At 45.4% G+C, this 121896-nt stretch overlaps 1 protein-coding gene across 1 annotated transcript; it reads right to left on the reverse strand.

Moving 5' to 3' along the window:
- Positions 1-3438: 3438 nt before the first annotated feature.
- Positions 3439-121081, reverse strand: ATP6V1C2 (ATPase H+ transporting V1 subunit C2). Its single transcript, XM_063919499.1, has 13 exons — positions 120952-121081; positions 119930-120086; positions 116236-116303; positions 82796-82881; positions 49735-49829; positions 46564-46655; positions 44536-44634; positions 41581-41649; positions 39732-39824; positions 38792-38885; positions 8254-8351; positions 4608-4737; positions 3439-3843 (listed from the first exon to the last, which is right to left on the reverse strand). Exons 2-13 carry the CDS (start codon positions 120056-120058, stop codon positions 3745-3747), a joined length of 1152 nt encoding a protein of 383 aa, XP_063775569.1. The 5' UTR covers positions 120059-120086; positions 120952-121081; the 3' UTR covers positions 3439-3744.
- Positions 121082-121896: the final 815 nt, after the last annotated feature.

Genomic DNA, 121896 nt, shown 5'->3' on the forward strand with positions numbered 1-121896 from the left:
ACCTAAAAATGGTAAGTAGGGTGTTTTGATCGTCTCACTGCCGCCAGGAGTGTTAACCGATAGCGTCAGGCACGTAACCATAAACCTCTGGGTTAATACACATTAGCCATGGATTTACCGCAGGAGGAAATGGGCTTAAAATTGAATAGCTCTGGGTGTTAAAGCTCGAGAATGTCCTCCCAAGGTACGCTCTGCGGCTAATTGAATATGCCCCCATGGGTTATCGCTTTAGCTGAGAAGGGGATAAGATCCTCCAGAAGGTCTATAATGGGATTCAAACTTCCCTTTGTCTTTTTGCTGTTTAAGGTGAGTGTAGAATTTTGTTTTTCTAACTGGCTTGCATGTTCCCAGTGATTACACATAGGGGGTAATTCAGACCTGATCGTAGCAGAAAATTTGTTAGCAGTTGGGCAAAACCATGTGGACTGCAGGGGGGGCAGATATAACATGTGCAGAGAGAGTTAGATTTGGGTGGGGTGTGTTCAAACTAAAATCTAAATTGCAGTATAAAAATAAAGCAGCCAGTATTTACCCTGCAGAAACAAAATAACCCACTTAAATCTAACACTCTCTGCAAATGTTATATCTGCCCACCTGCAGTGCAGCATGGTTTTGCCCAATTGCTAACTTTTTTGGTTTGCTAACAACTCTGAATAACCCCCATAGTCCTTGTGGCTCCTGAGTGACATAGTTGCTACCTCCAAGCAGGAAACATGGGGTTTTACATTCAAGACTTTTCTCCTCTGTTAGGTCAGCATGCTGAGAGCTTGCCGGTACCTACAGTATATGATGTCGCTGCTGGATCACACTGTGTAAACTGGTGGGGAAGCTGTGCTAAGTATGTGTTCTGTTGGAACTGAAGTTTTAAGGAAGATTTCTATACTATGGAGTCTAAGCTACCCAAAACCAAAAAGCACCTGTGTTAAGTAAGCCCCACTTCTTAAAAACGTTTTGGATAGTTTAGTAAAAAATGTTCTTCTGTATTCTTTTAGATGCTGCTGTAGGGAAGGACCACAGCAAGTCCCATTGTGTGGAACATGTGATAAACCTTCATTTGATGATTATCAGGAGGCTTTACCTGTGAATTGTATTATTCCCCCCCCCCCCCCCCCTGCTGTAGGGAAGAACCACATCAAGTCCCATTGTGTGGAACATGTGATAAACCTTCATTTGATGATTATCTGGAGGCTTTAACTGTGAATTGTATTATCCCCCCCCCCCCCCCCCCCGCATCTCCCCGACCCAAAGCAACCACAGCTCAGCCTCCTAATCAAATTATATGGTTAATTTCCTGGGTAGTGATTTCCATGCATGATGTTGGGGCTAAGGAGGAATGTAAAGGTGTAGAAGAGACGCCAGGTCAGTGGAAATAGGTAATGTCAGAGAACATACTACTTAAACCAAGGTGGATAGCTGATAATCCAGTCCCTGCTTCTCTCCAGGATTCCATCTTTGAGAAGTATAATATAAAAGGCAGAGGCCTAAATATAATGGCCTACGAGATTTTGAGAATGTAGCCTCTAGACATAAACAACCAAATTTGTTAAAAGGCAAATCAATCCGGTTTTGCATTTGAAAAGTTACCACATTTAAATCTAATGGCTGCATTGCCAAAATCTGTGTCTCTGGTGCAGAAAGCCATTGGCTTCTATTCAAACGCTTCCTGAAAAAGATTTGGTGGGTTTCCAAATAGTTCTGGTTTCCAAGGTGGCTCTTTCAATTAATTTCTATATGTACTCCATACAATTCATGCTTCAGGTGGTCAAGGAATGAGACTTCCTTACCGCCATACAGCTACAATATGTTTATATCCTCATACCTATTATGGCTCAACATCATTAGTTCCTCAAATTTTGTACTCTATCACCACTTAGAGTTCATGTCTTCCATTAGGACTGTCCACTTCACTAAGGACCTTCATGGTGCTAGTAGTTCTTAAGGTTGATCTCGTACAAGGAATCATAGTATAGTTGTTTCAGGACAAAGCACATTGCCAAACACAGGACAGATCAGACGATAACGTTCCTACAGGAATGAATACAGAAAAAAGTCTTCTGATGCCTTCTCATCAGCCACAGCTCTTAAGAGTAATGGTAGACATCACTTAAGACATTGTTTTTTGTCAAACCTTTTCAACATCTAGAATATCAACTTCAGTTCCAGCAAATGGTGTCAATAATAAAGTGTCTTCTCCACTTCAGGTACTTCTTCTTGGGCAAGGTGCCATATTTTATCTTCAAAGGGACCTACTCACTCCGTGGAATCACGGTTCATCTTCTGTAGATAAGGTTCTAATGTATCCAGCACATCCCTTGGAAGATGGCAGGATCCAAGGCTAAAAGATCATCCAATGGATTGTGCTCACCACAGACTCCAGCTCCAAACCTTGGGGTTCTCATCTACTTAAGAAGGAGTGGCTCCAATGTCTGGGAACATTCAGGAAATCAGGGCAGCATGACATACTATTCAGCACTTTCAGCCTCGTAAGACAAAAACATCTCCAGACCTTTTCCAACAATCAGTGGTTTTTTTCATAAACTTGTAAAGGCGACACAAGAAGTAAATCCATATTGGTGGGGGTGTTAGCATGGGCATGAGAAAATATGATATCCCTTTCTGTACTGCACATGGCAGGCAAGAACCAAGGATAACAAATGATCTAATTCGGTTACTATGAGTCTCTCTGTATTGTATGATGGTCACTACTCTGCTCTTTGTATTTTGTGGCCGCCTCTAGGATGCTCTTGGTATTGGATGGCACTCAGTTTGACGCTCTATGGTATATCTATCACTCAATGTTATCTTAGTATATTGGTTACTTTCTATATTGTATGGCATTCCATAGATTGCTCTTAATAGCATTCATGCTGTCTCCCATACATGCACACAAAGAAGGTAAGTGCAGGAGTATGGAACTCAGGGTCGACAGCAATTAGGTTGACAGTGGGTAGGTCGACGCTAAAAAAAATAGGTCGACACAGCCATTATGTCGACATGAAAAAAGGTTGACATGAGGTTTTTTTATGGGTTTTTTTGTGTCAATTTCTCCGTTAAGTGAACGGGAACACCGATTAGTGCACCACGTCCACTTGCATGGCTCACTTCGCTCGCCATGCTGTGGGCAAGGTCAACATGAGTTTTTTATGCTTTTTTGGTGTTGTTTTCTCCGTCCAATGACCGGGAACCCCAATTAGTGCACTGCGTCCCCTTGCATGGCGAGCAAACTGCGTGCAAGGTTACCGTTCCCAATCGTAGTCCACATGGATCGTAAAGTATGAAAAAAGTCCCAAAAAAAACCCTCATGTTGACCTTTTTTCATGTTGACCTAATGGCATTGAAATAGGGATGTTACTGGAGAACTGGGGATACTTTCTAATGGCAGTCCTCTATATATGCATATATTTATATATAATCTTTTATTCTCATTGTAGGTAAAAATTGTACATCAGGCATAAGGAAATGTTCCCATGATATAATTTACAAATAATAAATACAGCTCAGTGATATCTTCTCTTTATACAAACTAAACAGCGGCTCTAGTTTTAGCACAAACTAAACAGCTGGCTTGCTGCTTGCAGTTTTGCTTTACATAGATATTGATTACCAGTCCGGGTGTCACAACATCCATTGTCTCTAGGCGTTAACATCTGAACCATGCAAAAGGACAGATGGTCCCTATAGAATGCACTATTCTATGTTACGTCTTTTGCAGTTTATTGGAATATACATTTACAGGATCTAGCCCTAAGGCTCGAAATCTAAACTAGTCAGGTCAATCTTGAAGCAGACGTAGGGGTAGTATTCTTGGGTGTTCAGCTGTAAGCCGGGAATATCCATACCAACCTATGAAAACAAGTTACCATGATCAGTATAAGGGGGAAACAGATATTTGTTAAAGTGCCGCTTGTACTGTGTGTTTAAGAATTTTATGATTCTGTTTTCTAACTGCATCCTACGGGTGTGGTATATCTTGCTGAAATTTATTATGTCAGCATAAGAATGTTGACATGTTCATGATGTTGACAGTGAACATTCAAGTCGACACTGACGTTAAGACTAATTCTATCTTTATTCCTAACAGCATCCCTAATAGAAATGTCGACACTATCAATTTTGACATTTTGCAGATGTCAACATTCTGTTGTCGCCCACGTGTGAAGCGGGCGCTCTGGGTGGCTAATTCACATGATCTGCACTAAATTGCCTAGTCATATCCCCATCTGATCCACTTTCCAATTCCAGAAATTATGACTTTACAGGGACTTAAACCCCTCCCACCCCCCCCCCCCCCCCCACCACCACCAAACCACCTGAATGTCCCCTCCCGGTAGGGCAGCTCAGTTATCATCAAGTACATCTCCCAGCGCCGCCCCTGCTGCCGGCTCCGCCCCCCGCTGCTATGGCAACCCGCCCGGCATATTGCCGGGTCGGGGAAGCCAGCAGCAGCGGCCAATGCCGGATCCCACCCGGGAAGGACCCGTTTCCAATTCCCGGGTGGGATCCGGCATTGGCAGTGTGAAAGGGGTATTCGTTTTCAGGGCTTAAGCAATGCATGTAGCGATTCGCATGTATTCACCATGTCATAAGACCTCCAGTACTGTACTTACATCTTTCATGTTTGCAGCTGCTGCCTCATCCAGGTGTCTGAAAATGGCATTTAACACGTCTCGTAATCGTTTCATAGATTTCTTGTTGGGCTGTAAAATCACTGCGTGGAAGTTCACTGGCAATCCATACCTGAGACAGACAGGACTTTAGTGTCACAATGTCAAAAGAAAAGGGCCTACAATAATAGTTTTGTAGTTCAACCTAATACTTAAGTACATCTGGCAGCAGTTTCTTTTATCGCTCCATAGATTTTTTGGCATCCGGGAAAAGGGAGGGTGTCTCCCAATACAAGCCACCAAATTCATCATAAAGGTGGTTGCGGCAGGTGACGTGGCTCGCCCCGCATGCTGCTTGAGTCGTCCGGCCAATTACAACATACAGTAAGAGTTGGTATAATATTTAATTAAATAAAACTTTGTCGTTGAACAAAAAATAAAGATGAGTTGACTATGAAAATTAGGGCAGTAGGAAGAGGTGTGCACGTGGCGCCCTCGCCCAGGGCCCTGGAGGTGGCACAATCACTACCAAACGGCCCTTGATCTGTGGCTGCTTGAAACCAGGTGAAATGCAGGCTTGGAGTCAGCCATCTACAAAACCTGTGTAATTCATGAGTGTCCCGGTTTAAATGGATGGTACGGTAAGCCTACATATAAGGCTAATAGCGCCTTCTAGTTGGTATTAGGCTATGGTCATTCACACTGGCAGCAGCCTTCTAGGATGTGTTTCTCATAAATGCGCTTCTTAATTATGTGGGCAGTCATTATTTATTAAGGGACAAAAACAATTAATATTAATCTTATGGGGGCACAACTGATGAATATATTAGGGAGAGCAATTAATATGTGATTATATTAAGAAGGTAATGTCATTTTCACATAATCTTAAGGGGGCAGTATGATCTATTATTTCAGTTATGGGGGCAATACTTATTTCTTTATGCGGGCACCAATTATAGTGACATGAAATAATAAAATCAATTCTAAATAGTTTTCTTCCCCTTTAATAAATAAAGATTGCCTTCATAATTAATACGCATGTTGTTCCTCTCTTATGCTGTGATTGGCCAGATAGCTTTTCCCACCATATTTTCTGGTAGTTTTGTTAGACAATCATCCTCCAAATCTCTGAGTAGTAAATCCAGCAGTTTGGAGGTGAAAAAAGCCGACGATGTGTGGCGCTTTAAATCCTCCCCCCAATGGTTTTCGGTCATAGAATTTGACGGCAGATAAGAACCACTTGGCCCATCTAGTCTGCCCTTTTTTTAACCATATTTTTCCTTATTTCTTTGTAAGGATATCCTTATGTCTATCCCATGCATGTTTAAATTGCTCTACTGTCTTAGCCTCTACCACCTCTGATGGGAGGCTATTCCACTTGTCCACTACCCTTTCTGTGAAGTAATTCTTCCTCAAGTTTCCCCTGAACCTCCCCCCCTCCAGTCTCAGTGCATGTCCTCGTGTCCTATTGCTTCTCTTCCTTTGGAGAATGTTTCCCTCCTGGACTTTGTTAAAACCCTTGATATATTTGAAAGTTTCTATCATGTCCCCCCTTTCCCTTCTCTGCTCTAAACTATACATATTGAGATTTCTTAGTCTTTCTGGGTATGTTTTGTGATGTAGGCCATGCACCATTTTAGTTGCCCTTCTTTGTACAGTTTCTAATGTATTAATATCCTTTTGAAGATATGGCCTCCAGAATTGAACACAGTATTCTAGATGAGGCCGTACCAATGACCTATACAGTGGCATTATTACTTCTTTCTTTCTGTTGCTGATTCCTCTCCCAATGCAGCCAAGCATCTGACTTGCCTTCCTCATTGCTTTGTTACATTGCTTACCTGCCTTTAAGTCACCTGAAATAGTGACACCTAGATCCCTTTCCTCCTCAGTAGTTTCCATTATAGTGTCATTAATACTATATTTAGCCTTTGGATTTTTGAGACCCAAGTGCATGATTTAGCATTTGTTTACATTAAACTGTAATTGCCGCACTTGACCATTCCTCTAGTCTACCTAGATCCTCAATCAATTGTTTTACCCCACCTGGTGTGTCTACCCTGTTGCATACCTTTGTATCATCTGCAAAAAGGCATACTTTCCCTTTAATACAATTTGCAATGTCCGTCTTGGGGGTAAATTTACTAAGGTGGGAGATTTTTAGAACTGGTGATGTTGCCCATAGCAACCAAACAGATTATATCTATTATCTGCTAGAAGCAGCTAGATAAATGGTAAGTAGAATCTGATTGGTTGCCATGGGCAACATTACCAGTTCTAAAAATCTCCCACCTTAGTAAATTTACCCCTAGGAGTCTCATTTCCTTAGTCAATGTTTCTCAATGACTTCCTGCCTGTGATGTTATAGTGAAAGTAATGCATAGCATCATTGCTGCTGGTAAATGTTGAAGATTGTGATTAGGACTAAAAAATCATCAGGTTGATGTAATTGTAAACAGATGCAGAGCGGCACAGAATTGCACATATGCCTGACGGCATACATGCAATTATATAGCTGTATCACTTACCTGGAGATAGGCCAGGTGCAGATACGGGTAGAGATTTATCAGATATTGGAGAGAGATAAAGGGGTCTATTCATGAAGCAGTGAAAAGTGTGGAGAAGTGAGCCAGTGGAGAAGTTGCACATGGCAACCAATCAGCTGCTACATATAATTTCACAGAATGCATTTTAGAAATGTTACCTCAACACTGATTGGTTGCCATAGGCGACTTCTCCACACTTTCACTGCTTCATGAATAGACCCCAAAATATCAACCTCTAAGCTCCTGACATTTTCCAGGAGCTGACTGACTTGTACATTATCTCTCTCCAAGCTTTGATAAATCTCACACAATGATGACCATGACGATTGCTAGAACTAATTATTCACTTCTGATTGGCTGATTGTGGATAGACCTCTGATAGGTGCCTTTTCCACTGCTACATATTCAGAAGTATATGATTTGTGGGCTTCATGTTAGCATCTTCTTATAGAGGAAGGTAAAGGTGGGTACACACTAGACGACGTTCTCTATGAGCGACATCGCCTAGTGCTTTCCCTGCGGGATGGGGCAGTCGGCGGCAGGGCGTACACAATGAGCGATATGACGACCATATCGCTCAGTGACGTCACGCAGCTGGTGGGCCACGCAGGCAGCTCTTGGAAGACAGTTCAAATTGAGCTGCCTGCACAGCCGTCAACGAGGGTCGTTAACAACCCATGGGGCCGCACATCGCTGATTGGCAGCGGCATACACACTTGCCGCGAAAATGAGCGGCGGCGCTCAGGAAGGGTAAAAATGAGCGACGTCGCTCATTTTCTCAGCAAGTGTGTATAAGATATACTTTCTGTATTCGAAAGGTGTTTTTAGTAGTATTCCACCTGGCTGTGGATGTGGATTTTGCCATCAGAAGAAATGTTTGAACAGGTAGGTATAGTCCTATCTGATGTATTACTGGTGTAAGCGTGGCGAGTAATCCACTGGTGAAGAGCTAAATCCATGTTGCAATTTTGGCAACTTTAGAAAACATTGCAGTAATTAAGGAATAATCAAGGAGATCTGCCAAACATATTACCATCTGTAAAAAAGCATCTAACCAGCCATAAATGTATCTTACCAGCTGGCTGTTATGTATATTTTCTCACCTGAGAACAGACTCCACAAATACACGCAAAGCTTTTATGTGGATCCAAGCAATGAACGCTTCACTGAAGTTTACCTTCAGCCAGCGCAGGAGAGGCCCCTGTAATACAAGATGGGATAGTCACCCAACAGACAATGCTAAGAGGACATAGCTATTAGCTAATGCAGGCTGTGACAACGTGGCTTTCCAGCTGCTGTGGAACTACAACTCCCAGCATGCAGTATAGCTGCCATCTTGGTATAGTTTTTATCCTTGTGTAGCTCCACAACAACGAAAGATCTATATATTAATTATTTCTACTTACAGACTTCTACCAGCCAAACTGAGCAAGTCTCCTGTGATACTGGCTTATAGCTTTCTCTTTCATCCACTAGGGGACACTGGACTTCTATACAGTAGGGGTGTGAAGCCTTGAACCGGAGGTGTGGCACAATCTAAAATTAGCATTGTTTGCACAGCCGGCTCCTCCCCCTTCACATCCCTCCTCCCTCAGTTTGAAAAATTGTGCTGGCGGTACAGCACGTGGGAGCACAAAGCTCCTGACTAAAATCTAATAAGTGAGCTGCGTCCACCTAATAAAAGGGAGACAAGGCTACATATACATTGGAGAGACAAAGATCCCTACTGAAGGGACCTGCATCTCTCCACAGGAGATCCTCCAGCCTCTAATAGTGAGTACTGGTCAAAGAAAATGTAGCTTAGGCTAGAGCTTTTCATGTAGTTATATATATTTAATTTATTTTTATTTTTTTCTGTTCAAACAGCAGGGAAGCTTTCATTTCACTGTTGCCTCCTGGAGTTTAGATCCCCTTAAAGACTGGCAATGGCTTCAGCGGCGGGCGCACGGGAAGCAGAATGCGGCGCGGGCTCCGTCTTTCTTCCCTGTGAGCAGGGAGGGAGAGCGGCGCGCTGCACTGCGACAAGGGCCGGCGCCGCTACGGGGTACTGTCCCGGTGTGCGCCGGCCAGCGGGTCCGGCGCGCGCAAACCAGCAGACAGCGAGAGAAGGGAGCCGGAGGATCCTATAATCACTGCAGCGTGTGGCCATATAAGGGGCGTGAGGCATAGAGATGGATCCCACAGTAAAGAAACTCTGCTGCAGGGCTCTTTAATGAGGTCTTAAAAGACACTTAGTGGGGGCCATGTTTTAATAAAAATGGCGTCGGGCGGTGGTAAAGGATAGGTCCTCCCCAATAAAGTGCTTAAGGGAAGGTTGTTTAATAAAGTACTGGCTCCCCCTGCTGCACTGCCCGGATAGTGCATGGATTAATATAGTAAAGAGTTCTTAGGTAACAGCTCCCTCTGCTGGTGTACAATATATGTACTGTATATAAGAGGATCTCCTGAAAACTAACCAAAATTTACAATTTGTATTTTCAAGGGACTTCTATTTCAAAGATCCTGCAGAAAATACTCGGAAGCAAGCGGATACCAACTCTGACATCGTAGCTGATTTACAGTTGGGGTGTGAGGGTTGCGAGTCGGCTGGTGTTACATTTTTTTTTTTTTTTTAATATTAAGTAACGATATTTTGTCCTGCTCCTTTTATATACGAAAAGGACAGGTAACCAGCCGCATCCAATACCTTCGCTTCCGTCATCTCCCAGTCTTTATCTTCCTAGTTTAAAGGGTGAAAGCGCTGCGTAATACCCTGGTAAGGGGTTTAAGAACAACATGTCTAAGGCAACCAAGACCTGTTATGTCTGTACGAAATGTAACAAGAAGAGCACGCGGGTTGGCAGCTCTGGGGTGTGCGACTCCTGCTTAGACAAGGACGCTCCACCTGGGAGCAGTGCTCTGGCTAAGGCATGGGAAGACAACCTTGCTAATAGAATCTCCAAGGAGATGGCAGAATCGCGCAAGCAGCAATCAGAATGGGCTGCGGGATTCTCAAAGACGATGGAGGAATTTCTCATCAAGTTAACGCCACCCGCACACGCAGAAACGAGTGTACGCAAGGCTGTTAAAAGAACTCTTCCTATTATACTGGAATCAGAGGAGGAAGAAGGTTTTCTTCTTGATACGGAGGAAGGTGAGTTAATTGAACCTAACCTGGATGCCGATTTTCCAGAGGAGGACACGGCAATCTCAGGTCTGGACTCCTTGATTGACGCGGTAAAGGAGATCCTAAGCTTTAAAGACGAGGAAATACGGGAGCCGGAAGATTTCTATTTGTTCGAATCCCAAAAGCTGCGTTCAGCAGTGTTTCCCATTCCTAAATCCCTCCAATCTCAGATGGAGGAGGCTTGGAAACAACCTGACAAACGCTTTCAATTTCCGAAACGTTTTCAGGTAACTTATCCCCTACCTAAGGGTGTAATGGACAAGTGGGAGACTCCGCCGGTAGTGGATGCTTCCCTAGGAAGGTTGTCAAAGAAGACAATCTTACCGATTCCTAACGTAACTACTTTAAAGGATGCGTCAGACCGTAAAGTTGACACTGCGTTAAAGTCAATTTTTGTAGCAGCGGGTGCAGCGCAAAGACCTGCGATCGTCTGTGCTTGGGTCAACAAGGCCATGGGTGCATGGTCCGGGCGTATTGTACAAGCTATTGAGGAGGAGAATAGCTTAGAAGAGATTACCCAACTGGCGAAACACATTCGAGAATCTGCCTCATACTTGTGTCAAGCTTCTAAGGATATTTGCAGAATAGCATCACGAATATCTGCATCGGCCATATCGGCTAGAAGAATTTTATGGCTCAGAGAATGGCAAGGAGACTCTGACACCAAGAAGGCGGTAGAATCCATCCCCTTTGGAAGTGAAATGTTGTTCGGACCAGAATTGGACAAGTGGATTTCGCAAGCTACAGCGGGGAAGTCCACTTTTCTGCCTACTCCTTATACGAGAACCGCTCCGCAAACTAGGAGAGGTTATTCGGGACCAGCGTTTACTTCATTTAGATCACAGTCCTTTTGAGCCCGAGGTAGGGGTTTCGGTACACGAGCACGTGGGGGCAGAGGTAGAGGCCGCTCACAGGCAGCAACCAGAAAGCAGGATAAACCTGCTGACAAGACCGTGGCATGACGGCCTCCCAGCTCACCTGGGGTCCCCCTTGGTGGGCGGCCGACTGGAAGGTTTTCAGGACATCTGGGCCAAAACCTCACCAGAACTTTGGGTGAACAACTTAATCTTTCAGGGATACAAACTGGAATTTCAACAGAGGCCTCACAGTCAGTTTTTTACAACAGGATTGCCTCAGTGCCCTCAAAAAGCAAGGGCATTATTCCGGTTCCCGCCTCTCAGAGAGGAACGGGGTTCTATTCCAATCTTTTTTTTTTTTTTTTTTGAAAATATATTTATTAGTTTTTCCACATAGAGACATAAAGAGAGAAAAAGGCAGAGAAACAATGCAGTACAAAGTGCATGTAAAATGCTTATACTTATGGATTACATAATAGGCAACAAAGGTGTGGCATAGTATCAAACATCACCACTACCCCTGGTGGTGTGTATAGGAGCGAGCAGTGCAGAGGACCATATCAAAGCATCAGCAGTGATGATTATAAACAGCATTTTAGGCCTATAATATATTATTGAAGAAAAACTGCACATTGTCACATATGTGCCAAACCAAAATCAACTAGACAATCATAGAGAGAGAGAAAGAAGAAAGAAAGACAACAAAGACATGGATAAGAAGTGTGAGGGAGGAGGGGGGGGGGGGGGGGGTTGCAGATGCCTAACAAATATTCATCGTACATGATAAGGCACATTCCTAGGGACTGTGGGGATCAAATCGCTCAGTATCAAGGTACGAAAGCGAGCATCACCCTGGTGCCGAAGGTGGATCATCACCAATAGGGATACCTAGTCTGCGGTAAGAATCCCAACTAAGGGAATCAAACAATTTCAGTATATGAGTTCGTTGTGGGGGTAGAAGAGAGTCAATGTATAGTCCCCATTTCTTATAAAAGCGCAAAGCGTTGCGGTCAAGGTCTGGGAGAGTTGATTGGCGTTCAAAGTATAGTGTATTAGTAAGTAAAGACTTGAGGTTACCTAGGGAGGGGGAGGTTCGATATATCCAATGATTCAGAATTAACTTTTTCCCCAGGGTCAATAGTACATATAAAAACGGAATGCAGTATGTCTGGGATGGATGTAAACGCCAGGTTGTAGTATTAAGGCCGAGGAGTGCCGCTGGGTCCATAGGGAGAGAGATCCGGAAGGTGGATTTTATATACCATACTACTTTATTCCAGAATCGTTTAATTTTCGGACAATGCCAAAAGTTATGCATAAAGAGAGCATTTGGTGCTTTACATTTGGGGCAACGACCAGAGTCTGTAGAGACCATATATTTGCGTTGTCCCGGGGCAATATATGCCCGATGTAAAAATTTGAAGTGGATTTCCTGAAGCTGGGCAGAATGCAGGGCTTTCAGTATAGCAGGAAGGGGGGAGAGGAAGCACTCCACCGATGGGTCCCAGGACCACTCACTCGACCATTTAGACAACATGGGGGGCCAGAATACCTCCGGCTTGCCGGGCAACAAGTCCCGGTATAACCAGCATATCTTGTATGAAAAGGTAGGTAACGTGACCAGCAGGGCGGACAAGGGATCCTTTCTCCGCTCGTGCACAGGAGGGATGGGGAGAGTTTGTACAAAATGGCGTACTTGTAGGAACATGAAGAAATCAGATGAGGGCACACCGTGTCTCTCGGCTAGATCCGCGAATGACAATACATGGCCACCCGGGTCGAACACATCACGAATGAGGGCTATGCCCCTAGATTTCCATGTGAGGAATTTGGTATTGTCAAGGGGAGGAGTGAAGCAGGGGTTTCCGCACAATGGGATGAAAGGAGAGTATTCTGGGTTGCGATGTAGGGCCTTGTTAATGGCCCACCAGGAACGATAGGCGTCCCAGAAAAGAATATTAGGGCGTACCATTGGTGGGAGCAAAGCTTTCGGGGTATGTAGCAAAGCCCTTAAGTCGTAAGGGTGTACAAGGCTCTGTTCCATGTCATAATTAACATATGAGGAGGTGCCCCTTAGCCAATCCGAGATATACCTAAAGTTCGCGGCCTGGAAGAAAGCCAAGAGGTCTGGTACAGCCAAGCCACCCTGGGCACGGGGGAGTTTAAGTTTAGGTAAAGAAATCCGAGACCTCTTGTGATTCCACAGGAATTTGGAGAACATTCTATCACATTCTTTTAAGTCTTTAGTAGGGGGCTGGATAGGAATCATCTGGAGTAGATAAGAGATCTTGGGGAATACAATACTCTTCAAAATAGCTACTCTTCCTAGTAGGGACACAGGAAGAGATGACCAGGTGGATAGCAATTGGGAAACTTTGTTAAAAACAGCGGTATAGTTGACTGAGTATAGGTCTAAGATATTCACAGGGATATATATACCCAAGTATTTAAGGCCTAAGGTGTTTCTCTTAAATTGAGTGAGTACTGGCACCGGGGGGCGCTGACAGGCAATCGAGTTGAGTGGGAAGAGTTCAGACTTAGAGGCATTAACACGATATCCCGCAAAAGCACCAAACTCAGAAATAGCCAGCATGATCGACGGGACAGAGGTCTCAGGTCGTGAAATAAAGAGGAGCATGTCATCTGCAAACAAACTCACACGGAGCTCATGGCCATGAACCAATACTCCGGAGTATTCTGGGAGATGACGCAGTTTAATAGCCAGGGGCTCTATGGCGATAGCAAATAAAAGTGGGGAAAGGGGGCAGCCCTGCCTTGTGCCTCGGTGAAGAGGAATAGGAGCCGACAGGTAGCCATTACACATGATGCGAGATGAGGAGGGGGAATACAAATTACGTATCATGTTGATCAGGTCCAGCGGAAACCCAAACTTATCCAGCGTCGTGTATAGGTGATCCCAACTGACAAGATCAAACGCTTTCTCCGCGTCCAGGGAGAGGATGTATTGAGGGTCAGGGTCTCCGCTGGAGTGTAACCAGGTGGCCGCGGCAAGAACTTTACGGATATTGTTAGTGGAGTGTCGGCCTGAGATGAAACCAGTTTGGTCAGGATGGATAATGGAGGGGAGTAATCCCTTTAACCTATCTGCAATAATTTTCGTAAATAGTTTATAGTCAACGTTGAGCAGGGAGATGGGGCGGTATGAACCGGGGAGATGGGGATCCCTTCCCGGTTTGGGAAGGAGACGTATCAGGGCTTCGTTAAAGTACAGAGGGAGGGAATGGGAAGATAAAATGCTATTAAATACCAGGGTCAAAGGATCCAGCAATTTAAGTATGAGCATTTTGTAGAATTCCCCAGAGAAACCATCGGGTCCAGGTGCTTTCATGGGCTTAAGATGTTTAATTGCCGCTTCCACCTCCTGGGTAGTAATCGGCAAGCAAAGATCCCCCTTCACCGATGTTGATATTTGAGGCAAGGAAACAGAGTCCCAGAAAGAAGTTTTAGCTGCTTGATCGAGGGGAGGGGGGGAGTAAATGTCAGTATAAAATTCTGAGAGGATCTGCGCCATGTCCACAGATCTGGTAGCCAACGAGCCATCGTCTCGTTTCAATGTCTGGATCACCGAGGACGGCACTGAACCCCGCAGAAGATTTGAAAGGAGACGGCCCGTTTTATTGCCGTACCTATGAAAACGGTGATTTCTGCTAAATGTATGGCGGTCGCCCATTAATGCCAGTACAGCACCAAACTGAGACTTGCAATCTAAATATACCTTCTTTGAGGCAGGAGATGGGGACTGTTTGAAGTGTTGGTAGGCATCAGTTAGGCAGTGTTGTGAGGTTTTAAACTCAGAAAGAAATTGTTTCTTTCTTGTGGAGGTATATTCCACAAGCCTACCGCGTATAACCGCCTTTGAGGTCTGCCAGAACAATAAGGGATCGGTTTCAGCAATAGCTGCATTATCCAGTCTGAACTCCTCCCAAAATGCCTCCAACTTGTTCCGAAATTGTAGGGAAGAGGTAAAGGAAGTGGGGAAACGCCAGCATTTAAAGGAGCCATAGTCTAATGAGGTGGTAAGGGAAACCCAAACTAGGGCGTGATCAGAAAGAGAAATTGTTTCCATCTGTGCTTCAGTATTTTGGGGAATCAGGGAATCTGAGAGCAATAAGAAGTCTATTCTGGACAGTGTGCCGTGAGCAGCCGAGAGACACGAGTACTCCCTGTCAGTGGGATGAAGAAATCTCCAAGCATCAGTCAGATGCAGTTGTTGTGCAAAAAAGGTGACACCTAGGGTAGGAGGGGAGCGTGCACGAGCGGAGGAGTTCGAATCCATATAAGCGGAGGCCACAATATTGAAGTCTCCGCCCACAATCATTGGACATGGCATAAACGGGCACAGTGTTGTTATGAGACTCTTAAAAAAACCTTTTGAATAAGAGTTTGGAGCATACACAGAACATAAAACATACTTGGTATTATGAAGTAAAATTTCAAGTATTAGGAATCTACCAGCAGGATCGCACAGGGAAGTAATGACTTCAATATGCAAGCTACTTTTAGCGAGGATCAATACACCCCTAGCCTTAGAAGAATAGGGAGCGTCTAAGAGTACCTGCCAGCCCAAAACACCCAATTTTTGGGCCTCTGGGGTGAGAAGGTGCGTCTCCTGTATAAACACCAAATCCATATGTAATCTATTTAAATAGAGTAGAATCTTCTTCCTCTTGATAGGGGAGTGGATACCCCCAACATTCCATGTGCCCACCTTAATAGAAGACATGGGGCTTTGAGTAGTGAGTAATCATACAGGAAGACATCTTACAAACCCATAAGCAGTGTAGGGTGGGAAAAGACACAAGAGGAAGGAGGGGAGGGGGAAGACACAAGGATAGTAGAGACATAGAGATGAGAAGAAAATATTAGACCCACCGGGGGGTCCCACAACAATATTCGTGTAAACAACTTCACGGTATTATAATTAAAGTAATAACCAAGGGCAGCAAGGAGGGCAGTGCTCCTAGCCAGCGACCACTATAATGAGCAGCATAGGGGATGGGGGGGGGGGGGGGGGAGAGAGAGAGGGAGAAGGGTAAGGGGAGTGGGGTGTAGGGGAGGGAGAAATAGGGAGTGGAAGGGGGGAGGGGGGGGGGGAGAGGGATAGGGGATATGAGTGAGCGGTCAGGATGACATCAGCCTACCCCTAAATGGATGGGCAAAACAGGCATCCAAGCATATAGAACTATATAAAACTAGAAACAGGCATATAGGTATACATTGCTTAGAGGAAGCTTATGTCACTTTAAGATTATATATACATCACCCAGAAGACCACTGAGGGATTAGCGAGAAGGTCCAAATAAGACTGACAGAGGAACTTATAGTCCACGGGGTGGGGATAAGAAATAAATGTATGTCGAGGGTGACTAAGTCCAGGCAACAATGAAGCAGGATAGTTACAGAGCAGTGTCTGTAAAAGACGGCTATTTCGGCACTTGGTCGGAGGCTTCGGTCTCCGAAAGATAAGCGGCAGCATCCTCCGGGGTGTGGAAGTCCTTAAAAGACGTGCCATCGAAAATCCTCAGGCGTGCAGGGTAGAGTAGAGCAAACTTTCGGCCCTCTTGGGCTAATTTTGAGCATGTGGGGGAGAACGCCTTTCGTAGCCTGGTAAGCTCCGGGGAGAAGTCCTGGAAAATTAATAATTTGGCATCTTCCCAAACAAGGTCTCTTATACGGCGGGAAGCAGACCACAGGGCCTCTTTATGGAGGTAGTTGAGACACCGAAATAGCACAGCTCGTGGTCGGTTGGATGCAGCGGAGCGACCAGGGCCTGTTCTGTGTGCACGTTCTACCACGAGATCCGAGCAAATATCTTGAATTCCAAGAAGATCAGGAAGTGTGTGTCGAAGGAAGTGATAAAGAGCTTGGCCCTTAATCGTCTCTGGGAGCCCAATGAGCCTGAGATTGTTTCTGCGCGATCTATTTTCTAGATCGTCGATCTTAGACCATACCAGGTTTTCTGATTTCTGCAGTTTAGCGGAGATGTCGGAAAGTTCAGCGATTTGCTGAAAATTTTCACCAGCAGTATGTTCCACTTGTAAAACACGCTTGGACAGTTGTTTATACTGGCTTTTAATATCCAGGACAGCTTGCTGTAGTGCAGCAGCATGCAGCTGTGCTTGTTCTTGAAATAACGGCTGGACGGTCTCTTTCACCGCTCTAACAATGTCCTCATAGGACAAGGAATGCCCCGGGGTAGAGGAGGGCAGTAACGTGCCTAGGGCAGCGGACCCAGCAAGGGATGGAGAGACGCTGGGCACAGGGGCCGAGGGAGGAGCTGAGGTACCCGCCGTTCGAGCTCCGGTCTCCAGAGAAGCTGCGGCGGCCATCTTGGAAGCCGAGCCGCGGCTTTCAGATTTGGCCCATGGAGGCTTTCCCTGCATCGTAGGAGCTAGGAATCGGTCCATAGAGGGGGGCCGGATGTGCGGGGAGCGGGCCGGTGTGAGTGACCGCTCAATGGACGCCCAAAATGGGCGATATGTTAGAGGTCAGTGGCCGCGGGCACCGGAGCTTCTAAGCAGCGTGTCACTCCATGCGGTGCCGGAACCGGAAGTCGTCCTATTCCAATCTTTTTGTCGTGCCAAAACCAGACGGGACGGTCAGACCAATACTCAATTTAAAAGTTTTCAACCAGTTTTTAAGGGTCTACAAATTCAAGATGGAATCAATCCAATCAGTCATTGCAGGCTTAGAACAGGGCGAGTTCATGGTATCCATGGACATAAAGGATGCATATCTGCATATTCCAATCTGGACTCCTCACCAGGCTTACTTAAGGTTCGCACTGGTGGCGGATCACTACCAATTCCGGGCCTTGCCGTTCGGTCTAGCATCAGCCCCAAGAATTTTCACAAAAATCATGGCGATCATGGTTGCAGGACTGAGACTGTTGGGGGTCACGATTATACCTTATCTGGACGATTTACTGATCAAGGCTCCATCTCAGAATCGACTGCTCAAGGATGTTCAGACATCCCATCAATTTCTAATTCAACATGGATGGATTGTCAATTTCCAAAAGTCCAACCTCATACCGACTCAACGGATTCAATTCCTCTGTCTCATCTTGGACACGGTCCTATTACGTGTGTTCTTACCAGAGAACAAGGTCTAGGACCTACAGAGATTAGTGGCTCAGGTACTGAGGACGCAAACCGTTTCTCTGCACCTCTGTGTGCAACTTCTCGGGAAGATGGTGGCGTCATTCGAAGCTCTCCAGTACGGCAGACTTCATTCCCGACCATTCCAAATAAACCTCATTGCTCAGGGAGCAGGCTCGCACTGGCTTCTCCATCGGAGAATCCGACTTCAACCACAATTACGGGTCTCCTTGATATGGTGGTCGTTACACAAGAACCTTGCAGCCGGCAAGAAATGCGGCATTTGGGATTGGAGGATCCTGACGACAGACGCCAGTCTCATAGGTTGGGGAGCCGTCCTAGAGGACCATCAGTTTCAAGGACGGTGGACGCTACAGGAGAGCAAACTACCCATAAATATCCTCGAACTAAGAGCAGTTTACAATGCACTTCTCTTAGCAGAAGACCTAGTCATGAAACAACACATCAGGATTCAGTCAGACAATGTCACGACGACGGCTTACATAAACCGTCAAGGAGGAACAAAGAGCAGGATGGCGTTAAAGGAAGCCACAAAGATCTTGTTGTGGGCAGAAAGACGGGACATCATTCTCTCGGCAGTGTTCATCCCAGGTGTGGAGAACTGGGAAGCAGATTACCTCAGTCGCCAGGACATGCATCCGGGAGAGTGGTGCCTTCATCCACGGATTTTCAACATGATTGTGAGAAGATGGGGTCTGCCTCAGGTGGACCTAATGGCGTCTCGACAAAACCATCAGCTGCCCAGATATGTGTCAAGGACTCGAGATCCAGCAGCAGAAGGAGTGGACGCATTAACACTTCCTTGGTGTTACAGGAGGGTTTACATATTTCCACCATTCCCGCTCATACCCAGGGTTCTAAAAAGGGTAAAACGGGAACGAGTGTGGGTCATTCTAATCGCACCAGATTGGCCCCGCAGGAGTTGGTACTCCGACCTGCGGGGGTTACTTGCGGAAGATCCTTGGAGGTTACCTCAGAGAGAGGACCTGCTATCTCAGGGACCGCTCCTACACCCCGACCTGAACAGGCTGCGTTTGACGGCGTGGCTATTGAAACCCGGATCTTAAGAAACAGAGGGATTCCACGAACGGCCATTCCTACAATGATTGCCGCTAGGAAGCCGGTCACAGCCAGGCACTACTACAGGATTTGGAGATGGTACATGGCTTGGTGTCAGGAACAGGGATGGAATTCAACGAACTTCCATTTATCTCGACTTCTACTTTTCCTTCAGGCCGGTCTAGAGGGAGGACTCAGACTGGGCTCTCTGAAGGTTCAGATTTCGTCTCTCTCTATCCTTTTTCAACAGCGGCTAGCATCCTTGCCAGAGATTCAAACCTTTTTACAGGGGGTTCTGAGGATTCAACCCCCTTTTCGTCCTCCCACGGCACCATGGGACTTAAATTTGGTGTTAGAATATTTGAAGTCACCAACTTTTGAGCCGTTGACAAGAACAGACCTGAAATATCTCTCTTGGAAGGTCACGTTATTACTTGCCTTGGCTTCGGCTAGGCGGGTTTCTGAGTTGAGAGCCTTATCCTGTAAGAGTCCTTTCTTAGTTTTTCATGAGGATAGGGCGGAACTACGTACAAGAGCAGACTTCCTTCCGAAGGTGGTTTCGGGTTTTCACATAAACCAGCCAATAGTGGTCCCATCTTTCCAGGGTCTCACAGATGAGGACGTGTCATTGGATGTTGTCCGAGCTTTACGGGTATACGTACAGGTTACGTCGTCTTTCAGAAAGTTGGACCATTTGTTTGTTCTTTATGATGGGCCAAAGAAGGGTTGTCCGGCATCTAAGCAGACTCTGTCTAGATTGTCAGCGTCCGGAGTCTTACCGGTACGCTGGGGCCGCGGGGCTGGCTTCCTTGGCGTTGTGCGGGCAGCGGCGGAGGTGGGCTGCTGCGCCGGATCCGTGGGCAGCAGTAGCAGCGGTGAGGGGGTCCGCTCGTGGCGGCGGGACGCCGCTACAGCAGGTCGCTCTTGCTGAACCGTTGCTTGGAGACCAGGGGCAGTGAGCAATGTGGCTTTGCAAAAAGGTCTGCATTACTGGGCGCCGCCATGTTGGAGACCAAGTATTAAGCATAGTTCCTGTTTCCTGTTTCTTCCAGCCAATCCAGGGGAAGCTCTCCCTATAAAAGGGGCTGGTTTAGGACAGGGATGCCAGTGCTTCAAGTTACAACCCTGTTGTAGGTGCTTTAGCCTGTGCTCCCAGGATTCCTGCTGTATCTTGGTTCCTCCTGATCCTGCTTGGTCGGTTCTCTGTTGCTGCTGCAGCCCTGCCGTTTCTTGCCTGCTACTGCCTGTGGAAGCGCTCCTGGAAAACCCGGTCCAGTAAGACTCTTTGGGCACAGTCGGCCCCGGGTCTTCTGCCTCGTCTTTCAAGCCACACTCCACAGATCTCCTTCACCAGCCACGCCTTTGTACCACTGACCACAGCCTGCAGATTATCTTCAAGCCTCGTTTTCCAAACCACAGTCCACAGTCCTTGTCTCCAGCCACGTTTTCAACTACCATCCACAGTTCCACAGTTCATCATCTACAGTCTCGTCTTTCGAATCACAGTCCGCAGTTCTTCATCTCCAGCCACGTCTTTAACCATTGTGCTTCAGCCTCGGTTCTCTACCTCAGCCCTGTACATAATAAATACTTTCCATTGACTCTCAAACCTCGCCTACGTTCTTCATTGCTCCGTGTCCCATGCGAAGGAACTATATCCAGCCCCCTCATCTGGTTCATTCACAGCCTGCTACCTCCTCGGGCAAATCTCAGCTGCCGGATCCTCAAACCCTGCCAGACGTGACAGTAAGCACTGGCCCAATGGATTCGACGGGTGATCAGGCCTCAGGAGGGGATTCAACTGCAGATATCTGGTCTCGCTTAAGTAAGCAGGAGGCCACACAATCTCAAATCGTGCGGTTCATGCAGAGTATGTCCGAACGTCTCGATTCTCTCTGTGTTGCCATGACGGCCCCTCAAGTATCTACAGCTGCTCCCACATTGGCACTTCCGGTCCCGCTTCCTCCTGTACCAGTACCACTTCCACGTTTGCATTTGCCACCTCCCAGTAAATTTGATGGGAATCCAAAACAATGCCGCGGGTTTCTTAACCAGTGCGAAATCCAGTTCGAACTACAGTCGGCCAACTTCCCATCAGCACGAACCAAAGTAGCCTATATAATTTCTTTACTTACCGGGCAAGCGTTGGAATGGGCTTCACCTTTGTGGGAGAGGATGGATCCCATCTTATCTAACTATCCAGAATTCATGGCCACCTTTCGAAGAATCTTCGACGAACCGGGCAGGACTTCTGCCGCCTCATTGGAGATCCTGCGCCTGCATCAGGGCACGCGTACGGTCAGTCAGTACGTGATCCAGTTTCGCACCCCTTCCTCAGAACTGAACTGGAACGAGGAGGCTCTCATTGCAGCTTTCTGGAGCGGTCTCTCAGAAAAGATCAAAGATGACCTCGCAACTCAGGACGTACCTGATAAGTTGGATAAACTAATTTCTTTATGCAATAAGTTAGATCTGAGGTACAGAGAACGCTGTATGGAGAGGTTGCGGTCAGATCGCCCTAAGCCTAGAGTTGTTCTTCCACCAATACCATCATCACCAACTGTGGAAGAACCCATGCAGATTAATCGCTCCCACCTCTCCAATGAAGAACGTCAGAGACGGCGACAAGGGAACCTCTGCCTGTATTGTGGTGCATCTGATCACTTTGTTAAAACTTGCAGTCTACGTCCGGGAAACGCCCGCTCCTAGTTTGTGCTGGAGAGGTCAAGCTAGGAGAATTCTCAGAATTACATACCAAGAAAGAGTCTGTCCTGTTAACCCAATTGGAGCTCCCTTCTTCTTCTCTTCTCATCCCTGCACTACTCGACTCCTGAGCCGCCGAAAGCTTCATTACGTCAGCTCTGGTCAAACGATCTGGAATTCAAACGGTTCCTTTGGATCGTACCATTTCTGTTACCGCAGTGGATGGAAGTTATATCCCAGAGGGTATTATATCCTTTCGTACTATTCCTCTCAAAATGAAGGTCGGAGTTCTCCATTCAGAAGAAATCTCTTTCCTTGTAATTCCTAAAGCCTCTCATGAACTAATCCTAGGGTTTCCATGGTTAATCAGACACAATCCCCACATTGATTGGCAAACTATGGATATTCTCTCTTGGGGACAAGACTGCTTTCAGAACTGTTTACCTTTAGTTAGACCTCTCTGTTCTTCCAACCCTTCCAGCCTTCCTGTGGAGTACCAATCTTTTCAAGATGTTTTCAGTACATGAGGCGGACACCTTGCCTCCGCATCGTACTTGGGATTGTCCCATTGAGTTAGTACCCGGTAAGACTCCTCCCCGAGGTCGAATTTACCCTCTCTCACTTCCCGAGACACAGGCCATGTCGGAGTATATACGGGAGAACTTGGAGAAAGGGTTCATCAGGTCTTCTACATCTCCGGCCGGAGCAGGGTTTTTCTTCGTCAAAAAGAAGGATGGGGGGTTGCGGCCCTGTATTGACTATAGAGGTCTCAATGACATAACAATTAAGAACATATTCGTTACCTCTGATTCCAGAACTGTTTGACCGTGTTAAAGGAGCTACTGTATTTACTAAGTTGGACTTACGGGGGGCCTACAATCTTATACGTATTCGCCCAGGGGACGAATGGAAGGCGGCATTTAATACCCGCGACGGCCATTACGAATACCTGGTAATGCCTTTTGGCCTATGTAACGCCCCAGCCGTCTTTCAAGAGTTCGTTAACGAAATCTTCAGAGATCTCCTCTATGACTGCTTGGTAGTGTATCTGGATGACATCCTCATTTTTTCTAGGGATCTGGAGACCCACCGGGAACAAGTCAAGGAAGTGTTAACTCGTTTACGAAGGAATCAGTTATTCTGTAAATTAGAGAAGTGCACCTTTGAAGTACCCACAATTCCATTCCTCGGTTACATTCTTTCAGGGCAGAGGTTACAGATGGACCCCGCTAAAGTCCAGGCGATTCAGGATTCGGCACTTCCAGCTACCCTTAAAGGAATTCAACGTTTCCTGGGGTTTGCTAACTTCTACCGAAGATTCATTCACAATTATTCTTCTGTCATAGCTCCTATAACCGCATTAACTAGGAAGGGAGCTGATCCTGCCAAGTGGTCTCCGGAGGCTTTGGAGGCTTTTTCATCTTTAAAGGAGGCCTTCACGACTGCTCCAGTTCTTTGACAACCCGATCTCAGCCGTCGGTTCTTGGTGGAGGTTGATGCCTCTACTGTAGGAGTAGGAGCAGTATTATCCCAGCTTTTCGAGGACAAGAAGGTCCATCCTTGTGCGTTCTTCTCGCAAAGATTCTCCCCCGCAGAACAGAATTACGCTATTGGGGAACAGGAATTACTGGCAATTAAGTTGGTCTTTGAGGAGTGGAGGTATTTGTTGGAGGGAGCTCAGCATCCAATTTCGGTGACCACAGATCACAAGAACCTCCTGTATCTACAGTCAGCCCGATGTCTTTACCCGTTTTAATTTTAAACTCAGTTACCGACCAGGTTCCCTCAACAAAAAGGCAGATGCATTATCTCGCTCCCTAAGTTCAGAAGAACCCTCTGACCGTTCAAAAGAGCAATTTATCCTGGAATCCACCTCTTTTTCTGCAACTAATACCTCTCCACTTCCTCCTCCAGGGAAGGTCTTCGTTGCACCAAATCTTCGCAAAAAACTTCTTACATGGGCTCACTCCTCCTCCTTTATGGGCCATGCGGGCGGTCATAAGACACTTAAATTCATTCAGCGCTCCTACTGGTGGCCTCATCTCAGGACTGATGTTCAGGAATTCGTAGCTGCCTGTCCAAAATGTGCCCAGCATAAAAGTCCCAAAGGTCCACCAGCCGGGTTACTCCATCCTTTGCCGGTACCACTAAAACCATGGACGCATATTTCTATGGACTTTATTACAGATTTACCTATGTCTGGTGGGCGGAACACCGTATGGGTCATAGTTGACCGATTCTCTAAAATGGCACACTTTGTTCCTCTGGCTAATCTTCCATCTGCATCCCAGTTGGCAAAATTGTTTATAGCAGAGATCTTTCGACTCCATGGTCTACCCCAGGAAATCGTGTCTGATAGAGGTCCTCAATTTGTGGCCAGGTTTTGGAGATCCCTATGTTCTGCTCTTGGCGTGAAATTAAACTTCTCCTCAGGATATCATCCTCAAACGGATGGTCAAACAGAGAGAGTGAACCAGAATCTGGAGACTTTTCTGCGTTTATTCATGTCCTCCTCACAGGACGACTGGCTGGACTTCCTCCCGTTCGCAGAATTTGCCCATAACAATCTTTATCACTCTGCCACAAAATCTTCTCCATTCTTCATTAATTATGGTTACCATCCAAGAGTTCCTGACTTCCAACTTCTGCCTACGCTCGAGGTTCCGGCCGCAGAGTCAACACTTCGTCAATTTACTGAAGCCTGGAAACAAGTTCACAAGACTTTGCTCAAGACATCCAAGAGATATAAGACCTATGCAGATCTGAAACGAAAAGCTGTACCAAGCCTTAAGGTAGGAGATCGGGTTTGGGTTTCCACACGTAACCTAAGATTAAAGGTTCCTACAAAAAAGTTTGCTCCCAGATTTATTGGGCCTTACCCAATCGAAAGAGTGTTGAATCCTGTGGTTTACAAAGTGAAATTACCTCCGCAGTTAAGAATTCCTAATGCATTTCATATTTCTCTCTTAAAACCACTGGTACTTAATCGGTTCAGAGCCGCTCTGCCTAAATCACCCAAGATCCAATCAGCACATGGAGATGAATTTGAGATTCACAAGATCCTCGAATCTCGCAGACGTTATGGTCGCATCCAGTATCTTGTTGATTGGAAGGGGTATGGGCCAGAGGAGAGATCTTGGGTAGATGCAGAGGATGTCCATGCTCCAAGACTTCTTCGGACATTTCATGCCAAGTCTCCAACTAAACCACATAGGTGTCGGGAGTCCACCCGCAAAAAGGGGGGGGGGGGGGTACTGTCAGTGTCCGGAGTCTTACCGGTACGCTGGGGCCGCGGGGCTGGCTTCCTTGGCGTTGTGCGGGCAGCGGCGGAGGTGGGCTGCTGCGCCGGATCCGTGGGCAGCAGTAGCGGCGGTGAGGGGGTCCGCTCGTGGCGGCGGGACGCCGCTACAGCGGGTCGCTCTTGCTGAACCGTTGCTTGGAGACCAGGGGCAGTGAGCAATGTGGCTTTGCAAAAAGATCTGCATTACTGGGCGCCGCCATGTTGGAGACCAAGTTTTAAGCATAGTTCCTGTTTCCTGTTTCTTCCAGCCAATCCAGGGGAAGCTCTCCCTATAAAAGGGGGCTGGTTTAGGACAGGGATGCCAGTGCTTCAAGTTACAACCCTGTTGTAGGTGCTTTAGCCTGTGCTCCCAGGATTCCTGCTGTATCTTGGTTCCTCCTGATCCTGCTTGGTCGGTTCTCTGTTGCTGCTGCAGCCCTGCCGTTTCTTGCCTGCTACTGCCTGTGGAAGCGCTCCTGGAAAACCCGGTCCAGTAAGACTCTTTGGGCACAGTCGGCCCCGGGTCTTCTGCCTCGTCTTTCAAGCCACACTCCACAGATCTCCTTCACCAGCCACGCCTTTGTTCTACTGACCACAGCCTGCAGATTATTATCTTCAAGCCTCATTTTCCAAACCACAGTCCACAGTCCTTGTCTCCAGCCACGTTTTCAACTACCATCCACAGTTCCACAGTTCATCATCTACAGTCTCGTCTTTCGAATCACAGTCCGCAGTTCTTCACCTCCAGCCACGTCTTTAACCATTGTGCTTCAGCCTCGGTTCTCTACCTCAGCCCTGTACATAATAAATACTTTCCATTGACTCTCAAACCTCGCCTACGTTCTTCATTGCTCCGTGTCCCATGCGAAGGAACTATATCCAGCCCCCTCATCTGGTTCATTCACAGCCTGCTACCTCCTCGGGCAAATCTCAGCTGCCGGATCCTCAAACCCTGCCAGACGTGACATAGATGGATTAGACTTGCCATTCGGCAGGCTTATATATCCTGTGGCAAACAGGTTCCAGTTCAGACGGGTGCTCATACTTCCCGATCAGTGGGTGCCTCGTGGGCGGCTGCCAGAGGTGCTTCCACTACTCAACTTTGCAGAGCGGCGACGTGGTCTTCAGCCCACACGTTCGCAAGATTTTACAAGTTTGATACTTTTGCGTCCGGAGAATCTAAGTTCGGACGTTTAGTTTTGCAGGCCACCGACAGCACTCCCTCCCTGGGGGAAAACTTTGGGACGTCCCCTACTGTATAGGACTCCAGTGTCCCCTAGTGGATGAAAGAGAAAAGAAGATTTTGGTACTTACCGATAAATCCATTTCTCTGAATCCTCTAGGGGACACTGGACGCCCGCCTCGGTGCTGTCAACCTGCTGTGTACAAAGTTCTTGTTTTAAACAGTTCGTACAAACAGCGTTACTTCTTCGGTTAAGAGTTCTCGGCCGCTGTTTGATATGTTGTACGGTTCGGTTCCTCGCCATGTGCTATAGTGTCATGTCTTATTCTCTCAGTCAAATTTTTCAAACTATGGGAGGAGGGATGTGAAGGGGGAGGAGCCGGCTGTGCAAACAATGCTAATTTTAGATTGTGCCACACCTCCGGTTCAAAGCTTCACACCCCTACTGTATAGGACTCCAGTGTCCCCTAGAGGATTCAGAGAAATGGATTTATCGGTAAGTACCAAAATCCTCTTTTTTCCTCCTAGTTTCCAGCTGCAATTATACTGACTGAGTTTATGAATTGGGGTTAGAAAACCTTTGTCATCTATTCCAGTGGTTCTCAACCTCGGTCCTCAAGTACTCCCAACAGTTCATGTTTTCCAGGTCACCTAGCAGTTGAACAGGTGTATTCATTACTAGAGATGAGCGGGTTCGGTTTCTCTGAATCCGAACCCGCCCGAACTTCATGGTTTTTTTCACGGGTCCGAGCAGACTCGGATCCTCCCGCCTTGCTCGGTTAACCCGAGCGCGCCCGAACGTCATCATGACGCTGTCGGATTCTCGCGAGACTCGGATTCTATATAAGGAGCCGCGCGTCGCCGCCATTTTCACATGTGCATTGAGATTGATAGTGAGAGGACGTGGCTGGCGTCCTCTCCATTTAGATTATAAGAGAGAGAGATTTACTGGAGCTTAGGACTAGGAGGAGTACTGTAGAAGTGTAGAGAGTGCAGAGAGTTTACTAGTGAGTGACCACCAGACAGTGCAGTTTATTTAATATATCCGTTCTCTGCCTGAAAAAAGCGATACACACAGTGACTCAGTCACATACCATATCTGTGTGCACTGCTCAGGCTCAGCCCAGTGTGCTGCATCATCTATATATATTATATATCTGTCTGACTGCTCAGCTCACACAGCTTATAATTGTGGGGGAGACTGGGGAGCACTGCAGTGCCAGTTATAGGTTATAGCAGGAGCCAGGAGTACATAATATTATATAGTGAGTGACCACCAGACAGTGCAGTTTATTTAATATATCCGTTCTCTGCCTGAAAAAAGCGATACACACAGTGACTCAGTCACATACCATATCTGTGTGCACTGCTCAAGCTCAGCCCAGTGTGCTGCATCATCTATATATATTATATATCTGTCTGACTGCTCAGCTCACACAGCTTATAATTGTGGGGGAGACTGGGGAGCACTGCAGTGCCAGTTATAGGTTATAGCAGGAGCCAGGAGTACATAATATTATATTAAAATTAAACAGTGCACACTTTTGCTGCAGGAGTGCCACTGCCAGTGTGACTGACCAGTGACCTGACCACACTGACCACCAGTATAGTTAGTAGTATACTTATATTGTGATTGCCTGAAAAAGTTAAACACTCGTCGTGTGACTTCACTTGTGTGTTGTTTTTTTTTTTATTCTATAAAAATAAAACTCATTCTGCTGACAGACAGTGTCCAGCAGGTCCGTCATTATATAATATATAATATATACCTGTCCGGCTGCAGTAGTGATATATATATATTTTTTATATCATTTATCATCCAGTCACAGCAGACACAGTACGGTAGTTCACGGCTGTGGCTACCTCTGTGTCTGCACTCGGCAGGCAGTCCGTCCATAATTGTATACCACCTAACCGTGGTTTTTTTTTCTTTCTTCTTTATACATACATAGTTACATAGACATCTCTTTATCAACCAGTCTATATTAGCAGCAGACACAGTACAGTACGGTAGTTCACGGCTGTGGCTACCTCTGTGTCTGCACTCGGCAGGCAGTCCATAATTGTATACTAGTATCCATCTCCATTGTTTACCTGAGGTGCCTTTTAGTTGTGCCTATTAAAATATGGAGAACAAAAATGTTGAGGTTCCAAAATTAGGGAAAGATCAAGATCCACTTCCACCTCGTGCTGAAGCTGCTGCCACTAGTCATGGCCGAGACGATGAAATGCCAGCAACGTCGTCTGCCAAGGCCGATGCCCAATGTCATAGTACAGAGCATGTCAAATCCAAAACACCAAATATCAGAAAAAAAAGGACTCCAAAACCTAAAATAAAATTGTCGGAGGAGAAGCGTAAACTTGCCAATATGCCATTTACGACACGGAGTGGCAAGGAACGGCTGAGGCCCTGGCCTATGTTCATGGCTAGTGGTTCAGCTTCACATGAGGATGGAAGCACTCAGCCTCTCGCTAGAAAAATGAAAAGACTCAAGCTGGCAAAAGCAGCACAGCAAAGAACTGTGCATTCTTCGAAATCCCAAATCCACAAGGAGAGTCCAATTGTGTCGGTTGCGATGCCTGACCTTCCCAACACTGGACGTGAAGAGCATGCGCCTTCCACCATTTGCACGCCCCCTGCAAGTGCTGGAAGGAGCACCCGCAGTCCAGTTCCTGATAGTCAGATTGAAGATGTCAGTGTTGAAGTACACCAGGATGAGGAGGATATGGGTGTTGCTGGCGCTGGGGAGGAAATTGACCAGGAGGATTCTGATGGTGAGGTGGTTTGTTTACGTCAGGCACCCGGGGAGACACCTGTTGTCCGTGGGAGGAATATGGCCGTTGACATGCCAGGTGAAAATACCAAAAAAATCAGCTCTTCGGTGTGGAGGTATTTCACCAGAAATGCAGACAACAGGTGTCAAGCCGTGTGTTCCCTTTGTCAAGCTGTAATAAGTAGGGGTAAGGACGTTAACCACCTCGGAACATCCTCCCTTATACGTCACCTGCAGCGCATTCATAATAAGTCAGTGACAAGTTCAAAAACTTTGGGTGACAGCGGAAGCAGTCCACTGACCAGTAAATCCCTTCCTCTTGTAACCAAGCTCACGCAAACCACCCCACCAACTCCCTCAGTGTCAATTTCCTCCTTCCCCAGGAATGCCAATAGTCCTGCAGGCCATGTCACTGGCAATTCTGACGATTCCTCTCCTGCCTGGGATTCCTCCGATGCATCCTTGCGTGTAACGCCTACTGCTGCTGGCGCTGCTGTTGTTGCTGCTGGGAGTCGATGGTCATCCCAGAGGGGAAGTCGTAAGCCCACTTGTACTACTTCCAGTAAGCAATTGACTGTTCAACAGTCCTTTGCAAGGAAGATGAAATATCACAGCAGTCATCCTGCTGCAAAGCGGATAACTGAGGCCTTGACAACTATGTTGGTGTTAGACGTGCGTCCGGTATCCGCCGTTAGTTCACAGGGAACTAGACAATTTATTGAGGCAGTGTGCCCCCGTTACCAAATACCATCTAGGTTCCACTTCTCTAGGCAGGCGATACCGAGAATGTACACGGACGTCAGAAAAAGACTCACCAGTGTCCTAAAAAATGCAGTTGTACCCAATGTCCACTTAACCACGGACATGTGGACAAGTGGAGCAGGGCAGGGTCAGGACTATATGACTGTGACAGCCCACTGGGTAGATGTATGGACTCCCGCCGCAAGAACAGCAGCGGCGGCACCAGTAGCAGCATCTCGCAAACGCCAACTCTTTCCTAGGCAGGCTACGCTTTGTATCACCGCTTTCCAGAATACGCACACAGCTGAAAACCTCTTACGGCAACTGAGGAAGATCATCGCGGAATGGCTTACCCCAATTGGACTCTCCTGTGGATTTGTGGCATCGGACAACGCCAGCAATATTGTGTGTGCATTAAATATGGGCAAATTCCAGCACGTCCCATGTTTTGCACATACCTTGAATTTGGTGGTGCAGAATTTTTTTAAAAACGACAGGGGCGTGCAAGAGATGCTGTCGGTGGCCAGAAGAATTGCGGGACACTTTCGGCGTACAGGCACCACGTACAGAAGACTGGAGCACCACCAAAAACTACTGAACCTGCCCTGCCATCATCTGAAGCAAGAAGTGGTAACGAGGTGGAATTCAACCCTCTATATGCTTCAGAGGTTGGAGGAGCAGCAAAAGGCCATTCAAGCCTATACAATTGAGCACGATATAGTAGGTGGAATGCACCTGTCTCAAGCGCAGTGGAGAATGATTTCAACGTTGTGCAAGGTTCTGATGCCCTTTGAACTTGCCACACGTGAAGTCAGTTCAGACACTGCCAGCCTGAGTCAGGTCATTCCCCTCATCAGGCTTTTGCAGAAGAAGCTGGAGACATTGAAGGAGGAGCTAACACGGAGCGATTCCGCTAGGCATGTGGGACTTGTGGATGGAGCCCTTAATTCGCTTAACAAGGATTCACGGGTGGTCAATCTGTTGAAATCAGAGCACTACATTTTGGCCACCGTGCTCGATCCTAGATTTAAAGCCTACCTTGGATCTCTCTTTCCGGCAGACACAAGTCTGCTGGGGTTGAAAGACCTGCTGGTGACAAAATTGTCAAGTCAAGCGGAACGCGACCTGTCAACATCTCCTCCTTCACATTCTCCCGCAACTGGGGGTGCGAGGAAAAGGCTCAGAATTCCGAGCCCACCCGCTGGCGGTGATGCAGGGCAGTCTGGAGGGACTGCTGATGCTGACATCTGGTCCGGACTGAAGGACCTGACAACGATTACGGACATGTCGTCTACTGTCACTGCATATGATTCTCTCAACATTGATAGAATGGTGGAGGATTATATGAGTGACCGCATCCAAGTAGGCACGTCACACAGTCCGTACTTATACTGGCAGGAAAAAGAGGCAATTTGGAGGCCCTTGCACAAACTGGCTTTATTCTACCTAAGTTGCCCTCCCACAAGTGTGTACTCCGAAAGAGTGTTTAGTGCCGCCGCTCACCTTGTCAGCAATCGGCGTACGAGGTTACATCCAGAAAATGTGGAGAAGATGATGTTCATTAAAATGAATTATAATCAATTCCTCCGCGGAGACATTGACCAGCAGCAATTGCCTCCACAAAGTACACAGGGAGCTGAGATGGTGGATTCCAGTGGGGACGAATTGATAATCTGTGAGGAGGGGGATGTACACGGTGATATATCGGAGGGTGATGATGAGGTGGACATCTTGCCTCTGTAGAGCCAGTTTGTGCAAGGAGAGATTAATTGCTTCTTTTTTGGGGGGGGTCCAAACCAACCCGTCATATCAGTCACAGTCGTGTGGCAGACCCTGTCACTGAAATGATGGGTTGGTTAAAGTGTGCATGTCCTGTTTTGTTTATACAACATAAGGGTGGGTGGGAGGGCCCAAGGACAATTCCATCTTGCACCTCTTTTTTCTTTTCTTTTTCTTTGCATCATGTGCTGATTGGGGAGGGTTTTTTGGAAGGGACATCCTGCGTGACACTGCAGTGCCACTCCTAAATGGGCCCGGTGTTTGTGTCGGCCACTAGGGTCGCTAATCTTACTCACACAGTCAGCTACCTCATTGCGCCTCTTTTTTTCTTTGCGTCATGTGCTGTTTGGGGAGGGTTTTTTGGAAGGGACATCCTGCGTGACACTGCAGTGCCACTCCTAGATGGGCCCGGTGTTTGTGTCGGCCACTAGGGTCGCTAATCTTACTCACACAGCTACCTCATTGCGCCTCTTTTTTTCTTTGCGTCATGTGCTGTTTGGGGAGGGTTTTTTGGAAGGGACATCCTGCGTGACACTGCAGTGCCACTCCTAGATGGGCCAGGTGTTTGTGTCGGCCACTAGGTTCGCTAATCTTACTCACACAGCTACCTCATTGCGCCTCTTTTTTTCTTTGCGTCATGTGCTGTTTGGGGAGGGTTTTTTGGAAGGGCCATCCTGCGTGACACTGCAGTGCCACTCCTAGATGGGCCCGGTGTTTGTGTCGGCCACTAGGGTCGCTAATCTTACTCACACAGCTACCTCATTGCGCCTCTTTTTTTCTTTGCGTCATGTGCTGTTTGGGGAGGGTTTTTTGGAAGGGACATCCTGCGTGACACTGCAGTGCCACTCCTAGATGGGCCCGGTGTTTGTGTCGGCCACTAGGGTCGCTTATCTTACTCACACAGCGACCTCGGTGCAAATTTTAGGACTAAAAATAATATTGTGAGGTGTGAGGTATTCAGAATAGACTGAAAATGAGTGTAAATTATGGTTTTTGAGGTTAATAATACTTTGGGATCAAAATGACCCCCAAATTCTATGATTTAAGCTGTTTTTTAGTGTTTTTTGAAAAAAACACCCGAATCCAAAACACACCCGAATCCGACAAAAAAAATTCGGTGAGGTTTTGCCAAAACGCGTTCGAACCCAAAACACGGCCGCGGAACCGAACCCAAAACCAAAACACAAAACCCGAAAAATTTCAGGCGCTCATCTCTATTCATTACTCACTGACACATTATAAAAGTCCCATAGGTGGAGCAAATTACTTTGCTTGCAATCCTGTGCGGAGACCTGGAAAACATGAACTGTTGGGGGTACTTGAGGACTGAGGTTGAGAACCACTGCTCTATTCTTTATCACTCCTACATTTCAGCCAAGTATGTTGGGTAATAAAGTAGGAATGCAAGATCAGACTATTAGCACATGGTGAATTGGTGGAGGCTGACAGGTATATGTGTTTCGGCTGCATGTGGAGCTAGGTTAGGGTATTAGGTGGGTTTGGCATTCTCTTATTGAGTGTAGAGAGCTGTAGTTTATTGAAACAGAATTTGACAGCAGATAAGAACCACTTGGCCCATCTGGTCTGCCTCTTTTTTTTTTTACCATATTTTTATTTCAAACCTTATTTGATCCTTATTTCTTTGTAAGGATATCCTTATGTATATCCCATGTATGTTTAAATTGCTCTACTGTCTTAGCCTCTACCACCTCTAATTGGAGGCAATTCCACTTGTCGACTACCATTTCTGTGAAGTCATTTTTCCGCAAATTTCCCCTGAACCTCCCCCCTCCAGTCTCAGTGCATGTCCTCGTGTCCTATTGCTTCTCTTCATATGGAGAATGTTTCCCTCCTGGACTTTGTAAAAACCCTTGATATATTTGAAAGTTTCTATCATGTCCCCTCTTTCCCTTCTCTGCTCCAAACTATACATATTGAGATTTTTTAGTCATACATAGTAACATAGTATCTAAGGTTGAAAAAAGACAATTGTCCATCGAGTTCAACCTATTTGTGGTCTCCTATGCACGATTATTTTGTAGAAAATTTTGACTGAAGTTGATGACTGCCGTTACGTTTTACCCCTCTTTTTTATAATAACCATAGTGCGTGACTATGCCCCGTAACCCTGGATATCCTTATCCATTAGGAATAAATCTAACCCATTCTTAAAGGTGTTGACTGAGTCTGCCATTACAACTCCCTCAGGCAGGGAAGTCCAAACACGTATCGTCCTTACCGTAAAAAAGCCTTTACGCCGTATTGTGCGGAATCTCCTCTCCTCTAACCTGAGCGAGTGTCCACGAGTTCTCTGTGTTGATCTAACCAAAGACAGGTCCTGCGCAAGATCTGTATAATGTCCCCTTATATATTTGTAAATGTTGATCATGTCCCCTCTTAATCTCCTCTTTTCCAGTGTAAACATGCCTAGTCTTGCAAGCCTTTCCTCGTATACCAGCGTCTGCATACCCTTAATTAGTTTGGTCGCCCGCCTTTGAACCTTTTCTAGCTCCAGGATATCCTTTTTGTAGTAAGGTGCCCAGAATTGTACACAGTATTCAAGGTGTGGCCTCACAAGTGATTTATATAACGGGAGTATAATACTCTCGTCCCTAGCATCAATTCCCCGTTTTATGCATGCTAATATCTTATTAGCCTTTTTTGCTGCAGTCCTACTTTGGGTACTACTGCTTAGTTTGCTATCTATGAGGACACCTAAGTCCTTTTCCAGTACAGAATCCCCTAATTTTACCCCATTTAGTAGGTAGGTGTTATTTTTGTTCTTGTTACAACAGTGCATTACCTTACACTTGTCTGTATTGAAGCGCATTCTCCATTTCGCTGCCCAAGCTTCTAATTTAACTAAGTCGTTCTGAAGCGACTCAGCATCCCCCTCCGCATTTATAACTTTACACAATTTGGTATCATCTGCAAAAATTGACACCATGCTCTCTAGACCTTCTGTTAGGTCGTTAATGAAAATATTGAACAATAGCTGTTCTAATACTGAGCCTTGCGGCACACCACTTAGCACTTCTGTCCAAGTTGAAAAAGATCCATTAACCACAACGCGCTGCTCCCTATTATCTAACCAGTTTTTGACCCAAGTGCATATTGTGCTTCCTAGCATTGATTCTTGTAGCTTGTAGATGTCTCATGTGTGGTACAGTGTCGAATGCTTTGGCAAAATCTAAAAACATTACATCCACCTCTTTACCCTGATCTAGGTTTGCGCTTACTGTTTCATAAAAGCCAAGGCCCTCATTCCGAGTCGTTCGCTCGGTAATTTTCATTGCATCGCAGTGAAATTCCGCTTAGTACGCATGCGCAATAATCGCACTGCGACTGCGCCAAGTAATTTTACAATGAAGATAGTATTTTTACTCACGGCTTTTTCTTCGCTCCGGCGATCGTAGTGTGATTGACAGGAAATGGGTGTTACTGGGCGGAAACACGGCGTTTTCGGGGCGTGTGGATAAAAACGCTACCGTTTCCGGAAAAAACGCAGGAGTGGCCGGAGAAACGGAGGAGTGTCTGGGCGAACGCTGGGTGTGTTTATGACGTCAAACCAGGAACGACAAGCACTGAACTGATCGCAGATGCCGAGTAAGTCTGAAGCTACTCTGAAACTGCTAAGTAGTTTGTAATCGCAATATTGCGAATACATCGGTCGCAATTTTAAGAAGCTAAGATACACTCCCAGTAGGCGTAGGCTTAGCGTGAGCAACTCTGCTAAATTCGCCTTGCGAGCGATCAACTCGGAATGAGGGCCCAAGTAAGTTGGTTTGACAGGATCTGTCCTTCATAAACCCATGTTGATTCCTTTTAATGACCTTATTGACTTCAAGGAACTTCTGAATACTATCTCTTAGAATACCTTCCAATACTTTCCCCACTATAGATGTAAGACTAACTGGTCTATAATTACCTGGTTCAGCTTTACTTCCCTTTTTGAATATAGGCACTACTTCCGCTATACGCCAGTCTTTGGGAACCAAACCTGATATTACTGAATCCTTAAAGATCAAAAATAGTGGTTTTGCAAGTTCAGAGTGAAGCTCCATTAGAGCCCTTGGGTAAATACCCTCAGGACCTGATGACTTATTAATCTTTAAATGTTTTAATCGGTCTTTCTGGGAATGCTTTGTGATGTAGGCCATGCACCAATTTAGTTGCCCTTCTTTGTACAGTTTAGGCAGAAGGCGGATGTATTCTGGGTCAGCTGACTGTATCTGACTGAGCTAATCATTGTTTAATAATGTGACCACCCTGTCTGATTGTACAAACTACAGTATATCCATTTTACATTACTTGCCATGGGCTAACTTCCAGCTGCAACTTCTCCGTCACACTAGGTGTTATATGACTACTGATTGCAATCCTACCATGCATCCCATCTATACCTGTTCATGTGATCTATTTCCCCTTTCCCTGCCTGCTGCTGTGACTAGTGAGGTATTCTGTGGGTATAAACTAATAGGCCCTACACACTGGGTGATAATATTCAAAGATATGAACGATCTCGTTCATTAATGAACGAGATACCGTTCATATCTTTGAGTGTGGAGGCTCCAGCGATGAATGATGTGCGGCCCCGCGCTCATTCATCGCTGGTGCCCCATCGGCTGTGCATGCAGGCCAATATGGATGATCTTGTCCATATTCTTGTCCATATTTGCCTGCACTTCTATGGAGCCGGGTGATGGGGGGAGTGAAGAAACTTCATTCCCCCGTCACTGCCTCCCACCGCCGGGTCGCCCATCGGCCGTATCCGCCGACGGGCAGCTCGGCGGCGATCGCTCAATGTGTAGGGCCCTTTAGGGGTTTGGGGCAATTAATAAGACCTGAATGGAGGAGTAGGACATAGATCAAAATCTAACGTTACAGCTGTCACTGAGCAATACACTAGGGTTTCACATCAGGGGAGTTGGATTAGGGGTGGCAAAACTTGAGAGAGGCGCCATCCACCCAGACGCCTGTGCAGCCGCTAGCTTCAGCGCTGCCCGTGCTGCTGTATTAGCAGCAGTGTGTCCAGAACCGCTGCTATTACAGCAGCACTTAACCAGCAGCAGAGCCGGCGCTAGCCACTCAGCGTGGTTCGCGATGCAGGGAGACGCCTGCCTGGAAAGCCGCTCTCCCCGCTCCGCTGCTTGCTGCGCCTGTCACACTGCTGACAGGATGTGGCATGCTACAGCAGTGGAGGAGGGAGCACTTCACCGCGATCCCCTGGCTGGGTCTCCCCTCGCAGACAGCGCCGTACAGCTGAGAGTGGGACTGAAGACTAAGCAATAGATAGGGGGGTCTACAGGGGCCCCTGATGTTCTCGGCTGCAGACATGCATCTGGGAAAGGAGCAGCAGCTCGGAGCTGGGATTATTAATGCCAGCGGCCCCCCTCTCCAGCACTATATCATTATATGCAGACTGTAGTTACCGGCATGGGGGTTGTATGCCCCCCTCACTCTGGAGTAGCAGCCTCGCAGGAGAATGTTTAGATCTCCTGACAAGCTGAACTTCCTCTCCTCATTCATCTGCATGTAGCCCCGTCCCCAGGTCTCCTCCTGCTCCTCCGTTCTCCCCCTGCATCCCCTGGCTGGACTGGATAGAGGCTCTCACAAGATTCCCAGGTGTGATTCTTTTATGTCCACATGTCTACCTCTTTCCCCTATGTTCCTCTTTCCCTATATCTCCATGTGTGCCTCTTTCCCCTATATCCCCATCTGTGCCTCTTTCCTCTATGTCCCCATGTGTGCCTCTTTCCCCTATATCCTTATATCTGCCACTTCCCCCTATGTCCCCATCTGTGCCTCTTTCCCCTGTGTCCCCATGTGCCCCTCCAACTGTTCCTTTACTCCTCCCCTTTCAATGCCTCAGTCCTCTTTCCCATTAGTTCCTCTGCTCACTTTCCTGTATACTGTACAGTCTGTATATCCCATCCATGACTCTATCCCCTCTGTCTGTGTCTGATACTCCACCCCCCCCCCCCTTTCCCCCCTCTTTACCTCTGCTCCCTATGCCATCTGTACCTCTGTCCTTCTCCATGTAATATGTGTAATGGGCTATATCCGACGTAATATGTATAATGGGCTCTACCAGGCATAATGTGTACTACAAGCGGGTCTACCAGGCGTAATGTGTACAAGCGGCTCTACCAGATGTAATGTGTAAACACTGCTCTACCAGGCGTAATGTGTACAAGCGGCTCTACCAGGCGTAATGTGTACAAGCGGCTCTACCAGGCGTAATGTGTACAAGCGGCTCTACCAGGCATAATGTGTACAAGCGGCTCTACCAGACGTAATGTGTGAACACTGCTCTACCAGGCGTAATGTGTACAAGCGGCTCTACCAGGCGTAATGTGTACAAGCGGCTCTACCAGGCGTAATGTGTACAAGCGGCTCTACCAGGCATAATGTGTACAAGCGGCTCTACCAGACGTAATGTGTAAACACTGCTCTACCAGGCGTAATGTGTACAAGCGGCTCTACCAGGCGTAATGTGTAAACACTGCTCTACCAGGCGTAATGTGTACAAGCGGCTCTACCAGGCGTAATGTGTAAGCGCTGCTCTACCAGGCGTAATGTGTGTAATGGGATCTACTAGGCATAATGTGTACAAGGGGCTGTATCCGGCATAATATTTATAATGGGCTCTACCTGGCATAATGTGTATAGGGGCTCTAGCAGGCGTAATGTGTATAGGGGCTCTAGCAGGCGTAATGTGTACAAGCGGCTCTACCGGGTGTAATGTGTACAAGCGGCTCTACCTGGCATAATGTGTGTAATGGGCTCTATCTGGCATAATGTGTATAAGCGGAACTACCAGGTGTAATTTGTGCAAGCAGCCACTCCCAGCTGCTTCTTATGTGGCCAGGAGCTAGGGGCGCCAAACTGAGATTTTATCCTGGCCCCCCCAACCAAAAAACGTTCTGACGCCCCTGGTTCACATGAAAGACTTACATACTGCTGCTTCTTATCCGCCTCCAGCTTAATGAGCTCATCCTTCTCCGACTGAAGCTCTTTCTCATTATACAAAAACTCCCGTACAATGAACCTGGAAGTGCAGGGATATTATTATGGACAAATAAAAGTAAACAATCACTTAATATTGCAGCACAGTCTGATCTTAAGCTGGGTGAACACTGGAGCGACGGGTATTCTTTCCACCATAGGAACGAATGCAGTCAGCCCAGATTGTGTGTACACTTTTGAGCGACTTTAATGAAGCACGGAACGATCATGTTCCGTCCTTCTTTAGCATACTATAGGATGCTAGCGATATCGCTTGGTTTGATGTGCATCAAACCTAGTGTCCGTCGCTAGCAACCACAGGAGCACGCAATCACCTGTACACACTCTCTCTGCACATGTTACATCTGTCCCCTCTGCAGTGCACATGGTTTTGCACAATTGCTAGCTTTTTGGGTTTGCTAACAAACCTGAATAAGACCCTATGTATTATTTTGTTTTAATAGCCAGTGTGATTACAGTGCTGCTAGATTGTGTTTGTATATGTTTACGTTCAAGGAGTGACTCTCCTTGTAGCAGCTGCTATTAGTGGATTACTCAATTGTAGCGCCCATCCCATTTGTTTCCGATTATTGGCCCCGTAGCTTGCCTTCTCTACTGTGCCCCATTGTTTCCTGAATCATTAATACATTATACATTGTGTACACTTTAGGCACCATTTGTGTGAAGCAGAATTGCCAGCATGGTTTCCCCAGTTATGACCTGGATAAATCAGAATGTGCTTGGTGTGCCTCTGCTTTAATCCAGATGTTTCATTGTGAAATCCTTTGAAATCAATATAAAGGTAAACATGACGCTGTACAATGCCGCAAATACCCCTGTGCTGGCCGTTCCCATGGGCAAAACTGATCATAACAATCACACATCTCACTTGTTTTCTCGAGCCTTCGCTTTAAATTCATCAATCACTTTTCGGAAGATGGTGACTGTAAACAAACCTCCTTCTGTGTCCTCTGCCACCAACCTCCAAAAAAAATAAGAGACAGGACAATGAACAACAGGGCGAGACTTGCTAATCCCCGCTGACCCAACCTGTGTCCTGGCTGTCACATATTTATCAATGTTCAACATATTTATCAATGACCTAGAAATAGGCCTGGAAAGCACAGTGTCAATCCTTGCAGATGATACTAAATTGTGTAAGGTAATTAATTGAGAATTGGATGGGGAGTCCTTGCAGAATGATCTATCTAAACTTGAATTCTGGGCGTCTAAATGGAAAATGAGGTTCAATACAGACAAATGCAAGGTTATGCATTTTGTGACTAAAAACAAACTTGCATCCTACATATTAAATGGGGAACACCTAGGGGAAACAGAGTTGGAAAAAGATTTGGGGGTATTCATTGATAATAGGCTTAATAACCATACACAATGTCAAAACGCAGTAAAGAAGGCAAGTAAGGTGCTAGCGTGCATAAAAAGGGGAATTGAGACAAGGGACTCGGATGTAATCCTGCCGCTGTATAAGGCATTGGTACGTCCGCACCTGGAATATTGTGTTCAGTTTTGGGCACCATATTATAAAAAAGACATCGGTGAACTCGAAAGGGTTCAAAGGCGAGCTACTAACTTGATTAAAGAGCTAGAGGGACTGGATTATAAGGAAAGACTTACTAGGCTGAATATGTATACACTAGAAAAGAGGCGCCTAAGAGGAGACATTATTATATCTTCAAATATGTAAAGGGACATCACAAAGAGTTATCAGAGGAACTATTTATTAAAAGAACACAGTTTAGGACACGTGGGCACTCGCTGCGACTGGAGAAGAGAAAGTTCCGAACGCGACGGAGGAAAGGGTTCTTCACTGTTAGGGCAATCAGGATGTGGAATTCCCTGCCAGGGAAGGTAGTAATGGCGGACTCTGTAAATGGATTTTAAAAAGGAATGGATACATTTCTGAATGAAAATGATATCCAAGGTTATAATACTTAAAATATCAATGTGGTTAATCTGTGGGTAACATGAGCTAACTAGTCATAAAGCATTATTCAGCAAGTATGTAGGTTCATCACAACTTAATACAGGTTGAACACGATGGGCAATTTGTCTCTATTCAACCTCAATTACTATGTTATGTTACTATGGGGTCTGGGACTCAGAAAATCGTGAAAAACTCATGTCGACCTTTTTCCATGTCGACCTTGTCCCTGTCGACCTTTTGTCCATGTCAACCTTTTTCCATGTCGACCTAAGGTGTGTCGACCAACTGGCGTCGACCTAAGGTGTGTCGACCTTTTTGCTGTCGACCTGGAGTCCGGATACCGTTACTATGTTATTGCAGCAGCCCTTCAGTAACCTTTGTCCATACCCAGATACAGCACAAGTGTGAGCTCTTGTAGCTTAAAGAATAACTACTATGAGATTCAAATTAATCTATTGTCATTATATTCCAAATCCACCCTCAGGTCCACAGTCCACTGTCCATTTTTCTCAAATGACATGACTACAAGGGGAACCCATCCAACAGAGTGCCATCTGGTAACTTTAATAGCAAAACCGTGTTTTACTTACAATATGTATAATCTGTATATGATTAGGGCTCAACAATTAACCCCCAACCCCATCACACAAACATTTATCTTGACTGTCTTGGAGACTGCATCCACTGGGCGTAATCGGACCACATCCCACCCTGGGGTGCACCCTTTGGTCAGGAACATTCTGCCTCCAAGTCTCCTGGCTAACTGAGATAAGTGCAGATTGTTCCGACTTACTTGGTTGAGCGAGGTACCACCATATCAGACAGTGATTCGTAGGTTTTTTGCCATGCAGCATAGCTTGTCCTGCAAAGCACAGGAAAATACAATTAATGCTAAGGACACACAGATAATAGTCTGCGTCTCGCTTTAGTGTATTGCTAGAATGTCCAGGGCTTAACAAATCATTAACGGGAGATGTATCAAACCTTGGAGACAAAGTGGAGAGAGATAAAGTACCAACAAATCAGCTTCTATCAGTTTTCAAATACGGGTTCAGTATGATATACCGGTGGCTGGGATGCCAGCCGTCAGTATACCAACAATGGCATCCCAGCCGTCAGTATGCCGGCAGCGGGGCAAGCGCAAAGAGTCCCCTTGCGGGCTCAGTCGCTTGCTGCGCTCGCCCCAGGTTCTATGCCCACACTATGGGTGTCGTGGACACCCATGACTGGGAATAGCCCCTGTTGGCCGGGATTCCGGCTGTCGGCATTGTCAGCGGTCGGTATCCCAGCGTCGGTATTCTGACTGATGGGATCCCGACCGTCGGGAACTTACCTGCATCCCTCAAATACAGCCTGTAAACTGACTAGCTGACTGGTACATTATCTGTCTCCCACGTAAGATACTACACTCAGAAAAGTTCAATTTGTACATAAGGTCTAGTACTCATATTTAATAACATTTATTTTTGGAAACTGGAGCATACAGAGGATCCCAATGCAAACACGTGGAGAGCATACAAACTCCACACTGATAGGGACTTGGGGTCTTATTCAGGTCACATCGGAAGCGTGATGCGACCGCAATTTTTGAGATGGGGCTGCAGCGTGCACATGCAGGTCCCGTCCTGCGCATGCAAGTGCAGTTAATGCGTTCAGGTCACATTAACTGTGAATGCCTCTGTTTGACAGGTAGAGGCGTTCACGGGGTGGGCGCAAGGCGTTTGCTGACCATTGCGGGGGCGGTGCGGGGAAAACGGGGGCGTGTCAACTGTGTTTTGGGGGCGACTGCGTGAAGTCACACGCAGCCTCTCTGATCTATAAAGTGGCGTTGGGACTCCTGCCGGTGCAGCCAGGCTGGTTGCCAGTCCTGCTGTCGCAGCCAGTTGGTGGGCAGCGGGTAGCATGCTGGGCGGCCTTGCCCTGCGATGGGCGGCCCCGCAGCATGTGAAAGAACGGATTGCAAATTCTGCTTTTTAGCAGAATTTGCAATCTGTACTGAATAGGGTCCTTGGTCAGGAATTGTGAGGAAATAATGCTAACCACTACGCCACAGTGCTGCCAGTATAAGCCTTAATATGGTGTGCAAAATAAAATACTTCCTGTATTCTGGGGGGGTTTTTTTGTTCTTCTTTATTTTTTAATGCCATTTTTATTGTTTTCATTGTATTAGAAAGTAGTAAAGCATGGTATAGCAATTAGGAGATCTCAGGGGTGGATTATATTGGGGTAGTCTAGCTGAGCACAGCACCAAATCCCACTTTGCACTATCTTGACGGCTTTTTCAAGCAAAACTATCATCTATAAGTATATACACAAACATGGCACTTTGCACATTGTTTCTGGTGGAAGGGAACAAGCCAGATACATAATAATAATAATAATAATAATAATAATAATAATAATAATAATACATGAAAAGAAAACTTAGTCTGCAATCTTTCTTTGTGTCCATAGTAGTTAGTTGTTCCTGACAGCAGATGTGACAGAGAAATGGTGATAATTGAGCTATAAAGACGCTGTGTGCTGGAAATATGCTATCTCCATCCTATGGGGTGTATTCAATTATAGTCTGAACTGCCGTCTTGTCGGTAGTATCCGGCTTTTTTAGGTCAAATCGTGATTCAACCTATTCAATGGTGCTGCCATTTTTCTGTCAGGTCGGCAAATCCGACTTGTCGGAAAACACATGGATCCGTGGATTAGCCACGGATCCACGTGTTTTGTCTGATTTGCGGCCAAATCTGACAGCTTTTAGTTGCGTTTTCGACAATGTCAATCCGACTTTAAAAAGTCAGATTGACATTGTCAAGAACGGCCAAATCCTGTCGGATTTCACTGCAAATCCGTCGGAAAGGAATCCGACATGCATTGAATAGACCCCTAAGTAGGCAACAGGAAAGCTGCCTGGACACCCATGGAAGAGTGCCCTTTATCTGAGAGGGGTCACTGTAACGCCTACTTCAATAGTCGTGTACATTTGGTATTTCAATAGATCCAATGAAAAGGTTTTAATGTTCCAAGCTTCTTTGCTCCTTCTTTACAGAAAAGTTTCCCAGTGACTGGCTAGCTATCAATGCTTCAGTGCTGTGCGTGCGCAAGCAAACAGAAACAGCGGCCAAACATGCGCAATTTAGAAGGTGAATGGGCTATTACCATGAGACTGCCCCCAACGATGGTAAAACCAACGGGAGGATACCATTGATGGTAGATGGCCACCCCTACTTTACATAGTTGAATAATAATAAAAAAAATGGTAAAGGGGTTGGGATGTAAATGTTCAGAATCCCGACTCCCCCCAACACCTCCCCTCTCCCCCAAAGCATAACATTAATCCTCCCTAGGAGTGCCTAAACTCCTGCAGCCTAAATTTACCCCAGCTCCTTGCAGCCTAACCCTCCCAGAAAGGCCCCTCCCTCATGGCATACCTGTCCTGCAGCCCGGCAGACGATCATTTGGGACCCCAGCGGTCGGAATTACAGCACCTGGTTCGTGACCCTATTAGGGGTGCCGGAGTTGACATTCTGAGTGGTGTTGGGATTCCGACTGCCGGGATCCTGACTGGATCCCGTACATGGTAGTGTGTGTACTGTGCTTAGCACAGAGCAACAGTAGGCCCAAAAAAAAAGTTTCAGAGTTTTTGTCCTGTGCTTTCCCTTTGTAAATAGCCCCCATAAGCTGCACCTACTGGCTCTCCACAGTCAACAACACAATCAATAATAGCAGCAGCAACATATTAAACCAATCTTACTTTGGAACAACCACTAAAAGTGTAATGAGATATTCTGAGTTCAAAACAAAGTCTTCTTTATTAACAATGTCAGCCAAGGTCCTGGTGAGGAGGTTGCCCCTGTGGAATAAGGGAGAAATGAATCCGTATGAAAGGAGAATGTGGCTATTTACATAAGAACATTTACCTACATTAATTAAAGCAGCCATTTGGAAACGATTCCCAGGATTTAGATATCAGTATGTGGTAAACTATTACAGGCATGGGGGGTCATTCTGACCTGATCGCTCGCTGCTCGCAGTTCATAGCAGCGCAGCGATCAAATCAAAACTGTGCATGTGCCGGCCCCGCAGTGCGCCTGCATATGGCTGACGGCTGTCGTTGCCTAGCGATCGCCTCTGATTGACAGGCAGAGGCGGTCGTTGAGCGGTAGGGCGTGGCACAGCGGCCGTTTTGTGGGCGCGGTCCGGCCAACGCAGGCGTGGCCGGACCGTGCAGGGGGCAGGCCGCAGCAGCTGTGTGACGTCACACGCAGACGCTGCGACTCGGCCAGCGACGAGTAACTCCCGGCCAGCCGCAGGAGCTGCACTGGCTGAGAGTTACTCTTCAAGTACAAAAGCATCGCCGCTGTGCGATACTTTTCCACTTGTGCGGGAAGGAGGGCGGCCAGACATGCGGGGCGGACTAGCCCTGTGCTGGGCGTCCCCCCGCATGTAAGTGTAAGTGATCATAGCTGTGCTAAATTTAGCACAGCTACAATCAGGTCGGAATGACCCCCTAGGATCTGTATACTGGTGGCTTGTGACCTAACACATATTGGGGTATATGTAAAACTAGTACAGGAGCTGTAGTATTATCCATAGAACCAATCGGAGTTACAAGAGAGATATCTAGGATCCGATTGGTTGATCTGAGCAATGTAAAGGTCCATACACACTTGGCGTTTTTGCCCAGTGTGTATGAACAGCGATGATTGCTGACATCGCTGGGCTGAAAAGCGCTCAGTGCATACACACTGTGCGTTTTTCCCCCCTGCCCAGCGATGTCAGCGGGGTGAGCGGCTTTCCATAGCAGGACACTATGGAAAGCCGCTCACCATGCCGTTCATCTACTGGTAACACCAGTAGATGAACGCCGGCCTCCAGCGATGAAGCGGGAGCACGCATCAGCGCTCACCGCTCATTGCCGGGGCATACACACTGGGCGGCTTTGAGCTGAAAGCAGCTCAACACACCAAAAGTGACCTGCTTTCAGCTCAAAATTGCCCAGTGTGTATGGGCCTTAACAGCTTCCCTACTCATTTTTATAAAAGGGCCCAATTGTCTAGTATGCCTGAATTTCATGATGCAATAAAGTTGCAGTTTTCTAAATTAAAAGAGACAGACAGACAGACAGACAGACAGACAGACAGACAGATAGATAGATAGATAGATAGATAGATAGATAGATAGATAGATAGATAGATAGATAGATAGAAAAAGATCATATCTATTAATTTAAAATCCAAATCCACATTACCAAATGAAATGTATTTCCATCTGGTAATGTGTGTGATTATTAATATAATGGCTCGTTTAATCTACGTCTGTATCATCAATAGCTAAAAATAAGCAGTGCTGCCACTTCCTGTATAGAAGGAGCGTCCTCTGTCCCTCCCTACTATAATTTCCATCTAATTATGAATATTGGGGGTAATTCCAAGTTGATCGCAGCAGGAAATTTTTTAGCAGTTGGGCAAAACCATGAGCACTGCAGGGGAGGCAGATATAACATGTGCAGAGAGAGTTAGATTTAGGTGTGGTGAGTTCAATCTGCAATCTAAATTGCAGTGTAAAAATAAAGCAGCCAGTATTTACCCTGCACAGAAACGAAATAACCCACCCAAATCTAACTCTCTCTGCACATGTTATATCTGCCTCCCCTGCAATGCACATGGTTTTGCGCAACTGCTAAAAAATTTCCTGCTGCGATCAACTTGGAATTACCCCCTTTGTTACCAATGACAAATATACACTCAAACGCATGCAAAGCATAAACATCTATACGTACGCCGTTTTCCTCTCCAAGCTATGAAGATTGCTTTTGATGTTGTTGTATGTCTGAGCTCTTGACTTTAGGTCGGTCTCTATTTGTGTCATTTGCTACAATAGAAAGGAAATACATACTTCAGTATACTTATTAGAAAGCAGTCTTACCGTCATACCAGCTCAAGGCATCACTACACGTTAAGCTTTGAGTGGCGTTATTCCTTAAAAGACCAATAAGATGTTTACTAAATAATAGTAATATTCTCTATAACTATTTTGTAATATATTTATCTTTTAAATTTATGTAAATGTCAAAATCAACTGCAGCTTCAGACCAATCCCTGTAATGGTCAACTGTGGCTTCAGCCCTATCCCTGTAATGGACAACTGTGGCTCCTGCCCTATCCCTGTAATGGGCAACTGTGGCTTATGCCCAATCCCTGTAATGGTCAACTGTAGCTTCTGCCCTATCCCTGCAATGGTCAACTGCAGCTTCTGCCTGATCCCAGTAATGGTCAACTGTGGCTTCTGCCCAGTCACTTTAATGGTCAACAGTAGATTCTGCCCAATCCCTGTAATGGTCAAATGCAGCTTCTGCCCAATTCCTGTAATGATCAACTGTGGCTTCTGCCCAATCCCTGCAATGGTCAACTGTGGCTTCAGCCCTATCCCTGTAATGGGCAACTGTGGCTTGTGCCCAATCCCTGTAATGGTCAACTGTAGCTTCTGCCGTATCACTGCAATGGTCAACTGCAGCTTCTGCCTAATCCCAGTAATGGTCAACTGTGGTTTCTGCCCAATCACTTTAATGGTCAACTGTAGCTTCTGCCCAATCCCTGTAATGATCAACTGTGGCTTCTGCCCAATCCCTGCAATGGTCAACTGTAGCTTCTGCCCTATCCCTGCAATGGTCAACTGCAGCTTCTGCCTGATCCCAGTAATGGTCAACTGTGGCTTCTGCCCAGTCACTTTAATGGTCAACAGTAGATTCTGCCCAATCCCTGTAATGGTCAAATGCAGCTTCTGCCCAATTCCTGTAATGATCAACTGTGGCTTCTGCCCAATCCCTGCAATGGTCAACTGTGGCTTCAGCCCTATCCCTGTAATGGGCAACTGTGGCTTGTGCCCAATCCCTGTAATGATCAACTGTAGCTTCTGCCGTATCACTGCAATGGTCAACTGCAGCTTCTGCCTAATCCCAGTAATGGTCAACTGTGGTTTCTGCCCAATCACTTTAATGGTCAACTGTAGCTTCTGCCCAATCCCTGTAATGATCAACTGTGGCTTCTGCCCTCTCCCTGCAATGGTCAACTGCAGCTTCTGCCTAATCCCAGTAATGGTCAAATGTAGCTTCTGCCCTATCCCTCTAATGGTCAACTGAGGCTTCTGCCCAATCCCTGTAATGATCAGATGCGTCTTCTGCCCAATCTCTGTAATGGTCAACTGCAACTTCCCCCAATACCTGTAATGGTCAACTGAGGCTTCTGCCCAATACCTGCAATGGTCCTTCTGCCCTATCCCTGCAATGGTCAACTGCGGCTTCTGCCCAATCCCTGTAATGGTCAACTGCGTCTTCTGCCCAATCCCTGTAATGGTCAACTGTGGCTTCCTCTCAATCCCTGTAATGGTCAACTGTGGCTTCCTCCCAATCCCTGTAATGGTCAACTGTGGCTTCTGCCCAATCCCTCTAATGTTCAACTGTGGCTTCTGCCCAATCCCTGTAATAGTCAACTGCAACTTCTGCCCAATCCCTGTAATGATGAACTGTGGCTTCTGCCCAATTCCTGCAATGGTCAACTGTAAATTCTGCCCTATCCCTGCAATGGTCAATTGTAGCTTCTGCCCTATCCCTCTAATGGTCAACTGTGGCTTCAGCCCAATCCCTGTAATAGTCAACTGCAGTTTACCCCATTACCTATAATAGTCAACTGAGGCTTCTGCCCAATCCCTGTAATGGTCAAATGTGTCTTCTGCCCAATCTCTGTAATGGTCAACTGCATCTTCTGACCAATCCCTGTAATGGTCAACTGTGAATTCCTCCCAATCCCTGTAATGGTCAACAGTGGCTTCTGCCCTATCCCTCTAATGGTCAACTGCAGCTTCTGCCTAATCCCTCTTATGGTCAACTGTGGCTTCTGCCCAGTCCCTGTAATGGTCAACTGTGGCTTCTGCCCTATCCCTGTAATGGTCACCTGTGGTTTCTGCCCAATCCCTTTAATGGTCAACAGCGGCTTCTGCCCTATCCCTATAATGGTCAACTGTGTCTTCTGCCCAATCTCTGTAATGGTCAACTGTAGCTTCTGACCAATCCCTGTAATGGTCAACTGTGGATTCCTCCCAATCCCTGCAATGGTCAACTGTGGCTTCTGCCATATCCCTCTAATGGTCAGCTGTGGCTTCTACCCAGTCCCTGTGATGGTCAACTGTGGCTTCTGCCCAGTCCCTGTAATGGTCAACAACCAGCAGCCCTCCATGAACTCCGTCCACCAATCCCTGGGTTTGGTGACTATGATCCCCGGGGCGGAGGGGCGGGGGGTAGTCGCAACATGGGGGAGGGGGGTGTTTAACCTGGCGGTGGCAGTAGCAGTGATATCTACAGTGGCGGCGCATGTGCAGCAGGACATTGGGGTATTTTTTACAAGCTCTGTCCCTTCATGCAATAATTGATACATCCATGAGATATAATCAATTTATCGCAGTGCAGATTGGGTCGATTTTATCACATCCCATCCGCATCCTCAGATGCAGAACGGTGATAATTCGGCCATTGCTGCTGCATATTACATGGGACACCTGTCTACATTTTTAGAAAGGGGCCAGACATGGTGTTATATTAAATGGGATCCGTTCAATTTGCCGGCTGTTGGAACCCGGCAGTCAGGATGTCGACGCTGGACTCCCGACAGCCAACAATGCCGCCAGCCAGAATCCCGGCAAAACAGGACTATTCCCACTCGTGCGATGAATGCAGCGAGCCACTGAACCCGCAGCATGGCTAGTGCAGTGATCTGACATGCAAGGGGACTCTTTGCGCTCGCCCCGCTGCCGGCATTCTGGTGGGCGGGATACTGCTACCGGGAAATGGACAGCCGGCATCCTGCCCACCGGTAAATCATACTGAATCCATATTAAATATATTTATGTGCAAAATTGATGTAAATGATGAAATAACACATAATCTCCTCATCCTCACCTTGGTCAGAGAATCTGTTATGTTGATCAGTGATTGCTTCACGGGGTATTTAGCCATGTCCCACTCAAAACGGGATAAATAACTGATAAGATCAACTGCGATAAGCAAAAAACATAAATCAGGCGTGCAAAAGGCAAGATATAGCGATGCATTATATGAGCAGCAGGAGACAGCTTCGTCATGCAGCTCCTGGGCAAGAAAGACACCAATGGGTGCTGAGGCCAAGGGGCTGATCCTGAGCCACACGCAAGCTGCAATGCGTACAGATCTTGCGGATTACAGCATACTGTGTATATACCATAGAGAGAAATTGGCTTTTGTACATTCACCAGATCAGGTATCCACATGCAGACTGCCATTTACCTCACTGCACGTCCCTGGTGGTAATAACTGGGCCTGGAACTCTTCCGCCTCATGGGAGTGTCAGCGGCAGAGTGGGTGGCGCATTGGATGATTTCCATGGTCATTAGCAGCGTGTGGACGAGATGGAATGTTTGTTTTACCTGGATCTTTTGCAGCCAGCATGGGACTGGTGTAAGGGCCTTATTCTGGTTTGTTAGCAAAGCAAAAAAGCACACTAATGGGCAACACCATGTTGCACTGCAGGGGACACTGAAGGGGGGGAACCCCCAAAGTCAGATACTGGCGTTGACAGTAGCAGACATATGAACAGTGAGCGAGATAGGCTTTCCCAGGCAGTCGCATGCATATTTATTATAATGTACAAAGGGGGAGTCTAACATTACCATAACATAGTATACAGACATCCACGGCCAGGCAGAAAAGTGGTCTCAGGTTTCTGACTCAGAATCAACCACCAAGTGTGCAGTATTCTATTCCGAGTGTAAGGGATAATTTTTACCATTGTTGAAAACATTAGGAAAACTGAGTCTGAACTGCCTTCCAATATTTCTACTCTGTATACTGTAATGTAACTGATAACTGCCTTCAGTATAATTTATATCTGATGTGAGCTCCATCTAGTGGTCACTGTCATATACCAGATAATTGGCAATAAATTCTCTCTTCTAAGCTTCCACTACTATAGGCAACACAAGTGTTTTCTGTGAGCAAGGAATAGTATCTCCATTTGACAAAATGTATTGTGATAAAGAAATAGCATTATGTATATTCTCCCCAGAGCTGTAACTAGGCATTTTGGTGCCCTGTGCCAAAAAGCACATTGGCGACCCCCCCCCCCCCCCTCCCAACCCCACCCATTATGCTAATTAGGAACAGCACACACCTTCAACACATGGCCAAAAAAGGTATGGTCTCATGGAGAAGGAGCAGGAACACACAACAGTACACCCAATTCAAATTATGCCACACAGCGCAGTCAGTAGTGCAACCTTACTTACACTGCACCGCACAGTAGTGCCCCGTATTAACGTTACGTCACACAGTAGTGCCCCTTATTGCAAATGATGTCACACGGTGTTACCCCTCTATACTCTTACTAAACACTCAGGCCCAGGACACGTGTAGCAAACAATAATTCTCAGAAAACCAACATAGGCTATTTGAGATTGAAAGGTTTCATTCATACAAAGAGGCTGGGACATAAGAACAGCCAGTGACAGGGGACCAACTGTGAATGTCACTGTGAATGAAGAATGGGATAATTGTTTCTCCACAAATAAAGTAAATATCACTTCTTTTGTAAACTCTGTATTGTAATATCACAATTATAGTTTTTTAGTGAGACACTGGCCCCTCCCCATTTCATATTGTTAAATCTACATCCCCATAATGCTTTAAATCAGTGCCGTAGCAGGGCACCAGTGCCCCTCCCCCTCCTGCACCTGTGACATCATAACATCACGGAAGGGGGGCCAGGACCTGGATCTTGGGGCAGATTTATTAAGCCTGGTGAAATGATAAAGTGGATGGAGATAAAGTACCAGTCAATCACCTCCTAACTTCCATGTTACAGGCTGGGTTTGAAAAATGACAGTTACATACCTCCCAACTTTTGGGAGGTAGAAAGAGGGACTCCCTGCATAGCCACGCCCATCGGAAAAAGGGGGTGTGGCATCAGAAAAAGGGGTGCGACCTCGCGGTAAAGCCGCTATCATGAGCCATGCCCCCATTTCACGTCACTATGCTATCGTGAGCCATGCGCGCATTTCACGCACTGTGAGCTGCTGGCATGCCCCATGCCCCCCACTGCTGCTCTGTGACAGGAGCCTCCCAACTGCCCCCCCCCCCCCACCCCACCGCGGGACACTGCGGCCCGTGGCTAGGACAGCGAGACAGTGGAGGGCACCACTGAATTCATCTAGCAAAAAAACGTAGGATGTCTTTGTATGTGGCCTCCTCATTTAACACTGCGCTGCCTGCTGCTGCAGATCTAATCAGGTGCAACCGCCACCATCAGGCTGTACCACATAGTGTCTCAGCGCTTCCCCCATGCTGACACATGTAACATCAAGTCATGTGAAGGAACACAGGAGGTGGATGTAACTATGGCTCCCGAGGACGCTCCCACGGCCGCTCCTCATAGCCTTGATGCACCTCCTCCAGGCCCCAGGATCCCGGCTCTCCAGCAGCACCAGATTACATTTCTGCACCTAGCAGCGTCACTGGAATGAATGAATATGAATATATATATATATATATATATATATAACAAGCCCAGCAGCGGCGGCACACACGGGTCTTACTCACAGTCAGTAAAGTGCATTTATTTCATCACTCAGTGTCCCGGGACACTGAGTGATGAAATAAATGCACTTTATGCACTTTACTGACTGTGAGTAAGACCCGTGAGTGCCGCCGCTGCTGGGCTTGTTATATATAGGATTTTTCCGGATGGCACCAATATATATATATATATATATGTATATATATATAGAAACAAAAAGTTCAGCACTCACCAAAATGAGCTCACTTATCCTCACAACATCAATGAATAAATTAATAAATGATGGGGGTTTAGTTAGTGATTTGGCCAATGCACAGAAGCCTGCATACCGCTCGCCAAGGTACCCCACCTTCATGCAGGTCCTACACTATCACAAAATCATAAAAATTAAAACCTGGCAACTGTATCACATAATACAACTGCAAATATGCCCACTTGGTGTAAGGTGTACCTGCCATGAACTGCATGGCTTTTAAAAGGTACACTAGTCACCTGACACTGGCTGATAAATTACTAAAGGGCAGCTGACACAGGTTTAAGATAATTGGGGTGCATGAACAAAGTTTGTGGCCACAGTTAATGAGTTAACCAAGGATTAACCCTGAAATATACCAACAAATAGAAAACCACAGCACTCGCCCCCCCAGAAGCGGGGTGCAGTATCCGCACTCGCCACTAATAGGGTGGGGTGCATGTAGCCCATGGCCACCGACTCAAAAATATAGAAACAAAAAGTTCAGCACTCACCAAAATGAGCTCACTTATCCTCACAACATCAATGAATAAATGAATAAATGATGAGGGTTTAGTTAGTGAATTGTGTATATTGTAACAAGAACACTGGAATAGTGTTTGAGGGCAGGTATGTTTGTCCCAGGTTCTTGTCTTACATGTTTTAGAAAATGAAAACTTCTAGGAAAATGCTTTTGTTTTGTTAGAACCTTTTCAGTTTGCTGGAAAAGCTGGATAAGGGCCCTGAGAGAGAGAGAGATAAGGCGAGTTCCAGACATTGGGCCCAGTTCGGATCTTTGGCCTCACAGAGGGCTAATCAGGGCTTTCAGCTGTGCAAGAGCCTTATAGGGCTCCTAACCTGATTAGTGTGTGCAGACTGCCTGGGAAGACTGCAAGTTCTCTGTGAGAGAAATAAGCTTCCTTACACAAGTGAGCCATTCAGTGTTGACTGAAAAACTCTGTGTTTTTGTTTAGAGACAGTTAGGAACATCTTGTGTTTAGTTAGTGCCGGACAGGCAAGGTATTTTCTTTTGATGTTTGTTTTATTTTCTGTTTAATAAAACTGGTTGTGGCCAGTTGCACCATAAAAACTGGACTTGTATGATTTCTCAGCTGCTGCCTGCTGCCATCTACCCCAAGAAACGGGGTCCGGTTCCCCTACAGTGTTACAACTTGGTGGAGAATGCGAGCACTCCGTTCTGCGCATAAGTGAAAGCAGCAGCTTTATGAGGCCTGCAGAAAATGGTGGTTTATGCAGATACAGCCCAGTGTTAAGTTGCTGAGACTCATCCCTGAGGATTTGATATATGTCCTGGGTGAAAGCAGCTACAAAGCCGCCTGAAAAATCTGTCGACATGGAGGAACTGCTTAAAGCCTTGCTGCAAGCTACAGCGGCTCAGCAGGAGGCCAACAGACAGCAGCAGGTGGCAATGGAGGAAAATAGGAAACAGCAGCAGGTGGCAATGGAGGAAAATTGGAGACTACAGCAGGAGGCCAACAGACAGCAACAGGTGGCAATGGAGGAAAATAGGAGACAGCAGCAGGTGGCTATTGACGAACTTTACAGGCAACAGCGTCAGGATAGAGAGGCCTTAACAGAAGTGGTGCAGAGCCTTGCAGCCTGGATTGGAGATGTGGCCATCAGTTTTCCGACCAGCTCTAGTTCTATATGGGCCAATCACTTCCTGCAGAAAATGACAGAGGCTGATGATGTGGAGGCCTACCTGACCACGTTTGAAAGGACTGCCAAGCGTGAGAACTGGCCGAAAGCACAGTAGGCCAGTCTGCTGGCACCTTTTCTGTCAGGTGAGCCCCAAAAAGCGTACTTTAAGCCCTGCTGAGGCTTGGGACTATGATAAACTAAAGACTGAGATCCTGACCCGCCTGGGAGTCACGCTGTCAGTATCAGCACAACGGGTGCACCGTTGGGTGTACGCCATGGAGAAGCCTTCTCGCTCCCAGATGCACGACCTTATTCAGCTAACAAAAAAATGGTTACAGCCAGAGACATTAACTGGTCCCCAGATGGTTGAAAGAGTCGTCATGGACCGCTATTTGAGATCTTTGCCCGTGGTCCTGCGCAAGTGGGTGAGCCATGGAAACCCGGATACTGCTGACCAATTAGTGGACATGGTAGAGAGGTATTTGGCGGCAGAGGAACTACTGATGACCACCCAGCAACCCATAGATCCTCGACAGCGCCCTTCCGTAAAGACTGGTAAAACTGTTCCGTGGGAAAACGTTGCTGGGCGGTTAAGAGAATGCAAGGCTGGAGAGACTGTAAACACTGGCCCCGGAGACAGGCCAATGGGGCTAGAAAGGTCTATGCTGCCCAAACGGGTTGATAATCGTGTGGTTAAATGTTTTAGGTGTGGTATACCAGGTCATGTTATTGCCAATTGCCCAGTCACGCAAGAACCCATGCAATGTGATGCTGCCTTTGAATGTCGCAGAATGTCTTTCTTTGCTAGGTTAGCCTGTACTGTGGTACCTTCACCTGAGCTGGAAAAACAAATGTGTGACGTGTTCTTAGAGGGTAACCGGGTAGAGGCCTTGCTAGATTCAGGAAGTTTAGTTACCCTCATGAAAGCTGGGTTAGTGAACCCCTTAAAGGTCCAGCAAATACCTATTGGGGTAACTTGCATACATGGGGATACCCAACATTATGTCACTGCTGAAGTGAATATAGAAACTTGTTGAGGGTCAGCAATTGTTAAAGTACGACTGGTCCCCACCTTGGTGCATGAGGCCATAATAGGGAGGGATTTTCCTCATTTTTGGAAACTGTGGGAATCACGTTTATCAACCGATGTGAGAAGTAAAGAGCCAGTTGATAATCACGGTGATTTTATGGATGTACGTGTGTCTTCGGAACTTTCTGACCCTTTGCCTTTTGCTAGTTTGGCTGGGGAAGTGACAGATGGGGAGTCCAGTGAGGGCCCTCTTGCTGGAAACAGAGACACAGTAGTTAGAACTGAAAGCGTGCCTGACCTGGAGGTAAAGAAGGATCTGTTTGCGTCTGAACAGTTAAAGGATCCTACCTTAATAAAGGCTAGAGAGAATGTTAAGATTGTTAATGGGGAACCTGTGGTACCAGGTGACAGGGTTACGTATCCCCACATGGCCATCTGTAATGAGCTCTTGTACCACATTGTCAAAAGGGGTGAGGATGTGGTGGAACAGCTGGTAGTTCCCCAGCCTTATCGGAGAACGGTACTAGATTTTGCTCATAGTCACATTACAGCAGGACATTTAGGGGCAGAAAAAACCACTGAAAGAGTTTTACAAAGGTTCTTTTGGCCAGGGGTTTATAAAGAAGTGTCTGAATATTGTTCTTCCTGTCCTGAATGCCAGTATCATGCCCCTAGACCCCATTTCAGGAACCCACTAGTTCCCATGCCTATTATAGAGGTCCCATTTGACAGAATAGCCATGGATCTCGTGGGGCCCTTGTTAAAGTCCGCTCGGGGGCCATCAGTATATCCTGGTAATAATAGACTATGCCACTCGATATCCTGAGGCTGTCCCTTTACGCACTATCACAACCAAGGCGATAGCTAGGGAGCTGGTGCAGGTTTTTAGTAGAGTGGGAATACCAAAAGAAATTTTGACTGACCAAGGTACTCCATTTATGTCAAGGATCATGAAAGAATTGTGCAAATTATTTAAGGTCACTCACCTCAGGACGTCCATCTACCATCCCCAAACTGACGGGTTGGTGGAAAGGTTTAATAAAACATTAAAAAGTATGTTAAAAAAGGTTGTTGATAGAGATGGGAAAAACTGGGATTGTTTGTTGCCCTACTTGTTAATGGCCATCAGAGAAGTTCCTCAGTCCTCTACGGGGTTTTCTCCATTTGATTTGTTGTATGGTAGACACCCCAGAGGGCTGTTGGACATTGCCAAAGAGACATGGGAAGGACAGCCCACTCCTTATAGAAGCGTTATTGAACATGTAACACAAATGCAGGATAGGATTGCAGCCGTGGTACCTATTGTCAGAGAGCACATGTAACAGGCCCAAAGTGCTCAACAGAGGGTATATAACCGGAGTGCCAAGATACGGGAATTTGCTCCTGGAGATAAAGTTCTTGTTTTGGTACCCACTGTGGAAAGCAAATTCCTAGCTAAATGGCAGGGTCCATTTGAGATTAGGGAAAAAGTGAATGAGGTTAATTACAAAGTATACCAGCCGGGAAAGAGAAAACCCGAACAAATCTACCATGTTAACTTAATCAAACCCTGGTAAGATAGGTTGTCTCTGTCAGCAGAGCCTTGCCCTTCGGTGTCTTCACCTCGGTTGCTTCCCGCAGTAAAGGTGTCAGAGACATTATCAGCTGATCAGAACAATCAGGTTAAAGAATTTCTCATCCAAAATAGGGAGATATTTTCAGAGCTGCCTGGCCGAACGACCATAATAAAACATGACATTGTCACAGAACCAGGGGTCAGGGTCCATTTAAAGCCATATAGGATTCCTGAAGCTCAGCGAGAAGCTGTTTCTAAAGAAGTTAAAACCATGTTAGAACTTGGAGTCATAGAGGAATCTAACAGTGAGTGGTCCAGTCCCATAGTTCTCACCCCGAAGCCAGACGGTAGCATACGCTTCTGTAATGACTTTCGTAAGTTAAATGAGGTGTCCAAATTTGACGCATACCCCATGCCCCGTGTGGATGAGCTTATAGAAAGGCTGGGAACAGCCAGGTTTCTCACCACGTTGGACCTGACCAAAGGTTACTGGCAAATACCTTTAACTGATAGCGCAAAATAAAAAACAGCCTTTTGGTTCCGGAGGGGCTATACCAGTATAAGATGTTACCCTTTGGGTTGCATGGGGCTCCAGCAATCTTTCAACGGGCGATGGATAAAATTTTGAGGCCCCATAGAAAATATGCAGCTGCCTATTTGGATGATGTGGCAATTCACAGTACAGACTGGGGGTCCCATTTAGTTAAAGTACAAGCAGTACTGGACTCAGAGAGGCAGGGTTAACTGCTAACCCAAAAAAGTGCTGCCTCGCAATGGAGGAGGTTAAATACTTGGGCTTCACCATAGGCAGAGGTCTGATTAGGCCCCAATTGAATAAGATTGATGCTATTCAAAACTGGCCTCGTCCAGTGAATAAAAAAACAGGTAAGGGCTTTTTTGGGAATAACTGGGTACTATAGACGGTTTATTCCCAATTTTGCGACCACAGCAGTGCCGTTGTCAGACCTTACCAGAGGGAAGCAGTCAAATATGGTGAAATGGAACCCTGATGCAGAAAAAGCCTTCCAAACATTAAAAGTGGCTTTGTGTTCACAACCGGTATTGATAACACCAGATTTTTCAAAAGAATTTGTTCTACAGACAGATGCCTCAGAGGTAGGGATAGGGGCTGTGTTGTCCCAAACCAGAGATGGGGACGAACACCCTATCATTTATTTGAGTAGGAAACTCAATGAGCATGAAAAAAGGTATGCCATTGTGGAAAAGGAGGCTTTGGCCATTAAGTGGGCACTAGATGCCTTGAGATATTACCTCTTGGGTAGACAATTCAGACTAGTGACAGATCAGGCCCCTTTAAAATGGATGTATGTAAATAGAGGCAAGAATGCTCGTGTAACTAGATGGTTTCTAGCATTGCAGGATTTTAAGTTTACTGTCGAACATAGACCGGGTACACAATTGGCCAACGTAGATGATTTGTCCCGCATCTTCTGTTTGGGGGCTACAAGTGTTCCGGCCCCTAGGTCGAAACAGGGGAGGGGGATATGTGACAAGAACACTGGAATACTGTTTGAGGGCAGGTATGTTTGTCCCAGGTTCTTGTCTTACATGTTTTAGAAAATGAAAACTTCTGAGAAAATGCTTTTGTTTTGTTAGAACCTTTTCAGTTTGCTGGAAAAGCTGGATAAGGGCCCTGAGAGAGAGATCGGGTGAGTTCCAGACATTGGGCCCAGTTCGGATCTTTGGCCTCACAGAGGGCTAATCAGGGCTTTCAGCTGTGCAAGAGCCTTATAGGGCTCCTAACCTGATTAGTGTGTGCAGACTGCCTGGGAAGACTGCAGGATCTCTGTGAGAGAAATAAGCTTCCTTACACAAGTGAGCCATTCAGTGTTGACTGAAAAACTCTGTGTTTTTGTTTAGAGACAGTTAGGAACATCTTGTGTTTAGTTAGTGCCGGACAGGCAAGGTATTTTCTTTTGATGTTTGTATTATTTTCTGTTTAATAAAACTGGTTGTGGCCAGTTGCACCATAAAAACTGGACTTATATGATTTCTCAGCTGCTGCATGCTGCCATCTACCCCAAGAAACGGGGTCCGGTTCCCCTACAGTGTTACAATATATATATATTTATATATATATATATATATAGCGAAACGTATGGTGGCACTCAGAAAGAATGACTGCAGAGGCAACGCTGATCAGCGTTGCCTCTGCAGTCGTTCTTTCTGAGTGCCACCATACATTTCGCTACATGCTCATTTTGAGGGGTTAGGCACCGGACCTGTTGTCACAGCTGCAAACGTGAGTGCCGGACATTTGTCTTTATATATATATATATATATATACACACATCCATACATACATCAGCAAGACTGTGAAGTTGGCCTTAGTACTTGTATAGAGCACTAACATGCCAGCTAGCGTTTGTACTAAGGCAGATAGAATGGTCGTCGCTCAAGGATTTGAAAGTGAAAGTCTAAAAGTTGTGACTTTGGGGGACATGTACTAAGCAGTGATAAAAGTGGAGAAGTGAGCCAGTGGAGAAGTTGCCAATGGCAACCAATCAGCATTGAAGTAACATTTATAATTTGCATACTATACAATTGTATGGAGCAGCTGATTGGTTGCATTGGGCAACTTCTCCACAGGCTCACTTCTCCACTTTTATCACTGCTTAGTAGTACATGGTTGGTTCTAAATCGGAGTGGGACAAAAGACCTTCTGACGTCACTAGGGGAGGAGACACTTCACCAGGGGGAAGCGCTACGGCCGAACAGGGTACCCGAAAAGTACCCTCGCTTTGCTCGCCGCGCTTCAGGCTCGGTGGCTCGCTCCGCTCCGCTTGCCACCAGGTTACTAAAGGTAATAGTTTGTGGCGTGGATAGTAGAGGAACTATCCTGCTGGCCTAGCTCCTCCCTCTTATGTCATGGCTCCTCTCACTGACGTAAAAGGTCCCTTAGGCCACTTGGATCTAGCATCTACCCTTAGTACATGTCCCCCTTTGTTTACAATATACTTTTTCACTATATAAGTCCTTGAGTGTTGTCCCTTTTTTTCTGTACATGTATAATGACACAATTCATCCCAGCCCACCTAGTGGCCACCTGCATCCCCCCTCCGAGAGGTGGTGGTGGTGGGGTTTGCAGGTTAGGGGGCTGACAATGCTAAATTCCTTTTGTCGTAATTATAACCCTTTATGAAGTCTAAGAACACTGTACGCTGTTTGCTTAAGAAGTACCGTAATGGTACGCTATTTGCGTAACGATCGCTCCGCCGTAGGCGAGACGCTCAAGCGTCACGTTCGCTCACGGCCCAGTGATCACAGGACACGTTATTGGTTATGACTAGAGTAATGATTCGCTATGGCGTAGCATACGCTCGAGACCACGAGGAGGTCACCAGCGGCGCAGACGCTCACAACGCTATACCTTAATGTTTAAACCTTATACCAATGAAATACACAGAATAACTTAATGTGAATACAGGGTGTAAGTGCAACCTTGTGTAACCTGACTAACTACAAAGCTGCTTGAGCGTCACCGACGCTCAAGTGAACACTTAATACTATAGAAAATACACAGATACTGGTTTAGGTTCCAAAGCCTATTAACTGTATTATATCTAATATATTTGAAAAAGGGGATAACAGTACAAATGATACACTACAATATAACAGAGACTTCCTAACCACAGAACTAAACAATAAATACAAAAAGACAATACTACACTGACCTAAATGCAATACAATACAATACTATCTAATACAATACAATACTAGCCTAGTCTAGGGGAGATATGAGAGAACAGAACAGAGAGAGAGAGAGAGAGAGAGAGATGAGAGAAAGTGGCTCACAGAAAGACAATGATTACGGAGAGAAACTTACGCACAAAGGGTATGATCGCCTGCGCCTCGATATCCAGCTCCCGGCTATCAGCAGATAACCGTTGATGAGAGAGTGAGAGCTGGATGTGGTCGGCCTGCCTATTTATGCCCCACACACAATGCAATCTCCTGGTCCTACAATCCCATTGTCCATTGGCCGAAGGAATTCGGCCCTGCATCATAACAAAAGGTCATAGGGTGATTCATACAGGTGGGCTGTGACGATTTCCAACAGCTCAGGTGGGTGGGAAACTGGGTTTCCCGCCGCATACCTGAGTATGTGTAAATAATAGAAATGGACATAAACTTCTTATGTCCATAACTATTCGCACGAGCGATTAATACGCTCCAAACCAACACCGGAATATTACTAATTAAATACTCTTCCGATGGGTACCAAACACGGCTGTATGATTCCTGTCAGACCCTTCGTACAATACAAAGAGGGATTCCTTTAAACAGGGACCTTCTATTTTAACCAAACTTTCAGAATCTATCAAGGGGACCATGATCTACAAACTACATTAATTGTGAACATTTGTAACGAATGAGTCGCACGCTACGACTACATAAACTCTACCGTAAATACGCATACCGCGCCTGCGAGTGCACGCTATCGCGGGTATGCGCCTTCACGGGAGAGCGTACGCATGCGCAGCGCGGACCAGTGTGCGGTGCAAATATGGCAACGTGCATAGAGACATTTTTCTGACTTTGACAGTCCACCCTTTGGCAGTCAATAATAACTGCCACCTTCTAAAATATTTTAAGGAGAAAAATGTAAGTCAGGGGTTAATTGATTTCCATGGTTGGGTAGGGGAGAAGAGTGGAGTAGGTGTGAAGAGGGTATGACCTAGTGAGAAAGTAGAAGCATGTGTGTATGAGTCCATGTTTGGAGGGTCATGTATCATCGTGCCGTACGTGTGGTAAATCTAGCTTCGAGGTATTGCGAAGTATACATTTGAATTCCTTCTTATCCTGTGGTACAGGTCTGTGGATGGGCTGTCAAACTCTACCGAGCTCATTTCGGCTGTGGTTGTAACAAAATGGGGATGCACATTTTAGTTGATGATACATGAATGGGGGAGGTATGTGGTTGCTGCTATCTGTGCCTGTATTCCCTATCGTCTATGTGTGTCGTTACCTGAGGGTTGTAGAGATGAAGATAAAGAACACTTACGAAAAATGCAATGATATTCTATGTCAGGGAAATGTACATCTGTTGTTGAAGTTGTGTTCGGTATCTGTTGAGAGTCGTCTTCTTTGCGCTGTTTTGCTCCTTAGGCATGAGCAACAAGCTTTGTCAGTGCCATCAGATTTACAAAAATGTTGGGCTAGCGTGAATTTAAAAATACTAGGGAAACTGGGGATCCATGGCAAAGTTCATCAAGTGTCCATATTTAAAGTTGTCAAATCTTCTTCTTTGGTGCTTGTCTGTTGTCTGTATAGCGTCTCGTCAACTTCCTCGTCCAAGGGGGTCTTTGTATCTTGGGGAAAAGCAGAAAAACAGGTGAAAGAAACGGACCGTATAATCGCATTTTCATCACATTCTGGTTTCTATCATTGGGTCATAAATCAAATCCAGGTTAATTACAGTTTCCTCGCTCCTCAAGCTCATCACTCTTGTACTTTGTTTGCACCTCATTAAAGCCTGCCCGCATCTAAATATCAATCCAATCGATATAACAACACCCAAGATACATAGGAGAAACTTTCCAACATCCATTATGACTCCTTGAGCCCAGTCTCCCAAACCGGAGAACCAATTTCGCGGGTTCAACCATGACACCCAACCAGTCAGCTCATTACTTACAGCAGCAAGGGTGAGATTGTGTTTTCGACGAAATTCCCACTTCAATTGGAGAATATCGTCCATCTTTTGGTCTATGACCTCTACCGGATCCTCGGTGCTATTTGTGATATACGTGCAACACTTTATGCCGTACTGTGTTGCCAATGTAACACAATATCCGCCTGTTACTGCTGTAAGATAATTAAGAACCATCCTATGCTGAACTAGTTCTGTTTTGTAAGCTTGAAGTTCTCTTCCAGTGTATCTAAACGTGTCATCATACATTTCAGTGATATTATCTAACAAATTGGCGAGTGCGGAAATGTATCTATAATTCATCACACCTCGAGCGGTGCGAGTGAAATCTAACGCTACCAGAACCTGAATCCCGGTGGATTCATGGATAAGATCAGAGGCCGGATGCTCTAACCTTTCTGACAGTTGTCTTTTAACTCGGTGCTCGTAATGAGTGTGAGTATAAGGAGCTTGGGCACCACGGTGTATGTCTTTCATTTTGTCATGTGTAACAGTCATCACTTCAGGCAATACTTTTCCAATATAACACAATCCTTCAGAGTTTGGGGCAAGCCACTTGTACGCCTTTCTCCCGCATATGAAATATGCGTCATCGGGGAGAACATAAGGGACGGAGAAGGACATGACCATGTTACAAACCTTCCAGGTGAAATCTCCTGACCCTAATTCTTCCAACTGCTTAATGCACGTATCAGTTTGTACGATATGTGCACAGTATCCTGGTGATACCTCTCCAACTCTAGTAATCCTATTTCCTAAGGTATATCGATACCGAAAAGATTTCCCTCTACTGGCTATATGGCGTACGAGCTCTGTATCTGTAGGCATTCTATCTGCTCTGTGTGAAAAGGTCATGGTGTGGTTACTCCATGACACTTCCCAGTTTCCCGGTTTTCTAGGATTGGAGATGTTAAAACATATGAGGGACCTATCCACATGGTATTGGTGGAGCTTCAAACTAGGAGGGCTGGAGATGTTAAACCTCCGATCCACCGGTCTCCCACCACTTAGCTCAAGTACCTCCCCTAACGTTAAAGGAAATGGTACTAGCCCTGATTTGCTGTGACCCTGAGGTACTTGAGAGCATACCCAACAATCTGTTTGGTTTAACACGTTACCCACTAAGGAGTGATAGTCACTCAATGGATGCCGGTCCATATGGATATTAAAACTAGATTGGCATTTCTTTATGCATCCATCTTCAACCAGATTATCACAGAGCCTACAGATACAATTTTCTTCAGCTAACAATCCATCACAATTTCTTCTATCGGATCGTTTTCCGATACTCGCCTTTGCTTGTTGGTTTGGTTGATCTTGGAAAACTACGCCTCCATCATCATAATCGGAACCCATTCCAGAACCTCTCTCGACCTCTATGGTACTCTCGCCGGAACAGACTGCTCTGGTCAACATCATGGTTAACATCAAAATCCGGATCACAGTCTCTTGGGGCAAGTCCATCTTTGAGGAGGAAATAGAGAAGAATGAGAAGGGGGAAAAAGAAATTTTAAGGGAGAGGGGCTGGGAAGTGGAGAAAAACAATAAAAGGGAGAAGGGAGTCGACAACTGCTTTCGGTCTTCAAGGCTCAGGTGCCGCCTCAGTCCTCGTGTTAGACAGTGTCCCAAATATTTTACCTTAGTTTGGCATAATTGTAACTTGTCTTTGGAAACCTTGTGACCTGTGTCTGAAAGATGAAACAGGAGCTGTTTCGTATCCTTCAGGGAAGCTTCCAATGAATCAGAACACAGTAGTAGATCATCCACGTACTGTATCAACACTGATCCACTCTCCGGTTGGAAAGACTGTAAACAATCATGCAAAGCCTGAGAAAATATACTTGGACTATCTATGAAACCTTGGGGTAACCGAGTCCACGTGTATTGGACTCCTCTGTATGTGAATGCAAACAAATATTGGCTGTCAGGGTGCAGAGATACCGAAAAGAATGCGGAGCAGAGGTCAATAACAGTGAAAAATTTGGCAGTGGGAGGAATTTGCATTAGGATGACAGCTGGATTAGGCACTACGGGGAACTGACTCTCAACTATTTTGTTAATCCCCCTTAGATCCTGCACTAGCCTGTAACCCCTCCCCCCACTCTTTTTAACAGGGAAGATGGGACTATTTGCTGTGCTGGACGTTCTTACTAGAATGCCCTGTTGTAGCAAGCGCTCTATTACGGGAAAAACTCCTAACTCCACCTCTGGCTTCAGAGGATACTGTGGGATTTTTGGAGCTATCCTACCATCTTTTACTTGTACAACTACTGGAGCTACATTTGCCATTAATCCAGTGTCCTGTCCATCTTTTGTCCAAAGTGACTCTGGTATCTGAGATGTCATCTCTTCTACTTGGGATGGATTCCTATTTGTCATAATGGAATGTGACATTAATTTTGATGGGGAGTCTAACATGTCTCGTACTTCCTGAGCGTGATTCTCAGGGATGTCCAAGAATACACCTTCAGGAGTACAATAAATGACGCAACCCATTTTACATAGTAAGTCTCTACCCAGGAGATTAGTTGGTGCCGATGCAGCCAGCAAAAAGGAATGCTTGGTATGCAAAGGCCCTATTGTAATCTCGGCTGGTTTGCTAACAGGGTAGTGCTGGACTACCCCTGTTACTCCCATGGCTGGAATTGTCCTACCAGTGGTTCTCATGCCCACTGTCGAATTTATCACTGACTTGGCCGCCCCTGTGTCTACAAGAAAGTTTAAAGTTTTACCAGCTACATTGATTGCAATCTCTGGTTCGCTTCCAAGACTAGCAATCAACTTAACTGGGTGCAGATTACAGGTATGGCCACACCCCTATTGGGTATGCTGACCTCCCTGAATCCCGTTGGCAGCAACTACTTGTGAGGGGGTTAGCTGGGAACTACCAGAGGCATGCCAATCTCTGTTCGGGGGATATCTTTTTGTTTCCCCTGTATGTGGCTCAAAACTCCGCCTCTGTGGACCCTGCTCCCATTGTCGTGTGTTGTGTTGTTGTCTAGGGGGTTGAAAAGATCTTTGTACATTCTTTGTTCTACATTCTCGTGCATAGTGTCCCGGTCTGTTACAAGAAAAACATGTTATTACACTTGCCTTACCCACAGGATTCGGTGGTACATACGCAGGCTGCCTTGTGGTCAGCGCCTGTATACTTACGGACATCAACTTATCACTTTGCGACTCCCTGTGCCTAGTGATGTTTCTGTCGTGATCAATAGCAGCCTCTCTCAATGTGGACACTGACAGACCTCGCCAACATGGTTGTGTGGTCTGTACCCTAGCTTTTAATGTTTCTTTCAAACCATCCATCAGTACAGATACTGCTACTTCTCGATGGTTTGGGTTGGTCTTAATGTCTTCTATACCAGTGTACTTTGCCATTTCTAATAGTGCCCGGTGAAAATATTCTGTTGCCGTTTCGGACTCCTTTTGCTTAATGGAGAATATCTTGTTCCATTTAACAATGGCTGGGAAATACTCCTTTAGCTGTAAATTTATCCTTTTTACATTATCCTTGTTGTACACGTCTGTAAGCGGTACATCTTTATCCAATGCACAGTCAGCTAAAAATTGAGTTGCGTCAACATTGGAAGGTAAACAAGCTCTTAGCAGTATCTGCCAATCCTTGTTGTTGGGTTCTACAGTGTTACCTAGATCCCTGATGTATTTTTGGCTAGCAACTAAGTCCTTCCTGGGGTCAGGAAATTCGGACACTATTGTTCTTAATTCCATTCTGGAAAATGGAGTGTACATGGCAATGTTCCTTATGGGAGTGGCTCCAGACACATCTGTTTTTCCATTGGGAACTGCTATTACCCTTACAGGAGCAATTCTAACAGCCTCTTCCTGTGTAGATTCTACAGCTTGTTGTGGTACAATTGTTTCAGTGTAGTGCATGGTGCCGTACTTACCCGTTGACACGACCTCACCTATCCCTCCGCTAGGGGCTTTCACTAATCTCGTGGGTGTCGCTGTGCCTACTGTGGTCTCTGCTATGGTGGCTGCAAGAGAGAGAGCTGAAATTGTTGCTGAATCGTCTTCTTGATCACACTCCTGAGGAAGGTTCAAAACAGGGTACATCTTGCACGGGTTAATACTTGCATGAGTTATTTGGTTAACATCATTAACATTTACAGGGTTACTAAGAGTTTTTGTTTTATAACCCAGTGCGTTTCTCTCCGTAATCAACTTCTCTCCTGCAATGTATGGTGGGGGAGGAGCTGTGGCTATCAGCTTCCTGACTGCCCCAGATCCTGCCGCCAGAGCCAAACCTCTCTGTATCTCACCTTCCTGGTGCCATAACTGTAAATAATCATGATGCTGAATTCGTCTCTTTGCTGATTTTACGAGACATATCCTCCTCCTTAAATTTTGTAACACTTCTGGACTAAAGCTACCTATTCTTGGGAATTTGTCCCTGTCTTGTACAGTCATTCTCTCCCATTCATCACATAAAGATTCGGTGTGACTTCCATATTTTTCACACATTACATATCGTGCCGACCCAACTGGTCGGTTCACAGAATCAACCTGAACCAGGGTTGATCGCCCCCTACCTGAGCAACTGGCCCCCATAGTCTGCAGGTGTTGCTTAGTCCTCCTTGGATCTCTGTATCAAGGTTTTCAGCAAGCCTTTACAGACAACCAAATTACTCCACAGTAGGCCGGCGGTGGCGGTTTACCGAGTACCCCACTCACTCGCCCACCTCGACCAATACGACCTGATCACACCGACGTGGTGCTGGCGTACTCGATACAGGGCCCCTATGGAACCTTCAGTTTACTGGAACATATGAGGGTTACCCGCAGGACACTTACTCTTTCCAGTAAAGGTGGGGTTGTTAGATAGTTCCTGAGTGACCAGCGAACTTCCCTTTAAAAATAAAAAATTACACAAATCACGTCAGAATGTACAAATAGCGTTTGTGACCACTTTACTCTAATGGTATTAGGTCAGATTACTAACTACTGCACACAATTACGTGTGGTCCAATCGTTCAGTACACAAGCACTACTTGTTATGTACTGAAAGATCAATGGAATCGATGTTTCCGGCCGCGATTCCTTCAGCAAGAGCTTGTATGGCCTATATGGGTTCTGCACCAACACCCCAGGCGTTGTGCCACTGGACTTTTATAGCGGACCTTTTACCTTACGACCTCCTGGTCTTGTTACCTTATGACCTCCTGGTCTTGTTACCTTATGGTCCGCTATACTCTAATGCTCAAATATTATTTAACCAGGGATGCCTCCCTAGCCACCGTATATGTCACTTACACGTATGTCCCTTGACGAGTACCCGGCTTTCCTTTTGGTTCCACCTTAAAGTTGTATAAACTTATGTATACAAAACCACACTCACTCAACACATGTACACTTTGTTTCTATATCTATTTCTGCGCAGAAATTGTCTTCAGTCCAACAGTGTTACCAATTAGGAGTAGGATCTGTTAAACTAGATTTCAGATTTTTTTCCAAAAATAGATTTGCGTTATTTACCGCGTCGCGTTATCTACCGCTGTGCGTTACTTATCGCCTTTGCGCTAATTATTGCTTTGCGCTAATTCAACTTTTCGTGACGAGCTACGTGGGCGTAACCAGACGCTACGTTGCGTAATGTACGCTGCGTGCGTCTGCCTTTTGGATTGCGTACGCTAGTCTTTGTTAGCGACACGTGTACGCAATGCAAAGATCCACCGTAACACAATATATACTTTTATCAATGTAAATGATCCCTGATCATCTACCGCAATCCACACTGACTGCCTTGTATCTCAGACAAATCGTGTGTTGTTCTATACTTTAACTATTACCTCTACTATGAAATAACAGCAAATCTCTTTTAGCACTTTCTATCAACTATAAAAATTTGGCAAACAGGAATAGTGATATACGAAATTGAAAAAGAAATGCAGATAAATGTATGCGTGCGTGTATATGCAAGACAGAAGAGAAATAAAACAGTTTTTAAAAGACACAAGCGTTTTGTTCTTACTTCCGGTTCCCGGATTCCTTCAGCACTCTTTATCTAAGCGAAGCAGACGCTTATCCCATCAGCACTGGGAGACAACCTCCCACCCTTTGCTGGGGGATAATGTCTGCTGATCTACCTAGTGCAGATATGAGAAGGATAGGACGAGTCCCCAATTGACAATGCTAAATTCCTTTTGTCGTAATTATAACCCTTTATGAAGTCTAAGAACACTGTACGCTGTTTGCTTAAGAAGTACCGTAATGGTACGCTATTTGCGTAACGATCGCTCCGCCGTAGGCGAGACGCTCAAGCGTCACGTTCGCTCACGGCCCAGTGATCACAGGACACGTTATTGGTTATGACTAGAGTAATGATTCGTTATGGCGTAGCATACGCTCGAGACCACGAGGAGGTCACCAGCGGCGCAGACGCTCACAACGCTATACCTTAATGTTTAAACCTTATACCAATGAAATACACAGAATAACTTAATGTGAATACAGGGTGTAAGTGCAACCTTGTGTAACCTGACTAACTACAAAGCTGCTTGAGCGTCACCGACGCTCAAGTGAACACTTAATACTATAGAAAATACACAGATACTGGTTTAGGTTCCAAAGCCTATTAACTGTATTATATCTAATATATTTGAAAAAGGGGATAACAGTACAAATGATACACTACAATATAACAGAGACTTCCTAACCACAGAACTAAACAATAAATACAAAAAGACAATACTACACTGACCTAAATGCAATACAATACAATACTATCTAATACAATACAATACTAGCCTAGTCTAGGGGAGATATGAGAGAACAGAACAGAGAGAGAGAGAGAGAGAGAGAGAGAGAGATGAGAGAAAGTGGCTCACAGAAAGACAATGATTACGGAGAGAAACTTACGCACAAAGGGTATGATCGCCTGCGCCTCGATATCCAGCTCCCGGCTATCAGCAGATAACCGTTGATGAGAGAGTGAGAGCTGGATGTGGTCGGCCTGCCTATTTATGCCCCACACACAATGCAATCTCCTGGTCCTACAATCCCATTGTCCATTGGCCGAAGGAATTCGGCCCTGCATCATAACAAAAGGTCATAGGGTGATTCATACAGGTGGGCTGTGACGATTTCCAACAGCTCAGGTGGGTGGGAAACTGGGTTTCCCGCCGCATACCTGAGTATGTGTAAATAATAGAAATGGACATAAACTTCTTATGTCCATAACTATTCGCACGAGCGATTAATACGCTCCAAACCAACACCGGAATATTACTAATTAAATACTCTTCCGATGGGTACCAAACACGGCTGTATGATTCCTGTCAGACCCTTCGTACAATACAAAGAGGGATTCCTTTAAACAGGGACCTTCTATTTTAACCAAACTTTCAGAATCTATCAAGGGGACCATGATCTACAAACTACATTAATTGTGAACATTTGTAACGAATGAGTCGCACGCTACGACTACATAAACTCTACCGTAAATACGCATACCGCGCCTGCGAGTGCACGCTATCGCGGGTATGCGCCTTCACGGGAGAGCGTACGCATGCGCAGCGCGGACCAGTGTGCGGTGCAAATATGGCAACGTGCATAGAGACATTTTTCTGACTTTGACAGGGCGCTAGGCTGAAATTTGCCTAGGGTGCAGAGAGACCTGGCACCAGCCCTGAATGTGGGTCTGAACTTTTTGTGTTTTTCTAAATTACCCCCGCTGTCAGGGATGGAATATTACAGATCTAATAATAACTACTATTAATACTGTTGGCACAAAGGCCCATGAGCTGTGTCTCCTTTCTCCACATAATGTGGGACTGGGATATGTTATATTTATGTTGATGGCGCAGTGTACTAAGTGTATATATAATATTGATTATATGTGCAATGGGAAGAGGCATGTTAATGAAGTGTGTGCTGTGAAAGGTAATGGGGTTACCTTGAAAACCACATTCTTTTCTTAATGTTACTGGCCAAAGTAGCAGGAGGTCTCGTCTTCCTGTGTAAGGGAGAACTAGTAGCATGCTTTATATTATGCACAGGCCCACTGAATTCATATATGACCCATGTATACATGTCCCTACCCAGCCACAACTACAGTATTATAATGGGACCCTAAATAAACAATAAATTCCAAATAATATAGAACAGAATACAATCAAATGAAATACAACTATTGTGTTAACTGACAGGTCGCTCCTCATTACCTATAAACAACTGATAACATTGCCAGAGGTGCACTGTGTGCTGTCTGTGGGAGAACCTGGAATGCTCTGTATAAATGGTTTGGCTGGCTGTGAGGAGCACACGTGACAGGAAAGAGTTAATGATATGAGCTGTGCACAGGGTTGTCTCTTCTCACTGATAGCTGACCCTAACTATTGCTTTTCCATCTCAGGTATTAGGAGCCATGAAACTGACACCACTTGCAGAGGCTCCAACTGTTCAGTGTTTCCATTCCTCTACAAGTGGAATGATTAGTAGTTAACCTGTCACTCTCCAGATGAACCACATCTCTCAGCATGCTATACAAGTAAGCTGGCACTGGCAGTCGCAGGTTGTCCATGCAATGTTTCATTTTCCATAAGGTGTGAAGTCTAGATTTATTGTTTGTATACTCACTTATTATTATTGTCCATATCACTTAGGGGCCTATTTATCACCATCCGCATCCAGGATGCAGATGACAGGTGATAAAATCGCCCAAATCTGCACTGCGATAATTGATTACATCGCAGGGATGTTTCAACTATTGCATGCAGGAACAGAGCTTGCGGCCAAGCTCTGTCCCTGCGGTGCCTCTTCACAGCACCGCCCCCTCCGACACCCCCGCCGTCAGGTCGCCCAAACCTACCCCCCAGCCGCGACTACCAACCGCATGCCGCGGACCCACCCACCAGCAGGATAATATACTCACCTGTCCAGGGAGCCAGTCCGTGCTGCTTCAGGAGGATGCCGTGCACCTGGTCCTTCTCCTGCGCTGTGACCCCCGGTGCTGTAAAGTGCGCTGCCGTTTTGCAGTGTCACTTTACTGCACTGAGATCACATTGCATCATATGGGGGACCCGGCGCCCGGCAGTGTTCACCGGAGCAGCGGATACCGGCTCCCTGGACAGGTGAGTATCAGTGGCGTAACTAGGGGTCCGCAGCCACTGCGCTCGCTGGAGGGAGCGCAGGACTGCGGGGCGCCCTAGCCGTCACTGATCTCTGCTGTGAAGGAGGGACACGGTGGGCACAGCGTGCGCCTCTCCTGTGTCCCTCCTGCGTCTCCGGCGTGTCTATTAAATGAAGTGCTCGTTCATGAGCTCTGATTGGCTCACGAACCGGCACTTCATTTAACAGACACGCAGGAGGGACACAGGAGAGGTGCGCGCTGTGCCCTCCGTGTCCTTCCTTCAGAAAACAGCGGGGGTGAGTTGTACCTGGCACTGGGGGAGGGGGAGCATATTTGGCACTTGGGGGGGCATATGTGGCACTGAGGGGGCATATGTGGCACTGGGGGAGCATATGTGACACTGGAGGGTATATGTGTACCTGGCACTGGGGGGGGGGAGCATGTGTGTACCTGGCACTGTGGGGGAATATATGGCACTGGGGCATATGTGGCACTGGGAGCACAACCCGAGCAACAAGCATTACCCCCTAGCAACAAGCATGACACCCAGTGCATGAAACCCCTGGCAACGAGCATGACACCCAGTGCATGAAACCCCTGGCAACGAGCATGACACCATGAGCATGAAAACCCCTGGCACCGTGCATGGAACCAAGAGCAGGAAACCCCTGGCAACGAGCAGGTAATTTAAAAGTAATTAGAAGCCTTACTGTAGGACTTAATGTGTAATGGGCATTGCGGTGTGTGACATAATGTATCACGGACATTGCGGTGTGTGTCATAATGTGTCACAGGCATTACGGTGTGTGGCATACTATATCATGGGCATTGTGGTATGTGGTATAATGTCTCAGGGGCATTGCAGTGTGTGGCATAATGTATAATGGGCATTGCGGTGTGTGGCATAGGGTATAACGGGCATTGCAGTATGTGTCACAGGCATTACGGTGTGTGGTATACTATATCACGGGCATTGTGGTATGTGGTATAATGTCTCAGGGTCATTGCAGTGTGTGGCATAATGTATCACGGACATTGCGGTGTGTGTCATAATGTGTCAGGCATTACGGTGTGTGGCATACTATATCACGGGCATTGTGGTATGTGGTATAATGTCTCAGGGGCATTGCGGTGTGTGTCATAATGTGTCACAGGCATTGTATGTGCTATAATGTATCAGGGGCATTGCAGTGTGTAGCATAATGTATAACGGGCATTGTGATTCCTGTCATAATGTGTCACAGGCATTACGGTGTGTGGCATAATGTGTCGGGGGCATTATGGTGTGTGCATATTGTGTCATGTGCATTATTGTGTGTGGCATAATGTCTAAGGGCCATTGCAGTATGTGGCATAATGTATACTGGGCATTACTATAAGGAGGAAAAATGACAAATAATGTAAGGGGCATGAATCAGGATTAATTTTTTTTCCTGTGGTGGCCAACGTCTGGGCGTGCAGGTTGCAAAACTGGGGTATAAGGTAGTCTTTTCCTGCAATACCACGCCCCTTTATGCAAAGCCACGCCCATCTCAATAACACCACGCCCCTTTTGCGGCGCGCTCACATTCATCGCTTTACTAGTGCCAATTATGGGGGGGAGGGGGGGGCAGATAATTTTTTGGCTTGGGGGAGAAAAATTTCTAGTTACGCCACTGGTGAGTATGTTTTCTGGGGGGTTTTTTACACTCTGATCAGCTTGTGTGTCCATCGGAGATGGCAGTTGGGGGATCCTTTGATCACCTGCTGCTCTGCTTCATGCGCATGTGCGCGGCATCTACAGGTTGAGTATCCCTTATCCAAAATGCTTGGGACCAGAGGAATTTTGTATATCGTATTTTTCCGTATTTTGGAATAATTGCATACCATAATGAGATATCATGGCGATGGGACCTAAATCTAAGCACATAATGCATTTATGTTACATATAAACCTTATACAAACAGCCTGAAGGTAATTTTAGCCAATATTTTTTATAACTTTGTGCATTAAACAAAGTGTGTGTACATTCACTCAATTCATTTATGTTTCATATACACCTTATGCACATAGCCTGAAGGTCATTTAATACAATATTTTGAATAACTTTGAGTATTAAACAAAGTGTGTGTACATTGAGCAATCAAAAAACAAAGGTTTCACTATCTCACTCTCACTCAAAAAAGTCTGTATTTCGGAATATTCCGTATTTCGGAATATTTGGATATGGGATACTCAACCTGTATTCAGTGCTGGGAGGAGAGCATGGGGCTGCCCAGCTGCCCGGGCCCTTAGATGGGTCCATGAGCATGGTCATGCCCACTCAGATGAGGCCACACCCACTCAGCTGAGGCCACGCCCCTCCCACTGGAGGCCATGCCCCGCACGAGACGTCTCAACCCTATCAAACCAAAAGTTGGGAGGTATGTATTCTCTGTGGTTTGCAGTGGCGCACGCAGGGGGGTGTCCGAGTGCCTGGAAACCCCCCTGATGAGCCGACGTTTTTATTTTAGAGACGGAGATAGCCATTTCTCCGCCTTAATAATAGCCGTGACCGCGTTCGCAATCGCGAAGCTGCAGCAATAGAGAGCTCCGTAGCCCTCTGCACAAAGACTGTCTGGGGGAGCTGCTGGCAGCGTATGCTGCTCACCACAGCAGCTCCCTCCGTCCTCACAGTGCCGCCCACCTGCTCTCTAAGCCCATGACTGGTATGTATAAATATGTAAGGTTGAAGTGTGTGTGTGTATGTATGTTTGTATGTATGCGTGTGTGCGATTGTGCGTTTGCTTGTGTATGTATGAATGTATGTATGAAGGTGTGTGTGCTGTGTGTAATTATATATATGTTTCAATGCTGTTTATTAAAGTGGCATTGATGAAAATACCACTTTAACAAACGGCATTGAAACGTTGATATTATAGCTGGAGCCGCAGTGAGAATTCTTTTTTGGAGTGACGCATCACTTGTTATATATGTACAGTATATATATATATATATATATATATATATATATATATATATATATATATACACACATACATACATACATACATTCTGAACCTGGTTGTTGCATGAGTCTTCTAATAGTTGCAGATCCACTATAAAGACACTGTCCGGAGAGAGTATCTGTGATCACAATCAGGCTCAGTATAAAGAGCTGAATATTTATAAAGAAAGTTGTTTATGTCTGGTTCCATTGCCCTATAACCACTCTGGGTGAACCACTCAACTTTTCAAATTTTATTTATTATATATGGGATATGGATGTCCCCATTCATAAAGGATTTCCTTCCTTCTTTTTCTTTCTGTGATACCATATATAAACCCCTGAGGAAGTCATTCTGACGAAACGCGTTGGTTTAAGTCAGCTACGGTCTCCTGTTCAGTTTGTCACCACACCCTGTTGAGCTTACACCTGCAAGGGTGAGGGTGATTTTTTTCAATTGCTGAAACTGGCAGTATTTCCTGACTGCATCTCGATGTATCCTTTTATAATGTTCATGTGAACGTATGAAGCTTTTATTATGTACTTTTTAATAAAAAAAGTTTGGTATCATGTCTAATTAGGCCATTGGCCATTTTTTTTCCGGGTGTATTTCTGGTGTGAGGGTATACTTACAGGTGACATCATATACAAAAACCCACACCTTGGAGAAACATTCATTGAATATATACATGAAAAAGTGAATTCAAGTATCTTATAAGGCTATACACTGAGCACAATTGTTTTTTTCTTGTATGTATTGTTTTTGGGAGTACACTAACAGGGGCTTTCTGCAAATTGCTGCTGGTGACCTGAGCGCAAGTTTAAAGACATTTTTTGTGTACATATATCTATATATAAATATATACAGTGCATCCGGAAAGTATTCACAGTGCTTCACTTTTTCCACATTTTGTTATGTTACAGCCTTGTTCCAAACTGGAATAAATTTTATTTTTTGCTCTCAAAATTCTACACACAATGGGGGTCATTCCGACCTGATCGCTCGCTGCAGTTTGTCGCAGCGCAGCGATCTGGTCGGAACTGCGCATGCACCGGCACCGCAGTGCGCCTGGCAGTCAGTACCCAGCGATCGACGCCGTTTAGTAGGCGCGGTCCGGCCAATGCAGGCGTGGCCGAACTGTTGGGGGGGGGCGTGGCGAGGCGGCTGCAGCGACACACAACTCCCGGCCAGCCGCAGGAGCTGTGCTGGCCGGGAGTTACTCCACAGATACAAAGGCATCACCTCTGTGCGATGCTTTTGTATTTGTGCGGGGGGGGTGGGAGGGGGGGCGGCACTGACATGCGGGGCGGACTAGCCCTGTGCTGGGCGTCCCCCCGCATGTCTGAGTTCACGATCGTAACTGTGCTAAATTTAGCACAGCTACAATCAACTCGGAATGACCCCCAATACCCCATAATGACAACGTGAAAAGTTTTTTTGAGATTTCTGCAAATTTATTAAAAATAAAAAACTAAGAAATCACATGTACATAAGTATTCACAGCCTTTGCTCAATACTTTGTTGATGCACCTTTGGCAGCAGTTACAGCCTCAAGTCTTTTTGAATATGATGACACAAGCTTAGCACAACTATCTTTGGGCAGTTTTGCCCATTCTTCTTTGCAGCACCTCTCAAGCTCCATCAGGTTGGCTGGGAAGCGTCTGTGCACAGCCATTTTCAGATCTCTCTAAAGATGTTCAATCAGATTCAAGTCTGGGCTCTGGCTGGGCCACTCAAGGACATTCACAGAATTGTCCTGAAGCCACTCCTTTGATATCTTGGCTGTGTGCTTAGGGTCATTGTCCTGCTGAAAGATGAACCGTCACCCCAGTCTGAGGTCAAGAGCGCTCTGGAGCAGGTTTTCATCCAGGATGTCTCTGTACATTGCTGCATTCATCTTTCGCTCTATCCTGACTAGTCTCTCAGTTCCTGCCACTGAACAACATCTCCACAGCATGATGCTACCACCACCATGCTTCACTGTAGGGATGGTATTGGCTTGGTGATGAGCAGTGCCTGGTTTCCTCCAAACATGACGCCTGGCATTCATGCCAAAGAGTTCAATCTTTGTATCATCAGACTAGAGAATTTTGTTTCTCATGGTCTGAGAGTCATTCAGGTGCATTTTGGCAAACTCCAGGCGGGCTGCCATGTGCTCTCTACTAAGGAGTGGCTACCATCTGGCCAGTCTACCATACTAAGGAGTGGCTACCATCTGGCCACTCTACCATACATGCCTGATTGGTGGATTGCTGCTGAAATGGTTGTCCTTCTGGAAGGTTCTCCTCTCTCCACAGAGGAATGCTGTAGCTCTGACAGAGGGACCATCAGGTTCTTGGTCACCTCCCTGACTAGGGCCCTTCTCCCCTGATTGCTCAGTTTAGACGGCCGACCAGCTCTAGGAAGAGTCCTGGTGGTTCTGAACTTCTTCCATTTACGGATGATGGAGGCCACTGTGCTCATAGGGACCTTCAAAGCAGCAGATATTTTTCTGTACTCTTCCCCAGATTGTGCCTCGATACAATCCTGTCTCAGACGTCTACAGACAATTCCTTTGACTTCATGCTTGGTTTGTGCTCAGACATGCGCTGTCAAGTGTGGTACCTTATATAGACAGGTGTGTGCCTTTCCAAATCATGTCCAATCAACTGAATGTACCACAGGTGGACTCCAATTAAGCTGTAGGAACACCTCAAGGATGATCAGTGGAAACAGGATCCACCTGAGCTCAATTTTGAGCTTCATTTCAAAGGCTGTGAATACTTATGTACATGTTATTTCTTAGTTTTTTAATTTTTAATACATTTACAAAAATCTCAAGAAAACTTATTTCACGTTGTCATTATGGGGCATTGTGTGTAGAATTTTGAGGGGGAAAATTAATTTATTCCATTTTGGAATTAGGCCGTAACATAACAAAATGTGGAAAAAAGTGAAGCGCTGTGAATACTTTACGGATGCACTGTGTGTATATATATATATATATATATGTATATATATATGTATACATACTGTATATATTATATTTACACACACACACACGGAAACCCTCCTGAGTAAATCCTGTGTTTGCCCCTGGTTTGGCTTGCATGGCACGGGCATACGGGCACTTGGTGAATCTAGTGTGCGTATTTTGGAGGCTCCACCATATCTGTCTATTCTTCCAGAAGGTCTGAGTTTGGGTGGACTCTCCCGGCCTCATAACAGAGTTGGCCAGTTTCTCGGGAGGGTGGATGATATGCGCACTGAATTGCGTCATCCTGCTTCTCCCTCCAAACAACAAACAGCGTTGTTAACATACATATAGCGTCAGCCAATGCCCGATATATCTGCAGATATATTGGAGCATCCGGCTCTGTCTACGGGTGGTCCATTTGCTGCAGGAACTGACGTTGCAAATTCAAATGCCTGCCCAACTGTGACATCAGGACGACACATCGAGCTGCCAAATGGTAAGTGTATGTGCTTACCTGGGTCAGACGCTCTGTCGGGTCTGCCATCATTACCGTATGTACCCATCCTTAGATGTGAGAGTGGCTGGAAACTGCAGTGTAAAAATGAAGCTGCCCAGTACTTGTGGGCTACATGCAGCAACAGACAGTATTTACACTGCATGCAAACATGTATTTGCTCTTCTTGCATGCATGGTTTGGCCTTATAGAAATGCAACTGGGCTTCTGAGAAAAGGGAAGGGTGGACTACCAGTACCTTGCTCCAATGTTTGTAGTCTTTCACAAATCTATATACTGTACATATAACTACTACAAATCTGTCTGTAGAATAAAACTACAGTAATTTTATTACATTAAGCAATAGTTCCATGAAAGCAATATACACTATTGTCGTTCCACAGGGGTACAGGGGAAACCCCCGGTGGGCCCCACTCATTTTCTAGGGATCAGGGTCCAGACTCTGTACTTATACTTTATACATAGGTTGCAATATACTACACAGACCTACCGTATGGTATTTGTTTACAGTTCAATGCTGTTATTAATCTGGTACATTATCATGCATTCACTAGCAGCATTTAATATATATATATATTTATCAAGGGGCCCAGACCATGCACTCTCTTATGGTTAGCCAAACCTTTGTAGCGGCTGGCCACACCCCTAAGCATGGGCCCCTACCACTGCATTTCCCTGGAGGGCCCTTCATGTCCCAGTCCAACACTGCAGCCAGGAACCTTTGTTCTACATCTAGATAATCTGCTGTATATGTAACTATTTTTGGAACAGAAAACTCAAACATCATTTGGCCTTGCTGCAGCTCGGCCCATAAAAGGCACATTTTGCTTCCCTATGAAAATATTACCACTGTTTATGTTGATTGAGGTGCATCAGGCAAGCAAATGCTTTGAAAACAAATTTAAAACGATTGGTAGGATCACTGTACAATGACAGCCACACTTGTCAGTGGTTTACTTCTAACATCACTGTTGGTGAATTCAGAAAATGTCTGCGTACACAGGGCGACATCTGTAATCTTCTGTACCAACAAGTGGCTGCTCAACTGGCTCCCAGCCTTCCCTACCATGTACAACATGATGTAAAGACATCACCTTGGACCTTACATCCATGACCAGAGCACCAGGAGGTGGAGCTACTTGGCCATGACTCCGGGTGTGGATCATAGGGTCGAGCACACTTGGGTCCACAGTGTCTAGGTCGACCACTACTGGTCGACAGTAACTAAGTCCACACCACAATAGCTTGACACAAGCATTAGGTCGACATGACAAAAGGTCAACATGAGATTTTTTTTTTTTAAACTGTGTCGTTTACTTTGTAGAGTGACCGGGAACCCCAATTAGTGAACCGTGTACCCTTGCATGGCTCGCTTGGCTTGCCACGCTTCAGGCAAGGTGCCTCGCATCCGCTATCGCTTCACTCAGCACAGGTTACCGTTGCCAATCGTAGTCCACGTGGATCGTAAAGTAAGAAAAAGTTCAAAAAATTGTGAAAAACTCATGTCAACGTTTTGTCATGTCGACCTAGAACATGTTGACCTAGAACATGTCGACCTAGTGACTAAGTCGACCCAGAAACCATGTCGACCTAATGCATGTCGACCAATAGTGGTTGACCTAATGACTGTCGACCTAAGTGTGGTCAACCTGGAGACCGGATACCCCTCTGAACACAACCTGCCCATCAGACCATTGAATGTCCGGACTTGGCAACAAGTATCAGGCCAACTATACTGTGATATAACAAAAGTGTGGCCAGCATTATATAGGAGGGAGATTTATCAATGCTTGGAGAGAGAGAAACTACCAGTCAGCTCCTAATAGAGTTTTCAAACACAGCCTGTAAAATGACAGGAGCTGATTGGCAAGTACGTTATCTCTCTCCACTTTATCTCTCTCCAAGCTTCGATACATCTCCCCAAAACCTTACTTTAAACATAGTTTTGTTTTTATAAAGTTATACATTACCAAAAGCACTTAGAAGCAAGGCTTTATACTCTCAACAAGCAAACTAGGACCATGGGGGTTATTCAGGTTTGTTTGCAAACCAAAAAAGCACACTAATGGGCCAAACCATGTTGCACTGCAAGTGGGGTAGATGTAACATGTGCAGAGAGATTTAGATTTGGGTGGGTTATATTGTTTCTGTGCAGGGTATATACTGGCTGCTTTATTTTTACACTGCAATTTAGATTTCAGTTTGAACACACCCCACCCAAATCTCTCTGCACATGTTACATCTGCCACACCTACGGTGCAACATGGTTTTGTCCAATTGCTTGCTTTTTTGGTTTGCTAACAAACCTGAATAAGGCCCATGTCTGCATAGTTGGCCCTTACCAGTTTTGTACCCTAGGCAAGATTTTAGATGGTGCCCATTAAAAGTCAAGGGAGTAGGCCACCATCCCTACTGGACACACCTCTGGAGCAGTGGTGCCCTAGGCATTTGCCTATGATGCCTATGCCCAGGGCCGTCTCACTACAATTCAGAGGGACAACACACAAATTTCATAGGTCAATATTTTTTGCCAATATGGCTGCACTTTATCATGCTACATTTCATGTGTACCTGTAATGAAAGAAGAGAAAACTTATAACACAGAGCAGGGACGTTATCTGAGTCATACGGATATCGTGACCAGACTACGAGGCCATAATGTCACACATCCATCGTAACCTGATCACTGTACCCCTACAACTAGAGCGACAACCTCTCACGCAGTCCGAACCAGGAAAATCCATGCTGAAAGAAAACACACAGCACACAAACACAATTTACATACTGTGCCTGTGTTTCATTTTCTTCTGTTTCCCTGGAAGAAGACCAGCTGTGAGACTCAAGTACTTTTTTAAACTAAATGAACCAGGAAAGACATAATACAGTTATGGACCTACAGTACTTATGCATTCCAGCCCAAGACACCAAGGTTGCTTGAAGGCTCCGGGTTATCTCCCTGTGATCTTCCTCCCCACTACACTCCACTATCACCCCTCCCACCAAAACGTATAATACGTGGCAGGACACTGTAGCTGTGGAGAATGTGTCTATCCTTAAGATATGTACCAATAATAATAAAACAACCCTTCAGAAACCTAAATTCGGGAGGACCAATAATATTGCTTCTCCCGACAGCAGTACACACTATTGGGACTACTATAGGCAACAATAGAAACAATATTTAGATTTTGTTGAAACAAGTAAAAGCCTGGTAGAGAACAGTTTTATGAGAGGATGTGAAACTGACAACTGTGTCACTCTTTTATTTCATCAACAGCAATCATTACTGGTCCACAGGAGCATATACTGCAGTGGCCAGAACGGTTGCTATCTCTAGAAGTATTAGTGGGCTGGTCAATGCTCCATCATTTATCAAACCTTCTAAAGAGGGCCACTGGAGGTGTTGTGCATGGCAACCAATCAAATTCTACCTACCCTCCAACATGACCCATTCCATTAGGTTCCAAATGTTCTATTCCTGGACTTCTTTGCCAGTGGCAGCTGGTCTGCAGCGCAGTCCAAAATTCAATTAGGGGAACCACACCCAGTGCCACCCCAAACACTGCCAAACATCACCATCCGGGACTCACTGGCAGTTGGTGTGGCTCCAGTGGTGTCAGAACAGGGGGGCAAGGGGGCAGCATGCACCCCCCTCCCCCCTAAACATGAGAGAGGCGTAGTCGCTGGGGAGGGGGAGCACTTACTTCCGGATCCCCGCTGAGACGCCTACCTTAAAAGTCTGCCGTCGGCGCCGCAGTGTGCTGACCCCTGTCCAGTCCCAACCAGTTCTTCACCACTGATGCATTACTGGGAGGAGGCGGAGATATCCCAGCAGGCTCAGCATGGCCACGCCTCCTCCCAGTAATGCATTCCTGAAGAGTGAAGAGCCGACCAGGACAGGACAGGACATGTGGAAGCAGGATGCAGCGCCGCCGGCAGCCTTTTTACAGTAGGAGTCTCCGAGGGGAGCCGGAGGTAAGCACTCCCCGCACGGGGGGGATGAATCAGGGGGGGGGGTGGCAAAATGGATAGTTTACTATGCACCCCCCAACCACAAAACATTCCTGCACCCAGGTGTGGCTTCCCTATTTGAATTTTGGACTGTGCTGCGGCCCCACCTCTGCAACTGCCACTGGCAAGGAAATCCAGGAACAGAGCATTTTGGGACAAATGTATTAAGTCTTAAGAAGAGATAAAGTGGAGACGGATAAAGAGTATTAAATGACCAGCCAATCAGCTCCTGTCATGTAACAGGCTGTGTTTGAAAAATTACAGTCAGGAAGCTGATTGGCTGGTCATTTATCACTCTTTATCCGTCTCCACTTTATCTATTGTTAAGGCTTAATACATTTGGGCCTTTGAACCTAATGTAATGGGTCAAGCTGAAGGGTACTGTATGTCATTTATCTATAAAATGCTAGCTAGAAGGTATGATACATCTCGCACATTTGTGGTCAAGTGAGCTTCAGTCAGCCCTGTGTATTTTGCATGTGGATCTATTTACTAGTCCAAGCTACCTTTCTCATATTGGTTTCTGCAACTTACACCAATGTGGGCTAATGTACTTGTGTCTGGTTGCTGTTTACATCCGTGTTGGAGATTCGCTAGATGTTGCGATATCAGCAAGCATGAAGTCGGGGTACCTGAGGTCATCACTCCATGCTGCCTGTATCCATTTGTCATTAACATACACACAATGAGATTGCGACACAACGACTTCAAAGGACTCACCTCCATTGGCCAGTAAGTTCTCCTGGGCTTTCTCAGCAGAATCATTCATAACTTCCCCAATATACTGAGCAATCTTCTTAATTAGACTGGAGGAGGAGGACAAAGTGCAGGAAGATGACGGCATGAAATAATCTGCTATATGCAGATTAGACAAAAGCAGGAATAGCATCAACAAATATCACAATTACCCGGGTCCTGATGGAGGGGCCGAGGGGGGTGTTGCCGTCCATCGTTCACCCGCTCCCCCCCCCCCTCTTACCTGTTAGCTGCTCCCTTTTACGTGTCCCCTGTTTTGATCGTGCACCCCCTCCTGATCTGCTCCCGGTTGGAGTGCACAATGGAGCACCCCTATAGAGCACATGAACACCACTTTGCAGTGCCATAAATACTATTTTAAATTATATTTTTTGGTAAGAAGACATGGTCACGCCTCCTTACATTAGGCCATGCCCCCATTACCTGGGCCCGGCCACACTGTCTACGGACATGCATACTAGTTCCCATTGATGTGCTGTATTCTCTTTGGTTAAGGTCACACAATGGGCCTTATCCAGAGTTAGGAGAAAATTAAAAAAGGAGCAATTGCTCCTGGAACAAACTATTTTGCAATACAGGGATACTAATGCATTTATTTTATTTATTATTTTTGCATGCAGGAACAAAACTTTAGAGAGAGAGAAATAAAGTGGATGGAGATGAAGTACCAGCCAATCGGCTCCCAACGGTCATTTTTCAAACGCAGCCTGTAACATGACAGTTAGGAGCTGATTGGCTGGTACTTTATCTCCATCCACTTTATCTCTCGCCAAGGCTTAATACATTGACCCCTTTATCTCCATCCACTTTATTTCTCTCCAAGTACATAGACTCCCTACGTTAGGGCGCACCCCTTCTAAACTATAAATCTCTTTGCACATTTAAAATCTGTCTTACCTTCAGTGCAATGTGATATTGTCAAGGTGCAAATACTGTATCTCCTTTTTTGCTCCTTTTTTATTTAGCGCCTACCTCTGAATCAGGATAATAAAACATATTTGAAAATGAAAAAGGTATCTCTATAGCTTAAATTGAAATTCATTTATGATTCACGAAGCAGCTGAGATATTTCACTTAGGTGATGTCACATTGCACTGGTATGTGATGCAAAGTGCGGGCATTTGTAAAGGAAGAAGTTTGTACAAGCCAATAGGAGGAGTTTGAGCAGGCCAATAGGAGGAGTTTGAGCAGGCCAATAGGAGGAGTTTGCACAGGTTAATAGGAGGAGTTTAATGGAGCGAAGGTATTCTTTTCTAAGAAGCCTATTTATTAAAGCAGTTTAGATGTCAAAACAGCTGTGTGTTTTTGAAGGATTACCAAATTATTTAATTATGGGGCTATTTATTATGAGGGAACTGCAGCAGATAAAGCTGTCTATGATTGTCCCTCTTTTTTCACAGATTCCTGCAAGAACTGCAAAAATGCCCAATTTGCCAAGCTACGTTTGAAAAAGCTTAGCTTTAATTGCGGCAATAGGAACTTCCAGATTACAGATCAGTGACACATTGCCGCAAAGAAATCTGAAAACAGAAGTATTGTTAATTGATAAATACTTTGGGGACATTAGTGAAAACTTGTGCCCAGGTAATTAGAATAAATTGTTGTAACCTGTAGAAACCATTGAGATTGTGTCATCTTTATAGCACAGTACATAAATGGCTGCTATGTGGTTTCGCACTATGGGGGTAATTCAGACCTGATCGCTAGGGTACATTTTTTGCATCCCTGCGATCAGGTAGTCACCGCCTACAGGGGGAGGGGTAATTCGCTGTGCAGGTGTGCGATCGGATGTGCAGGAGAGATGCACAAACAGTAGTTTGTGCAGTCTCTGCACAGTCCAGGACTTACTCAGCTGCTGCGACGATTGGGGCCGAAGCTGACATCATGAATCCTCCCACAAAATGCCGGGTCCCTCCTGCATTTTTCCGGACACTCCCTAGAAATGGTCAGTTACCACCCACAAACGCTCTTTTCCTGTCAATCTTCTTGCGATCGCCGGTGTGAACGGAATTGTCCCACCATCCCGGCGCTCCTCGTCGCTGCAGACTGTAGCGCCTGCGCATTGCGGTGCATACGCATGCGCAGTTCAGACCTGATCGCCTGCTGTGCGAAAACGCACAGCAGCGATCAGATCTGAATTACCCCCAATATTTTTGACGGATGCGGATCATTGAATCGACAGTTTCTAGGTCGACAATGTTTGAGTCGACCACTATAGGTCAACAGGCACTAGGTCGACAATTCAAATGGTCGACATGAGTTTTTCATGTTTTTTTTGTGTCGTTTTCTCCATACAGTGACCGGGAAGTCCAATTAGTGCACCGTGTCCCCTCGCATTGGCTCACTACGCTCGTTCCAATCGTAGTCCACGTGGATCGTTAAGTATGAAAAAGTTCACAAAAAGTAAAAAAATGTGAAAAAGTCATGACGACCTGACGACCAGAGGCAGAACTCTGGGAGGCAACGGAGTCACCTGCCGCCGGGCTCCTGCTTTGAAGGGGGGCACCTCTCCTCCTGTTCCGTGTGTTCAGCGACATTAATCAATTAAGTTAATTGACAGCAGCCGGTAACTCTTCCGTAGCCGACTTCCCCACTAGTCACTGCACATTACAAATCACATCCTCTTTATTATAGATATACTGGAAGCAGACACCTTACTGATGAAGCTATTTCCTCCTATAAAGGAAGCATGAGAATTCTAACTATATGAAGTTATTTCTCTGACAATTACAAGTAACTTCATATAGTTAGAATTCTCATGCTTCCTATGTAAGAGCAAATATCTCCACCAGTAAGGTGCATGTTTCCAGTGTAACAAGATGTGGGTTCTAATCCTGGGTATGACACTTGCAAATTAATTGTCAGATAAATAATCGGCATTGTGAGTGATTGAGCAGATCTCTGTAGTGTGTGGTTGGACCCCTACACAGATCTGCCTAGTTGCAACGGGTTTTATAGTAGCTTCATATAGTTATAATTAGAGATGAGCGGGTTCGGTTTTACTCGGATCTCAAAACGGCATCATATTGGCTTACGGATGATATATAGGGGTGACACCAATATTTTTCTTGCCTCCGGGCAACTGGGACAAACTTACGCCACTGCTGACGACCTAGAACATGTCGACCTAGAAACCATGTTGACCTAGTGACTGTTGACCAATAGTGGTCGACCTAAACATTGTCGACCTAGACAGTGTCGATCTTCAGACTGGATCCCATTTTTGACACAGACACAGATGGACCTCCCCTGTCCCTCCCTTATCTATGGCAAGAAAGAACAATACCCCAGGTTTTGCCACTTAATACCCATGTCTCTAGTTTGACTGTAAGTGTAGTTGTAGTGTGCGCAGACACTTTAATGAGAGGTGAGTTGAAGTGGAACATGACATTAAGCCTCAAAACCTACTTTACTGTCCAAGGGTGACATGGAAAAACTCTCAAAGTCAAAAGGCTGCCCAAAGTAAATAAATGATGACAGGAGATGAAACGGCAGCCTGAGTACATCTACCCCTCTCACTCCTGCTGCACAGGGACAGAGCTGACAGGTTCTAACTGCCTGTTATACCAGCTCTGCTCCTGCCTCCTGTGTATCCCATAACACAACCCTGTGGCTACCGGCTGCAGAGAGTCTAAATAAGTGTTTCCCAAACACGGTCGTCAAATCCCCCTCACAATCCAGGTTTAAAGGAGATCCATCCATGAGCACATATGGTTAAATCAAAATGCACAGGCGTTTTAATGGAGGAGCGAGCCTGTGTGCCGTCTCTGTGCAGGCCATCCCCTCTCCCACCAACACATGCGCAGAGTAGACTCTGTGACTGTGGCAGATCCTACTGTCCATGCAGGGGTGTCTCTAGAGAGGAGGAGGCCTGTGTATAGGATCTGTCTGAGCCCCCTCCTCTCTAGCCGGAAGCGCTGGACAGCTGTGGGCACTGCGCTGTCCCAAAGCCTAAAGCGAATGCGCAAATCACCGGTAAAATGGCATGGCGCCCATTTTCCTACTGCGCATGTGTGAATCACCAGGAAAATAACGCCATACTATTTTCCCAGTGATTTCTGCAGCGCTGCTGCTGTGCCGTGGGACGCCGGATGGTAAGTATTTAAATGAATGGGTGCAGGGTGTGCGATGTGGGCCCCCCTTGACCCCTGGGGGCCCATATACACCACACACACTGCACCCATTATAAATATGTCAGTGTGTTCATGCTTGTATCTCAAGGAGAATGGCGCTGGCATTATTTACTCAGTGATTTGTCTGCTGTGAATAGTCATATCTCCAGCAAGATGGTGAATGTGCCATTTTCCTGCTGATTTCTGCACCGTCTGTAGAAAGGTATGTACTGTATAGTCTATGGATGCAGGGTAAGCCATGTGGGTCCTCGTTAACTCAGGGGACCTTGTGCACAGCACACCCTGCATCCATTACACAGACGCAACTCTTCAAATGACTGAAGTATTAAATAAATGTGCACAGTATCCGGATGAAAGATAGACAGTGTCTAGTTAGACAGTCAATAGATAGACACCATATGTTAGACAGACATTAGGTTGACAGGGTCAAAAGGTCAACATGAAAAAAGTAGACAGTACAAAAGGCCAATAGGGTCAAGGGTCAAAAAGTCAACATGAAAATGGTGGACATAAAAAGGTAGACACAGGTTTTCTTTAAATTTTACATGTGTATGGACTATTTTATACCTTCTCTACCCACGTCAGCATAGAGTCAGCTACAAACCTTGTGGCGAGCGCAGCGAGCCACCGAGCCCGAAGCATGGTGAGCAAAGCAAGCCCTGCAAGGGGATGCCTTTCTACAATTGGGGTCCCAGATGACAAAACTATCCACACAAATCACAAAAATGCAAAAAAATGGTGTCAACCTTTTTTGTGTAGACCATTTTCATGTCAACCTTTTGACTCTGTCGACCTTTTGACCCTGTTGACCTTTTGTACTGTCTACCCTTTCCATGTCCACCTTTTGGCCATGTCGACCTAATGTCTGTCTAACATGTTGTGTCTATCTATTGACTGTCTAACTAGACACTGTCTATCTATCATCCACACCCAATAAGTTAAAGTTAGGAAGACATTACTTTAGCCCAGAGGTTCTCAAACTCGGTCCTCAGGACCCCACACATGGCATGTTTTGCAGGTCTCCTCACAGAATCGCAAGTGAAATAATTAGCTCCACCTGTGGACCTTTTAAAATGTGTCAGTGAGTAATTAATACACCTGTGCACCTGCTGGGTTACCTGCAAATCATGCACTGTGTGGGCTCCCGAGGACCGAGTTTGAGAACCTCTGCTTTAGCCTGTGAAATTACAAATTCCTTAGGGGTTTAGTATGAGTTACCGATGAACGGGATGCCGGCGGTCAGTATACCGTCAGTGGCATCCCACCCATCATTATCCCGACAGCCCCCCATTTAGACCCCTAACCCTTACTTTTTCCCTGCCCTAACCCTCCCCGCTAGGTGCCGAACCCTAACCCTCCCCAGTGGTGCCTAATCCTAACCCTCCCTTCCCCGCTGCCTAAACCTAACCCTCCCCACTAGGTGCCTAACCCTAACCTCCCATTCTATGTCTATGTCCTCTCCCTCTCCGGTCCCTAACGTTCCCGTGCCTGCACCCTATGCCTAACTCCTCTTCGGCTGCCTAAACCTGGGGTGCCTCACGACACATGCAGGGGTGCCTTGGATTGGTAGTCCAGGACAAATTTAAATTATTTATGGTCAATGTAATAGTAAAAACCAGTGCTGGTGACTGTCAATCATAAAATATGTGGCCAAACAGAAGGAAATCTTGTTCCCCACCACACAACTGACTGACCCAACGGCTGACATATAAACACAATTTACTTAATTTAATATTTCTTTCTAAATTTCTCAGTAAGAAATTTTTGGCCTAGGGGTGCCGTGAATTTTTGTTTGACACTCTAGGGCACCGTGACTCAAAAAAGTTTGAGAACCACTGCTCTAGCCAATGAGAGCAAAGCTGCTGTTACTGGCTATTCGTGTGGACATGCCCCCATGTCTTAGCCAATAGGAAGTTTCCAATTATTAGTAATGTGCACCGGACATTTTTCGGGTTTTGTGTTTTGATTTTGGATTCGGTTCTGCGGCCGTGTTTTGGATTCGGACGTGTTTTGGCAATACCTCCCTGAAAATTTTTTCTCAGATTCGGGTGTGTTTTGGATTCGGGTGTTTTTTTACAAAAAAAACTCAAAAACAGCTCAAATCATAGAATTTGGGGGTCATTTTGATCCCATAGTATTATTAACCTCAATAACCATAATTTCCACTCATTTCTAGTCTATTCTGAACACCTCACACCTCACAATATTATTTTAAGTCCTAAAATTTGCACCGAGGTCGCTGAATGACTAAGCTAAGCGACCAAAGTGGCCGACACAAACACCTGGCCCATCTAGGAGTGGCACTGCAGTGTCAGACAGGATGGCACTTCAAAAAATAGTCCCCAAACAGCACATGATGCAAAGAAAAAAAGAGGTGCACTGAGGTCGCTGGATGGCTAAGCTAAGCGACCCAAGTGGCCGACACAAACACCTGGCCCATCTAGGAGTGGCACTGCAGTGTCAGACAAGATGGCACTTCAAAAAATAGTCCCCAAACAGCACATGATGCAAAGAAAAAAAGAGGTGCACCAAGGTCGCTGTGTGACTAAGCTAAGCGACCCAAGTGGCCGACACAAACACCTGGCCCATCTAGGAGTGGCACTGCAGTGTCAGACAGGATGGCACTTCAAAAAATAGTCCCCAAACAGCACATGATGCAAAGAAAAAAAGAGGTGCACCAAGGTCGCTGGATGGCTAAGCTAAGCGACCCAAGTGGCCGACACAAACACCTGGCCCATATAGGAGTGGCACTGCAGTGTCAGACAGGATGGCAGATTTAAAAAATAGTCCCCAAACAGCACATGATGCAAAGAAAAAAAGAGGTGCACCAAGGTCGCTGGATGGCTAAGCTAATCGACCCAAGTGGCCGACACAAACACCTGGCCCATCTAGGAGTGGCACTGCAGTGTCAGACAGGATGGCACTTCAAAAAATAGTCCCCAAACAGCACATGATGCAAAGAAAAAAAGACGTGCACCAAGGTCGCCTTGTGACTAAGCTAAGCGACCCAAGTGGCCGACACAAACACCTGGCCCATCTAGGAGTGGCACTGCAGTGTCAGACAGGATGGCACTTCAAAAAATAGTCCCCAAACAGCACATGATGCAAAGAAAAAAAGAGGTGCACCAAGGTCGCTGGATTGCTAAGCTAAGCGACCCAAGTGGCTCGCACAAACACCTGGCCCATCTAGGAGTGGCACTGCAGTGTCAAACAGGATGGCAGATTTAAAAAATAGTCCCCAAACAGCACATGATGCAAAGAAAAAAAGATGTGCAATGAGGTAGCTGTGTGACTAAGCTAAGTAACCCAAGTGGCCGACACAAACACCTGGCCCATCTAGGAGTGGCACTGCAGTGTCAGACAGGATGGCACTTCAAAAAATAGTCCCCAAACAGCACATGATGCAAGAAAAAAAGAGGTGCACCAAGGTCGCTGGATGGCTAAGCTAAGCGACCCAAGTGGCCGACACAAACACCTGGCCCATCTAGGAGTGGCACTGCAGTTTTCTAGCGAGAGGATTAGTGCTTCCATCCTCATGTGAATCTGAACCACTAGCCATGAACATAGGCCAGGGCCTCAGCCGTTCCTTGCCACTCCGTGTCGTAAATGGCATATTGGCAAGTTTACGCTTCTCCTCAGACGCTTTTAATTTAGATTTTTGGGTCATTTTACTGAACTTTTGTTTTTTTGATTTTACATGCTCTCTACTATGACATTGGGCATCGGCCTTGGCAGATGACGTTGATGGCATTTCATCGTCTCGGCCATGACTAGTGGCAGCAGCTTCAGCACGAGGTGGAATTGGATCTTGATCTTTCCCTATTTTACCCTCCACATTTTTGTTCTCCATTTTTTAATGTGTGGAATTATATGCCAGTAATATATCAATAGCAATGGCCTACTGTACCGTACTGCTATATATTATATACTGGTGGTCAGCAAAATTATGCACTGTCCTCCTACTACTGCGCACAACAACTAAAATGCACCACAGGTATGGATGGATAGTATACTTGACGACACAGAGGTAGGTAGAGCAGTGGACTACTGTACCGTACTGCTATATATTATATACTGGTGGTCAGCAAAATTCTGCACTGTCCTCCTACTACTGCGCACAACAACTAAAATGCACCACAGGTATGGATGGATAGTATACTTGACGATACAGAGGTAGGTAGAGCAGTGGACTACTGTACCATACTGATATAATACTGGTGGTCACTGGTCAGCAAAATTCTGCACTGTCCTCCTACTATATACTACAATGCAGCACAGATATGGAGCGTTTTTCAGGCAGAGAACGTAGATATTTTCAGCACACTGAGCACAGATATTTGCAGCACACTTAGCACAGATATTTGCAAGCACACTGAGCACAGATATTTGCAGCACACTGAGCACAGATATTTGCAAGCACACTGAGCACAGATATTTGCAGCACACTGAGCACAGATATTTGCAGCACACTGAACACAACTGAGAGAACGCTGCACACGACCTCTCCCTATCATCTCCAATGCACGAGTGAAAATGGCGGCGACGCGCGGCTCCTTATATAGAATACGAATCTCGCGAGAATACGACAGCGGCATGATGACGTTCGGGCGCGCTCGGGATAACCGAGCAAGGCGGGAAGATCCGAGTCGCTCGGCCCCGTGTAAAAAAACCTGAAGTTCGGGGGGGTTCGGATTCCGAGGAACCGAACCCGCTCATCTCTACCAATTATGTGACATATCTTATAGACAAATAATAACACTAATTTCAAGATTCTCCTTACAGCAATTCTTGGATAATTTAGAGATCAACTTCTCAATCAGTAATGATCGGTTTTACTCGGAATTACTCGGATTTACCCGGATCTTCTTAATGGCTCTCGGATATCACGTGTTTTGGTTAACCAATAAGAAAAATCTGGAAAATCTGAACTTGCGTTAATTCTGACGTTGAGAACAGGGTAAGGGGGTCATTCCGAGTTGATCGCTCGCTGCCATTCGTCGCAGTGCAGCGATCAGGTCACTACTGCGCATGCGTATGCACCGCAATGCGCAGGCGTGTCGTACGGGTACAAAGCGGATCGTTGCTGGGCGATGGATTTAACGAAGAATCCGTTCGCACAGCGGATCGCAAGGAGATTGACAGGAAGAAGGCCTGCCTTAATGCCTCAAAGGTATGTAATTCATCTTATGCATATTATTTGTCTTTTAAACTAAGAAAAGACATTCCCATTCTGCTCACTACAGTTCTCTATTATGCAAACTCATGTATGTTTTTGATGTAAGGAATTGCTTGTAATTAGCATTGCATGTGTGGGGACGTTGTTCAGTGAAACAGTTTATTACTGCATGCAGTCTGGTGTTTACCTCCTTTGACCATTTGGGCCATTTGTGGTCAGGTGTACTATGGCCCTCATTCCGAGTTGATCGGTCGCAAGGCGAATTTAGCAGAGTTACACACACTAAGCCGCCGCCTACTGGGAGTGAATCTTAGCTTCTTAAAATTGCGACCGATGTATTCGCAATATTGCGATTACTAACTACTTAGCAGTTTCAGAGTAGCTCCAGACTTACTCTGCCTGTGCGATCAGTTCAGTGCTTGTCGTTCCTGGTTGACGTCACAAACACACCCAGCGTTCGCCCAGGCACTCCCACCGTTTCTCCGGCCACTCCTGCGTTTTTTCCGGAAACGGTAGCGTTTTCAGCCACACGCCCCTGAAACGCCGTGTTTCCGCCCAGTAACACCCATTTCCTGTCAATCACATTACGTTCGCCGGAGCGAAGAAAAAGCCGTGAGTAAAAATACTTTCTTCATAGTAAAGTTACTTGGCGCAGTCGCAGTGCGAACTTTGCGCATGCGTACTAAGCGGATTTTCACTGCGATGCGATGAAAAATACCGAGCGAACAACTCGGAATGAGGGCCTATATCTTTACATTTAGTGAGGTGTAGTCGTGGTATAAAGGACAGAGTGTGATTCCTGATTAGTGAAAAATAAAAAAAAATACCTAACACTGAACAACATCACCAAACAGGTAATTTCAACTTTAAACTTGACATTTATTTTGTAATGTCTGGACATGGCTACTAATAACAGATGCACAGACAGAATTCTTAAAGCTATGTGTGCAAATGCTAGGAGTTAAGGAGACAAAATTCCAGAGCTAATTGCGATAATGACAAGGGATAACCTGGATATTGTCGCAATTACTGAGTCATGGTGCAATGAGAATCATGACTGGGACATAGCTATCAGAGCCGGCCCTAACCAATATGATGCCCTAGGCAAGATTTTGGCTGGTGCCCCCTAGCACAACCGCTGGTTCCGCCTCTGACCTTGCACCTCTTTCCCAGCACCATCACCCATAGCAGTCCTCATTTTGGGGTTTGTACCCCCTATATTTGAAATAGGAACAGCCCAAAAAGAGGTGTGTTTTTGCTGGCAAGGGGCATGGCCCCACAATAGTTACCCCAATTCCAATTACGCCACACAGTACTGCAACTTTATTCACATTTGATCATGTGATAGTGTCCATAATTCATTACATCCCACAGCAGTATTACTTTACCTTATAAACATTACTCCTCACAGTAGAGCCCCTTATTCACATTACATCACACTGAATTGCTCCTTATTCACATTACACCACACCCTATTGCTCTTTATTCACATTAGACAACACAGTAGTGCCCTTTCTATACGCAACGCCACATAGTAGAGCACCTTATACACATAATGCCACACATTAGTAATGCATTTATACACATAATTCCACACAGTAATGCCCCTTACACATGAGACACATTATTAATGTCCTTCTAAACATAATGCGACGTACACATTATGACGGGTTCACTACGGCTGGCCGGCGGTCGGGCTCCCGGCGACCAGCATCCCGGCGCCGGGAGCCCGACCGCCGGCTTACCGACAGCTTGGCGAGCGCAAATGAGCCCCTTGCGGGCTCGCTGCGCTCGCCACGCTACGGGCACGGTGGCGCGCTACGCGCGCCACACTATTTTATTCTCCCTCTATGGGGGTCGTGGACCCCCACGAGGGAAAATAAGTGTCGGTATGCCGGCTGTCGAGCTCCCGGCGCCGGTATACTGAGCGCCGGGAGCCCGACCGCCGGCAAACAGAAGACCACCCCATTATGACAACCTTTATTAATGCACTTTTACACATAATGTCCCTTACACATATGCCGCACATTATTAATGCCCTTATACACGTAATGACACACATAGTGCCCCCTACACATTTGCTGCACATTATTAGTGCCCCTATACACATAATGACACACATACAGTAGTACCCTGTTACACATATGCCGCACATTATTAATGCCCTTATACACATAATGACACACACAGTGCCCCTTACACATATGTTGCACATTATTAATGCATTTTCACATGACACACATAATGCTCCTTACACATATTCCGAACACTACTGCACAACCAACCCACTCACATGCACGCACACTCACACTGCCACTAACACTGTGACCTCTGCCTCTGCTTGGATATAGATGTGTCCTCATAAATCTTGCCTCAATGCTGACGTCAAGCATTTTTTTTTATGGAAATGCATCTTATTTGCATTGCTATGTGGCTAGGATGCACAAGTAGCTTCTGCTGATTAAAATGATATGCAGCATGCCTATATACTGTGTGAGACTGTGGCTGTATCTGCATATGAAATGCTACATACAGAATATAGGCATGCCGCATATCATTTTAATCAGCAGAAGCTGCTGATGCCCCTAGGCATATCAAATGCCCTAGGCAGTTGCCTAGTTTGCCTATGCCTATGGCCGGCTCTGATAGCTATACCAGGATAAAATTTATTTAGGAAGGATAGAATGGGAAGAATAGGAGGAGGGGTAGCAATGTATGTGAAAAAAAGCATAAATGCTACTTTAATACAAAATGTTGAGGACAAAACTGAGGCCCTTTGGGTCACCACAGAAACCAGGGAGAAGGACATTATTCGCATTGGGGTGATCTATAGACCACCAGGCCAGGGGCAGGATTTGGACAGGAACCTATTGTTGGACATCTCTAAAATGGCTTTAAAGGGAGACTTTAATTTACCTGATGTAAATTGGGAGGGGTCCTTTGCAAGTTCAGCTACAAGTGGCAAATTTCTAAATTCCTAACAGGGAGCATCTCTCAAGCAATTGGTGATGGAGCCCACTCGGAAAGACTCAATATTAGATTTAATTCTTACAAATGGTGACAGGATATCAGACATATATGTGGGTGAGCACCTGGGATCCAGTGATCATCAAGCAGTATGGTTTAGTATAAAGACAGGATCCAACTCCTGTCACACAAAAACAAAGGTGTTGGATTTTAGAAATGCTGACTTTGCAAAAATGGGGAGATGTTTAAGTGATTCATTGGTGGACTGGAGGAACTTGGAAGGGGTGCAGGAGAGGTGGGAAAAACTGAAAAGTGCAATACTAAGGGCAACAGACCTTTGTATCAAAAGGGTTAGGAAAAGCACCAGGAAAAGGAAGCCAGTGTGGTTCACAAAAGAAGTATCAACTAGTGTGAAAGCAAACAAGATGGCTCTTAGGAAATACAAACAGACTCAAAATAATAATGACAAAGAGGTGTATCTTGACAGACGGAAGGATGCTAAGAAAGTGATCAGACGTGCTAAGGCAGAAGCTGAGGAGAAAATGGCCCAGTCAGTAGATAAAGGGGGCAAAACTTTTTTTTTAAGTATATAAATGAAAGGAGAAAATCAAATGGAGGAATAATAAGACTTAAGACAGAGAGTGAGCATTTGGTGGAGGGAGACAAGGCAATAGCAGATCACCTAAATAATTATTTTTGCTCAGTATTTACTACAGAAGGAGAAGGGAATGGGCCACAGTTAAGTTGCAAGGCCATTCATAAAAATAAGGTAGATGAAAGTACATTTACAGAGGAGAAGGTCCTAACTGAACTTTTAAGACTAAAAGTGGAAAAATCAATGGGGCCAGAAGGGATACACCCAAGGATACTAAAAGAGCTAAAAGATGTGCTGGTGACAACTTTACCATAATTATTTAACCAGTGTTATGAGCCACGGCTGTTGCTCATTCCTGTTTTGCAGTTTTGTTCTGTATTTCATGTTATACTTCTGTTTATGTTCCCCGTGGGTGTCATGGGGTGCTCGGAGCTCACCCTTAAGGAGGGGATACTGTTATGAACCACAGGTAGTGGTTCATTCCTATTTTATGTTTATAAAGTTGTCTTGCATGCCAGGATTTCCTGTTGCTCTGTTTTAGAATACTCTTGTCTGCTGCCGCTGGTGAGTCTGTGTAATTGCAGCTTGTTCCCTTGTGTTCAGCCTCACCTGGCTGCTAATTGCATCTGGTCAGTTTGGAATCATGCAACAAGGCAGCTGCATGGGATTATTAATTAGGCCTCTCTGTTATATGCTGGCTGTTTGCAAATCACAGATGCTGGTGATATTCCTGGGTTTTCAGTCTGCTTGAGTTCTGAGCTTGGTTCCTGCTAGTTCCTGAGCTTCCTGTGTCGATTCCTGTGTCAGTCCCTGTGTCGATTCCTATGTCTGATCCCGTGTCCTGCCGTGAGGCGTTCCTGTCCTGAGGTCCAGTACCTTTGCCTGTGCAAGTTTCTGGCTTCTTGGTGTCCACCGGTCTGTCGTTTGGGATTCTGCCTGTCCTCCAGTTCTGAGAGTCTGTGTCAGCAGCATTGGGAGTTCCTGTCCGTTTGCCAGTATTCGTACCGGTTCCGTGAGTAGCGGCACGGCCGCGTCCGTTGGCTTAGGCCGCTGTATTCCCTTATTATTTCTGTCACTGGTGTTTTGCAGAGGGTTCTGCTTATGCTGTCACCGCCGGTACACAAAAGTATTGTGTCGGCGTGTGGTCAGCATTTCCTTTGTTGTTCTTTTCCTTTGGCGGCAAGCCGCACATACTTTGGTTTTAGGTTTGTTAGTAGCCCCTGGCCTTGTTGTTTAGTCAGAGGGCCCCTTGTTATCACCCTGTCTCGGTTCACTCTTTGTCTCTCATTAAGACCTGAGGGGGCATCGAAGTTGGGCAGACGTAATCCGCCCTTCAAACGCGGCTGCCATGGGCTCAAGCAACCATAGTCTCGCAAGAGTGTACTGACAGCACGGGTGAGACAACGGAGATAGGGCGCCAGGGGCTATTCCCTTTCCATTCCCCTTTCCCAGCATTACGTCCTGGTGCTCTGGACTCGCTTCATAACATCTCCCTTGTTCTGAGCACCAGGAACCTAACAACCAGTCACTAAATACAGGTGCCATTCCAGAGGACTGGAAAAGAGCAAATGTAGTTCCACTGTACAAAAGTGGAAGCAAGGAAGAACCAAGTAACTACAGACCAGTAAGCCTTACATCAGTAGTAGGGAAAGTAATGGAAAAACTATTAAAAGAAAGAGTTGTGGAATATCTTAAATCAAACAACTTACAGGATCAAAAACAGCATGGATTTACTGGTGGGAGATCATGCCAAACAAATCTTATTGACTTTTCTGACTCTGTGATGAAAATAATAGATCAAGGGGGAGCTGTAGATGTAGCTTATCTAGACTTTAGTAAGGCATTTGACACTGTCCCACATCGCAGACTGCTAAATAAACTTGAAAGTGTTGGGGTGGATTATAAAATAGTTAAATGGATAAGAACCTGGCTGCAGGATAGGAAACAGTTGCAGTAAACGGAGTGCAATCTATGGAGGGAAATGTTGCCAGTGGAGTACCCCAGGGATCTGTACTCAGACCAGTTCTCTTTAATATCTTTGTTGGCGACACTGCAAATGGTATTGAAGGGAAAGTATGCCTTTTTGCAGATGATACTAAGATATGCAACAGGGTAGACACACCAGGAGGGGTAAAACAAATGATTGATGACCTAGCTAGGCTTGACAAATGGTCAAGAACATGGCAACTACAGTGTAATGCTAAAAAATGCAAAATAATGCACTTGGATCTCAAAAACCCAAAGGCTAAATATAGTATCAAGGGTACTATAATGGAAACTACTGAGGAGGAAAGGGATTTAGGAGTCACTATTTCAAGTGACTTAAAGGCAGGAAAGCAATGCAACAAAGCAATGAGAAAGGCAAGTCAGATGCTTGGTTGCATAGGGAGAGGAATCAGTAGCAGGAAAAGAGAAGTAATAATGCCACTGTATAGGTCATTGGTGTGGCCTCATCTGGAATACTGTGTCCAGTTCTGGAGACCCTATCTCCAGAAGGATATAAATACATTAGAGAGTGTCCAAAGAAGGGAAACTAAAATGGTGCATGGCCTACATCACAAAACTTACCCGGAAAAGCTAAAAGATCTTAACATGTATAGTACGGAGGAGAGAAGGGAAAGGGGAGACATGATAGAAACTTTCAAATATACCAAAGGTTTTAACAAAGTTCAGGAGGGAAACATTCTTCAAAGGAAGAGAAGTATTAGAACTCGAGGACATACACTGAGACTGGAGGGGAGGAGGTTCAGGGGAAATTTAAGGAAAAATTACTTCACAGAAAGGGTAGTGGATAAGTGGAATAGCCTCCCATCAGAGGTGGTAGAGGCTAAGACTGTAGTGTAGAGCAATATAAACATGCTTGGGATAGGCATATGAATATCCTTACAAAGAATTAAGGTTCAAAAAGGGTTGAGATTACCTAAAGGATAAAAAAAAGGGGGCAGACTAGATGGGCCAAGTGGTTCTTATCTGCCGTCAAATTCTATGTTTCCAAGGCATTTGTGGGTGTCAACTGACCATTTTCTGGGAGTGTTTGGGAAACCTCAGGTGTGTCCAAGCGTTTGCAGGGCGGGTGTCTGACGTCAGTTCCAGCACCAAAAAGACTGAAGTGATCGCAAGGGCTGAGTAAGTTCAGAGCTACTCAGAAACTGCACAAAATGTTTTTGCAGAGCTTGGCTGCAAAGGCGTTCGCACACTTGCAAAGCGAAAAAACACTCCCCCGTGGGCGGCGACTATGCGTTTGCACGGCTGCAAAAAATAGCTAGCGAGCGATCAACTCGGAATGAGGGCCTAAATCCGAACCCGCTCATCTCTAGTAATGATATGCATAATAAAATATATGTAGAAAAGTAGATAATGTGTGATTTGTCAGTAATCAGACACCTGGATGAGGTCAGTGACTTACCTCATTTTACCTCAGTCCCAAATAGAATCCCTGAATATTTTCCTTATAAAATATTAAGGAGTCTACTTTCATAGTAAGCACTGCACACAGCTCAGGGTAAGCAGAGGTCAACCTGCCGCCTAACAACAACCGGATACTCTATCCACATATGCCCACTGGTGATAGCAGTCTACTTACAATTAATTCAGTGTACCTTGCATAATGCAGGGTGGTTCTGCATAAAGCACACATAAAATTCAAGTCATGAAACTCACTATACCTTATGTGAGAACAGACTGTCTTATTAACAATGAGTGCTATGTTTTCATTTTGTTTCCCCCCAAAAAAAAGTTTATTTAACATATTTGCGTCAAGTCAAACACATCCTTGTTATATACCCAGAGTTCCAAGTTTTACACCTGATGACATGGAACTGTCTGGTCATTATGCCTTACATGTATGTGGTGGTTTATTAAACAGCCATACTTCCCCATTGCAGTCACATTCGTATTCAAATAGGGCTAGATAATGGGACACATTACAGAATACCTGTCTCTGGAGTCTAGATCACTTTGATCACTGTCCTATATTCATGGGAGCACCTCTCTACCGCTCTACCGTATTATGGGTCTAATTCAGCATGGGTTGTAGATGTGTATCACGCCTACAATCCATTGCTCTAACATGCGGGGGGACGCCCAGCACAGGGCAAGTCCGCTCGCCTCCCCCACAAACATGCGAGCGCATCACAAGACAGCGATGCTTTTGCAAAGGCAGTCAGCGAGCAGCCATCTTTTGGGTCATATTGGCTGCGTGTGACATCACGCAGCCACCGCTGCACACCCCACAAATGGTCTGGACACACCTCCATTGCCCGGACAGAGCTCCCCAAAAGGGTGCATTGATGCCTACAAAACAGTGCATTGATGCCTCGTTCCCTCGCCCCCAGAACTTAGCTTGCGATCGCATGTGATCGCAAGCTGAGTCCTCACGCATGCGCGTAGTGGCCCACGCGCTTGTGCAGAAGTGCAAAAATCGGCAAAGAGCTATTTTTGCATTTCCCCCGTCCCTTACTGAATCGGGTCCAATGATCTATAATTATTTATTGGGATTGGTAGTCTCTCCGCGGTCTCTCCGCAGTAGGAGCCAGCCCAGACTGTCTAAAACTGGAGAATGGTGTGGATTTTAAGGGGAAAGCAGACCCTTTAGCAAAAAAATATATATTATCATCAGACCGTCTTTAGTTCATTTCAATAGGCAAGTAATTTCAATGGCAGCACATGCTCAGCCAATAGGCTGATTCGACTGCATTCTAGGGTGCATGGGATTTGGGAGCACTGCTGATGATATCTCACTGCACTAATCTGGTGCACGCGGATGTAATAACAGGCAGAACAGTCTAGCATGACACTCACCATACACATAAATCAATTGATGAATATTAATTTATTACCAGTTATTTATATAGCGCACACATATTCCGCAGCGCTTTACAGAGAATATTTGCCCATTCACATCAGTCCCTGCCCCAGTGGAGCTTACAATCTATATTTCCTACCACATGTACACACAGACACATTCACTAGGGTTAATTTTGTTGGGAGCCAATTAACCTACCAGTATATTTTTGGCTTGTGGGAGGAAACCGGAGAACCCAGAGGAAACCCACGCAAGTACGGGGAGAATATACAAACTCCACAAAGTAAGGGCCATGGTAGTTATCGAACCCATGACCTCAGTGCTGTGAGGCAGTAATGCTAACCAATACACCATCCATACTGCTAAGACATTTGAGTGGCAGAAAGTGAAGCCACTTGCATCACATGAGCACTGCAGAGTTTGGGCTACTCTGGCCTTCATTTCCAACTCACCTTCCCAGACTCCCAGCTCATCTTTGAGATGGTGGTTGCACTGATTGCTGCAATCAGATTGCAACATGGACTACTGAAGGTTACAAGTTGGTTGCTAATAATTTGGGGTTTTACAACTGTCTTTTGATGAACGTTAGTTTTTCATTGACTTGTTGCTAAGTGGACGCGGGTGGTATGAGTGAATTAGCCTAGTGTCATTAGAACCCTTAATCAGACCCTGTTTTTGGTGAGATTTCTACATACTGTACAGTGGCAAACGCAGGATTCCTAGAGGGGGGTTCCAAATGCAGTCCATAATCTCCCACTCTGCAGAACATTGGAGCAAGTGCGGGAGTCTGGGGGAGCGGTAGAAGAACCTTGTACAGACCCTGGACATTGATGTTCACATTGTTCTTTTTATACACTGGTTACTGGATGGAATATAGTATTAATATTTAAAATGATAGATAGTATAGATAGTATAGGCTGTATTAAACATTTAAATAATATAAATAAGTGGTCAGGAAAAGGTTAAACAAGCCATAATAAATACACAAACATAATAGAACAAGTACTGCACTTTCTAAGCACACATTCTCCAACATCATGATAAGGCTCCTGTCTCTTCTACCTGGTAGCTGCTCTCTGGTTCAGTGCACTGATTGAGGACTCAGATCTACACACAGCAAACTTGGTAGATGAAGCTCCTACACTGGGCATGTGCAGCAGCTCTGCTCTGTCCCTTAAACTGCATGATGTGACAGCAGCTCTAGTAATTGTATTATATACCATTGCTACTGTCATAATTTAAGCCACTTGTCAAGAGTAGAGGAGTTTCTGGGCATAGGCAAACCGGAACCGCGTTTGCCTATGCTGTAAACCCCACCTAAATTAATGGTCCATCAAAGCAAATGGGAAAAGCTCTATTTCACTATTGTCTGGACACATTTAAAAGCCATGCAAAAAAAAGTCAGAGCATATCATCTAAGGGTATGCTGCATGTATTCCACACTTACATATATACATGCATTTGTCATGTATTGGTTACAATAAAAACTGTATATGTGTATATATATATATATATATATATATATATTATATATATAGAAGAGAAAGGTCGCACTCACGTTATAAATCCTCAACGCAGCAGCTGGGGTGTCGTCCACAGATCCCCTCCAGGAGATCCAATTTAAAGAAAAAAGCAGATGGAGCACTCACCAGTCTTTTCATAGATTTGAATATCAGAACGAAATTTTATTTCTCCAGACAGCACAGACAGCACAGACAGCACAACGTGACTGTTTACTACAGTCCAATATCATTGTAGAAAGCCCAAACGTTTTCGGCCATATCCAGACCGTCATCAGGGGACACAAAGAGCATCAGAGAGCTGTCACATCATCATAAGAACATCAGCAGCCTAACTGACCATGCCTCACCGGCTCCCTATATACCCATCATTCAAAAAAACGCGCCAAAATTGCGTCATTATTGCGTCATTATATGGGCGGAGTTAGCCCATTGTGTTCATTATTATATACAAGCACAACCATAATATCAGTGCATATAGGTGCTAGTGCAAAACACCTCCCTTATCCAACAATGTCACCAGTCTTAAATACATTACCAAAAGTAAAGGAGCCTCACTATTTTCACCCCACACCACGAATGTACCTGGACGGACGGACATCACATCTCGTAGTGGTTGCATAGCAACCACCACCGGGCCGTCCCTTATCCGTCAGCCGCCAATGAGTGTCAAAGCGGAAATGACGTGTCGGACTGGTTGCCAAGCAACCTTCCGAGCGTCACTCCACAGTCTACAGATAACTCACCGGGCGACAGTCTACAGATGATTATCAGGGCGGAAGTGATGTGAATAGACTGGTTGCCGGGCAACCTTCCGAGCGCCTCATCGCACTGATTACATGTGGTTGCCGAGCAACCTGACAAACACCTCCATAGGCTGACGGGAGGAGCTACAGCCTCCCGCGGGCAACAAACCCATAGTGTGCGGTAACATGGTCGTAACACTATGGGACAAATACTCATACTCGGGGGTCAAGGGGAGAAGTGCTAGCATACAAACTAGATATCAATCACCCAATTGATAATTTACGGGTGACCAATTAGGTTGAACTATGGGCAGTAAGGAGCCAGTGAGGTACGACCGACAATCAATCATGACAAACAACAACAAAAAACACAAATACATAGACATACATACATATGTGTATGCGTCTAAAATACATACACATATGAACACCTATAAAAATGTATATATAATAAAGTGCGTTTAATTAACGCTATATAGTGCACTGGTCTAAAAGGACAAAAGCCCCTTTCATTATCTGAGGAAAATCCCAAGATGATTATTCTCATTTAGTCCATTAGGGGCTAGGGTTCCCAATCTGAAGATCCATCTTGCCTCCAATTTTCTCAGTATAAGGGCACGGTCTCCGCCCCTCTCGGGTTCCGGCACCCAATCAATCATACGACATCTAAGTACTGAACCCTGATGTCCCGCTTTTAGGAAGTGCTGTGCAACCGGTTTGTCGGATGAACCAGATATAATTGCTTGGTGAATCGAGCTCCTGTGGTTTGCCATCCGTTCTCTAAAAGTGCAGGTCGTCATCCCAACGTATGCCAGGCCACACGGGCATAAGAGCATGTAAACTACATGGCTTAACCTGCAGTGAAGCTTATATCGGATGTTGATCAATTTACCAGTGTGGGGGTGTGGAAAAGAGGTACCCGGCAGCAGCGAGCGGCACGTCACACATCCAACACATCTGAAACAACCTGGCTTCTTGGAGTTTAGCCATGTACTATTCTCCTTGGCATTGAGGCGTCGGGCAGGTTGCATAAGGATCTGCTTCAAGTTTCTACCACGCCTATAGGCCATCATTGGTGAATTCTCCAAGGTACCCTTAAATTTCGGGTCAGATCTTATTAATGGCCAGTGCTTTTTCATGGTTTTAGAGATAACAGGAGACATATCATCGTACTGTGTCACAAATATCATCCGATTCCGTCCCTGTTTGCGTTTCTGATGAAATTTCCGTCTAGCCTTAATAAGACAGCTCTCCACTACGCTCCTTGTGTATCCCCTTTCGAGAAAACGTTCTTTCATCTCTCTGATTTGAACTTCCGCGGTATCAGGGTTAGTATTATTCCGTAGAACCCTCATAAATTGGGAAATGGGGAGACTTGATTTGAGGGTGGGTGGATGCTTACTAGTCGCATGCAGGAAGGTGTTTCTATCAGTTTCTTTCCTGTATAATGTGGAACCCAATTTTGTTCCATTCCGGAACACAGTCACATCCAAGAAGTTGATAGAGTCATATTCACACGCCCCAGTAAAGCGGACCGTAGATTCTAAACTGTTGAGTTCATTCAACATAGAATGAAATTCCTCCCTGGTGCCATTCCACAGTAGAAATATGTCATCTATAAATCTCTTGTAATAGGCAATCTTATTGCCAAATTTAGGATAGATATTACTAGACTCATAATCATGCATGAAAATACCAGCGTACATCGGGGCCACATTAGACCCCATTGCGGTCCCCGAGCACTGGAGGTAATAATTACCCTGATAAGTAAAATGGTTATGTATCAGAATTAACTCAAGTAACTCAAGAACAAATTCACATGGAAGATGCATATTACCATGTCTAATCATCAATTTTCTAACAGCCTCGATCCCCACAGTGTGGGGAATGATAGTATATAAAGATGATACATCCAGAGTTGCAAATAACATATTTTCATTAAGATCTCCAAAGGCAAGGATATTGTCCAGGAAATCACTCGTATCACGAAGATAACTCGGGATGTAAGGGATAAGTTCTTGTAAGAAACTATCCACAAAAATGGCTAAGGGCTGCAACAGGGAACCCCTGGCAGAGATGATGGGTCTGCCAGGGGGATCCACCAATGATACTCCAACTATTGGTAGAACCAACGCTGTATTTTGCAGCAAGTGGTGCGGGGTCCTCAATAAGTGTTCCTTGGACCTGATCCTACTAGTTATTGAGGAAGTTGGCATCGAACTAGTGAAGGTCCGTGATGAAATCACGAAATTTGAAAAATCTAATTTAACGACTTTAAAAAATGACAAGACTGAAAACTGGTGTGAAAAAATCCAAACACAGATAAACATCTATAGGGAGGAATTGGTTTCCTTTAAGAGGAAAAAATTGCAGACTGTAACTAATGACTACGCCACACATAATGTTTATAGATGGCTTTCTGGTAACCCAAATGGAGGTAGGAGACAGAGGACATATCGTCCACAGAGACACAGGGGTAAACCTGGACTAGAATCTTCTACATCACAGTCTGCATCAGATTCCGAACCTAATGCACCGCTTCCACCAAGTGGTTTTTTAGGCCCACGAAGGAGAAGGGCGGGCACACCTGGAAACCAGGTAGACCACACCCGCGGAGGGGGGGATTCAGGCGGAAGAAGCCGGAGGAGGTAGACTTGGGATGTATATTTAACCTATCCAATCATGTTCTGTCTAAGGCTGAAGGCTCTCTGTTGGCCCTGGGATTGAGCTTTGTGCCTTCCTCTAGACATGATGAGTTCAATTTTGCTGTGGACCACTATAAGTTTGGGAGGAAGTTAAGGTTACGTGATTTTTTTATGGATAAGGATGAGACTGGTCGCTTTGAACAGACAGGTTCTCAATTTTTGAAACCAAGCCTCTTTGACCCACAGACTAATAACGCTAGTATACGTACCTTTCTGAGGATGACAGAACATGACTGTAAGAACTCTAAAGATAGGAGGGATTTTGACAATCTTAATTACCCACAGAGACAGGCCCTTAAATCCCTGAGAGACAATGACACCATTGTGATCCGCCCTGCGGATAAGGGCGGGGCAATTGTCATCCAGGATGCAGTTGACTATGACAGGGAAATTAAACGCCAGTTGGCGGATGTAACAACTTACATTAAGTGCAGTGTGAACCCTATGCCAGGAATAAAAAAACGCATAGATCAGGTCATTGATATGGCCACACAGAATGGTTGGCTCACTGAACAGGTCTCTTCGTATTTAAGGGTAGACTTTCCAATCTGTCCATTGATCTATACACTGCCCAAGGTCCACAAGTCATTGGTGGATCCCCCTGGCAGACCCATCATCTCTGCCAGGGGTTCCCTGTTGCAGCCCTTAGCCATTTTTGTGGATAGTTTCTTACAAGAACTTATCCCTTACATCCCGAGTTATCTTCGTGATACGAGTGATTTCCTGGACAATATCCTTGCCTTTGGAGATCTTAATGAAAATATGTTATTTGCAACTCTGGATGTATCATCTTTATATACTATCATTCCCCACACTGTGGGGATCGAGGCTGTTAGAAAATTGATGATTAGACATGGTAATATGCATCTTCCATGTGAATTTGTTCTTGAGTTACTTGAGTTAATTCTGATACATAACCATTTTACTTATCAGGGTAATTATTACCTCCAGTGCTCGGGGACCGCAATGGGGTCTAATGTGGCCCCGATGTACGCTGGTATTTTCATGCATGATTATGAGTCTAGTAATATCTATCCTAAATTTGGCAATAAGATTGCCTATTACAAGAGATTTATAGATGACATATTTCTACTGTGGAATGGCACCAGGGAGGAATTTCATTCTATGTTGAATGAACTCAACAGTTTAGAATCTACGGTCCGCTTTACTGGGGCGTGTGAATATGACTCTATCAACTTCTTGGATGTGACTGTGTTCCGGAATGGAACAAAATTGGGTTCCACATTATACAGGAAAGAAACTGATAGAAACACCTTCCTGCATGCGACTAGTAAGCATCCACCCACCCTCAAATCAAGTCTCCCCATTTCCCAATTTATGAGGGTTCTACGGAATAATACTAACCCTGATACCGCGGAAGTTCAAATCAGAGAGATGAAAGAACGTTTTCTCGAAAGGGGATACACAAGGAGCGTAGTGGAGAGCTGTCTTATTAAGGCTAGACGGAAATTTAATCAGAAACGCAAACAGGGACGGAATCGGATGATATTTGTGACACAGTACGATGATATGTCTCCTGTTATCTCTAAAACCATGAAAAAGCACTGGCCATTAATAAGATCTGACCCGAAATTTAAGGGTACCTTGGAGAATTCACCAATGATGGCCTATAGGCGTGGTAGAAACTTGAAGCAGATCCTTATGCAACCTGCCCGACGCCTCAATGCCAAGGAGAATAGTACATGGCTAAACTCCAAGAAGCCAGGTTGTTTCAGATGTGTTGGATGTGTGACGTGCCGCTCGCTGCTGCCGGGTACCTCTTTTCCACACCCCCACACTGGTAAATTGATCAACATCCGATATAAGCTTCACTGCAGGTTAAGCCATGTAGTTTACATGCTCTTATGCCCGTGTGGCCTGGCATACGTTGGGATGACGACCTGCACTTTTAGAGAACGGATGGCAAACCACAGGAGCTCGATTCACCAAGCAATTATATCTGGTTCATCCGACAAACCGGTTGCACAACACTTCCTAAAAGCGGGACATCAGGGTTCAGTACTTAGATGTCGTATGATTGATTGGGTGCCGGAACCCGAGAGGGGCGGAGACCGTGCCCTTATACTGAGAAAATTGGAGGCAAGATGGATCTTCAGATTGGGAACCCTAGCCCCTAATGGACTAAATGAGAATAATCATCTTGGGATTTTCCTCAGATAATGAAAGGGGCTTTTGTCCTTTTAGACCAGTGCACTATATAGCGTTAATTAAACGCACTTTATTATATATACATTTTTATAGGTGTTCATATGAGTATGTATTTTAGACGCATACACATATGTATGTATGTCTATGTATTTGTGTTTTTTGTTGTTGTTTGTCATGATTGTCGGTCGTACCTCACTGGCTCCTTACTGCCCATAGTAAACCTAATTGGTCACCCGTAAATTATCAATTGGGTGATTGATATCTAGTTTGTATGCTAGCACTTCTCCCCTTGACCCCCGAGTATGAGTATTTGTCCCATAGTGTTACGACCATGTTACCGCACACTATGGGTTTGTTGCCCGCGGGAGGCTGTAGGTCCTCCCGTCAGCCTATGGAGGTGTTTGTCAGGTTGCTCGGCAACCACATGTAATCAGTGCGATGAGGCGCTCGGAAGGTTGCCCGGCAACCAGTCTATTCACATCACTTCCGCCCTGATAATCATCTGTAGACTGTCGCCCGGTGAGTTATCTGTAGACTGTGGAGTGACGCTCGGAAGGTTGCTTGGCAACCAGTCCGACACGTCATTTCCGCTTTGACACTCATTGGCGGCTAACGGATAAGGGACGGCCCGGTGGTGGTTGCTATGCAACCACTACGAGATGTGATGTCCGTCCGTCCAGGTACATTCGTGGTGTGGGGTGAAAATAGTGAGGCTCCTTTACTTTTGGTAATGTATTTAAGACTGGTGACATTGTTGGATAAGGGAGGTGTTTTGCACTAGCACCTATATGCACTGATATTATGGTTGTGCTTGTATATAATAATGAACACAATGGGCTAACTCCGCCCATATAATGACGCAATAATGACGCAATTTTGGCGTGTTTTTTTGAATGATGGGTATATAGGGAGCCGGTGAGGCATGGTCAGTTAGGCTGCTGATGTTCTTATGATGATGTGACAGCTCTCTGATGCTCTTTGTGTCCCCTGATGACGGTCTGGATATGGCCGAAAACGTTTGGGCTTTCTACAATGATATTGGACTGTAGTAAACAGTCACGTTGTGCTGTCTGTGCTGTCTGGAGAAATAAAATTTCGTTCTGATATTCAAATCTATGAAAAGACTGGTGAGTGCTCCATCTGCTTTTTTCTTTATATTTTATATATATATATATATATATATATATATATAATTAAATCATTTGATTTTAGTCCCGTCTCTGCAGTCTACAATCAATCTTTTGATGCACTGTATCCACCTAGCCTCTCTGAGGGTGGGGTATACATTAGACAATATATTGGACGATACATCGTTCCAATGCAGTGTTACCACGGCACCAGCTACATATGTACAGTGGTTGTATCACAGGCACAGGGTCATATTAATAAAAGGATTTAAAGGAGTATTTGGTCAGGGCCCACTCTGACTAAAGGTCCTCTATTAGAAACCCTTCCTTCCATGATCCATTACTAGAGGGTCCAGGAGTCTATCTCAATCCAATGGAGACATGGAAAACCAGACAATACGTAATAGAGCTGATCAAACACATTTTTTATTTGGGTTAGGAGCAAATAAAAAATGAGCAATTTGCTCCTGGAACAAACCATTTTGCAATGCAAGGGGTGCAAATGCATTTTATTTTGCTTTTGCTGCTTTTGCATGTGTCCAACAAATACTGGGCAGCTTTATTTTTTAAAGCAAAGGGGAAATTGGGGAAGGGAAAATTGTATTCTCACCAGTAGGTATTCAGTATTTATTAAGGGTAGTGATGAGCGGGTTCGGTTTCTCGGAAACCGAACCCCCCCGAACTTCACCCTCTTTACACGGGTCCGAGCCATACTCGGATTCTCCCGTATGGCTCGGGTAACCCGAGCGCGCCCGAACGTCATCATCCCGCTGTCGGATTCTCGCGAGATTCGGATTCTATATAAGCAGCCGCGCGTCGCCGCCATTTTCACTCGTGCATTGGAAATGTTAGGGAGAGGACGTGGCTGGCGTCCTCTCCGTTATTGTTGAACTTGATTGTGCTGTGCACTATTGCTTAATTGTGGGGAGGGCTGGGGAGCAGCTGTATATAGGAGGAGTACAGTGCAGAGTTTTGCTGATCAGTGACCACCAGTTATCCGTTCTCTGCCTGAAAAAAACCGCTCCATATCTGTGCTCACAGTGTGCTGCATATATCTGTGCTCACACTGCTTAATTGTGGGGACTGGGGAGCAGCTGTATTATATAGCAGGAGTACAGTGCAGAGTTTTGCTGACAGTGACCACCAGTATACGTTGTCTGCCTGAAAAACACTCCATATCTGTGCTCAGTGTGCTGCTTTATTGTGGGGACTGGGGACCACCAGTATAATATTATATAGGAGGAGTACAGTGCACAGTTTTGCTGACCAGTAACCACCAGTATATAATATATAGCATTACGGTACAGTAGGCCACTGCTGTACCTACCTCTGTGTCGTCATTAAGTATACTATCCATCTACAGTCTATACCTGTGGTGCATTTTAGTTTTGCAGTTTGCTGACACAGTGACCACCAGTATACTATATATAGCAGTACGGAAGGCCACTGCTGTACCTACCTCTGTGTCGTCATTCATTAAGTATACTATCCATCTACATTCTATACCTGTGGTGCATTTTAGTTTTGCAGTTTGCTGACACAGTGACCACCAGTATACTATATATAGCAGTACGGAAGGCCACTGCTGTACCTACCTCTGTGTCGTCATTCATTAAGTATACTATCCATCTACATTCTATACCTGTGGTGCATTTTAGTTTTGCAGTTTGCTGACACAGTGACCACCAGTATACTATATATAGCAGTACGGTACGGAAGGCCACTGCTGTACCTACCTCTGTGTCGTCATTCATTAAGTATACTATCCATCTACATTCTATACCTGTGGTGCATTTTAGTTTTGCAGTTTGCTGACACAGTGACCACCAGTATACTATATATAGCAGTACGGAAGGCCACTGCTGTACTTACCTCTGTGTCGTCATTGAGTATACTATCCATCTACATTCTATACCTGTGGTGCGCCTCTTTTTTTCTTTGCATCATGTGCTGTTTGGGGACAATTTTTTTGAAGTGCCATCCTGCCTGACACTGCAGTGCCACTCCTAGATGGGCCAGGTGTTTGTGTCGGCCACTTGTGTCGCTTAGCTTAGTCACACAGCGACCTTGGTGCGCCTCTTTTTTTCTTTGCATCATGTGCTGTTTGGGGACTATTTTTTTTAAGTGCCATCCTGCCTGACACTGCAGTGCCACTCCTAGATGGGCCAAGTGTTTGTGTCGGCCACTTGTGTCGCTTAGCTTAGTCACACAGCGACCTTGGTGCGCCTCTTTTTTTCTTTGCATCATGTGCTGTTTGGGGACAATTTTTTTGAAGTGCCATCCTGCCTGACACTGCAGTGCCACTCCTAGATGGGCCAGGTGTTTGTGTCGGCCACTTGTGTCGCTTAGCTTAGCCATCCAGCGACCTCGGTGCAAATTTTAGGACTAAAAATAATATTGTGAGGTGTGAGGTGTTCAGAATAGACTGGAAATGAGTGGAAATTATGGTTATTGAGGTTAATAAAACTATGGGATCAAAATGACCCCCAAATTCTATGATTTAAGCTGTTTTTTAGGTTTTTTTGTAAAAAACACCCGAATCCAAAACACAACCGAATCCGACAAAAAATTTTCGGTGAGGTTTTGCCAAAACGCGTCCGAATCCAAAACACGGCCGCGGAACCGAATCCAAAACCAAAACACAAAACCCGAAAAATGTCCGGTGCACATCACTAATTAAGGGCACCCCAATTATTGATTATAAAGATATCATATGGTCTTATTATATAGGCGGGGGTGCTGCCTTAGACGACATATATTAGCTGAAGTAATAAGAAAAGAAAAAGAGTTGTCTTCTTTGCTGGCACATTATAGAGATATTATTTTAAAATGTAACTTTTATTCCATATTATTTAAAAAAAACAACTGGCTTGTGGAATAAAGACATACAGTGTCTAACTAGGGCATGTAGGGCCCACCGGGGGAATGCAATTTTAGAGGCCCATATTAGGGGTGTGGCCTGTCTGCAGAGGGGGGGTAGCCTGCCACCTCATTGGTTTGACTAACCATTAGAGAGTGCAACATCTAAGCCACTTCATAGATACAGGTTGAGTATCCCTTATCCAACTGTATATACAGTAAATTCAGCTGCTGCTGCATGCATGATAATGTGCCAGATTAATAGCAGCAATGCACTGTAGAAAATACACAATAGTCCAGTATAAGGTGACATATGTATAATGTATAATTCAAGTGCACAGTCTGGAACCTGATCCTTAGAGCAGGAGGTGGGGTCCCCAGGCAGTGGCGCCCACCGGTGGTTTCCCCTGTACCCCCGTGGGCCAGTCCAAACCTGAAGACATATACACATGAACTGAAGTGACATAAAGTGATAATTAATGTCTCATATGTTAACAAAACTGCTCTGTGACTTCTAATACCCATGACATAAAGTACAAGTGCATTGCCCATATATAAATGGTGAGGGTTCATGTTGCTACATAGAGGTGAGTTGCCATGTCATCTCTTCAGTGTTCTTTTTGAAAACGTGTCAGTAATACCCCTTTCACACCACACAAATAACCCGGTATCGACCCGGCATATTGCTGGGTCGACACAGGTCGGCGTGCGGTGTGAAAGGGGCATTACCAAAATCGTGGGTCGCCTGACCCGGCAATTCAACCCGGGAATAAAGCAGTGTTGTACCCGGGTTGAATACCGAGTCAGTGGCTGCGTAAACGGGCTCCCGGGTCGACGCGACCCGGGACCCGTTTACTAGCTAGGTAGAGGCGGCGCGGAGATGAGCTCATCTCCCAGCGCCGCCTCCACCTCTGCCCCCGCCGCCGGCTCCACCCCACCCCCCCCCCGCGCTGCTATGGCAACCCGCCCGCTCCACCCCACCCCCCTGCGCTGCTATGGCAACCCGCCCGGCTTATTGCCGGGTTGGGGAAGCCAGCAGCAGCTGCTAGTGCCGGATCCCACCCGGGAAGGACCCGCTTCCAATTCCCAGGTGGGATCCGGCATTGGCAGTGTGAAAGGGGTATTATAAAGAATAATTCCGTTCCTCTTGTAAATTATAGCAAATGCTATTCATCATGTTAGATTTTCAGTAGATGTATATTGGCATACATACTATGCCTATATTATTATAATTTTATATTGTTACATTTGGTAATTTCTAACATTTGTCTAATTGACAGCAGTACCCCATTCATTCTTGTAGTCTAATCTGCTCTATGACTGTGCACAGGGCCCTGCAATGTCTAGTAAATGTCCACATAGATGCTGTCTGCTGGGGCTGATTACGGTGGAGTTGACTGTGCAGCTTATAATGAAGACATGCCAGTGGCAGCCCATATCTGTAACATGGTACGTTCCACTCTCTCCACATCCTTCCCTGTTCCTACACACAGGGGCGCTGACTGTTCTGCCAGGCCCCGGTACTTGGAGGGGTAGTGGCCAACTCGGAGAGGTGTGTCCAGGCTCCCTCGTTCTAAAATATCAAAAATGATGCTGTATTTGCAGCCACGAAGGGAGGGCGCAAGTGGCAGATCCCCCCCAATGCACATCATGCAGGAAGAGAGAGGACTGACTGCTTCTGCAGCCCAGTGCACATCAGCGTGTGCTGAGCTAGTGAGAGAGGCTCTTCTCAGTCCCTGCCCACACTGCTGCTGCCTGCAACGCGGAGGGGAGGGGGTGGGGGTGGTAGTGGCAGCAGGTACTGTGCATTGCTTTGACCAGGGCCTACAAAGATGGCCCTGCATAAAAGCATACGTTTAAGTAGTCTGAGGAGCTGAATTATTCAGAGCTGTATTTTTGGTCATCATAACCGAGGCATCAGCCCACAAACACTTTCATAGTATATGCATATGCCAGATTCAGATCATACGCGATATTGATGGTCATTCTGAGTTGATCGTACGTAGCAAATTTTTGCTGCTCGTGCGATCAACTTGACGCCGCCTATGGGGGAGTGTATTTTAGCATAGCAGGGCTCCAAATCCTGCAAAGCAAGACCAGGGTCAGACCTACTTACCCTGTGCGACGGATCCAGCGACAAAGGTCCCGGGATTGACGTCAGACATTTGCCCCCAAAATGCCTGGACACGCCTGCGTTCGGATCTCCATGCCCGGAAAACGGTGAGTAGACACCCCGGAATGCCTCCCCGCCATCAGTCTTCTTGCGATCTCCGCTGTAATCACTTTTAGCGCTGGCGGCGTTGCTGCAATGATGCGCATGTGCATTGCGGGCGCCATGCAGCCGCAGTCCCGACCCGTTCGCACCGCAGCGAAGAACCGCTGCGTGCGAATGGGTCAGAATGACCCCCCATTGTTCCACGTGACACTACAATGGTGCTGTTCTCTGGTCCCAATCCGGCATTGGTGTCTATTTTGGAATACAGCAATTTTGTTATGGACCAATAAATAGCTTTTATTTGTCTAGTGCAAGTTAGACAACTAAATATGTTATTGTTACTGTGGTCCAGTGCAAATCTTGCTGCAGATTCAGTAAATAAACCATAATGTTCATGATATTATGATTTATTTACTGACAGCAAAGGAAATGTTTTGATAACAGAAGATTTTTGCTTTTACTGTCCGTTTACAAGCAGACCGGTATGGTACGTAAAAAAAAAAAATACAGGTTCAGTATCCTATATCCAAATATTCCGAAATATGGAATATTCCAAAATACAGAATTTTTTGAGTGAGAGTGAGATAGTGAAACCTTTGTTTTCTAATGGCTCAATGTACACAAACTTTAATACACAAAGTTATTAAAGATATAGTATTACATGACCTTCAGGCTGAGTGTATAAGGTATATATGAAACATAAATGAATTGTGTGTATGTACACACACATTGTTTAAAGCACAAAGTTATTAAAAATATTGTCTACAATTACCTTCAGGCTGTGTGTATAAGGTGTATATGAAACATAAATGCATTCTGTCCTTAGACTTGGGTCCCATCACCATTATATCTCATTACGGTATGCAATTACTCCAAAATATGGAAAATTCCGATATCCAAAATACTTCTGGTCCCAAGCATTTTGGATAAGGGATACTCAACGTGTGTGTGTGTGTGTGTGTGTGTGTGTGTGTGTGTGTGTGTGTGTGTGTGTATATATATATATATATATATATATATATATATATATATATATAGTAATTGCATAGGACATATTTATGAACAAATATGGTATCAATAGTGAGCAGGGGCGTAGCCAGTACTTTGTGGGCCCCATAGCAACATTTTGATGGGGCCCCTGTCCCAATGCTTCTAGAGAGACACCTCTCCACAGCAGTTGGCAATGTTATGCCCCTTAGTAGTGCTCTAGTTATTATATGGACCATAGTGGTTCCCTAGTTCACAATACTGTATGTCACATTGTAAAGTCACCAGTACACATTATGCAACACAGTACCCCCATGCACATTATGACATTAGTGTCTCCAGTACACATTATGCCACATTACAGTAACCCTAGTTCATACAGTGCCAAACTATAGTGCCTTCACTTCATATTGTGCCACATTACAGTGCCCCACTTCATATTATGCAACAGTATAGTGCCCTCATTACAATGTGCCCTCAATACCACATTACAATGATCAGGTCAAAGGGCATAACTAGATATACTGAATTATAGGCCCCAAGGCAAAAGTGTGTGAGTGCCTCTGTCTCACCCAAAGGGATTTTTTTTTATATATTTTACATGTATATAATATATACATGTATAATATATATGACGGGGAAGGTGGGCCCCTCTCAGCACTGGGCCCCATAGCAGCTGCACTCCCTGCACCTATGGTAGCCCTTGATAGTGAGCAACTTCTGAATGATACACAGAGCTGTTCTAAGATTCAAGAAAAGTCAATACATGAGTTTATTTTTGTTCATTTGTTTAGCACCACTACATTACACCGCACTTTCCAGAGAATACTGCAAGCTGTCCTGCCACACTACAGCATATAGTCACAATTCCCTATAGCATAGACATCTTCCCGTTTTCATCTGCAGCCAATTAAACTACTTTTATATTTTTAGACATTGCGAAGAAACAAACATACAAACACCACACAGATAGTGTCCTGATTGGAATAAAACCCATCACACCAGCACCATGAAGCAGCAATACAAACCCCTGTGCCGCCATACCAGTACAATCTATGGCAATATGACTTTTAGATTAAGTTCCACTTTAAGTTACATGATAAACGGACTATACCATGTACTAGCCTCCAATTTAATTAAATTCTACCAGAACATTTAACATTTGAAAGAAAAATTGAGAATTTATGGCTGATCCTTACATTGACTCTCTGTCTTTACATATACTAAGCAGAGATAAGTATACCAATACATATGAACACGCTTGTGACTGACCCCGGCCACTTCTGTTTAGTTCTAGTTCCAGAGACAGGCAGGCAGGAGGTTGGTTAAGACAAGATCTTTGTGTACATATATAACAGTATGCCGTATGACATTGTATGCAGTAAACAGAGGATGTTGTACCTTTCACCAAAGAGATCCACCTTCCCCAGGTCATCAGACAGTCCAACCAGTGAGTCTAGAGTGCCCACCTGGTAACAGGGAAAATATTCACATGTTCAATGACCTTCCCAGCATAAAGCTAATCCAAAAATTATATATATATATATATATATATATATATATATATAAATAAAAAATAAAAAATGATATATATATATATATATATATATATATACACACAGTGTGTGTGTGTGTGTATATATGTGTGTGTATATATATATATATGTATGTATGTATGTATACACACATACAGTGTGTGTGTGTGTGTGTGTGTGTGTGTGTGTGTGTGTGTGTGTGTATATGTATAGTATATATATATATATATATATATATATACACACACACACACACACACACACAACCATTTGGCCTGACAGTGAGCAGGTGACAATTGGGTCTCCCTTGTTTATATAACAAAGTATTTGAAAACAAATTTGTGTTTTGAGTACAGTACTCACCTTAATGGAATGAATGAAATTTTAGCACATTCACTAAGACCGTTTGCAATTGTATTCCTTTTCTCTGTATACAGTCATCTAAGAGAAGGGCTAGATGCATCATCACTTGGAGAGTAGATAAAACTGAGAGAGAAAAAGTCCCAGCCAACCAGCCCCTAACTGTCATTTTTCTAACACAGCCTGTAGCATGGCAGTTAGGAGCTGATTGGCTGGTACTTTATCTCCATATAATTTATCACTCTTCAAGCGGTGATGCATTTAGTCCTTAGAAACCTTTGCGCCCACTGTGAGACCCCCAAGAGCCCTGTCTCACTGGTTGCTTACCTGTTGCATTAAACAAAGCTCATGTTTTATCCTTATCTTACAGATGGGGGCAACCTAAAGTTTTTAAGATTTGTTCCCTGATTGTTTTTTCTTGCATCTTAGACTATTTCTCTGTCACTCTGTGCAGAGCGGATTCCATTTCATTGGCTAATGACCCCCAGTATTCTTTCAAATGGGTGTAGTAGTGTATGCCGGCGGCCGGGCTCCCGGCGACCAGCATACTGGCGCTGGAATCCTGACCGCCGGCATACCGACAGCTGGGTGAGCGCAAATGAGCCCCTTGCGGGCTCTCTGTGCTCACCACGCTGCGGGCACGATGGCGCGCTACGCTATCTAATCTCCCTCCTGGGGGGTCATGGACGCCCAAGAGGGAGAAATAGTGTCGGTATGCCGGCTGTTGGGATTCCGGCACCGGTATACTGTGCGCCGGGATCCCGACAGCCGGCAAACTGAAGACCACCCCTTTCAAACTATTGTAAGTATTCTAGTTTGGTTCCAAAAAAAATGATAACAATTTACAGCAAATTCAGTAATGATGACATATTGTGGGGTCATCTGATAAAAGCATTGGACCTGATACTGAGATGTATGCAAGTTAGAGGCAGCAGCATCTAGAGATTTTCCACATACTGCTCATATGCCGCGGACTGCTAACTTACACGTGATCCAGTGGTGTGAAGTAACAATGCAAACATACGGAAGAGAGCTGTATTGTGGGGTGTTAGTGTGCGACATGGGCGTGTAAACAAAGTTATTTACTAGTCATGTGTATGCACAGAGGATGCCAAATTCAGACGGATCTCCTGCACCTAGCATGGGGAAAGTGTAAGTGCTTATGGTAGTGATGGCTGCTGCTCTTGAAAATATGGAGTGGTGCAATTGCATAAGGGCTGGAGTAAAGGCCTCATGGGCCTGGGGCTAAAAGTGTTCAAGGGCCTATTATGAGAAGCAGAGGGGGTGTGACCGATGCTGTGTGGGTGTTGCCAGTGCCACGTAAACCCCGTACACTTCACTATCAGTCCCAATGTCTCCCAAAATATGTAAAAGTAATTGCATCATTTCGTGTGGAAAATAGACATACAGTTTAATGCTTATAATTTATGGCCGACCGTGTGGCCAGCTTGTGACTGGTCATCATCATGCTTTCATGATGATGGGCCTATTTTATGTGGAGGCCTGGAGATGTAGCTGTATCTGCCCCATTGTTAATCTGGCCCTGAATTGCATAGATACATATGACTCAGAATACACATTCTGTTTTCAGTGAGCGTACGGAGTTGAGTTTGCACAACATACAACTGAGAATCATGGTTTATTGTCCTCACTATGACAGCAGCAATATTAATATCACTTCACTATAACCCCTCAAGTAGGGATCGGGATCGGCGGGATCCCGGGATTTGAGGCCAAAAATGCCGGGATTTGGATCCCGGGATTGGAGGCTCCAATCCCGGGATTCACGGGATTAAGGTGCGCATGCGCATTACTGTCTTGCTGTGCGCAGCGTGACGTCAGCAAGGTCACGCTGCGCTGCCCCAGCCGTGCCCGCCGCGCCTGCCCGTCAGTGAGTCCACCCGCCTTCAATACAAAGCTGGTGAACAGTGAATGGTGTGTGGTGAACGGCTCTGCTGCAGTGCTGTCACGGTGCCGCTGCTGCTGCCTGCCTCTCAACCTTGGGGACCCTTTTATTTACCGTAGTGAGTATGTTCTTTTTTTTTTCTGAATTTGAAATGGGGCTGTAGATTATAGTACAGTTCAATCCCGGGAATCCGATTTGAGCATTTTTCAATCCCGAATCGCGGGATTGAAAAAACAGTCCGGGATTGGCCTCCCTACCCTCAAGGTCATTGCCAGACAAACTCAGACAGACTGGGTTATGCTATAACTGACATATGAAATGCACATCTACAATTGCTTTAATCATTGGCTTTAATAGAAATACTGTAAGACTGGAGGGGATCAGATCAATGTAAAAGTAATAGAACATATTCCCCTTTATACAGCCTGCATGGATCATGAATGGCCACATCTGTTATTATACAGATGACAACCACACATGAAATGCTAGATGTAAGCCAAGAACACAAGATACCAAACTAACTGTAACATGTATGTCTGATAATAATAATTATATATTATTATTATTATTATTATTATTATACAGATGACAACCAGTCAATACACATGAATGCCTATAACTGGATGTAAGCCAAGAACACAAGATCACAAGATACCAGACTTACTGTAACATGTATGTCTGATGATGATAATAATAATAATAATAATAATCATCATAGTTATTATTATTATTATTATTATTATTATTATTATCATCATCATTATTATTACTTTTATTATTAATTATTATTATTATTATTATTATTATTATTATCATTATTATTATTACTTTTATTATTAATTATTATTATTATTATTATTATTATTATTATACAGTGGTTATCATGTTGTCTATCCCAAGCTATACAAATAACTGAGACAAAGTTAGATTTATAGGTCTGTCCATTTCCCATATTTTGCACAATAATTCTGGTTGCGGTTTCCCTGACTCCAGATAAAACAGACTGACTATCTTACATGACAGACAAAAATATATACCAGTAATTGTAACTGGGAGCAATTTAAAAATAAAAAAATTAAAATCTCACTAAAGTCAGGAATCAGATAATTTTCTATGTAGCAATTATTTTCTACAAAAAAAACAAAACTTGCTTTAGTGTTTTTTCCTTGTGTAAATTTATAATCAGTGATCACACTCTTGCCGGATTACAGTAGGAGCAATGTGCTGGAAATTCTCTCCCCCAGTTTGGTGACACCTGCAGCAGCTGCAGAGAGGGAACCCTGGTGCCCCTTACCTTCAGGTCAGGTATGACGAACTTGGCATTGCTGGACAGGTTGGCTTTAGAGGTGACTGTGTTCATCCTCTCCAGAGCTGCCAAATTGGTCTTATCTCCAGGGACGGAGATCAGCCAAAACTCAGACATCTTCCACCTCTAGAATCAGCTTCCAATACTGCAAATAGTAATTCCAGGAAGTTACAGCAAACTCTCCAAACTGACTCCTGACCAATAACAGATCCAGCTGCAACATGGGTTGGTTACAAGAAGGCAATTTGTATCTATTCACATTACAATGATGCAAAGCAGAAATGAATTCAATATATATATATATATATATATATATATAAAAAAAAAATATATATATATATATATATATATATATATATATATATTGTATGATCTGGATATAATTCTCTAACTGCTATAATGCATAGGTATTGCTCACAGAGTCTATTTCTGAAGCATTATTATGTAAAGTGCAGCATGATCGCGATCCCAGTGTATCAGCTGCAGAAAGCAAGTGACATGAAATAGTTTCTCACCGGGGGACAGATCAGGTGTCTCCTACCTGTGATGTTACCTGGGTTTGGGATTACTGACATCTCCAACCTGACAGAGGTGTCAGAGCCCTGGATCATGTGGCACAGGTATTAATGGCAGGTCTTCAAAAACAACAAAATAACAAAAACAAAAAATGCATCTCAGGCTCTTGGAGAACTACAAGTTCCAGAATAGCTTTGGCAATGTTGAAACAGCGGGTTACCTGCTCTTGAGAGAAACAAAAAGTGCTATTGCCATTCCCACCTTGTAACGTGTAGATCCAAGATACAAATACACAATCACTCAGCTGCTACATTGTAACACTGAGACCACACAGTGATAAGCTGCCTGCACGGCTGTATGAGCGAGTACACTGTCCTGGGAGCCCTGGCTCTCACACCCCTGCACAGCTGCAGCTATATACACCTGGCACTTATACCTGCATGGCTCACTAGTTGTTATCTCTAGCCCAGCATCACCCACTAATAGGCTCTTACCTGAGTGTATGTGCCAGCGCAGTGCCAGTCTGGAGGATGCTCGGAGCGGCCCTCTCTTCTCCTCCAGGCAGCTCAGGTGCGCCCTTTATCTCAGGCTCAGGTAGGTGGCACCTGTGACGTGTGGTGTAGCTCTGGGCTATCCCTGCTGAGTGCAGCCACTCACTAGCCGGCTCTTACACTGATGTCACTCACTCTGATTACACTCACTCTGATTACACTCTTACAGTGGTGAAAAGAACTTTGGGGGTCATTCCGAGAATGTAAGCTCTCACGAGCAGGGCCCTCTTCCCTCATGTGCTTATCCTTTTCTTACTCTAATAATATTCAACTGCACCAAATCCAGCAGTCTTCTGCCACCTGATACATATTCCAGTGTCATCTGCTGATGTAGCTATGTTTATTTAACCTGTACTTGTCCTATATTGTTGTCAACTGTAAGTTGCTGTTTTCCTGCTTGATTATTTGTTTATGTACTCTGTAATTGGGCGCTGCGGAACCCTTGTGGCGCCATATAAATAAAGGATAATAATAATAATAATCGCTAGCTGCTTTCGGTCGCTGCGCAGATATCAGCCAAAAAATCGTCAGTTCTGCACATGCGTATGCGGCGCAATGCGCACGCGCGTCGTACTATTACAACGAATGATGTAGTTTCACACAAGGTCTAGCGAAGCTTTTCAGTTGCACTGCTGGCCGCAGAGTGATTGATAGGAGGTGGGTGTTTCTGGGTGTCAACTGACCGTTTTCAGGGAGTGTTCGGAAAAACGCAGGCGTGGCTGGGCGAACGCAGGGCGTGTTCGTGACGTCAAAACGGGAACTGAATAGTCTAAAGTGATCACAAGCGCTGAGTAGGTCTGGAGTTACTCTGAAACTGCACAAAATTATTTTGTAGCCGCTCTGCGATCCTTTCGTTCGCACGTCTGCTAAGCTAAAATACACTCCCAG

The sequence above is a fragment of the Pseudophryne corroboree genome, chromosome 4 (assembly GCF_028390025.1).
Source record: "Pseudophryne corroboree isolate aPseCor3 chromosome 4, aPseCor3.hap2, whole genome shotgun sequence".
In the NCBI taxonomy this organism is placed as follows: Eukaryota; Metazoa; Chordata; class Amphibia; order Anura; family Myobatrachidae; genus Pseudophryne; species Pseudophryne corroboree.

Bases quoted from the DNA above. Each gene is read 5' to 3' on its own strand.
- ATP6V1C2 (XM_063919499.1), bottom strand. From the start codon at position 120,058: ATGTCTGAGTTTTGGCTGATCTCCGTCCCTGGAGATAAGACCAATTTG. The intron at 82,882-116,235 runs GTACAACATCCT...CTCCTCCTCCAG, and splicing joins GTGGATCTCTTTGGTGAAAG to TCTAATTAAGAAGATTGCTC. The intron at 49,830-82,795 runs GTGAGTCCTTTG...TGCTTATCGCAG, and splicing joins GAACTTACTGGCCAATGGAG to TTGATCTTATCAGTTATTTA.